This window comes from Corythoichthys intestinalis, chromosome 12 (genome assembly GCF_030265065.1).
Source record: "Corythoichthys intestinalis isolate RoL2023-P3 chromosome 12, ASM3026506v1, whole genome shotgun sequence".
Taxonomy (NCBI): Eukaryota; Metazoa; Chordata; class Actinopteri; order Syngnathiformes; family Syngnathidae; genus Corythoichthys; species Corythoichthys intestinalis.
The window spans coordinates 9,780,912-9,899,883 of NC_080406.1; the positions used below are offsets into that span (position 1 = coordinate 9,780,912).

General features: G+C 38.6%; 2 protein-coding genes, 1 long non-coding RNA gene and 1 other non-coding gene across 5 annotated transcripts; 2 read left to right on the forward strand and 2 right to left on the reverse strand.

Annotated features, from left to right (window-relative positions):
• Positions 1–2,216: 2,216 nt before the first annotated feature.
• On the forward strand, positions 2,217–16,618 carry creg2 (cellular repressor of E1A-stimulated genes 2). Of its 2 annotated transcripts, XR_009066257.1 has the most exons (5): positions 2,217–2,692; positions 7,827–7,996; positions 8,244–8,357; positions 10,956–12,448; positions 12,480–16,618. XR_009066257.1 is itself a non-coding variant. In XM_057851610.1 (4 exons), the coding sequence occupies exons 1-4, from the start codon at positions 2,288–2,290 to the stop codon at positions 11,095–11,097; spliced, it is 831 nt and encodes a 276-aa protein (XP_057707593.1). In that variant the 5' UTR covers positions 2,217–2,287; the 3' UTR covers positions 11,098–16,618. The 2 variants fall into 2 exon arrangements, 1 of the variants encoding a protein (XP_057707593.1); XM_057851610.1 differs by having other exon boundaries at positions 10,956–16,618.
• On the reverse strand, positions 2,836–2,909 carry trnan-guu (transfer RNA asparagine (anticodon GUU)). Its single transcript has one exon. It is a non-coding gene; the product is annotated as a tRNA-Asn (tRNA).
• Positions 6,664–18,665, reverse strand: LOC130926610 (uncharacterized). The gene is made up of 2 exons (XR_009066258.1): positions 17,979–18,665; positions 6,664–11,122 (listed from the first exon to the last, which is right to left on the reverse strand). It is a non-coding gene; the product is annotated as an uncharacterized LOC130926610 (long non-coding RNA).
• mgat4a (alpha-1,3-mannosyl-glycoprotein 4-beta-N-acetylglucosaminyltransferase A) lies at positions 17,761–118,044 on the forward strand. Its single transcript, XM_057851609.1, has 16 exons — positions 17,761–18,437; positions 63,069–63,236; positions 67,210–67,350; positions 80,584–80,717; positions 80,793–80,839; positions 80,922–81,035; positions 86,665–86,740; positions 90,635–90,749; positions 90,986–91,116; positions 94,516–94,623; positions 94,710–94,784; positions 100,633–100,751; positions 105,061–105,139; positions 105,402–105,462; positions 114,073–114,185; positions 114,283–118,044. The coding sequence occupies exons 1-16, from the start codon at positions 18,344–18,346 to the stop codon at positions 114,307–114,309; spliced, it is 1,602 nt and encodes a 533-aa protein (XP_057707592.1). The 5' UTR covers positions 17,761–18,343; the 3' UTR covers positions 114,310–118,044.
• Positions 118,045–118,972: the final 928 nt, after the last annotated feature.

Sequence of the window (118,972 nt, forward strand, 5' to 3'; positions counted from 1 at the left end):
ATATATATTAAATGCATCTTACCAGATATAAAATGACTACTACATAATCTGTGGTAATCGTTTGGAGCCCAGTTTTCTCGTCGAATTGCAGCAGCCCATCTCGCTCTTCTCTCCGGGTCTCTCGGAATCCGGTAGAACTTCAAGTCTCTCCGTCTTCTCCGTCTATCTTCTCTGTTATTGCAACCGACCGCCGCACACGCCTTCACCATTTTGATTATTAATGTTAACGAGCAGAAAAACACGCCGTAAATAGGAGGAATGTACGTAGCCGTAACAGGTAAACACGATGTGTTGACGGACAATTGGGCGGCACCAGTCAGGAGGGCGGAGTTGTGACGTCACATGGGTAGGGTCTATAATTAGATGGGAGCTTTGCAAGACAAAGCCCATCTAATAAAATTCCTCAACTTTATTTCCGCATCTTAATCTCTGCATTTTTTCAGTGCGCAGCACAGCCCAAACTGAACCGACCGGCACCGTTCAAATATCAAAATGACCGGAATTCTCGCACGCCGCAGGGAATTTTTTGAATGACCCCCACCAAAATTTACGGTTTACCTATAAACGTGGGTTTTTTTGAAAAAAAAAAATAATAATAATAATAATAATTTTTCAAAACGGGACTTATAATTTTTGACCAAATCACATAATTTACACTTTAAAAAATCCAGGAAGTTGTATACAGAATTTTCCCCAAATTTTCCCATTCATTCCTAATGGGATGCCATTGACAGACATGCACGTCCAAATTTCCCATTCATTTTCAATGGCAGGAAAACATAGGTTCTAGTGATTTTTGACCACACACCATGACAGCCAACTAAGTAAGCCCAGCCCAAGTAAGTCGATGCCATTGACAGCCATGCATGTCAAAACCATTGACGGTAATGTACTTTATGTCAAGATTTCAACAGGAAATGACCTTATATCAACAGGATGCGTCCCCGAAATGTCCCCAAATCAACAGGAAATGACTCCAAAACGCCCCAAAATCAACTAGGCGGTTCTTGGATCTGTCTCTAAAGTTCACTATATTTCTCACACTTTAATTAACCTTAATAGTAGAAAACACAGAAGGATACTTCTCTCTAAGCAGCTTCCTAGTCGAGTTTTGCAGGTTAGCAAGTTCACAGTTAATGCTAACTCTGATGCAGGTCGAACTTTCAGTTGCAAAATTAGTGGTGTGTTTCCCACCTCCACAACATTGGCGTCTTTTTAAAATACTTACAGTGGCTGCTGCTGGCTGAAAAAAACTAATATCCCTCGTCTGCGGAGGGGCGGAGGAGTTGTCGACATGTATGTCTGTCGGGGCTGTGTGAGTGTGATCTTGAGTGTGCGTGTCAGGGCTGGGTCAAGTTATCAGCCAATCAAACATGCGTTTGAGGAGGGAAAAAAATGGAGCGGCGTATTCAGCAAGTGAAAAGGTAATAACGGTAGGGTCAGTTCGATCCTTACAACATCTGGGAAGACAACCTAAATTACCTGCATAACTGAACTCAATATACAATACATATAAGGTTGCTTAAAAGTTGGTGGGTACAATTTTAGCATCCTGAAAAGTTGTTAGTGTTTTGTCCCTACCTGCAAATCTACTCTTTAGAGTGTTATTCTGGCACATAACAAGAGTTCTTTTAACTATTGTTCAAATTAATTAAGTTTAGTTTAACCAATGACAAATAAAGGCTTTGTATCCTCTTATCTTCTATTGACAAGCATAGACGTCAATGGCAGTCAATACGTGCCTTATAAAGGGTTAATATACCCTGTGTTCTATGTTTTTAAGTACTGCAAATTTTATGTAAAACCCTTTAAAACATTTCATTAATAGTGTGCAGGTAAGGTTCTGTAAGCTCAGTTTTTATTTATTTATTTATTTATTTATTTATTTGGGACGAAAGTAGGGATTTGCTGTCATTTTGTGGCATTTTAGTGCCAAGGAACCACACATTGTTGAAGTGAGTTGAGTAGTTACTTTACATTTGGACAAAAATAGGAGTGTGCCAGCATTTTATGGCATCTGTAGGCAATTGTAAACATTTTATGTGGGCGGGGCGTTATTTGCTTGCAGGCTTACGTTATATATTTTTTAAACATATTTTGTTTTTTAGGAAACTTTATTTATATTTTGCTCAGTCGCAACATTTGGTGGTACAGAGTATGGACCAATCAGCGTCCGATTTTCCAATGTAGTACGGTAACGCACCAGCAGAGGGCAGCTCACGATTATGAAACGCTCGGACGTACGCATGTAAACTACTTGAGAAAAGCGCCATCGTTGAGAGAACTCATGAGGAGCATTATTTACTTAACTCTACCACAGTTGGCCTGTCTTTTGGCCGTGTGTGCGAGCTACACTCTGCGGAACTCTGTCTCCTGGGCGGTCTCCTCCAAAGATGTGGTGGAGGACGCCGACCTATCGGAGGAGGTCGCCCCGGCCTTGCTGGTGGACGGCGGCGGGCTGTGGAAGCAGGCGTACCCGGCAGGCGGAGAGGAGAGTCCCGGGGAGCGAATGAAGCCCGAGGGCGACTCCAGTCCGGCGCAGGGCTCCGCTCGCCTCTTCTCTTATCGGACGGAGAAGGTGACTGTGGCGGGCAGCGGTCCTCCCCCGCACCAGGAAACTGCAAGAACAGCCAGATACATTGCTCATAGCAGCGACTGGGGTACCCTGGCCACCATTTCTAGCCAAGACAAGGTAGCACTCGCGTGGGGAAAAGGTGCACTCTCACTGTGTGTTAAGATTAAAAATACACAAAGAACACCGTCAAAGAAAACTTAGGTGGAGGTAGATAAATTATGTCATTGTTTCGTGACTGATTGTCTAGACTAAAAACGTGACGTCCCTGGGTGGGCTCGAACCACCAACCTTTCGGTTAACAGCCGAACGCGCTAACCGATTGCGCCACAGAGACGATGTATTCAACGACGATCATATGTTGTTAAGAACAGGCAGAAAACACTTCAATAGATTTACACATGGTACTGTTGCACATTAGATAATACAAAAACAGTCATTCATGTACTTTCGTCGGTCTTTTTCTATGGCGAAATCTTTTTAAAAAATGACACTTTGTAAATAAAACGCATTGTGACGTAACAAACATATAAGCATAGGCGGAGTTTTGACTTTGGGGGGGGGGGGGGGGGGGGGGGGGGCACAATATGTTGATGACCCCAAAGCGCAGTGTCAGCAATAAAATTAACTTACAAGAATATTTATTATAAGTTGAAAATTAGCTTTTTTGTTTCCCATCATTCTTGAGATGGATTCTAAAATCCGGCTGCTTCAGCCATACTTTCGCCAAGATCGTCATCCATTGAATATGGTACGCCCACCGGTGTCGTGCCAATGTAGTTACCCCAGTCTGAGTGGAGCCACTGCACTGTGCTGATTTGCTTGATTTCTGTGTTTTGGTGACGTAGTTATCTACGAGGTTTTAAAACATGGCCCATCTATCAAAAAAAAAAAAAAAAATTCCCTGTTGTATACCGTAACATGCGTATTGAACGTTAAAAAAGGCAATGTTTCACTGTTTTACTCGTAGGATGACCTATAACTGTTCTTACCGTAATTCAAGTCCTGAATGGAGTTTCTCCAATTTAGTAAACGTCAATGTCCAAAATATATAACTGTGGTTCTTTTCTGGCTTCAATTAATTGTTTAAGTCGATAACCCTTATAACTCATATGTGTGTGCGCGGCCAGAGGACACAATTTTTGACGGGGGTAACTACATTGGCAAGACACCGGTGGTGGCTCTGTTGTACAATTAGCGTCTTTTGTGGGGCAAAATGAAACTCCGCTCACCATTTTGACGGTGGTCTCTAGCGTTTCATGGTCCACATTTTCAATCCTTGGTTCTTGCTCAGTAGTAGTCGGTTTTGAAAGCTTAGATTTGAAAAATGTGGTTTTGGCTAAGCATAGCAAATGATTGTTTTTTATTTCATTGCTTTACAACTTTTATAGACAATATTTTACTGGAAAATTCTTATTTTTTAAATCATATACTGTATAGGAAAGTCAGTTACACCCCCACACCCCCTTGAAAATACGCTTATGCATGTAAGTGTGATAATAAGGCGTTACGTTCAGTCAACAATGATAATATATTTAATCTATAATTATTGTGTACTGTAAATGGTGAGATGAGAACTGCTCCTTATGGTTTCTCGCAAGAAAACAGTGAAAAAGGCTTACAACCAACCGGCATACCCAAGTGGTCTCCTAACCAAGTGGGCCCAACACTGCTTAGCTTTTTCAAAAATGAAATTCAAAAAATACTCTTGATTATTTTATTGTGTATCTTTTTAGAATTCTAGTTATACATTGTACACTACTGAAAGCTGCTAATTTTGCCCTGTACAATAACTATAAAATGTTGAATCCTTTGAACTGTTGATGGCTGCCACAACAGCTGTTACCTTTGTATGGTGGTAGATTCGTGTCTTTATTATTCAATTAAAAAAAAGTTGCTCCAATCAAAAAAAAAAAAAAAGTTGCTTCAGTCTAAATATACATTTCCAATTTAAAAAAAAGTCACTGCAACTTAAAAAAAAAAAAGTGAAACGCAAAAATAAAATTAAAAAACACTCAAAAAAAAAAAAAAAATACTAGTTTTTTTTGGGGGGGGGGGGGTTGAAATAATGTTATAATGATGAATAATATTGTTTTGCGTTTGGGCCACACTTTGTCTTTATTATTCAATCAAAAAATAAGTTGCTTCAAACAAAAAATTATTTTCAAAAGAAAAATTACTTCAACTAAAATAACTTTCAATCATAGAAAAATTTTTTGAATGCAAAAAAATATTTGAGACTCAAAAATTTGCATTTGAACACTTAATATTTCACAATTTTTTTTTTTTTTTTTTTTTAATTTATTGAAGCAATCCTTTTTAATGTTTTAGCCATATTAGGGTAGGACATTTGTGTCTAAATCATTCAATCCCCCCAAAAGTAGCTTTAATTAAAAAAAAAAAAAAATCATATCATTTGCAAAAATAAAATCGCTCTCCTAAATTTAATATTTAATTTTTTTTTTTAAGAAAATACTATTTTTATTTGAACTTTTTAAATTATTATTATTGAAGTGGAAAAAGTTTGGAAGTACCTTTTTTTGATTGATGTGACATTTTTTTAATTAAAAATAGGGCTGTCAAAATTATCGCTTTAACGGGCGGTAATTATTTTTTTTAATTAATCACGTTAAAATATTTGACGCAATTAACGCACATGCCCCGCTCAAACAGATTAAGATGACAGCAGTGTAATGTCCGCTTGTTACTTGTTTTTGGTGTTTGCCGCCCTCTGCTGGCACCTGGGTCCAAATGGGGTGGCGTGGCTCAGTGGTAGAGTAGTTGTCCCCTAACCCAGACGTTGTGTGTTTGCTTCTTCGCCCTGATGAACATGTTTAAGTGTCCTTGAGCAAGATACTGAACCCCACGTTGCTCCTGGTGCTGCGTCACCAGTAGGTGGATGGCGAGATAGTGTAAAGCGCTTTGAGCGCCTTGAAAGCTGGAAAGTATAACACAATTTACCAAATGATTTTATGGGTTTGGGGAGTGAGCATGGTGTTATTATTGACATCAACAATGGCGAGCTACTTTTTTGATTGAAAATTTTACAAATTTTAATAAAACGAAAACATTAGGAGGGGTTTTAATATAAAATTTCTAGAACTTGTACTAACATTTATCTTTTAAGAACTACAAGTCTATCTATCCATGGATCGCTTTAAGAGAATGTTAATAATGTTAATGCCATCTTGTCATTTATTGTTATGATAAAAAAATACAGTACTTATGTACCGTATGTTGAATGTATATATCCTTGTGTCTTATCTTTCCATTCCAACAATAATTTACAGAAAAATATTGCATATTATATAGATCGTTTGAATTGCGATTAATTACAATTAATTCATTTTTAAGCTGTAATTAACTCGATTAAAAATTTTAATCATTTGACAGCCCTAATTAAAAATATATATTTTGATTGAAGCAATTTTTTTGGGATTGAATAATATAAAACACAAATCTACCTCCATACCTTTACTCCTAAGCTAACAGCTCAAGAAACTTGAAACTCAAGTTGCCAGTGTGCGAGTAAAGGAGCTAGGAAACTTGGTCATGAAACAATAGGGTTGCCAACAGTCCCGGATTGGGCGGGACACCCTGGAATTTTGGAAGTTCTGACTGTTACTGCCGCCAGTACACATTAAACTCTCAAAGTTATTGTTGTGTTTTTATTGTCTGATAATGACTTTTTAACTGATAAAGATATCCCGATATTGTCCAACTCCAAAAATCCAATACCGAAATCAAACCGATACCGATATATACAGTCGTGGACTTAACATATTACGGCTAATTGTATTGTGGTGCCCCACTGGATGCTTTAATAATGATAAATGTAACAACTACTAAGTTTTCCAAATAAATGTTTGTTTTTTAAATAAGAGACCTTCAACCGTGGTTTTGGGAAAAGTGCCTATATTGTAGAACTGAAACGAATACTCGAGCAACTCGAGTAACTCGAGTTTAAAAACTGATCCGAGTAATTTTATTCACCTCGAGTAATCGTTTATTTTGACAGCTCTAAGCATCACGTTTTGCTCGGACTACTTTTAATGCGGGACAACGCGCTAATGTCACGTGCGTAGAGGAAGAAGCAAAAAAAAATAACTTACTGCAGCCGACAACCGCTACAAACGACGCCGACGTTGCTAAATACTAGCCCGCACATGCTACGTTAGTTGCAGGTAGCGTCCAATGAGTCTCATAGAGATCACATGTATGTTGAAATAGATGCACAATGACAGACTAGGCCGCGTCTGGGCTGCGTTAGCAAACAGCCGCCATCTTAACTAGCTCACCTTACGTTAGCCCTGCGGAGGGCTAGGTTTCAATTAATTAAGACCACTTTCGATGCGTGGCTAACGTGTCTTACATACAGGCTTTAACATAACATAGCGTTGTGGAGTGATGAGGGTGTCAAATAAAAACTCAATAATGCTAACTATCAATTTTAGCTCAGTAGTCATTGCTGGATGAAACACCAAGTAGGACTAGTCCCTAATGTGCTCCAATACAGCCTGTATCATACATTTATTTTGAACAGTGAAAAACTCAAAATCCTATCAGGACTGACAGTTTAGACTAACTTAAAACTTAACTAGAACTTAAAAATGGCTTGACACAAATAGAAATTCAATTGAAAAACGAGGGAAAAAATCCTAACTTTTAAGTGATGTGTGTTATCAAGCGTAAAGGCATTTTTAGGTGTGTTTATATATATAATATATATGTATATACTTTTTTAAAATAAGATCTAAAGGTTTTTTGAGTGAAAGCAGTGAATTAGTCATTTTCTAAAATTCTAGTTACATCTGAGATGCAATTGTTGGCTGTTTTCAACAATATACATCAAAAATAAAGACATTGATTGACTGAAAATGATAAAATGTCTTGTTTTCTCATGTATATCTATAATTGCTCTTCACCTGAAAATATATTTGTTTTATCCGATTACTCAATTAATCGATAGAATTTTCAGTCGATTACTCGATTACTAAAATATTCGATAGCTGCAGCCCTACTATATTGCACTACTATTTCAAGAAGCATAACTGCTGTGCTAAGTTGTGACCAGCCCTTGTACAAATGCAGAAGACTTCTACATTCATGATGAAGGTAACATGCATATTGGACCAAAACCGCTGTTGATATTATCCGAAATCATTTTAAAAGAATTTTATCGGCTGTATCAACTCTATTTCCATTCAGTGTAATAATGGCACTTCTTTACATTTATCTATGTGTGTTTTTATAGATTAAGGGTCTTCCTTTTGGGAACATTTTCTCCATCAGTGATGGACCAATGGACAACAGCACAGGGGTCATCTACTTTTATGTGACACCCATGGATAATACTGTGTCCGACCTGAAAATGAACCCCTACGCTTCCATCACTTTCTCAGAGGCTGAGAGGGATTTCTGCAGGCAAGCATGCACAGTGATTTGTTGAAATTCAGCATTTTTTAAAAGTTGATGCTCTTGCAGTTTTAGCAACTATACTCCAACAGTGAAAAGCAGTATTGAAAATGAATAGCTGGATGGATGTACCACCAGAATAACTAACGTTGAATGACTGTTCCTTTGAAGTGAATGATCACTGGCATTTAATTTGACCACAAGCAATATTCCAGCTCTTGCTTTGGCTCTCATTAGCTTGTACGTTGTTTTGCAGACAAATGGTGTATGATCCAGAAGACCCCAGATGTGCGCGTCTCACGCTAACTGGCAAAATGATGGCGGTCGGCCCAGAAGAGCTCGCCTTCGCCAAAGAGGCCATGTTTTCCAGGTAACCATAAATAAAGCCCACTTACAAACAGGGGCATCTCTAGACTTAATACAATAATGGGGCACAGATACAGTGGAATGAAAAAGTATCTGAACCTTTTGGAATTTCTCATACTTTCTGCATAAAATCACCATCAAATGTGATCTTTGTCAAAATCACACAGATGAAAAAACAGTCCGCTTTAACTAAAACCTTGCGTGGCATGACCAGACTGTTCTCCCTGCATTTTTCAAACACCGTGAGAAGAGTCTGGGACCCAGCTCCTTCTTGGCCTCTCGAGCCAGAACAAAATCATCCGTCCACTCAGATTCGTTTATTTGTGTGATGTGTTCTTAACGAGCAACATCACTCTTGCGCATCGAAGTCGTCTCCACAACAACACAGATGGTGAACGATAGAGCCGAGAATATGTTCCAATCCACGGTAAATTCAGTTTTAAATGACCAAAAACACATAGAGTCGCTAAAACCAACAGTCTGTCTCGCGCTAGCCATGTTGAATAAACTTCTCCGATTTCCTCGTATGTTTATTTCAACGCACTAAAGTTTCTTGTCGCTTTACCAACGTCACGCCTGCCTGTCGCTGATTGGTCCACTCCGCTGCCTGTTTGCTCCGCCCTGGAAATTTCATCCGCGGAACGGTCGCCAGACTATCGCTGGGACAGTGGTGAGTCTGGAGTTCCAGGTAAACTAAAACCACCCAAATATTTATAGGTTTTCATATTTTAATGAGGTTAGAATGCAAACAATGACATAAAGGGGTAATACAATTAAGTGAACTCTCTGCCTAAGGAGACCTAAAGCGCAATTGAAACCAATTTTTACCAAACAATTTAAGTCAGATGTGTGCACAATCACTAATGAGTGGTTTAAAGCTGCCCTGCACACTATAAAACACGCACCTGGTAAGAATTGTCTTGATGAAAAGCATTGTCTGATGTGCATCATGGCTCGGTCAAAAGAGCTGTCTGATGACCTGCGGTCAAGGATTGTTGATTTGTACAAAGCTGGGAAAGGATACAAAACCATCTCTAAAAGTCCAGATATTCATCAATCAACAGTCAGAAAATTTGTCTACAAATGGAGAGTTTGGCACAGTCCACCAAAGAAGACGCAAAGAGTTCAGCGCAAAATACTCAGAGAGGTAAAAAAGAACCATAGAGTGTCTGCTAAAGACTTACAGAAATCACTGGCACAGTCAAATACCTCTGGGCACACATCAACTATATGTAAAACTATGGCCAAGAATGGTGTTCATGGGAAGACTCCACGGAGAAAGCCACTGCTGTCTAAAAAAAACATTGTTGCTCGTTTAATGTTCGCAAAAAGGCACTTGTACACTCCACATAAGTTTTGGCAAAATATTTTGTGGACTAATGAAACCAAAGTTGAATTGTTTGGGAGTTGCTCACGTCATGTGTGGAGGAAAAATGGAACAGCTCACCAACATCAACACCTCATTCCAACTGAAGCATGGTGGCGGGAGCATCATGATTTGGGGCTGTTTTGCTGCCTCAGGGCCTGGACAACTTGCAATCATTAATGGAAGAGTGAATTCAAAAGTTTATCAGGATGAAAAGAGGACGGATGCTCTAACAGGACAATGATCCAAAACACAGAAGTAAATCAACTTCAGAATGGTTTCAGAAGAACAAAATACACGTTCTGGGGTGAACAAGTCAATGTCCAGTCTTGAACCCCATTGAGATGCTGTGGAATGACCTAAAGACAGCGATTCATGCCAGACATCCCAGGAATCTGACTAAACTACAGCAGTTTTGTAGAGAAGAATTAGTCCTGATCAATGTGTCAGACTGATCTGCAGCTACAGGAAGCGTCTGGTTGAAGTTATTGCTGCCAAAGGGAGGGGGGGGCACAAAATATTGAATGTGATAGTTCACATACTTATTTTTCCCCCATTCTGTCATTGTTTGCATAATATCCTCATTAAAATATGAAAACCTGTAAATGTTCGGGTTGCTTGAAAGGTGGAAAAGCGCTATATAAGTATAACACCATTTACCATTTTAGTTAAAGCAGACACTGTTTTTTTCATCTGTGTGATTTTGACAAAGATCAGCTCACATTTGAAGGTTATTTAATGCAAAATGTGACAAATTCCAAAATATTCAGATACTTTTTCATACCACAGTAGACTGCAAGACTTCAAAATGGATTTTAAATGTCCTTCTGAGACAACGTAATGGTGACGATGTACAAGTAATGCTTTATAGCTGAGTCCAAGATTGAAGTCAAGCTCAACTAAATCCTGTATGATCATTTTTAGCACCTGCGGTTCGTGGCCGATAAACTTTCTGGTGCGCACCAAGTATGATTTATCGATAATTCTTGTAACGCCATATTGTGAGATCATCGTTAACGTGAGCCTTGTATCGCTAATCTTATCGTGAGGTAGCCAGAGGTTCCCACCCCTAACAACCCTAAACCCAATAGAAGCAAACATATGTTTACCAATAAATTATCATATAAACTAACAAATTGCCGAGTTATCGGCTCGGTACTCGGGTACAAAAATATGATCAGGACAACTAATTTGTACAACTTATTTTATTTTGAAATGTCACTGTGTCACTTCTAGGCATCCTGTGATGGCAAAGTGGCCTGTGGGACACAAGTGGTTCTTCATGAAGCTGGAGCTGATCCAAGTGTGGCTACAGGACTGGATCGGAGGCACGTCACTCATTCCGCTGGAGGAGTACTTTAAAGCAACCCCCTACTAAAATACCTGCTGTGTACTTCCTCAGCCTAGGAACAAAACGTCACATTACTTCATACAAGAGAGACAAATCCAAGTCTGTTAAATATTTCCAAGGTGGTTGTCACGGTAAAGGAGTTCAGAGTTTAAACTGTCAGATGGAAACCGGTAGAACCTGATCAGGCTATTGGTAAATTCAGGTAATAATTGAGTTTCGGTGTGTGTAACTAGAGAATAGTGGCTGGGAGGGACTATTTCTGGACTTTGCTGCGGGTTTTGGACTGCTGAGGGGCTGTAAAAATAATTGGTCCTGATTCTCCACTGTTGGAGTTTGCAGGGCTACTGTTGCCATCTTATATAACTTTGTATTTTTTAGGCCAGCAATCCACTCTCGAGTGTGCCATGGCTATGTGTGTTTTTGCTTTTCAAGACATTGATTGTGCCTTTTATTCCCAAGGAATGCGACAAATTATGTTTAATGTTTGACTGGTTTTGATTTTGCATCCTGGTGATTAAAAATGAAAAGTATGAAATTGAATACACTGAATAAAACGTTTATCTTAAAATATACATCATACCCACACTAAATTAAAGCAACAGTAAGTAACTTTTCAACCTTTATAAAAATTTTTTTTTATAATATTTGTGGTGATATGTCGACTGAAAACTAGTAGAATGACACCTCTTGAGGAGGTCTGTATCGCTTTCACCGGCAATAATTAACTTTGAGGAGGGTGGCAGGAGCCCTGCCACACAAAAAACTACAAATGTGCTGACTGCCGTACGGCATTTTTCACTTCTCCCTTTCCCTTTGTTATAAAGACGGAAGTCGATGCGAACGCTTTCGCACAAATTTTGCAAAGATGGCAGAGCAACAAAAGTGACAAAAAAAATTAGGCTATTAAGATAAAAGGACACTTACGAACTAGAAACTGCAATTACTGGAGAAATTACTATGGGACTTTGCTGTTTGGAGTTTGAGATCTTGACCCCGCCCAGGTTGATTTGGGGACATTTCAGGGACAGTATCAGGTCACTTCCTGTTGATTTGGGGACATTGCGGGGACATGTATGGTCACATCAGGTCATTTGGGGACAAGCCCTGGTCATATCAGGTCATTTGGGGACATGTCCTAATCATATTAGGTCATTTGGGGACATATCCTAATCATATCAGGTCATTGGGGGACATGCCCTAGTCATATCAGGTCATTTGGGGGACATGTCGTGGTCATATCTGGTCATTTGGGGACGTTTGTGGGAGGTGTCCTGGTCATATCAGGTCAATTGGGGACATGTCATGGTCGTATCAGGTAATTTGGGGGACATATTGTGGTCATATTTGGTCATTTGGGGACATGTCCTAATCATATCAGGTCATTGGGGGACATGCCCTGGTCATATCAGGTCATTTGGGGGACATGTCCTGGGCATGGCAGGTCATTTGTGGACATTTGGGGGACATGTTGTGGTCATGTCTGGTCATTTGAGGACATTTGTGGGAGGTGTCCTGGTCATATCAGGTCATTTAGGGAAATGTCTGGGTCATATCAGGTCATTCGGGGACATATCGTGGTCATATCAGGTCATTTGGGGGACATGTACTGCTCATATCTAGTCATTTGGGGGACAAGCCCTGGTCATATCAGGTCATTTGGAGGACACGTCCTATTGATATCTGGTTATTTCCTGTTGGGGACATTGTTTTTTTTTTGCCATTGAAAATGAATGGGAAATTCGGACATCCATGGCCAGCAATGGCATCAACTTACATATGCGTCAATGGAATCCAAGTACATTGGCATCAGTAGAATCGACATACATGGCCGTCAATGGCATTAAACAAAGTGAACACCATTTTAAATGAATGGGAAGAATAAATATTTACCCGGCTTTCACTCGCTGTCGTGACCATCCCCCCCGCCCCACAACGGAAGTTGTGGTGGGCGCGGGATATGGTAGAAAATCAGACGTGTTTTTATCATCAACATTGTCGTATGCTATTGTTTAGCCACAACTGGATTCATTACCTCATTACTCTTCATCCTTCACACAGCCGCTGGAAACAGAAATGTTGTGTATTCATCTGCAGGTGACATGATTTTATGACACTGTGCGGGAGTCCTAATGGGAAACGCAGTCTTCCTTAAGGCAAAACACTAACGCCTCTGCCCACCTATGTCTCTAAAATCGACCAAAACTGAAAAGTTACGTTGTGTTGCTTTAATTATACAGTCAGCAAAACGGCATTGACTAGAACGTACAAGTTTTGGGGAAAAAAAATCATGTTAACAAATTATTACAGACATGGTGTTCTTTTCGCTTTCTTAAGTACACAAGATTAGTTTAAAATGTAAAACGAGGTGTGAGTACAGTGCGTCTTTGTGCTACACCAAATGTTCACAAGGGGGCGTAATGAAACAAAACATAGATGGAGTCGCTGTCACTTGTTGGAAAACAAAGGTACCGCTTCTTCACACTGGCAGTACTTCCGGCAAGGGCTTGTGTATAAAGTTAGAGACGATTGGTGATGAAACCAGAGTAGAACTTTATATTTACTTTATTTATTACACTGCTTGTCACCAATAGAGCACACCAACATAAAAGCATGGAAACCTTGGGTATTTAAAAAAAACTCCAGGATTCTACTTGTAGGCATATATAATAAAATAAAAGCCTACATAATGGAACAACAGTTTAGTTAAGGCTAATCAGATGAACTTTAAATTGCAAAAAGTGTATGCAAATTCCAGCCGAGCCAGGGAGGATTTGAGATATTTTAACAATTAAACAGCTCTGCGTATCATCTTACCTTTCTGTTTGACCCTCCCCTCACCCCACCACGCCCCCCCTTAATTTAATTTTGTTATGTTTTCAGTTTAATGTAGCTATTTCAAGCCTGCTATCTTGAAAATGGCAATGTTTGTTTACCACTTTTCGTCTCACTGCGAAAAAAGAGGAAGTGACGATCAGCCAGCTATGATATTTACAGTGGGTTAAATTCTATCCTAACAACACATGGGATGACAATCTAAATTACCTTTATAGCTTAACTCCTTGTATAATGCAAATAAGGTTGCTTAAAAGTTGGTGGGGACAATTTCAGCATCCTGAAAAGTTGGTAGTGTTACGTCCCTACCGTCCCTATGCAAACATACGCCTTAGCATGTGATACATTAACACTGTTCAGACCAATAGGACACTCAGATTCCCATTCTCCGAGTCAAGCAGCTAAACAGCACAGCTTAAAAATAAAATAAATAAATTAGGGCTGTCAAAATTATCGCGTTAACGGGCGTAAAATTAATTTTTTAAATTAATCACGTTAAAATATTTGACGCAATTAACGCATGCAATGAATGACCCGCTCGCATATTGCCTCAAACAGATTACAATGAGGCCGTTTATGGACATTAAGAGTGAAGAGAATGCCACCGCCTGCTTGGGGGCAGCGCCGTTCCATACTCATGTTATTTCTTCTAAACGTGGGAGAATTAGTAGTTGTGAGACGTTTATGCTGTATTCACAATGCTATGGAAATTGCTATTTGTGCTCCACACATATTTCGGTAAGTTTTCTTTCTTTTAGTGGTAATCATGTGTCTCTTTTGTATTTTGGGTAAGATATGTACAGATACAGTGGGGAGAACAAGTATTTGATACACTGCCAACAGTATATGTTATACAGTAAAGGCGAGTGAACACAGGCGTTCTTTGGACCGCGCCGTTTATTGGCATAACAAACGTAAGTATTGTTTAGTGAAAGCACAACAAAAATAATATTCCTATCCCTCAAAAAAAAAAAATAATGTTCACAAAAAGAAAAGCACTTCAGTCTATAGTAATGAGGCCCTATTCTGACACACAGTTAAACAACAATGCAAAATGAACTGGCATTCCATATCAAAATAGCTATGCAAAATACACATAAAACTTTTCACTCTATTTTTATTATTGTTATTTTTATTCTTCTTATTATTATATCAACTCTATTGATTGAAAATTAAAAAAAAATATATATTAAAACGAAAACATGAAGAGGGGTTTTAATATAAAATTACTATAACTTGTAACAATAACATTTATCGTTTAAGAACTACAAGTCTTTCTATCCGTGGATCACTTTAACAGAAAGAATGTTAATAATACCATTTGTGGCTTTATTGTTACAATAAACAAATACAGTACTGATGTACAGTATGTTGTATGTATATATCCGTCGTGTGTCTTTCCATTCCAACAATAATTTACATAAAAATATGGCATATTTCCGAGATGGTTTGAATTGTGATTAATTACGATCAGTGTTGGGAGTAACGCCGTTATAGATAACGCCGTTACGTAACGGCGTTATTTTTTTCAGTAACGGGGTAACCTAACTAATTACCGTTACCGTTACTGACGGTCAAAAGTGGTGCGTTACTTACTCTGAATAAATTGAAGAAACTACCAGCCGTGTCGAGTCGACTCTCTGCTCTGTTGATTTGCCATCCAAGACTTAGGGTGCGTTCAGGTTCGAGAATAGCGCACGTACTTCTGACTTCAAGCTGTTTGTCCCTGCTCGTTCAATTAGACAATGCTTTCCAAAGTTTGGTAACGTTTCTGTGTTTGCTACACCTGATGCTAGCCTCGTTCCCATCTCCCACTGTCAGCCAGCAATAATTCTGCTTCCATCTTGAGGACGGCAGACGCTTTGAAGGTGACGTGAATTGTCGGGAAACCAGCCTACCTGAATGCGACCCCTCGAGAGATGCGATGGAAGTGATTGGCTGAGGGTTAGAGTCATGTGTCTTGGCAAGCCAATCAGAGCCGGTGATTTCACAAGCAAACCGGAACAGCGCGTGCGGCAAACACACACGCAAAACAGATGCACAGGGTCAGGATGGCAGAGCATTCAGAAGAAAAATTGTCCTTTAAGAGGTGGAGATATAGACACTATTTCAAGTTTGTCGAAATTAAAGGAAAGAACCTGCATTTAATGTGTAATTTAAGTCCCGGGGCAAAGCTTTTGTCGACATATGTGGTAAGCAGGGGTTAATTTGTGCCGGAACATGTTCCGGTACTTCTTGATTTTAGACTCCACGTGTTCCGGGACTTATTTCGTCCGTTCCGGCACCTTTTGAGTGTAAATATTCAAGATAATAATATGCCGGGCGTTTTGGAGGAGAGCGTAAAGCAACGATCGTCTCCTTTAAAGCTGGTGCCCTCTTCAGTACATTACGCCATGACTTGCAATAGTATAAAGCACGGAGCACACATTAAATAACACTGGAAACCAACCACCACTCTAAAGTCATGGTTGCCCAAACTTTTCATCGAGAATTTGGGCTTAACAGAAAACAGTTGCTTTAAATTGTAACACTTGCTAGGTGAAAGCTTGGCAGCGAAAATAACACAGGAACCTTGACGCTTTTTACCCCCTCATTTTATTCTTCTTTCCGCCACCCTAATGCAAAACAAACAAGTCACTGGCGGGCGGCTATGCAGTCCACCAATCGGAGCATCGTGCTGGCGCACCAATAAGAGCCCAAAATATTACATTAAAAAGTTTTTTTTTTTTTTAAATTCATAAAAAAAAAATAATAATGTGCATCAATTCATTTACAGAAAAAAATCCCAAGAATAGTATGCTGTTTATTTAAAAAAAAAAAAAAAAAAAAAAAAAACGTCATTTGAAAGAGTCGGAGATTTGGTGATGACAAATTACGCCCCTCCCCGACATTAAAAAAAAAAAAAAAAAACTTCGGCGGCATCTGGAAAGCAAGCAGCCAGGAATCGGATTAAAAATTATTTCAACATGCCAAAAAGGCAATTGAATTTACAGTTTTTCTTTCAAAAAAAGGAAGATTCAAAACTAGTCAAAAAAGCCACAGCCGGCGAACAGGGAAGCTGCAGCAAACATGCTAACAGTGAGAAGCAGGTGCAGCAGGAGGCTAGTGCCGCAGCAGGTAGCCAGGTTCACGGGGAGCCAGCCAAGCAGAAGGCTACTACCGTGGCAGCAGCTGGTCAGGTAATAATTGTAAATTGTGGTCATAGCATTTATACCATGGATATTATCTGAAATTGAGGCTTGTAAGTCCCACAGGATGGCAAGTGGGCATTTGCGTGTTGTTTATGACAGCAGTTTTTGCCTGTGTTCCGGGACCTGTGTGTGTCTAGTCATCCCTGCGCTGTCATATGTACTTTGCGTTCTGGCACCTTATGATTTACAAATTAAGCACTGGTGGTAAGCAATTCAAATCTGCTGCTAACTACCTGTCTGTTCTTCTCAATTCCACTGACTCGAATACTGCTCAGAAAATTTCAAATTCGGTGACATACAAGTTCTTTTTAAAGTAACGGAAATAGTTACTTTCCCTGGTAACTAGTTACTTTTACTATAGAGTAATTCAGTTACTAACTCAGTTACTTTTTGGAAGAAGTAGTGAGTAATGTAACTAATTACTTTTTAAAGTAACGTGCCCAACACTGATTATGATTAATTAATTTTTAAGCTGTAATTAACTCGATTAAAAATTTTAATCGTTTGACAGCCCTAAAATAAATAAATAACTAATACCTATAATATAATTAGCTGGGATATGCTCCAACACCCTCGCGAGGATAAGCAGAACAGAAGATGAAAAGACTCAAATAAATATTCTTTTGAAAGGTAAAACCGGAAGTGAGCGTGTACACGAAAAGTAACTGACAGGTAGCGCCAAAGAGTTGCAAGCTTGTTGGTGTCCAGTGTGTGCACGTGATTTAACATATTTTGGGTGTCTCCGACGGAAAATCTGGGCAAGCACGGGCGCCTTTTTTGGTTTGGCAAATTAGCGCAATTCTATTAGCCGTTTCATCTTAGCTCGGCGGCTAACAAAGAGCGTCGAACGCAGAGCCGAAAATGATTTAAGAAGCGAGGACATACCTGTACTTGTACGGCAGTAGTGGAGCTCGTTTACGGGTTATCTCATCTGTTGCTCGCCGGAACGGTACCGAGGCGTCGCCTGCGGGCTTACCTACATCAAGAAGAAACCGAAATGCTTCTTCCTGCTTGTGACTCTCACTGACGGGGCCGCCCCCCCCTCGGAGAAATGGACCGCACCGGCAGCTAACTCTCCCACCCCTCCGTCTTTAATACATCATGTAAAAGCACTCTATGAAGCGGAAGACAGCGCTTTGAACCAACCGTTCGCACGTTTTTCGTCTGGTCTTGTCGCAAGTACTGGGGTACGCTCGGGGGTCGAGTCACGGAGGACGGCGACGACACATGCGAGCCTTCGCTGAAATGAGATGAGGCTCAGAAATGGAACTGTGGCCACTGCGATAATTTTCTTCACGTCTTTCCTCAGCTTGTCCTGGTACACCGCCTGGCAAAATGGCAAAGGTAGGTTCATCCATTCGTTCGCTCTTTTAGTCGTGAGTAGGGAAGGAGGCCTGAAAATTAGCTTAAAAGACGACAATATTGGCTCCCAAATCGTGATATTTACATCCTTGATACGTACAGTGAGTCGCCATTCCCGAAATCAATCAGAAAATTAAGTGGGAGTATTTATGTTCGCTGACACGATCAATACTTTCCTTCTACTAGAACGTTCAAAGGAAATACACGAAGAAACACTCTTTCAAACTTTCATAAGATTTCCATTAAAACTTTCATCATCAAAGTCAGCTTTATTGTCGTCATCCTCATATGCACAGGTCATACAAAGAACACGAAATTGCGTTTTTCTTTCCCATATGACATAACACAAGACTAATATAGGTGAGCAGTGTTGGGCACGTTACTTTAAAAAACTAATTAGTTACTCACTACTTCTTCAAAAAAGTAACAGTTAGTAACTGAATTACTATATAGTAGGGCTGCAGCTATCGATTATTTTAGTAGTCGATTAATCAATGAAGTAGTTAGTTCGAATAATCGAGTAATCGGATAAGGAACATGAAAAATTAAAATACCTGAGCTGAGCCTCAAACGGTATTAAAAGAAAAAAATGAAGATCTATGTCCAACAAAAGAACAATTAGCTAACTTATATAGTCAGCTATCTTAAATGCTATAAAATGCTAACAATTTTTTTTTTTACCATGCTATTGACAAATGGTTCAGACAAATAATCCCGCACAAATAGGTTAAATATACCTATAAACTAAATTACAAATGCATTAAAAAAAACATTAGCTCAAACAAAAACTTAGCTTACGTTGGTCTTAACAGGGAGCAGTTGGTTTCAGGCATGTGAAAGGAGGCAGACCAGAGGGCAGTGTATCCACCCTAATCAATAAAATTTAATGCAAAAACTTTCAAAACAAACCATTCAAACGCCACTTTAATTAAACGAATACTCGAAGCAATAAAATTCGATTTTTTTTCCCAACAAAAATAAACAGTAAACAATATAATAAAATAACAATCAGCAGTAAACAATATAAAGTGAGTTTAATCAATTAAATCTAACTCTCACAATCTGAGACAACTGGTCAAGTAGACATAGCCTACTGTACTTCAAGTATTTTGACTTGAAATAGTGTTTATATCTCCACCTTGTAAAGGACAAATTTTCCTCTGAATACTCTGCCATCATATCCCTCTGCATCTGTTTTGCGTGTGTGTGTTTGCCACACGCGCTGTTCCGGTTTGTGTGTGAAAACACCGGCTCTGATTGGCTTACCATGACACATGACTCAAACCCTCAGCCAATCACAATCACTTCCATCGCATCTATCTAGGTGGTGCATTCAGGTAGCCTCGTCCACCTACTCCTCCCGTCACCCTCAAAGCGTCTGCCGTCCTCAAGTTGGAAGCAGAATTCTTGCTGGCTGACAGTGGGGGATGGGAATGAGGCTAGCATTCAGGTGTAGCAAAAACAGAAACGTTCGCAAGCTTTGGAAAGGATTGTCTAATTGAATGAGCAGGGACAAACAGCCTGGACTCATACAGAATTATCCGAGGCACTCTAAAGTGCACACGGCGCCAGTATTGTTTTCCTCACATGATGCGGGACTGAGTTAGAGACACGGCCTGCCGTATGTTTGTGTTAATGTTGAAGTTATATGTGCTATTAAAGAAGCAGAGTGCCAGCACATCCCGTGTGGTATATCTTTGCAAAGAAAAAGCACAAAACACGTGCGCTATTCTCGAGCCTGAATGCACCCCAAGTCTTGGATGACAAATAAAAAGAGCAGAGTAGACTCGTTATAGCTGGTAGTTTCTTCAATTTATTCAGAGTAAGTAATGCACCGCTTTTGACCGTCAGTAACGGTAACGGTGTTGTAACGGCGGAAAAAAATAATTTATTAGATTACCCCGTTACTTAAAAAATAACGGCATATTCCCAACACTGCCAAAGAGACAGCCCCCTTTTTTGAACAGAAAAAATAATAGCAACCCCCACTCTCATAGTTGCCCCATATACCCATGAACCACTGCGGGCGTAACACAGAATAAATGAGTCTCTACATCCAGCCGAAATGAATCCCTTAGTATTATTCTGGAAAATTTTTTTTTTTCTTTTTTTTTTTTTTTTTTTTTTAATCCAGCATCTAGTTGTGGCGTTCTCAAAGCCACATCGTATTGTCACAGGAACACTGTAATTGCTTACAATGTCTGTTTTTTTAAAATAATGCTTTATCAGCACAACATCAACTACATGAACTGTTATTATCAAGTGTATTAACCTATTTCATGACCATGCTCGGCCAAAAAAAGGTGACATAAAAATCATATAATTCAGACTAGAGTAACACTTGCAACATTACCCGTCCAAAGAGCATAAGTGCCTTGTAGTGGAGTAAAACCATTTACAGTGGGGCAAATAAGTATTTAGTCAACCACTAATTGTGGGAGTTCTCCCACTTGAAAATATTAGAGAGGCCTGTAATTGTCAACATGGGTAAACCTCAACCATGAGAGACAGAATGTGGGGGAAAAAAACCCAGAACACCACATTGTTTGATTTTTAAAGAATCTATTTGCAAATCATGGTGGAAAATAAATATTTGGTCAATACCAAAAGTTCATCTCAATACTTTGTTATGTACCCTTTGTTGGCAATAACGGAGGCCAAACGTTTTCTGTAACTCTTCACAAGCTTTTCACACACTGTTACTGGTATTTTGGCCCATTCCTCCATGAAGATCTCCTCTAGAGCAGTGATGTTTTGGGCTGTCGTTGGGCAACACGGACTTTCAACTCCCTCTGTAGATTTTCTATGGGGTTGAGATCTGGAGACTGGCTAGGCCACTCCAGGACCTTGAAATGCTTCTTACGATGCCACTCCTTTGTTGCCCTGGCTGTGTGTTTGGGATCATTGTCATGCTGAAAGACCCAGCCACGTCTCATCTTCAATGCCCTTGCGGATGGAAGGAGATTTTCACTCAAAATCTCTTGATAAATGGTCCCATTCATTCTTTCCTTTACACAAATCAGTCGTCCTGGTCCCTTTGCAGAAAAACAGCCCCAAAGCATGATGTCTCCCCCCCCGCCCCCCATGCTTAACAGTGGGTATGGTGTTCTTTCTCCTCCAGACACGAGAACCTGTGTTTCTACCAAAAAGTTCTATTTTGGTTTCATCTGACCATAACACATTCTCCCAGTCCTCTTCTGGATCATCCAAATGCTCTCTAGCGAACCGCAGACGGGCCTGGATGTGTACTGGCTTCAGCAGGGGGACACGTCTGGCAGTGCAGAATTTGAGTCCCTGGCGGCGCATTGTGTTACTGATGGTAGCCTTTGTTACTGTGGTCCCAGCTCTCTGTAGGTCATTCACTAGGTCCCCCCGTGTGGTTCTGGGATTTTTGCTCACCGTTCTTGGTATCATTTTGTCGCCACGGGGTGAGATCTTGCATGGAGCCCCAGATCGAGGGAGATTATCAGCGGTCTTGTATGTCTTCCATTTCCTAATAATTGCTCCCACAGTTGATTTCTTTACACCAAGCGTTTTACCGATTGCAGATTCAGTCTTCCCAGCCTGGTGCAGGTCTACAATTTTGTCCCTGGTGTCCTTCGACAGCTCTTTGGTCTTGGCCTTAGTGGAGTTTGGAGTGTGACTGACTGAGGTTGTGGACAGGTGTCTTTTATACCGATAATGAGTTCAATAAAACAGGTGCCATTAATACAGGTAACGAGTGGAGCCTCGTTAGACCTCGTTAGAAGAAGTTAGACCTCTTTGACAGCCAGAAATCTTGCTTATTTGTAGATGACCAAATACTTATTTTCCACTCTAATTTGGAAATAAATTCTTTAAAAATCAAACAATGTGATTTTCTGCCCCCCCCACACACACACATTCTGTCTCCCATGGTTGAGGTTTACCCATGTTGACAATTACAGGCCTCTCTAATCTTTTTAAGTAGGAGAACTTGCACAATTGAGGGTTGACTAAATACTTATTTGCCCCACTTTACCTTTGGTATAAAGGTCTGTGGTTATTGATGCGATGTCTCTGGTGAAACCTAGACAGCCTCTGTCGGTATCTGGCTAAATTAAAGTCAATGTTTAAAATAAAGAGGAAAAATGAGTGTAGTGCAGCCCAAAGTAGCGGAGCAAGTCACAAATCCACTTAAGTTAAAAGTATTGCGTGGTAAAACTACATTAAGAAGTACATTTTTTCTCGGAAAAGTTACTTAAGTAAATGTAACTGATTAAATGTAACTGGTTATAACTCAACTCTGACTACAAGACTCACATTATTCTGCAAAATTCTTTTTTTGCTCCCCTCTTTGTGCCCGTACAAACATCTTTGCTGCAATTGGAGGCGTTTCCGAATGCAAATGAGGCTGAATGTGCACAAGCACAAACTGTAGGCATTTATTAACAAATATTACTTGTGTGCATATGAAAAATAATTTTTTTGTACAAACGCACATTTTAAATTTGGGTCCTACAAAGGATTTTTCTGCACTGGCTTGTTTTTAAATTAGAACAGTTGTGAAATCAGTCCAGGGAACTTTGACTTTGATTGAATTGGACTTTGGAGTTTCCGCAACCTATAGTGGTTTGTACTCATTTGAATGCCATTCCTAGCCTGGGGATCGGAGCAAAACTAAAAGGAGGATTTAGGGCTGCGCTCTGGAACACTGCCAGTCTGGCCCACTCACTGCACCTCCGGGGTGTCCCGGCATTGTGGACGTAATAGTGGAGCAAACTCAAAACGAGCAACTACATTAGCCCAGGTCATGTTGAACTCAAGGAATTGTACGCGGAAAAGAACCCAAGATTTCAAGTATTAGAGCTGAACTGCACACACATGTTTATGGCCTAAACATTGACATTTCCTTGAAATACAGGTATGTGAAAAAAGTAAATTCACCTAGGTTATCTTGGTTGGGTAGGGACTAGGGCTGTCCCAAAGGACTAATTTTCTCCTGATTAGTCAGCAGACTATTTTTACGATTAGTCGGCTAATCATAGACTTCATAATTGTATTGACTGGTCAATTCAGCCAGCCACTGCGCAAAGCCTTCAGGCTAGGTATCCCACAATCCACTTCAGTTATTCGCAGTCGGTCGCAGCGGCACATGCAGCATTCTATGTGGGATTTAGGATGAAAGTACTAAAGCTGTACCGCATACAAACAGGAAGGATTGTCTCAGGAGTGATTTGTTCGATGATTCAAGGTAATTATTATATTTTTCGTACCATGCATGCATTTTGAAACATTGTGAAAAAATTATTGGAAGAAATTAGCATTTGGCATCATAGTTCGCAATATTTACGTAAAATAAATGCTTCCTGCACGTTTTTTTTTTTTTGCTTTTAACCAAGAATCGACTGTTTTACGTCCATATCTATAAAGAATTCAGGGATTTAAGGATTTATTCACAATAATTTTTACCGGAAAAGCTCTGTTTACATCAGGCGGCCGCTAGCTCCGTTCACTAACAGACCCGCATTGTGCTTCGACATATTTACATAAAATAAATGCAAACTGCATGTTTTTGCTTTTAACCAAGAATCGACTGTTTTACGTCCATATCTATAAAAAATTAATTAATTTAAGAATTTATTCACAAGTATTTCCCCCGGAAAAGCTCTGTTTACATCAGAAGGCTGCTAGCCACTCACAGCATTGTACTTCGACATATTTACGTAAAATAAAAGCTAACTGCACATATTTTTGGCTTTTAACCAAGAATCGAGACTGTTTTACGTCCATATCTATAGAGAATTCAGGGATTTCAGGATTTATTCACAATAATTTCCATTGGAAAAGCTCTGTTTTACATCAGGCGGCCGCAAGCTACATTCGCTAAGACTAGGATTGTACTTTGACATATTTACGTAAAATAAACGCTAACTGCATGTTTTTTTTTTTTGCTTTTAACCAAGAATCGATACCGTTTTATTTCCATATCTATAAAGAATTCAGGGATTTAAGGATTTATTCACAAGAATTTTCACCGAAAAAGCTCTGTTTACATCAGCCGGCCGCTAGCTACATTCACTAACAGATTAGCATTGTACTTCGACATATTTACGTAAAATAAACGTTAACCGCACGTTTTTTTTGCTTTTAATACATTATGAAGTCTATGGGTTTATCTAATCTAATCTCGTCTAATCTTTTTTTTTCTTTTTTTTAAGTACCGTATTGGCCCTAATATAAGACGGTGTTTTTTACATTAAAATAAGACAGAAAAAGTGGGAGTCGTCTTATATTCGCGGTCTAGACATTATACCCATTCACGACGCTAGATGGCGCCAAATATCATTGAAGCAATGTTCTGTCATGACAGATCTCAGCTAGTCTCAAGTTTAACCAGTTTGCATTATTTCTTTGCAATGTTTTTCATTAATCAGATTTGTTTTAAGACTGCAGTTAGACTTCACTTTGATGGTTAATGCAGTTATTGCAATTTTGTTGTTTTATCACAATAGATTGGTTTACTTACATTTCAAAAACCAGAAGCCATTCATTTACGAATGTCATTGCTATTTAGTTTACATATTTAAATGTTCTGATATTAAGATTTCGAATGAGGCAAAATAGCATGCTTTTTCTCTCAAATATATTGTTGTAATCATTTGTTTAGGATGTACTGTAATTATTTTCTGTATAAAAATAATTTGGTGTTCAAAAAGGCTTTTTTTCAAACTTCTTACCGTCTTATATTCGGGACAATACCGTAATTTAGCAATTAAATTTTTGTTGACGCTTATTACTTCACAAAAACATTTTTGGAACACTTAAATTCTTTACTAAGATAAAGTAATAAACACGTAAATAAGAATAAGTCACAAATAAACAATAAGGTCAAATGTTGATAGCATTAACTAGTGTAAAAGAATGGAATGTAAACAGATTCAGAACACCGACTTGCAGCGTTGTAATGCTTATTTATGTGGGCAATAAAACTATATGACTCAAATGATATCTCCTGTTTTACTTGGTGTATTGACTTCAAGTAAAAACAAGAGTGAAGTTCGACTTCCGTCCTGTTGAATGAGGCGTACCACAAGTTTTGTGGCTTGAAAGATGACATGTGCACAGGACACGTCCGCCGACCACAGAGGGTTACGACAAAAGAATATTATTTGTCAAAATTTTAATTTACTGGTTACTGTTTTTTTTTTTTTTTTTTTTTTTTTGCAATTTACCCGTCTAAAAACTTAGGTATCGGATCGTTATCTTCAAAAAAGAAAAATCTTTATCACGACAACCCTAATGCATACAGTGGGGCAAATAAGTATTTAGTCAACCACTAATTGTGCAAGTTCTCCCACTTGAAAATATTAGAGAGGCCTGTAATTGTCAACATGGGTAAATCTCAACCATGAGAGACAGAATTTGGAGAAAAAAAAACAGAAAATCACAATGTTTGATTTTTAAGGAATTTATTTGCAAATCATGGTGGGAAATAAGTATTTGGTCAATACCAAAAGTTCATCCCGATACTTTGTTATGTACCCTTTGTTGGCAATAATGGAGGCCAAACGTTTTCTGTAACCCCTCACAAGCTTTTCACACACTGTTGCTGGTATTTTGGCCCTTTCCTCCATGCAGATCTCTAGAGCAGTGATGTTTTGGGGCTGTCGTTGGGCAACACAGACTTTCAACTCCTTCCACAGATTTTCTATGGGGTTGAGATCTGGAGACTGGCTAGGCCACTCCAGGACCTTGAAATGCTTCTTACGAAGCCACTCCTTTGTTGCCCTGGCAGTGTGTTTGGGATCATTGTCATAATGAAAGAACCAGCCACGTCTCATCTTCAATGCCCTTGCCGATGGAAGGAGATTTTCACTCAAAATCTCTCGATAAATGGCCCCATTCATTCTTTCCTTTACATAGATCAGTTGTCCTGGTCCCTTTGCAGAAAAACAGCCCCAAAGCATGGTGTTCTTCGGATGCAATTCAGTACTCTTTCTCCTCCAAATACGAGAACCCTTGTTTCTACCAAAAAGTTGTATTTTGGTTTCATCTGACCATAGCACATTCTCCCAGTCCTCTTCTGGATCATCCAAATGCTCTCTAGCGAACCACAGACGGGCCTGAACGTGTACTGGCTTCAGCAGTGGGACACGTCTGGCAGTGCAGGATTTGAGTCCCTGGCGGCGCATTGTGTTACTGATAGTAGCCTTTGTTACTTTGGTCCCAGGTATCTGTAGGTAATTCACTAGGTCCGCCCTATGTGGTTCAGGGATTTTTGCTCACCATTCTTGTTATCATTTTGACGCCACGGGGTGAGATCTTGCATGGAGCCCCAGATCGAGGGAGATTATCAGTGGTCTTGTATGTCTTCCATTTTCTAATAATTGCTCCCACAGTTTATTTCTTTACACCAAGTGTTCTACCTATTGCAGATTCAGTCTTCCCAGCCTGGTGCAGGTCTACAATTTTGTCTCTGGTGTCCTTTGACAGCTCTTTGGTCTTGGCCATAGTAGAGTTTGGAGTGTGACTGACTGGGGTTGTGGACAGGTGTCTTTTATACCAATAATGAGTTAAAACAGGTGCCATTAATACAGGTAACAGGTGGAACCTCGTTAGACCTCGTTGGAAGAAGTTAGACCTCTTTGACAGCTAGAAATCTTGCTTGTTTGTATGTGACCAAATACTTATTTTCCACTCTAATATGGAAATAAATTCTTTAAAAATCAAACAATGTGATTTTCTGTTTTTTTTTCCACATTCTGTCTCATGGTTGAGGTTTAACCATGTTGACAATTATAGGCCCCTCTAATCTTTGCAAGTAGGAGAACTTGCACGATTGGTGGTTGACTAAATACTTATTTGCCCCACTGTACATCTCCTTAAACAATTTGGTAAATAACCCAAATTTTCTGAGCTTGAAGATTCCAACTGCATACTTTGTAATGTATTTTGAAGACCTAATTTACTGGCAGCACCCAGACTTGGATAAAGCTGTCACATGCGTCAGTGCAATGGCGTCTCCCCACAAACACTGCTCTCTCTTCAAGCGCTGTCATTTAGTCGTCAGCCCTGCTCAAGTGTTAGCCCAGTGATGTTGCACTGTCTGTACTGACAGAAACTAGTTAGGTTGATAAATCTTCACTGTTAAAGAACAAGGAATCTCAAAGAACACACACCATAGTTCACTCACCACGAGCTTGGCGTAGTGCCTGAAAGGCTAATCAGCCTGTTGACAGGATAATAGTTTGACTTTGTTGAAGTTGCTGTACCTCATAGACATTTGAATCCTCACAGTTTGGGGTTCAAATTTAGGCTGTGATCTTCTTCTGGGGCATTCACATGCCTTTCCCCATGCTCATGACAGATATCTCCGGGCACTGCAGCTGCCTACTCCATTCAAAACACATTAATGTCTGGCTTAGTTGAAGACCGTAAAATTAAGAAAATAAGCACTATTGGAGATAAATTAGAAATAATTTTATGCCACTAAGGTGTTTTTTATTTTTAGTGGTATAAAGCAACACTAGGTAACTTTTCAACCTTTATAATATTTTCAGAACATTTGTGATATGTTGACTGTGTACATTTACAAGTAAATGACCAGTTATCTGGCAACTTGCGTCGCTCAATATGACACACAACAGAAGCGGCCAGATCTGCAACCTCGGTACCAACGATACTTCGGGTATTGCAGAAAAGGCAGTACCGTCACATTTCCAGAATATCAACTTGGCACCGAAGTGTCGGTTTTCGTCAAAACCCTAATTGCCATATCGTGAGATTATTGTTATCGTGAGCCTTGTACAGCAAATCATATTGTGAGGTAGCCAGAGGTTTCCACCCCCAGTCCACGTGTGTCCTCGTGGCTGCAGCGCTTCGCCTAGTCTTTGCTTAGCAAAGAAACACTTTTCTGACTTGCTACTGTTTTTGCATTTATGGTGCGGATTTGATTAGAGCTGTCCCTACTAGTCGACGAGCACAGCATCCCGTCGACGGTTAATGAAGGGTTAAAAAAATATATTCGTGGAAAGTTGAGAATGTTGGACGCTCGCTATGCTAGCGGGGAAAGCGGCACAAAGCCAACAGAACGGCCAAAACATTGCCTTTTTTTAACGAAACAAAGGGAGGGTACACAATTGTGTCCTGTCTCTTCAATGCCAAGCTTGGCTGCAAGTCGGCCATGAATGAACACCTAAATCGCCGTCACCCAGTTGTAGTTTTGGAAGACGACAGGAGACAACAAACTGGCAGATTTTAAGTCCAACTAACTAACGACATGTTTTATTCAAGTTGCTACGCCTGTCGCGATATGCAATGACTCCATTTATCGTACGGTAAATAAAAATGAGGGCGATAATTTTCTCGGCTGCGTTTTATCGCTGCGTGCGTGCGTGTATACATTTGTGCCTGCATGTTGATGGTATATGAGACTCCAGTTCCTTTCACAAATGTTTATTGGTCATCAACACGCCGTAGAATTAAAGTTCCGACATACAAAATAAGGAAACACATCTATTTTAAACACTGTAAACATTAGCATTGCTACATTGAGGCTAATGGGGGGAAAAACACAACCTACTTTAGCCTTTAAGTGATTTTTTTGTTTTTTTGCGGATTGTAAAGCTTACAGTTAGCGGTTCAGTGAACATACTTCCAGTGAACATTTCAAAATAAAAGCATATCATGTTCGTCATATAAATAACGATTTCTGGAGTTAACCCCACACACTTCAGAATTCAGATTCTAGACTAAGAATAGCTTTAAAATGACACCCTTTATGAAAAATATGATTGGCAATGAATAATTATTACTATACTATTATATATAGTAGTATACTATAATATGAATGCTAGATTCTTTTTAAGAATAGTTTTGAATTACGTTGGAAAAGTAAAGTCAGTGTTCTGAATCTGTTTACATTATATTCTTTTGCACTAGTTAATGCTATCAGCATTTGACTTCATTGTTTGTTTGTGATTTATTATCGTTATTAACTAGGGCTGTCAAACGATTAAAATTTTTAATCGAGTTAATCACAGCTTAAAATTAATCGTAATTAATCGCAATTCAAACCATCTATAAAATATGCCATATTTTTCTGTAAATTATTGTTGGAATGGAAAGATAAGACACAAGACAGATATATATATTCAACATACTGTACATAAGTACTGTATTTGTTGATTATAACAATAAATCAACAAGATGGCGTTAACGTTATTAACATTCTGTTAAAGCGATCCATGAATAGAAAGACTTGTACTTAAAACATAAATGTTAGTACAAGTTATAGAAATTTTATATTAAAACCCTTCTTAATGTTTTCGTTTTAATAAACTTTGTAAAATTTTCAATCAAAAAATAAACTAGTAGCTCGCCATTGTTGATATGAATAATTACACAATGCTCGTGGTGCTGAAACACATAAAATCAGTCGCACCCAAGCGCCAGCAGAGGGCGACAAATCACCAAAAAACACAAGTAACAAGTGGAAATGACACTGTACTGTCATTTTAATCTGTTTGAGCATGTGCGTTAAATGCATCAAATATTTTAACGTGATTAATTTAAAAAATTGATTACTGCCCGTTAACGCGATAATTTTGACAGCTCTATTATTTACATGTTTATTTGTACTTTAATAAAGAAATTAAGTGTTCCAAAATGTTTTTGTAAAAATTTATTGCTAAATTAGTAAAAAAAAATAATTATTTTTTTTTAGATTAGTCGACTAATCGTAAAAATAGTCTGCTGACTAGGGCTGTCCCAAACGACTAATTTTCTCCCGATTAGTCAGCCGACTATTTTTACGATTAGTCGACTAATCTAATAATTAATTTTTTTTTTTTTTTTTTTTTACTAATTTAGCAATGAAATTTTTGTTGACGCTTATCAATTCACAAAAAACATATTGGAACACTCAAATTACTTATTAAAGTACAAATAAACACGTAAATAACAATAATAAATCACAAATAAACAATTAGTTCAAATGCTGATAGAATTAACTAGTGTAGCATCCCGATTGAAAAGATGGTCTCTTAAACTGATGGTTTACAACTTTTATTCCATCCTTGATGTAAACACACTGTAAGAGCTACGGTGCACACAAATAAAGCAACACAATTAGAAATTAACAAAAACTTTTCACCTTTTTCCTTTTAAACCTTATTTATATATCAATGAATTGCCTATATGAATTGCCTTTACCTTAATTTATTACCTTATCATTGACAGTCTCTCCCTTGAGTGCAATCACTGTATATACTGTATATATTTATGACCTTTTAACCTTATATAATTTTCTATACCATAAAATAAACCATAACATGAAATAAACCTTTCAATTAGCATTAAGAACAATACTAATAGGCCCATTGTCAATGAAACATTATTATTTAGTAAGGCGACAGCACCCTCTGGTGTACAAAAAATGAAAAAAAAAAAAAAATTACAAACTGCGTGAAGGCGCTTGAGGTGTTTATTCACGGCCAACGTGCAGCCAAGCTTGGCATTGAAGAGACAGGACAGAAGAGTGTACTCTCCTTTGTTTCTTTGAAATAAGGCAATGTTTTGGACACTCTGGTGCGCTTTTTTTGGCTTTGTGCCGCTTTCCCCGCTTGCAAACAGAGCATCCGACATTCTAACTCAAATATTTTTTTAACCCTTCATTAACCGTCGACGGGATGTTGTGCTCGTCGACGGATTTACGTCATCGATGACGTCGACTATGTCGACTAGTCGGGACAGCTCTACTGCTGACTAATCGGGAGAAAATAGTCGTTTGGGACAGCCATAGATTTGATGGGCCAAACGCTTGTTGTTTTATAATTGTGCTGGTGCAATCATGCACGCCATACACGAGCTGCACTTACACTTTAGGCCGAACGGTACAGTCGTGAGTACAATAGTGACAAGCTCCATATAGTCCCTTTAGATTTACGGAGGAACATTTGAGAAACACCACACATTTTGATGACCATAACAAGAAAACTTGTTAATTTTAGACACGGACTCATCTCTGGATTTTTTTTGAGGCACGACACCAGTTATCAGAATTTGAATATGTACTGTATCAGTAAAATGTCATTCAGCCTATGTGTAATAGTCATTTGCGAGTTCAGAGCTAATCTTGGCTTTTTGATTTCTCACCTCATCCATCCTGGTCACGTGATTTTCCACAAAGAGAGCCTGATGTCAGTCAGCTAGACAAACACTCCATCGTGACTCCCCCGAGTGCGGTCTTCTTCGTTTCTTGTAGCATCACATGATGGAATCTCAACAAGCAGGATAGATAATAGTAAAGATATCTGGGTGTGACACAGTAAAATGCAGTTAACGAATGTAGTTCATAGATGTATAGCTGTCATAAAAAATAATTAAGGGAGGAAGAAATCTGACGGTATCATTCACGTTTTGATTTAGGACGAGTCCGATACATCACTCGATCGAAAATTTGGCCTGATCACATCTTTTTTAGAAGATTGGATTCGGGTGATAAAGTTCAGGTTTTTAAAATGTATTAATTTATCCATATTCTATACTTGGCTGCCATTGATAGCGGTAGACGTCCAATCCATTTTGACTGGGAGTGTTGGCAGCGATGAACAGTGTTGGGAATAACACCGTTACATAACGGCGTTATTTTTTCAGTAACGGGGTAATCTAACTAATTATTTTTTCCACCGTTACAACGCCGTTACCATTACTGACGGTCAAAAGCGGTGCGTTACTTACTTTGAATAAATTGAAGAAACTACCAGCCGTAGCGAGTCTACGCTGGTGTTTATTTGTTATCCAAGACTTGGGATGCGTTCAGGTTCATGGCAATGAAAATAGTAAACACACATAGCCTACCTTTGCAGGAACGATGGAGTTGCCGTTTGATACGGTCATAATGTGCAGGTCTTGCACCCATCAGCAGCAAAACTGTTCGTAGCTTTGTATCGATTTGTAATTTCTGATGAGTTTAGTAACATACACCAAACAATAAATACAGCAGAATGTCCGTTTCGCGTAATTGTGGAAGCCTGTTGACATCTTTACTCCATTTGTCTTCGGCTTGCTCGTAAGGGTCAACATTGTTCACGTCCTTAAGTTTGATCGAATATATGTTCTTCGCCTTAGTAACGAGTTTGTCTCTTTATCGAACTGGCAAGTTAAAGTTTAATGTCCCGCGAGCCAGACCTGCTTCCAATATGGCTGCGTTGTTGTCAAATCTCACGTGATCCCCCATTCTGTGACGTAAACACTCGAGCCTAATAGCGCACGTACTTCAGAGCCGGTGTTTTCACACACAAACCGGAACAGCGCGTGCGGCAAACACACACGCAAAACGGATGCAGAGGGATATGATGGCAGAGCATTCAGAGGAAAATTTGTCCTTTACGAGGTGGAGATATAAACACTATTTCAATTTGGTCAAAATTAAAGGAAAGAACGTGCATGTAAAGTGAAAGTTATGTCCCGGGGCAAAGTTTTTGTCGACATCTGTGGTAAGCAATTCAAATCTGTTTATTTTTGTTGCACTTCAAGTGTAGGATGAATCTGTTGCTGGTGAGGTGCAATAAATATTGCAAGGTTCTATAACACAACTACCTGTCTGTTCTTCTCTATTCAACTGACTCGAATACTGCTCAGAAAATTTCAAATTCTTAGACCTAAAACAACTTCTTTTTAAAGTAACGTAAATAGTTACTTTCCCTGGTAACTAGTTACTTTTACTATAGAGTAATTCAGTTACTCAGTTACTTTTTAGAAGAAGTAGTGAGTAACTAGGTAATTACTTTTTTAAAGTAACGTGCCCAACACTGGCGATAGAACAACCCCCACTCAAATAGAACTGGACGTCTATCACCGTCAATGGCAGGGAAAAAAATGATTACTCAATGCCACTCTTCCCAATTCAAGTAAATTTAATGTGTCTCTGTCAATGGCAGTGAATGAGTTGAGGGCTACAAACAACAAAGGTTGTAGTATAATGCTTAAGTGTTACAAAGAGTAAAAGAGGGTCGGAATGTCAACTGCCTTGCTTCATGGCCGCATCATTGCGTAACTAAACCTTCCGAGACATCTTCAGCACCTGGCGTCTGGACTTAAGTCTAGACCTTCAAGGACAATTTCCCATCCGAGGACATCTTCCATGGCCGCAGTGTTGCATAACTGAAATGTCTGGGTCATTTTGACCATTGTTTACATGAGCCTATGCTTACATGCGTGTACTCACTTAGTTCCACCTTCATGCACACACATATCCAATAAAAATCACATGGGTGTCTCCAGCTTGCTACCCCCTCCCTCAGGGCGGCATCCGTTTTGTATTAGGACAAACCCCTAATAAAAAGAGCAAAGGAGGTTTTCCTTAGATCAATTTTAGTGACTATACAGCATTCCTTTGTCTAGTCCCTGCTTTGCTCTCCTTGGCCAAGAAAACTGAGTGTCTTCTCCTTATGTTTGGGTAATTTTACAATGTCTACCTAAGGATCTATTTTTGAACTTGACAGTTAACAACCTAGCCATGCTCTCCATTGAGCATGAGCTTGCTCAAAAACCGCATTTCACTGACGTTATAAATGACTTTGCTGTCAAAAAATCTAGGTGCATTACTGTTTGAGGGCTTGATAACCCCAGGGATGTGGAGGGGGCAGGCACAGGATGTTTAGTTATACTGTTTTGTTGCTTAGCAGGTATGCATAGTACTCTCAGTTGTATTGTATTGTAGCCTACATGGGATAATAGGTGGAAATTGTTTGTTTATATTGTCACATTACATTACTGTCTGTTAAATTTAACTGTCCATATCAAATTAAATAATTTGAAAATTTACGCTGTCATTGCTCGCAAAGCGTTAAAAGTACTGCGTATGTTGTCATGACAAGCCGGTGGCAGAGGTGAGGTGGGGGGGGGCTATAATGGTCTCTTGTCCCCGGGCCCCTGCAAGTCTGTTCACAGCCCTGCCCCTAATATACATATGGCGGAAAACACTCAGGTGACTTTAAGTTCCGCTCTGAGACTCCCAAATTGGCCAAATTTCAAAATTGTCCGATATGCATGTGTGATACATCATTGGAAAGCTTAAAACCTTTTTTCTGGTGGAAGAAAAATTTTGGACAGGAGGGCATTTTTAAAAATAAAATGTTTTTTAAACAGCAAACCCCATCTGGAGGTGACTTTAACGAGAGATTATCGCCTACTTACCTTGTTTCGATCCAAAAACTTCATGTCGCATGTATCACTGAGTGTCAAGAGTGTGAATGGCCCACAGCTGTTTTTTTTTAGGGGGATTTTATTGGTGAAACATGGTAATGTGACAAGGGTCGCGATGCAGAAATCGCAGACATAAAGGAGTGGTTGAGATTTTCTTTTTCATATATTTACCCTTTTAAACGTTTTTTAAAAATTTTTCTTTGTTTGGATCGATTATGTATTATCTAACATATTGGGGAAAATGCGACTAGCAAAAAAATACAAATTTAGCGATAGTTATGAGGTAGATATCCCTGACATTTTGACAGACGCCATTTTTTTCATTGTGACGTAATTTGTTTAAAAGTTTAAAATATGCGAGTGAATATTTTTTAAAGTCATTTTTTTTTTAAAACAAAATATTAGACATCAATTAATGATTCTAAGCTAAAAATGACATTTCGAATAATAAATATTAGAGATGCCGATCGATCGGGTCCGATCATGTCATTCTCAAAGTATCGGAATCGGCAAAAAAATATCGGCCATGGCTTTTTTTGATATAAATATATTTTTTAATGAAATCGTTTTCTAATTTTATTTAACGTTACAGACATATGTTACACTCATCCAGAGTCTTTAGTTTAGGCTTTAGGTAGGGTTATCAAATTTATCCCGATAACGGCGGTAATTAATTTTTTAGAAATGTATCATGTTAAATATTTAACGCAATTAATACATGCGTTGCACGACCCACTCATGCATTGTCGCGCTCAATCTGTAATGGCGCCGTTTTACCTATATAGAGAGATAAAAGGCAGCGTAACATGAGTAGAGTGAATTTTGGCAGCCTTTGGAGCCTTTTTTTCATTGGCTAAAGCCTTACAATCCTTCTCCCTACGATTACAAATATCAAGGGAAGCAATGTGGGGAAGCAAGGTAGCAGTTGATCTTTTTCTTAACACCTTATGTTATTTCCCAACGCAGAGAAGATATATCAATTGGTAGCACCACACACAGTCATGGTTCCACTTCCCATCATGCATTTGAGCATGGCTACAGTATCATTTACTGAAAGCTCAACAAATACACTAGATGGCAATATTTAGTCACAATATCCAAAGTCACAAGTCTTTCTATCCGTGGATCCCTCTCACAGAAAGAATGTTAATAATGTAAATGCCATCTTGAGGATTTATTGTCATAATAAACAAATACACTACTTATGTACTGTATGTTGAATGTATATATTCGTCCGAGTTTCATTCATTTTTTTTCTTAATGCATTGCCAAAATGTATATGATTGGGAAAAATTATCGGGAATGATTGGAATTGAATCGGGAGCAAAAAAAGCAATCGGATCGGTAAATATCGGGATCAGCAGATACTCAAACTAAGGCTACGTTCATACTACAGGTCTTAATGCATGAATCCGATTTTTTCGTGTTTTTCCGACTCAAGTGAGGCATTAACTTGACGGTCTGAACGTGACAAGTCGCATAGAACTGGACCATTTCAAATCCGATCTGGTCACTTTCGGATGTGGTTCAAATCCGATCTGGGCCACATTTTTCCAGACTGTCGCGGCGGTCTGTACTGTCCAGTCTCTCAAATCGGAATTCATGCACCAATTACATCATCAAAAAACAAGAGAGACACCACAGTGGCGGTGCAGCTGTGCGTTATTAGCGCCTAGCTTGCCTTGAACACGGCTTTTTAGGAAGGGTCGGACTTGACAACAGTCATAAAAAAAATAAAAATGGGTTGAGGATAAGCCTGAATGATCGGTTTTCTGTCTGCTCCATATCAGCAACATTTCAACATTGCTTACACGGCCGAGAGTCGGGGTAAACTGCGCGTATGTGTGTCTGGCATAGACATGTGCCGGTTACCGGTTTCACGGTTTACCGTGGTGTGAAAACGTCGCGGTTTCAAAACCACTAAAATTTTCCGTCATACCTTAGTACGGTATTCGCTATTTATCATGTGCCAAAATGCAGCCGAAGTGGCTTGGTGCGGCAGCGCTCACCCTTCCCCTGTTTGTTGCCGTGAGTGTCAGTGACGCTATTCTGCTAAACAGCCAGCAAACCCAAAAACACACCCTCCAAACACAAGGCCTACTTTTCTTCAATTTATTGAGCTCTCAAATCGTGGTGAAATATACAAATGAAAACATTTAAAACGTTGTACAATTCGATTTTTCCACGTGTGATAAGGTTCAACAGGATAGCAGTAGCACCATTAAAAAGTTCGCCAAAAACAAAACACACATTTTCCTTTCAAATTCAATATACAAACTAACTAAAACTTACAAAGACGAATGTTAGGCTAGGCTAAGCTGGGAGAGCAGCTTTGTCGAGGTTTTATGTCTCACAGCCGCTGAGTGAGAAACAAGCTAGAATGAAGGGGTAAAGAAAAAGGATCGCGTCAAAGATCGCTAATTGAGAAAGGAGGTCTCACTCCTCACTTTTTTTTTTATAGATGAAACCTTTCCTCAACAATATTTACATTTTAACTAATTTATAAAACTAACTTATAAATTTTTAACTAACTTATTAACTTATGAATTCTTTGTTCTTTTTAACACAAAGGCATGGCATCATGTAGATCAGAGTTGACACAGTGGCTGAAAATGGCGAAACTTCACTTGAGCTCCCCCCCCTCAAAAAAAGTCATACAGTATATATTTTTATTTAGAAGTGTTTTTACGTTTTTGATAGCAATTATTTTGTTCTTACTCTAATATTGAGCAACTTGAGCTGTGGCTGTGGGTATAGTCTAGGTTCTATTTATTTTAATTTTATATATAAAATATTTATTTTTTGTTAATTTATCTATTTTCACATTATATTCATGTTCCAATTTGCAAATATGTTTGGAAAAAAAATCCTGTTCAATGGAATTTTTTTTTTTTTTTTTTAAACCCATACATCTCAAAATTTTGGAGCTATAATTGCAACACCGTGATACCGTGAAACCCCGCGGTATTTTTGCTCACCGTTATCGTACCGTCAAAATCTCATACCGGCACATGCCTAGTTTGGCATGCACGGACAGTGCGTGCATGCTATCGATCCATATACTTTGAATATAAGCCTAAACTGGGATTATTTATGTCTGTTATTTGTGTCCTCTTTTTAAAAAGCAAAATATGATATCCCTGGAATGACTGATGACAGCCAGCATGTGTGGTCATTTGTTTTGATGCTTCTGCGCATGCGGGTCGTCTTGCTCAGCGCTTGTCTGACTGCGAATTAGTGCTCATGCGTAATACTAGGGCTGCAGCTATCGAATATTTTAGTAATCGAGTAGTTGACTGAAAATTCTATCGATTAATCGAGTAATCAGATAAAACAAATATATTTTTAGGTGAAGAGCAATTATAGATATACATGAGAAAACAAGACATTTTCAGTCAATCAATGTCTTTATTTTTTATGTATATTGTTGAAAACAGCCAACAATTGCATCTCAGATGTAACTAGAATTAAAAAAAAAAATTAAAAAAAAGACTAATTCACTATATATTATATATATATATATATATATATATATATATATATATATATATATATATATATATATATATATACACCTAAAAATGCCTTAACGCTTGATAACACACATCACTTAAAAGTTAGGATTTTTCCCCACGTTTTTCAATTGAATTTCTATTTGTGTCAAGCCATTTTTAAGTTCTAGTGAAGTTTTAAGTTAGTCTAAACTGTAAGTCCTGATTTTGAATTTTTGCAGTGTTCAAAATAAATGTATGATACAGGCTGTATTGGAGCACATTAGGGACTAGTGCTACTTGGTGTTTTATCCAGCAATGACTACTGAGATAAAATTGATAGTTAGCATTATTGAGTTTTTATTTGACACCCTCATCACTCCTCAACGCTATGTTATGTTAAAGCCTGTTTGTAAGACACGTTAGCCACGCATCGAAAGTGGTCTTAATTAATTGAAACCTAGCCCTCCACAGGGCTAACGTTACGTGAGCTAGTAGTGACAGTAACGTTAATCTTATATATTAGCGCTTAGCGCTCTTTTTTAGCGCTTAGCGCTCTACTGCTTTAAGATGGCGGCTGTTTGCTAACGCTGCCCAGACGCGGCCTAGTCTGTCATTTCGCATCTAGTTCAACATACGTGTGATCTCTATGAGACTCATCAGATGCTACCTGCAACTAACGTAGCATGTGCAGGCTAGTATTTAGCAACGTCGGCGTCGTTTGTAGCGGCTGTCTGCTGCAGTAAGTTTTTTTTTTTTTTGCTTCTTCCTCTACGCACGTGACATCAGCGCGTTGTCCCGCATTAAAAGTAGTCCGAGCAAAACGTGATGCTTAGAGTTGTCAAAATAAACGATTACTCGAGGTGGATAAAATTACTCGGATCAGTTTTTAAACTCGAGTTACTCGAGTATTCGTTTCAGCTCTACTTGAATGGTCTCAATGGACAAAGGCAGTCTGAACGGGCACGCCAAAAAAACAGATATGACAAAAAATCGGATTCGTGCATTAAGACCTGTAGTATGAACGTAGCCTAAAATGATCGGGATTGGATCGGGAGCAAAAAAACATGATCGGAACAACCCTAATTTAAATATTATTTTCCATGCAGTGTACTACCTCAGACCTGCTTTAGGTGGAAATCTGAACCTCCCCCAATGTTCGATTCATAGTTACACCCTTGATTTCAGGTGGGAGTGTTGAAGTTGTTTGCTGCTACCTTGACTGCTCTATCTCTGCAGATAAAACTTCCTACTCACTGTCCTTCAGGCTCTTCTATCCACCTACACGCTGAAGCTTTTCCTCCTGGGTCCCAGTGTTCCGCACACAATGGGACAAAAATAGCGCAGGCAAATATGGCTAATCGGTTGTCCAGATTTACACATAGGCAAACATTAACACACACGCTGCGATTTTTGAAATGGTTTCTCACTTGTTGTCCACCTGTATCACGCACAATGCAAAGGTGTTTGGATTGGGTGTCGTTGGAGAGAGGAAGGGCGGTCTGCCAGACGAATCCTCAGTGGCCTGGAAGGATGAGTAGAGCAGGCCAAATGATAAAAGTAGGAGAGTGGATGGGAAATGCCTGCGGTGGGCCGCTGTATGTGAAAGGCAGCAGAGTGCTGACAAGGCAACGAGACAAGCGAGATGTGTTCGTTCTTTGTTGCATGTGTCCTGCTGCTTGCTCGCGTACACGCATACACACGCAACCACCTACTGTTCCTCTGGGCGCTCCTTACACTGTAGGAAACGGGGTGGGTATTTTTCTCTGCTAAGTCATTATAGTAACAGCAACATCCTGTGCCCCGGACTTCCGTTCACCCAGTCACAAACCTCCTTTTTTTCTATTTTAGAAAAGAATTCCCCCAGAGAATTTCCCGCAATTTAAGAGAAAGATTAGCTGTAATTTGTTGTCATCATAACTGATTTTTTCTGCAGCAGTGATGTGTGTTTGTGGACTTCTTTCTTTTCTAAGCGCAAATGGTGTGCCTATTTACATAAATGTTCACAGATATGGTCAAGGCAAGATCTGACGAATGCCACAAATCACGTTTTCAGAGTTTTGGCTGTTTGCGCAAGTATTCACTTATGTTTGTGGTCTTTGCGCGTGGCTCACATGGCTTTCAGCAGTCATGGGAAGAGGCTTTTGTGGTCACTTATGGGTAACGTAATGGCCATACGAGTTCCCGAGCAGCCATTTGTTTGATAGTGATGTTATGATTACAGAAACAATTACCATAAAAGGAAGATTCTGTCAAAATGAAGCTAATCTAGCTATTTGATTTTGATAGTCTTAATAAGGCAAAAAACTTTTCCATACCAAGTTAAAAATAATTCGTTTTGTGCTCATTGGACGAGCTACCTGACACCACTATGATGGTTGTATTTGTCCTACAGAATAAAAGAATTATTTCAATAAGAAATGTAACAATGAATAATTGAATTTTGATAATGGAGTGAACGATCCATTCATTGTTAAGACTTTAAAATGACTATTACAGATTACAGAAAAATTCCCAATCTTTCTGCATTCCCTCTCATGGCCATGAAGGCAATCTCTAAAAAGAAATATTTTAGGAAATGGAGCAATATCCTTTTTTTGTGTGATGCCAGCTTACTGTGCCAATGAAGCTCGCAGCAAGCTGCAGGTTTTTTTAGTGTGGGTGGAGGTCAGAAGAAACAATGAGCTCTGTAATGAGGAAGTAAAGTGAAGAATCTGGGTCGGTCCGAAGCCATTGGGACTGTTACCAGTCTGGATTTTTTTTTTTTGCGTGTGTATTGATTGGCTCGCTTGACCTTGCCATTTTGCACTACAGAAGTTGCAAACAGATTCAAGTAGTCTGAAAATACTTGGTGTTGTGTAGATGAGTTTATATAGCATTTTTATCAAGTCTTTAAAGTAGAGATGTCCTGGATCGGACGCCGATATGGGCAAAAAAAATGCGCATCGGTATCGGATCGGCCAACACAGAAAAATTCCGATCCAGACTTCTGATCCAGTTTTTTTTTTAAAGTCCGGTCCGGGTTTTCCAGCGCACCGGTTTACATAATCCATTCCAGTTTTTGCTTCGGTTTCCCTAAAATCCGGTCCGCATTTTACGGCACACCTTCAACACACTACATTTACATTACCGTCTCCCAATTTACCGAGAGACTTTATCGGTAAAAATGTCAGCTGTGTGGGATTATTTCACCTTAAAGGACGACAAAGACGAAGAGGCAGAGTGCAACAAATGCCACAATAAAGTCAAGCGTGGTGGTTAAGCTGTAAGAAGTTTTAATACAACCAACCTAATCAAGCATTTAGCGAAATACCACCACAAACAATATGAGGAGTATGTTAAGAAAACCGAAGACAAAAAGAAAGGTCCTACGCAACTAACACTGGCAGAAACTTTTGCTATGCGTGACAAACTGGCACTCGACAGTCCCAAAGCCCAGGGAATAACAAGAGTCATTGCCGAAGAATTCATTATGGATGACGAGCCATTATCTCTCGTGAGTAAAGACGCACCATCCGACACTTAGAACCACGGTACAACATGCCCAGCCGTCATTACATCCTTGAGCGATTCGGCCGTGGAAGATTGGAGAACGATTCACAAACATCCAAATTCCGATTATTGAAATATGTCAAGTAAAGCGGAACTAATACACAGGGACGCAATGAGAAACGGACTGCATTGCGTCCCGAGAGTAAACATCATGCTTGTCTTAGACCCAGGTTTCCAATTTTGTCTCTGGTGTCCTTCGACAGCTCTTTGGTCTTGGCCATAGTGGAGTTTGGAGTGTGACTGATTGAGGTTGTGGACAGGTGTCTTTTATACCGATAATGAGTTAAAACAGGTGACATTAATACAGGTAACGAGTGGAGCCTCGTTAGACCTCGTTAGAAGAAGTTAGACCTCTTTGACAGCCAGAAATCTTGCTTGTTTGTAGGTGACCAAATACTTATTTTCCACTGTAATTTGGAAATGAAATTTTAAAAAATCAAACAATGTGATTTTCTTTTTTTTTTTTTTCTCCACATTCTGTCTCTCATGGTTGAGGTTTACCCATGTTGACAACTACAGGCCTCTCTAATCTTTTCAAGTAGGAGAACTTGAACAATTGGTGGTTGGCTAAATACTTATTTGCCCCACTAACAAGTATTTGATACACTACCAATGGGAAAACCCATTGGTTGTGTATCAAATACTTGTTCTCCCCACTGTATATAAAACGGATTCTTCAAGTTTTATTCCTACTGTGGAAACATAATCTCTATTTTGCATGCACCTCAATCACTAACCAATATGAACACAATTTCAAAAAATTACATAAATATTTTTGTGGAAAAATATCAATATAGAAGTATAGTTTTTGATGTTAAATAACTTAAATACATAAAAATCAGTCACTGTAGCTGTGGTAAAATAAAGATTATTCTGCATGCTTTCCTCAATTATTAAGTTTCTGATGTGAAAATTGAGTGTTTTTTTTAGCTGTTGAAAACATATGAATTAAATCGGGATTTTCGGGATAATCAGGAACAACTTAACGGCTTTGGTTTTGAAAATATTTAAATTTTAAGTACAAGGCCTCCTACGGAGCGGCCAACCTTTCCATTAACAGATAATGAAGTCTATGGTTGATCTTTTAAACGATTCAGATCTTCTAAAAATGAATTGCTTAGAACCAATTTCCGACCACGTGATCAGATCGGGGACGTCCTTAATCGTTAAACCCCTGGATCATTTTGTTGCTCGTAACCCTCAACTCATTCACTGCCATTGACAGCGACACATTAAATTTACTTGAATTGGGAAGAGTGGCATTGAGTAATCATTTTTTCCTGCCATTGACGGTGATAGACGTCCGGTCCTATTTGAGTGGGGGTTGTTCCATCGCCAGTGTTGCGCACGTTACTTTAAAAAAGTAATTAGTTATGGTTACTCACTACTTCTTCTAAAAAGTTACTGAGTAACTGAATTACTCTATAGTAAAAGTAACTAGTTACCAGGGAAAGTAACTATTTCTGTTACTTTAAAAAGAAGTTGTTGTACAGTGGGGAGAACAAGTATTTGATACACTGTCAATGGGTTTTCCCATTGGCAGTGTATCAAATATTTGTTCTCCCCACTGTATATAAAACGGGTTCTTCGAATTTTATTCCTACTGTGGAAACATAACCTCTATTTTGAATGCACCTCAATCACTAACCAAATTGAACACAATTTCAAAAAATTACATAAATATTTTTGTGGAAAAATATCAATATAGAAGTATAGTTTTTGAAGTTAAATAACTTAAATACATAAAAATCAGTCACTGAGGCTTTGTTTCATAAGGCGGTGTATTAAATGCTTATTTTCATAATGTAGAAACCTCATATGTTGGAACTATCATGAACCCACACGAAATAGTATAACTTCCATGTCATTGATCAACCTAGTGATTTAGTTCCAACTGACATTGGTTAACCTAATAATTACAGATTTCAAAACAAATCGCAAATGATTAAAATGATTTTTCACTTAACCCTCTGAGGCTAGAATTGAATTTCAGTAAAAATTGTACTTCTGGATGAAAAAGGCTCATAAAATATGAATGTAGATTGATTATTGATTCACATTTAATTGTTGCAAATCTGCAAAAATATATTTAAGGGAAAAAACGAATAAGACTTCATATAAGGGCTGCAGCTATTGAATATTTTTCAAAACCAATTACTTAGCTTACTATCCCATTGAATAATCAAGAAATTTTACTTCCACTACAGCTTCCTGTCCTTACATTTTACTGTAGTATCTGTGATTTGAGTTGTTTGTCAAAGGTGGCAATGGTCTGGTAAGTGATGTGGGTGTCATGGAATGAAAGCCTCAAATTTAATAACTGTTGACAGTGTTGAATGACTCTGCTTTGTCATGGCCAGCTCATGCGTGAATGAGCCTATTTGCTTTTTGCATTCTTTGGGTCATAAATTGAGTTGAAAGTGCCCCAACAGTACAAAAAATATACAATGCTATGCTAGCGTTAATACATTAATGTTTTTTTTTTTTTGCTGTTTGGTACAGGGTGCATTTTAAATTTCTGGTTCGGAGTGTCTGCTTGAACTAAAACCACTCAAACGTGTAGGTTTTTATATTTTAATGAGGATAGCATGCAAACAATGACAGAAGGGGGAAAATATTAAATGTAATTTTTTTCACTTATTTTCCCCCCTTCTGTCATTGTTTGCATACTATCCTCATTAAACTATGAAAACTGATAAATGTTTGGGTGGTTTTAGTTGAAGCAGACACTGTTTTTTCATCTGTGCGATTTTGACAAAGCTCACATGTCATTTGATGGTTTTTTTATGCAGAAATGTGAGAAATTTGAAACGGTTCAGATACATTTTCATACCACTGTATTTTGGGGCATTTTCGCGTCACTTCATTGTTAATTCATTGCCTGCGATTGACTGCGCAAGAAGTCCAATCCATTCAAAGCCAGTCCAGAGTTTAAAGTGCGTATGACAGGAGAAAAAAAAGTCTTACATAGCATTATTATGTGAATTAAAATAATATTTTGAGACGATTCGACTATATACAACAATTTAGCTAAGCGCAGATGACGAGAAATTAGTATTTACGAGGTAAATGTGACGAAGAGAGCCACAAATGTCATTGTTTCAGTCTCACTACTTCAATATTTTTACAGAATATTCCTTTTATCCAAGTATTTTTCCCCACTAGCTAAATAAATGGCATGGTCATGACAAATAACAGTCTTGTGCTGAATGAAATATGAAATAATAAAAATGCATTTATTCAGGACGATGTGGCAAAATTATTCCATAATGGTCAAAACTGTTGACTTCACCTTTACTGTCGCACCTCCCGAACTATATTTCTTGACACCTCAATTGGGCTTATGTAATTTCCCTTCCCCGCTTCGGAGAGTGTAAACAAACCAAGAGGCGTGATAGCTAGCCGATATGCTAAACGGAACCGAGTGATGTTTCAAAGTCTTTGAAGGGGAAAATCACACATAACTAGCCCGGATCATTTCACACGACCACTGGGTTGTCGATTGTCTTCGAGGATCGGCAACCCGTCCGGCGGCGAACAGGTTAGAGCTTGTTCCCCTGGTGAGGGCAGAGGGCTCGTTTGCAGGGAAGCAGCTGGACAATGACCGCCGGACAAACCGGCCGACGTCGGAGGAGCGTGTAGCTGCCAAATGGTTAACACGAATATGGCAAAATAACACTATACTACACAGCGAGAGACTCACAGGAGGGCGGCTGCAGTTATTATGCAGCTAACATAACAATGTGTATGAGGAGAGCTTTTTGAATGCCCATCAATGGTCAAACGTAAGTAGTCCTTTATTTAAAGAAAGTTTGTAGTGTTTCCTTTGTAATCGCTGTATTTGCGGCTATTTTTAACACAAAGTAGCCATTTCTGATCGGTCGGAAAAATTTGACAGAACACCGGCCACATGAAGAAGGCAATAAGCCGAGTATAGTGCTCTCCCGGCGGGGGGGATGTGCGACAAGCCGCCAGTCGTCGGCCGAGGGGACAAGGAGCATGTCAGCCACAAAATGCAAGCCACCTACATATTAAAATGATCTAGAGCTGAAACGAATACTCGAGTAACTCGAGTTTAAAAACTGATCCGAGTAATTTTATTCACCTCGAGGAATCGTTTAATTCTGCCAGCTCTAAGCATCGCGTTTTGCCCGGACTACTTTTAATGCGGGACAACGCGCAGACATCACGTGCGTAGAGGAAGAAGCAATAAATAAATAAAAAAACTTACCGCAGCCGACAGCCGCTACAAAATACGCCGACGTTGCTAAAAACTAAGCCCGCGGATGCTAGTGTGGTAGCAGGTAGTGTCCGATGCTTCTCATAGAAATTGCATGCATTTAGGACTAGATGCGAAATGACACTCGGCCGCATCTGGGCAGCGTTAGTAAACAGCCGCCATCTTTAAGCAGTAGACTTCTCATCGCTAATAAATATAACGTTACTGTCACTCGCTCACGTAACGTTAGCCCTTCGGAGGGCAAGGTTTCTATTGATTATGTCCACTGTCGATGCGTGGCTAACGTGTCTTACATACAGGCTTTATTTAATCTGTAAAAACACAGTAGAGTGATGAGGGTGTAAAATGAAAACATAATAAAGTGTAACTGTCAGTTTTAGCTCAGTAGTCATTACTAAATAAAACACCAAGTAGCAACCAGGTATCATACATTTATTTTGAACTAGGGCTGTCCAACGATTAAAAATTTTAATCGAGTTAATTACAGCTTAAAAATTAATTAATCGTAATTAATCGCAATTCAAACCATCTCTAAAATATGCCATATTTTTCTGTAAATTATTGTTGGAATGGAAAGATAAGACACAAGACGGATATATACGTACAACATACTGTACATAAGTGCTGTATTTGTTTATTATAACAATAAATCCACAAATGGCATTATTAACATTCTTTCTGTTTAAGTGATCCACGGATAGTAAGACTTGTAGTTCATAAAAGATAAATGTTATAGTTACAAGTTATAGGAATTTTGTATTAAAACCCCTCTTCATCTTTTCGTTTTAATAAAATTTGTACAATTTTCAATCAAAAGTAGAGTTAATATAATAATAATAAGAATAAAAATAACAATAAGAATTGAGTGACCAAACTCTGAGTAATGCCAGTTCACTTTGCATTGTTGTTTAGCTGTGTGAGAATAGGGCCTCATTACTACAGACTGAAGTGCTTTTCTTTTTGTGAACATTATTTTTTTTTTGAGAGATAGCAATATTATTTTTGATGTGCTTTCACTAAATGATACTTCTGTTTGTTGTGAAGGAGTTGCAGAAGCTTATGCCAATAAACGGCGCAGCCCAAAGAACTCCTGTGTCCACTCGCCTTTATAACAGATATACTGTATCTCTGTGCATATCTTACCCAAAATACAACAAGAGACACATAATTGCCACTAAAAGAAAGCAAACTTACCGAAATATGTGTGGAGCACAAAGCAACAGCATAAACATCTCACAACTACTAATTCTCCCACTAGTAGAAAGAATAACATTAGTATGGAACGGCCCTGCGGTGCACCCAAGCGGCCGGTGGCATTCTCTTCACTCTTAATGTCCATAAACGGCGTCATTGAAATCTGTGTGAGGCAATGCGAGAGCGGCTCATTCAGTGCATGCGTTAATTCCGTCAAATATTTTAACGTGATTAATTAAAAAAATTAATTAACGCCCGTTAATGCGATAATTTTGACAGCCCTATTTTGAACACTACAAAAACTCAAAATCCTATCAGTACTTACAGTTTAGACTAACTTAAAACTTAAGTAGAACTTAAAAATAGCTTGACACAAATGGAAATTAAATTATAACGTCGGAAAAACACGTAGCTTTCAAGTGATGTGTGTTATCAAGCGTAATTACATTTTTAGGTAAGAAATGTTTTTTTTTTAGATCTAGAAGTTTTTTGAGTGAAAGCAGTGAATTTTTTTTTCTAGTCACATCTTAGATGCAATTGTTGGCTGTTTTCAACAATGTACATAGAAAATAAAAACATTGATTGACTGAAAATTGTTCAATATTGGATTAAATGTCTTTTTTTTCTCAAGTATAATTATAATTGATCTTTACCTAAAAAAAAATGTTTTATCCGATTACTCGATTAATCGATAGAATTTTCAGTCGATTACTCGATTACTAAAATATTCGATAGCTGCAGCCCTAAAATGATCCCAGTATTTGACATAATACAAAACACGATGTTTACTCACTTCCTCGTAAGTCCCATGGTTCCCAGTAGTAGGGCTTGTTTCGGCCAATATCCACCGGCGAATGGGAACTTTTTGAAACCCCAAAAAGGCTCACAACGTCTCTCCCTCGTACAGCAAGATTTTTCTGCAGCCGTTTGGCTGGCGTGATGCGAAAAATAAACGAATTCATCCGTAAAATCAGCTGAATCCTTAGTCCTTCTCATACAACAGTACGGCTGTATAGTGAAGTGGACTCCTTCTCCCGTACACGTCACAGCGCCCCCTTCCTCAATGCAAGACCGAAGGCGGAAGTCTGTCATTTTCGTAGCGCGGGATTCAAAAAATTGAAAAAAATATATCGATCGCTTCTTCACACATCCAAGTAGTCCATTTCATTCAGGAGCATAAAATACCACGTGTATTATGAAATAAACATGCTTTTTCGTGTCACGGGCACAATGTGTACCATTGTCAATCACGGGCAATGAGTTAATTTTGGGTCATTTTGTTGTGAATTTTAGAGGGCTCACAGGTTGTTGTTTCTAGGTCACATCCTCTAGATTTTCGGTTTTTCAGGTCACTTCCCATTGCTATCTTGTCATTTGTTTCCTATTATAAATGAATAGGGCTGTTGAAAATAAATAGGGATGTTTTTGTCAAATTTTGATTAGACTATGTTTTTGGCAAAAAGCATATACAACTTGTGTGCGCTTACAATCCTGAATTTTTTTTATGTGGGACGAGATTCATTTGAATCCCCCCCAGATTTTTTTTAATGTGTTGTGTTCAGCTGCCTAAACACTGAGAATGGGAATCTTGAGTGTCCTTATAGTCTGAACAGTTTTAATAAGCCATATGGGAGTTTGATACACTCCCGTTGTGGTTGTTCATACTGTTGTTCACATTTGAATTGGTTTTGCTATTGGAACTAATGTTTTTTTGTTTCTTGGTCGAAAAAGGTTCGGGATAAAATTGAACAAGATCAGAATTGTGTTAATTTTTAGAACATTTTAACACGTTTTGATGCTTTGACAAGTATCATTACCTCTTATAACACTGATATTTTTAATGTGCGATTTTTTTGTTGTGCAATTCGTGTTCTCTTAACAACTCTTGTTGAGGTTATGCATTCTTTCGAAATCGGCAGACCATGAAGTAGTCGTTTCATTCTCGCTAAACTGATGTCATGTGATCGATAAGGGTCTGAATGTTTGTTGTTTTGTATGGCAGCTGCATTGTGGAAGCGGGGGGCTAGCAGGTGCACCACTGTAGGCTTCTTTCTCATGCATAATGCACAACCATATTTTGCAGACGTTGCTTTCATTCATGTCAGAGCTGGGCAGAATCTGTGGCTGAGGATTATCTCTCCCATTACAATTAGATTGTCTTTAAGTGCTGTGTTTTCTTTATAGTCTCATCCTTAAAAATAGGTAGGGTCAATGCTTTCAGGAATGACTTTTCCGCCTTTATCCGATTTTAATCAATTATTTTAAGGTATTTTAAAATCTGGTCAGGATTGAAGAATGTGTAGGAACTGGGTGCACTGCGGTCCCTCTTCAGCTGTTCGCAGCAAGCCTACATCAGCAAGTTGACACTGACGGACAGTATATACAGTGGGGGAAATAAGTATTTAGTCAACCACTAATTGTGCAAGTTCTCCCACTTGAAAATATTAGAGAGGCCTGTAATGGTCAACATGGGTAAACCTCAACCATGAAAGACAGAATGTGGGGAAAAAAACAGAAATTGTTTGATTTTTAAAGAGTTTATTTGCAAATCATGGTGGAAAATAAGTATTTGGTCAATACCAATAGTTCATCTCAATACTTTGTTATGTACCCTTTGATGGCAATAACAGAGGCCAAACGTTTTCTGTAACTCTTCACAAGCTTTTCACACACTGTTGCTGGTATTTTGGCCCATTCCTCCATGCAGATCTCTAGAGCAGTGATGTTTTGGGGCTGTCGTTGGGCAACATGGACTTTCAACTCCCTCCGCAGATTTTCTATGGGGTTGAGGTCTGGAGACTGGCTAGGCCACTCCAGGACCTTGCCTATGAAGCTACTCCTTTGTTGTCCTAGCTGTGTGTTTGGGATCATTGTCATGCTGAAAGACCCAGCCACGTCTCCTCTTCAATGCCCATGCTGATGGAAGGAGATTTTCACTCAAAAGCTCTCGATGCATGGCCCCATTCATTCTTTCCTTTACACAGATCAGTCGTCCTGGTCCCTTTGCAGAAAAACAGCCCCAAAGCATGATGTCTCCACCCCCATGCTTCACAGTGGGTATGGTGTTCTTCGGATGCAATTCAGTATTCTTTCTCCTCCAAACACAAGAACCTGTGTTTATCCCAAAAATTTCTATTTTGGTTTTATCTGACCAGAACACGTAACGGGTACACGCAGGTCCGTTGTGGAGCGTGGAAGCCTCCCTGCCGATTCCTTCATGTAAGGACGCTAACGGCTGCGCCGTTGGCTCGAGCTTATTGGCGCAGTGGTTACCGTCCTTGCCTGCCGAGTGGAAGCGTCGTGGTGCGCGGGTTCGCGTCCCGGCCTGGTCAGAGGTGGGAGCGGAATGCGGGGCGGCGCTGACACACCGGTTACACAAATTCTCCCAGTCCTCTTCTGGATCATCCAAATGCTCTCTAGCAAACCGCAGACGGGCCTGGACGTGTACTGGCTTCACCAGGGGGACACGTCTGGCAGTCCAAGATTTGAGTCCCTGGCGGTGCATTGTGTTACTGATAGTAGCCTTTGTTACTGTGGTCCCAGCTCTCTGTAGGTCATTCACTAGGACCCCCGTGTGGGTCTGGGATTTTTGCTCACCGTTCTTGTTATCATTTTGACGCCATGGCGTGAGATCTTGCATGTAGCCCCAGATCGAGGGAGATTATCAGTTGTCTTGTATGTCTTCCATTTTCTAATAATTGCTCCCACAGTTGATTTCTTTACACCAAGCGTTTTACCTATTGCAGATTTAGTCTTCCCAGCCTGGTGCAGGTCTACAATTTTGTCTCTGGTGTCCTTCCACAGCTCTTTCGTCTTGGCCATACTGAAGTTTGGAGTGTGACTGACTGAGGTTGTGGATAGGTGTCTTTTATACCGATAATGAGTTAAAACAGGTGTCATTAATAAAGGTAACGAGTGGAGCCTCGTTAGAAGAAGTTAGATCTCTTCCACAGCCAGAAATCTTGCTTGTTCGTAGGTGACCAAATATTTATTTTCCACTCTTATTTGGAAATAAATTCTATAAAAATCAAACAATGTGATTTTCTGTGTTTTTGCCACATTCTGTCTCTCATGGTTGAGGTTTACCCATGTTGACAATTACAGGCCTCGCTTTTCAAGTAGGAGAACTTTCACAATTGGTGGTTGACTAAATACTGATTTGCCCCACAGTTGATGTTTTTGTTTTAATCTTGAACAAGTTGAGCTATGACTATGAGTTCTGTTTTAATTTTATTTAAATGAATATATTCATGGTGATGTTCCAATTTGCAAATATGTTGTGAAAAATTAAAAGAAAACGAAATCCTGTTCAATGGGAATGTTTTTTTTTTATACCATACATCTCAAAATAACACATTTTAGAGCTATAATTGCATTATCGTGAAACCGTGCTTAAGGTTATCATACCTTCAAAATCTCATACCCGCCGCACATGCCTAGTGAAAACCAGAATTGGCCCTTACTTCAACATAGGAAAGGGTCTGTTCACACAATATTCTAAATAAAATACAATTTAATTCCAAGTAACGTACTGTTACTGGCATATGAGTAAAATATTGAATTAAAAAAATGAAAAATAATCACTAGCATAGAAGTATGATATCTTAATCCACCTTTTAAATGCCTATAGTAAATGTCAACCAGACATTTCAACATCACTCTCCTGGCTAATCCCTCCATTAATAAATAAAAATGGGTTTTTATCAATGAGGCCACTGTCATGACAGAATCTCCTAAGAGGTCAATAAGCTGCTGCAGAACACAAAACTGAACGTTACATTTTTTGCTGTGTATGATGAAACGCGGATACTGTTTTGTGAAAATAAGTCTCAAGAGGGAAGGAAATGAGAAGGTAGAGACCAGTAAGATGATGTGTCAGCGGTAGATCTTAGCCCCTCCCAACATTTCAGACATATAAAAATTCACCTTGCCCAAAAAATAATACTTTTTGGGGCGATTTTTAACGCATATACAGTATTAGAAAATGTAACCGCCAAATTTAGGTCTATAAGTAAGTGATTGTGGATTCCCTGGTATAATGAAAGCACTCTGGAATAAACAACGGGTTTAATAGTCAACAGACTGACAAATTGTGCAATACAAATGAAATGATAAGGGCCTGAAAGTGTATACGCCCATATAAACATGCCAAAAGATATGCTATTTATTTTTGTCATGTCATCAGTGGGCTCTCTCACATTTTACAAATTGAATAATGTGTTAGAAATGGCAAGTGTAACAACAGTTCAGACTTTGTGGAAAATGCAAGATGTCCTGTACATAATACATGATATTTACTCTATAGATTGTCCAATAGGGTTGTGACAATTTATCAAAATGGTGATATGTCGCGATATGAAAAGGTTATCGCTATGCTCCTGCTAAGAATCAAAATATTGTTGTAAAAAGTTGTCATAGTTAAAAAAAAAAAAAAAAAGGAACCAAACAGGTTGCGACCTAAATTAGAATAGTGTCCATGGTCCTTTTTTAAACGCACCAGAGTTATTTTTCTCAGATAGTCCGCTAATGTGAATGCGAATCGGACCAAACAACTGAACTCTGGTCCACTGGAAAATTGTGCAGCGTCACAGCATGGAGCTGTGATGCTCTATCTAGGCTGTGACGGTACACGTAGGACATCCTTGGAAGCGGAAGTACAGTGTGGACGCTATTCAAAATTGACAATGGCAAGATGACAGACGATTAGCCATGGGCAAATGTTGTTGTGCTGTGCTAAGCAGTTGTATTTGATACAGGATCGGGTTCTAAAGTGGCAATTGTGTTTTGCATGCTGTTGCTGAACATACCGTGTGAGAGTGACTGGCAGAGATAGGCGGAGCCTCTCTGGACGGACGTTTCATGAGTTGCTCTCCTGGAAGTGGCGACAATTTGACAGTCCAAAAAGTCATGAAAGTGAGAGCGATTGCACGCTTGTGTGACTTGAGGTCCATCTCGTGGTTTAATTTTCCCCAATGGAATTTATTTATTTATTTATTTATTTTTTTTAGGGCTGTCAAAATTATCGTGTTAACGGGCGATAATTTTTTTAAATTAATCACGTTAAAATATTTGACGCATTTAACACTCATGCCCCGCTCAAACAGATTAAAATGACAGCACAGAGTAATGTCCACTTGTTACTTGTGTTTTTTGGTGTTTTGTCACCCTCTGCTGGCGCTTGGGTGCGACTGATTTTATGGGTTTCAGCACCATGAGCACTGTGTAATTATTGACATCAACAATGGCGAGCTACTAGTTTATTTTTTTGAATGAAAATCTTACAAATTTTATTAAAACGAAAACATTAAGAGGGGTTTTAATATAAAATTTCTATAACTTGTACTAACATTCATCTTTTAAGAACTGCAAGTCTTTTTATCCATGGATCGCTTTAAGAGAAGGTTGATAATGTTAATGCCATCTTGTTGATTTATTGTTATAATAAACAAATACAGTACTTATGTACCATATGTTGAATGTATATATCAGTCTTGTGTCTTGTCTTTCCATTCCAACAATAATTTACGGAAAAATATGGCATATTATTTTATAGATGCTTTGAATTGCGATTAATTACGATTAATTAATTTTTAAGCTGTAATTAACTCAATTAAAATTTTTAACTGTTTGACAGCCCCAATTTTTTTTCCCCATATACTCCAGTTCGCTCGGTATTGAGTCGGGAGGGAGTGCCCCTGAGCGGCGACTTGCTATGCTGTGCGACATTACATTTTGCTTTTTTTTTTTTTTTTTTTTTTTTTGAAATTTACATGCCTACAAACCTCTGCTTCACAACAGTCAGTTGCCAAAAAATTGACACATACAGAAGCATGGTCATATTATAATTACAAAATAAAAGACAGTAATTTTTTAAAAAAACCTATAAACAGTTTTAATGTAAAATAATTCTATGGTACATTACGTGCCGCCACGCATCTTATCTATTTGTCCAATCAGTGAGTGCACCTTTCATCCACGTGATGCTACTCTGAATGTTCGGTTGGTGCAGTGTGAATGCTGAAATTTTTCAACAATTCATTTGCAAGTGTTGCTACCAGGTAGCTCTCAAACCGGACCCTGGTCCTCATGGTCTTGTGTAAAAGCGCCCTATGTTAACTCTCCCAGTCAAAATGGATTGGACGTCTAGCACTGTCATTGGCACTGAAACTAAAGCGCTCACAGCCAATCTTTCCGGTTTTGGGGCATTCACTGGTCACTTCTGGGAATGTCCCAAAATCATCAGGAAAAGACCTGTAAATGTCCCAAAATCAACAAGAAATGACCCAAAAATCAACAAGAAATGACATGAAATGCCCCAAATTTGATTCATTGGCTGCCATTGACAGCAATAGACATCCAATGCATTTGAAGTGGGAGTGGTGGCAGCGAATGAACGAATGTTCACTGCCACCCACCGTGTTCAAACGGATTGGACGTCTACTTGTGATAAGCTCATTGAAATTCACAGCAGAAGGATGAAAATGACTAATTTATGTGATTTTTAGTTATATTGTAGAATATTGTAAAATGATTTCCTGACTCATTTGGCGATAATTGTTTTATCGCCGTATCATGAGATCATCGGTATCGTGAGCCTTGTATCTTGTATTGTATCGTGAGGTACTCAGAGGTTCCCACCCCTATAGTCCACTATCAACATAAGGAACACAACATCACTTCTCTTTTTCCTCAAAAGCAAAGAGTTGAGTAAAATACTTAAACAAATGCTTAGTCAGCATTTTAATGGCAAGTCAGCAATTCCAAGGTGTTAAATTTACTTTAGAGGGACAATTTTTGAATAGTGATCATTAGAGCTGGGAATCTTTGGGCACCTAACGATTCGATTACGATTACGATTCAGAGGCTCTGATTCGATTATAAAACGATTATTGATGCACGCCCCTCTTTTTTTTTTTTTTTTTTTTTTTTTTTAAATAAAGTTTTGTACATTTGTTCCAAAATTGTTCAAAAATACTCTCAGGCTAAACCAAACTACTATTTCAGTATCAAGTTAACATATAGCAGTAAACAAATATACAAAAATAACATTAAATAAAAAAACTCCAGTCCCCATTCTGTATCAGCAGCTTTAAACTACATTCAATTAATTTAATGTTGTGAATCAACCGTTAAAGTTGTTAAAATTGCTCCCGTTATTCCATAATTTCCCTTTTGTCTACTTTTGTCATGTGAAAGTTTTAAAACTATTTTAAAGATAGATTCAAGTCAATATTTTACCGATTTAGGAGTATTTTAGATAAAAAGTTAATTAGGTTTGCTTGGAAGGTTCGCTACAACAGCATTGCAGGGAAGTTTACTGCTTTAAGATGGCGGCCGTTTACTAACGCCCACATCTAGCTTTTTGCAGATGTGCTGCTAACGCTACCGAGTCTATAATCCATCTAGTCCTATATAAATGATATCTACCGTAACAATATGTAGCTTAGCTGTACTTGTAGCAGCTTTTCGGCAGCAGTCAGGTATGTTGTTGTGTTTTTTTATCTCGTGGCATGAGTTGAGCTAGAGCCGTGAGTTGAGCGTTGGCATTACCCGAGGGGCCGGTTAATGAGAAGCATAATGTTTAGCTACTCCCACTCCGTTCCGTCCCGAAGACCGCGCGGCGCGCTGAGTGTGTTGTACTTCCGCTTTACTTGGCATATTTCAATAATCGGAATTTGGATGTTTGTGAATCGTTCTCGAATCTTCCACGGCCGAATCGCGAATAATCTAATCGGAAATTTTGCACACCTCTAGTGATCATAGGTGTGGAAGATTGTGGCTTTGGGTTGTATTCAGGAGCATCACATTTTTTTGTCAGCATCCGTTAGGATTAGCGCTGATCAAGGAATAAGCAACCTTAAATCCTCAAATAGCCATTTAGACTGTCTGTCAAAAATAAAAGCCCCGTTGAAATCTAAAGTAGAAAATTGCTGCACTTAGTGAATTTTTTTCCTGTATATCTGTATGAAGAACTATAGTGTTGCATTAATGAATTAATGATATCAAATGACTGATACAGAGAATACAAAACTACACTTATCAAAAATATAAACGCATCTTTTTTCACGCCTTTTTTCTAAAACATTTTCCACATACATGAATTAACCATTTCTCTCAAATATTGTTAACAAATCTAAATCTGTGATAGCTAAGAGAACCTATGCCACCTGACAGGTGTGCCGTAACATGATACTGACTAGGTAGCACGATAATTGCACAGGGTGCTTTAGACTGGCCACAATAAAAAGCCACTCTGAAATGTTCAGTTCTAGCCACAGATGTCGGAAGGAGCATGCAGTTGGCACCCTGACAGCAGGAATATTCACCAGATCTGTTGCTCTGTTAATTTGCCTACCATGAGCAATCTCCAAAGTCATTTCAGAGAATTTGGCAGTACATCCAACCAGCCTCACTCATCACCGACTTGAGTGGGCAATCGCTTACATTCGATGGCGTCTGGCATGTTGGAGAGATGTTCTCTTCACGGATGAATCCCAGTTTACACTGTTAAGGGCATAGCAGACGCCGAGGCTGAGCTGGTGTCGATGGCTACGTTTACATGGATACATTTATTCAGATTAAATGCCTAATCAAAATAAAAATGCTTCAAGTACACAGCCTATTCCCACCGAGAAGTGGTTTATGTTGATTGATAATCCGATTGGCGCCCATAAAAAGATTTTATTCCAAAATTTCGGAACAAAAAGCCCCGCATATCTTTGATGTCAGTATATGCGTTTCTGTTAGTCCCGGAAGTTAGTAGAAGCAAAGCGAGCAGACTAGGTAGGCGCAAGACTAAAATGTTGTGTATCCGAGAGGGACACGTTGATGGAGATGTTAAAAGTAGAGCTAGACCGATTATCGGCGCTGATATTTGGAAATTTGACGTACATCGGTATTGGCCTTTTAAAAAAAAAAAAAAAAAAAAAATCAGACCGACAGATATGAACATTTCAATTCAAAACTGGATTATTTTAGCTCAGATGCAACCCTCTCTCCTGCCTGCTGTCTCCTGCACTAGTATTCACTCTCTCCTCTGATTGGTTAAAGCGTAAATTCAGGATTTTTGACATTAGGCTTAATCTTCGAGTTAGCAGGGGTTTAGTAGTTGGTGGAGTTGAACAAACTCAGGTTGTTTGTTTGTTCCAGGGCTCCAGAGTGGCTAAGCTAGCGCAAGTCAATGGCACCATTTTTAGCCCGGCGATAAAAAACATCTGCACACATGAAAATCATCGATGACCCATGCAATCAATAATTATACTATGTTTTCAGGATAGTTATTAAAACTTACCATTGCGTGTCAATAATTGCAGTATGAAGAGCAACATTTGTAATCCAGTAGCTCTGCAGAGGACCAGGCGGAGTGATAGCACGTCATTTTTTTTTCCACCGCTGATTTTTTATGTCGTAGCCAGCAGCAAGTGATCAGTTTATATTTTGCCTCGTTCTTCATAGGGAAATTTGCGGGGGCTTTCCTTTGCCGGTTACCGGAGCCATGAAACTAAAAAATGCAAACGAAACAGAATTTGTTGAAATCAACTCTACCAACTAACTTAACTCCTGCTAACTCAAAGATTATGCCTAATATCAAAAATCCTGAACTTCCACTTTAAATGGCAATGGTAAATGGAGTTATACTTGTATTGCGCCTTTCCACCTTTTTGAAGGTCCTCAAAACGCTTCACACTTAGACATGTGCCGATTACCTATTTCAAGGTATACCGTGGTATGAAAACCCCAAAATTTTCTGTCATACCGTCCCTAAGGTACTAGCTATTTTATATGTCCCAAATATCCAGGGAGAAATCGCTCGCTTGCAGCTGCAAGGCTCAACCCTCCCCCACCGTTTTTTTGCTCACTGTCAGTCAGCTGTGCTACACGATGGCTGGAGGAGGTAAAACTCCTGAAACTAATCTGTACATCAAAATGCAAATGGAAAGCTTTTGTTTGTTACCAAACATTTTAGCAAACCCTTGGCTACAAAAGTTTTAAAAGTCAGTTTTACAGTACATTAGCATAAAAGAAGTGCTTCTAAATCTTATTACGACACCACGTGAAGACATTACCGTATTTTTCGGACTACAAGTCGCTCCTGAGTATAAGTCGATCAAGCCATAAAATGCCCAACGAAGAGAAAAAAAACATATACAAGTCGCACCGGAGTATAAGTCGAATTTTTGGGGGAAATTTACTTGATAAAATCCAACACATAGAACAGACATGTCATCTTGAAAGGCAATTTAATATAAAAATACAATAGAGGACAACATGCTAAATAAATGTACAGTGTACAGTGCATGAACAACGAAATGTGAATATACTGTCCTACGCTACGGCTCGGTCCTGGCTATACAGCGAACTCCCAAAAGACAATGCTGGACGTCCGTATAATTTGCTGAATCAATTTGGTCCTCGATAGAAAACAGGTTCGCATCAACGTAAATAAATGATAATTAGGTACTATTAGTAATAAGTAACAGGTTAGCATGCGTTCGCTATCATTAGCACATCGTTCAAACAACCACACAACTGGCTCTAAGTGTCCGATCGCGGGTGGAAAACACACAACAACAACAACAGAAAAGATGATATACGCAGGCGTTGCCTCTGTAGAGATGATTTAAAAGCATAAACAATGAAAGTAGGTTCGCAGCCGTCTATTCTCTCTCGCTAACTCACCCACTCACTCACTCAGAGCTACGTAGCTGTCCGTCTTCTTCTGGCGTGTGAGCACTCTTCTTCACGTAAACAAGTGCGGGTGCGCCCTCACGTGGGCGTGAAAGCGCCACAAACTAAATGCATCCATTTCAAGATAAAAAAGTCAATAATACAATTGAACATACACTGCCAAAGGCAGAACGCGAACGTGGCCATAGCTATAAAGAGTTATTCAGATAACTATAGCATAAGAACATGCTAACAACTTTACAAAACCATCAGTGTCACTGCAAAACACCAAAATAACATGTGAAATTATATCATAATGTGTTAATAATTCCACACATAAGTCGCTCCTGAGTATAAGTCGCACCCCCAGCCAAAATATGAAAAAAAAAACGCGACTTATAGTCCGAAAAATACGGTAATCATTCTGCGCATGTCAAAATGATGTCTAATAGTCTAACACCTAACAGTCCTAATCAGATCAATATTTTTAGTATCCATGAATACAGAGCATCCAATCATGATTTTAATCTGAAAATTGATCGATTGATTGATTAATGTAAACATAGCAAATGTTATGGATTTAGTGGCCAAATCATGGTGGTGGTTGTCGAAGTACTGTTGCAAAAAATCTATGCAAGGTAAAAAGTAAAAGTTAGATACTTTGTGTGTGTTCATTTCTTTGAACCACTCTACAAAATGAGGAAGACAAACAGATTAACAAATGTCATAGCAACTACTTCTATGCTACTTCTGTATTCCTGAGGTCTTTGTGTTTTACTGAATATGCCTCTTTTCCTTTTACAAATACAACCAAATAGATACCTTTTCTGGTCTGTTTGCGCTATGGGGTCACAGGTGTGGCTTCACCTCCGCGGACCTGGCAGTTAAAGCGCTGCTGTGCAGATGAAAGTCTGTTTTGGGTTTGAAGCTGGGGCTCGGGCCCAAATGACAGCATCTGTGTTTTAAAGCATGAGCAACACTGAAAGACAATAGCTTAGTCAGACAGACAGCAGCGAGAGGGCAGAGATAAAGGGAATCCAGTCATGGGTGTTTTATTGATGAGCTCCCGGGAAGAGCACTCTAACAATATACCAGCATTGTTAGATCAGAGACACCCTAAATAACCCGTAAACCTCTCAATCTGTGCCGCTCTTTGAATTTGCTCTTTAACCTCCAAACTTGAGGATTCACAATATTCAGGAAAAAAGCAGAGAATCGACTTTTCTGTGGGAGGTTGTCATTGCTTGCAGCCATGAGTCATATGATTCATCGTTATGAATACGGCGCCTCAAGAAAATCTCACTGGCAGTGAAAAATAAACCAGATTGCTTTGTCCCCAATTAGAGCGCTAAAGAAATCTAAAGTCATTCCTCTTTATGGCTATTTAACCAAATCAAATAGATTTTTGTTATGGTTGTTTAGTGGCAACCACTTGACCATGACCTTTTTGACAGCATATTTCAAATTTTCCGTCATACCGTCTGTACGGTATTAGCTATTTTTTATGTCCCGAAAATGCATGGAGAAATCCCTCGCTTGCAGCTGTAAGGCTCAACCCTCCCCCAACGTATGTGCGGCTTCGCGTAAATTTCAATAATTTAGCAACGTTACAATAAAATTTAGCAAAATGGCTCAGTGGCGCCCCCTTTAAATTTTAAAAGTGCCATTTCCTTTGATGTTTTTTAACGTAGAGCGATGAAATTTGGGGAGTCGATAGGTTGTCTAAAACCGCCTCAAAAAGTCTGTAACACCCATATTCCAAACCCAACAGGAAATCGGGTATTTTGGATTGAATGTTGAAAAACATGCCATTTTACTCGAAAACCAGGATACACGTTTGAAACCATTAAGCCGAGGCAGTTAGTTGGACCCTTCTCAAAATTGGTCAGACTGTTAAAGACACATATGAGATGTTAGGTTATGAAAATGGTGAGTTTTCATTCACGGGCCTGACCTGGGCGGGGTACCAAAGTCGGGCATTTTTTTGGCAACACGCCAACTCGTGATACAAGGTTTGCACCTTGTATCCTTTTCATATCTGGCATGCATGTGAGGTGTCTCAGCCTAAACACGACTACATTGAAATATTACGCATTAGACCTGGCGCCCCCTAGTGTGAACAGGAAACACCTTTTTTTACGAGCAAGGCTCCTCCTCCTCGGGAAAGTAATCAATTGACCTTAAACCTGCATCAGGGGAGCCTTAAGATATGTGTTCAGGTATCTGATGAAAAACATTGAGTTTTCGTTCGTTTTCAGCTGTGTCCAAACAGGAACGTGAAAAGACCCTCCACATTTTTTCTCAAAATGCCCAATTTGAAGGTCTTAACATGCTCCAAAACTCGCCAAAATTTGCATATACATGCGGCTTCACGTACATTTCGAAGATTTAGCAGCGTTGCGAAAATATGTTATAAAACGGCTCAGTGGCGCCCCCTTGAATTTTTAAAAAGCCCTCTCCCCTTAGTTTTTTTCAACGTAGAATGATGACATTTGGGGAGTTGATACATTGTGCAAAACTGCTGTTGCTCAGTGTCAGTGAGTCAGCTGTGCTAAGTAAACGCTGTCATGAACGTTTCCCACCAGCTACCTGTGTCGAGTGATGGTAAAACAAATAATGTAAGCTTGTAACGAGGCTATTAACGTGGCTTGTTAGCTAGCCAAGATGGCTAACTTGTTTCCTCTATCCTCACTATAAGCCAGTGGTTCTTAACCTGGGTTTGATCGAACCCCAGGGGTTCGGTGAGTAAGTCTAAGGGGTTCGGCGGAGAGTAAGAACACACAGGATCCCATTTTCATACTCTGACTAAAGGTAAAGTGTCATTTTAGGTTTTGGACAGGTTTGCTACAGATTTAAAGGCTTTATTAAGTTTCAACTGCTAGCCCTCTAGCTAATGGGAGGACAAACTGGTTTTCTCAGTGGAAGGTTGACACTTGGTATTGTAAAAGTATAACAGACCTACAGGCAGCATTGGGTTAAATTCCGAAGGGTTCGGTGACTACACATGTGAAACTCATGGCGTTCAATACCTTTAGCAAGGTTAAGAACCACTGCTATTAGCGTACTTTTGTAAAGTCTTCCGCCATTCTAAACATCTGTACAAAATAACATTCTCATAAAACAGCCTGTGGCATTTTTTCTCTCTGGTGACTTTCTGTGTTGAGAGGTGTATGTGTATATAATGTGTAAATAATGATACGAGTCATACACACGTGCTCAGTCTCCGTTAATATTCAACTAATTTTTATTAAGCGTAGTAGTGGTGGTATTTTTACACAGAAAATGTGAACATACTTACGTTCCTGCATCATAACGTGGACTGAGAAATACAGTGATCCCTTGTTTTTTGCGGTTAGTGGGGACCAGAACCCGCCGCAATAAGTGAAAAACCGCGAAGTAGCACCCTCCTCGAAAAAAAAAAATATATAATAATGTTCCAATTTGCCAGACTGTTGTGAAAAATAAAAACATCCTGTTCAGTTGATTTTTTTTTTTAACCCATACATCTCAAAATAACACATTTTAGATGTACAATTGCAATACCGTGATATTTTTGCTTTAGGTTATCTTGCCGTCAAAATCTCATACCGACATATGCCTACCTCCCAATAGAATTTCGCATTTATACAAATTAAAGGTTAATAAAAGCTGTCATGAACGTTTCCCACCAGCTACAAGAGTTTTAACTCCAGTGTGTTTAGTGTGTCTAGCGTTGGTAATACAAGTGTTTTTCTCTCTCTGGCAACTGTGTTGAGAAAGAGAATGTGTATACAATGTAAACATGATACGAATCCTACACACATGCTTTTTATGCTGTGGCTGTGGGTTCAGGCTCACCTAAAGGACTGCTTTTATTTTAATTTTATTTAGAATATTTGTTGTTTTAACTTAACATTATACTTATGTTCCAATTTGCTACTGGTCAATGGAAAAGTTTATTTTTTATTCATTTTTTTTTAACCCAGATATCGCAAAGTAACACATATTGGAGCCGTAAATGCGATACCGTGATATTTAGGCTTATGGTTACCATCAGAATCTCATCCCGGGAAATGCCTCAACTGGTACTACAAAACAATATTTGAAGTTTACAAAGGGCCCACGCAAAAGGGTACGTTGCTATGTGACACAAGAAAGCACGCACAGCTACCGTCATATGTATTGTTTGGGTTAGGCCTTCACCGTAGGAACGGAGCTTGGTTATAAACTTAAATAGCCCCTGTAAAAGCTTCAACGACCAGATAGTAAGGTTATCAATTACTTTAGTGCTCACAGACTACTTTCTGTTCCCTTTTGCAGAGAAACTGGTAGCATACCAGCGGGAGTTCCATGCCTTGAAAGAACGCCTTCGTGTAGCCGAGCACAGGACGCTGCAGCGCTCGTCAGAGCTCAACAGTATCCTTGAGCAGTTTCGCCGCGCCATTGCCGAAACCAACAACAGCAAAGACAACCTCGCCACCTTCTCAGGTAACGGATTACATTGGTACCTCGACATAGGAACGCAGTGACATATGATCCTTTTGACATCCGACGTAAAATTCGAATCGTTATTTAGCTGCACATATGACGACATGCTCGAAGTATGACGATTTCTTGTGAGAGAAATCAACTTGGGTCCTAAGAAGGTTAGTGTAAGTCAGGGGTCGGGAACCTTTTTGGCTGAGAGAGCCATGAACACCACATATTTTTAAATGTAATTCTGTGAGAGCCATACAATATGTTTAAAACTAAAAATACAAGTAATATGTTCATTTTATGCAATTTCAACACTTTTAAAGAGTATGTAGCGGCAAAGGGGGTTTGAGACATCAATAGAACCGTTATGTGCCAAGATAACAAATATTGATAAAGTTAACAAAAAAATCAATCACATTAATGAGCAATTATCGAAAATAGATCGAAAATGACGAACATTTCCGAAAGTGTTCCGGAGACAGCCGAATGGGGCGGAGACGTCACGACAAGTGATTGACAGTCGAGGCGGAGCCAGATGCCATTGTTTTTAACGACGAGAGAGTAGCGTTGGGGTTTGTTTGACCAAAACATCACAAAAATGGTTCAAAACTGCTGTGCTATGTGGTGTACAAATAGTTATTTATCGGAATATAGTATCCATGAGTTCCTGAACGCGAAAAAAAAAGATGGACTACACAGACAATGGGTAAAGTTCGTCCGTGCAAAGAGGGCTAATTTTCTAGACACAGCCTCCGGCACGCTTTTCTGTGGTGCGCATTTTCCACCTGAAAGCTTCTCGAACTATGGACAAGAGAAATCGGGTTTTGCTAAAAGATTGCTGCTCAAAGGAGATGCGGTGCCGACCATACAGGTGCAGCCACCTAAATGTCCCGAGATATCAAAAAAGAGGACGATGACTGGTAAAGGAGGCTAAAGCTAAGCAAAGGAGGGGAGCAGCCAAGCTCGAAATGGCCAGAGTGAGTACTCTTTTGTAATAAAAAAATGTCACGCACTGGATACAGGACTGGACACATGTATAAATTATCGTTCGTAAAATATATAGAACAAATCCTCTGATCCCATTCATATTTGTGTCTGTTGGCAGAGCGAAAAGCTATGATAGCGCAATAAATGATAATTATTCTATGCATTCCTTTATTTTGCAGTCACGGTGTATCAGCTTCACAAAAAGAAATGCAAAACAAATCATTGGTGTTTCCCACACGATCTGCTGCCGATGTTTCATCAGTGTCATTGCTCCCCTCAATGACCGTTTCATTACGCTGCATTGGCGTTCGTTTGGGCTCAAATTGGTAACCTAAAACACTGATTAAAGCTTCGTAACTCTCCTCATCACCATTAGATGAACATTCGTTACGTCTTTCTACGTCGGATTCGTCGCTGAAACTAGAAACGAAATTGGAATTGTCCGCCATCATCGCCGCCATTCAGTATTAAAGCACTGAGCCTTTTTCTTGTTGAAGAAACACCCCTCACTGTCAATTCTGAATTCTCTTTTATTGACAACGAGGGGTGTTTCTTCATGAGGGAACCTGGAATATGTGCAGGACGAACACAATGCATTAGCATAAACAGCTCAAAACACCCCTAATTCTCCCCTCACTAGAAGGAATTATATTTATGCAGACAGGCGCTGCCCCCCTAGTGGCTGGTGGCACTCTTCACTTGTCGTGACGTCACGCACACAGTCTGCCAGATCTCGGGCGCCGGTCGTTTTAGCTTGACAATCGAGCCAAATTTCTCTCATTTTCTTGTGTGTAATTACACAAAGTGGCATGATATGAATACAAAAGGCATGCGTTTATGGATAATGATGGAATATTAAAATTTTCCCAGGGCACGACATACCCTTTAAAGTACAATAAGTCTCTGAATTATTTTTAATAACTTATATAAATAATAATAATTAAATAAAATAATAATTATTAAATAATATTTAAATAGTTATTTTAATCCACAGATACTCTTGTACTTACGGTTTTAAACCAGCAGGGGGGAGGCGTTCGCTAAGTGGCGTGCATGGGCAATAAATGTTCGCATTTTAGAGCAAATAAGAAATCAGCCGTCTTGACAGTAATGTGAGACGGACGTTGTAAACTAGTATTTTTTTCTTGTTTGAGTTGAGAAAAAGAGTATAATTTGACTGTGTATATTAGCGGATTGCTTTATTTTAGGATGATTGTGATGTGTGCTGAGTGTTAATATAGTTCAGAAATATGTTAATCGTTGAGTATTGTAATGTCCGTAACTATTTGTGGGCCCTTGAAGAGGCCATCAGACGGCAGAGTAGTGACGTAGCGGGAATCAAGGAGGAGCAATCGCTATATTTATTTAGTATTTTGATTCCCACGCCATAAAAATGAGTGACTTCCGGCAACAGTCTCGAGTTGAGAAAGAGGGCGCTGTGCCGTGTACGGGAGAAGGAGTCCTCTTCACTATACAGCCGTACTGTTGTATGAAAAGGACTAAGGATTCAGCTGATTTTGCGGATTAATACGTTCATTTTTTGCATCACGCCAGCCAAACAGCTGCAGAAAAATCTTGCTGTATGAGGGAGAGGCGTGTGCGCCTTTTTGGGGTTTCAAAAGGTTCCCATTCACTGGTGGATATTGGCCAAAACAAGCCCTACTACTGTGGGACCATGGGACTTACGAGGAATTGAGTAAACATCGTGTTTTGTATTATGTGAAATACTGGGATCCTTTTAATACGGAGGTGGCTTTCATTTTGTGGCTGAAATGCTCCTTGTCCTCTCGGCCGACGACCGGCAGCTTGTCGCACATCCCCCTGCTGGGCGAGCACTATACTCGGCTTTTTCCCTCTTGGTATGCCCGGTGTTCTGTCAAATTTTCCACCCGATCAGAAATTGCAACTTTGTGTTTACAAATAGCCGCGAATACAGCGATTACAAAGTAAACACTACAAATTTTCTTCAAATAAAGGACTACTTACGTTTGATCATGAATGGCATGTAAAAAGCTCTCCTCATACACATTAGCTGCACGTTAGCTGCACAACAACTGCAGCCGCCCTCCTCCACTGTTTACGACTTCGCCGTGTAGTAAAGCATTATTTTGCCATATTCGTGTTGACCATTTGGCAGCTACACGCTCCTTCGACGTCGGCCAGTTTGTTTAGCGGTCATTGTCCAGCTGCTTCCCTGGCGAGCTCTTCTGTCCGTAGTAGCAGGGGAAGGAGCTGTAAATTGCTTTCCGCCGGGCGGTTTGCCAATCGGCGAAGACAATCGACAACCCAGTCGTCATGTGAAATGATCCGGGCTAGTTATGTGTGATTTTCCGCTTCGAAGACTTTGAAACATCACTCGGTTCGGGTTAGCATGTCGGCTAGCTGTCAAGCCTCTTGATTTGTTTACATTCTCCGAAGCCTGGGAAGGGAAATGACATAAGCTCAATTTAGGTGGCATAAAATATCGTTAAGGAGGTGCGACAGTAAAGGTGAAGTCGACAGTTTTGACCATTATGGAGTAATTTTCCCATGTCGTCTTGAATAAATGCATTTTTATTCATATTCCATTTAGCACAAGGCTGTTAATTGTCATCACCATGCCATTTATTTAGCTATTGGGGAAAAATACTTGGATAAAAAGAATATCCTGTAAAAATATTGGAGAAGAGCAACTGAAACAATGACATTTTGCGTCTCTCTTCGTCGCGTTTTTCTAGTTGTGAATAATTCCCACTTAATGGGCTGCATACTAAATCAGATGAAATCGTGACTCCGTTGACGTCATCCACCTGTTGGGGACGCTAGAGCCCTATACTGGTAAGCGTGGCTAATCGGCAGATTAAAAGACTAATTTCTCGTCATCTGCACTTTGCTAAATTGTTGTATATAGTCGAATCGTATCAAAATATGATTCGAATTCACATAATAATCCTTTTTAAGACTTTTTTTCTCCTGTCGTACGCACTTTAACGTGTATTTCATGTCTTTGTGAATTTAGATGAGACCCAGAAACTTTTGAAGCAGCTGGCCAACAGGAAACCTCTTCATGTGCCAAACATCTACCACCACATGCCTCACCTCCTCAACAATGAGGGCAGCTTGCAACCCGCCGTACAAGTCGGTCTAGGGCGCACTGGAGGTAAGGACTCGCTGTAGCTGCCAAGCGCATTTTACGAGAGTCGTGTAGCTACACGCCTTCAGTTTGTGACAAGTTCATTGTAAATATCCTCTGGACTTGTCATCATACTGAGGCCTCTCCAAGGAATGTTTACACACTGTAGTCAATTTTCATCTATGTATATTAGGAGTCTTTGTTAACAAGCTCTGTGCGTTTTTGAGAAGAACGGTTAATTTGCTTTCTTTACCATCTCCCACTTGACTTGTACTAGTTTAATTGACCCTCTTTTTAAAAGCATTAACACGTGAAGATACTTGATGCGTAAAATAGATGATACGCCACATCAAAAGCAGTTTTTAAAAACACATGTTGCAACATATGTCAAACTGGCTCAACTTTGCACTGCAGGCCTCTGCATATATGTACAGTCGATGACTGATAATATGCTAATCTGGTGACGTCAAGCTGGAGGACCTTTTGGTCAGAAGACAATTTCTGTTCTGTAAAATACTACACCACTGCTTCCCCGTCCTGTCAATTTTTTTCCATTTGTCACAGTGACGTTGTGATTTGTTTTATGTCATTATAATGTTGGGGCTAGAGCTGTGACAAAATATCAAAACTGTGATATATTGTGATTGCATCCCGCTCATGCCAAGAATCGAGGTATAGGTGTCTCAATGTTTAAAAAAGAAAAAGGAAAAAAAAAAGAACCAACAAGTTGATACCAAAATCTTCCACCATAATAGTGTCTCAGTTAGCTCAATGGCTGCCATTGACGGCGCTCGACGCCCAACCCATTAAAGAACGTTCATTTGTTTGTTCGAAACCAGAACATTCTTCAGGGTTTCCCCAACATTACAAAACATTGTGGCGCACCACCACACCCAAAAAAAGCCACCACACCTTGCAAGAGATGTTTTTTTTTGTTTTTTTTAACATTTCAAACTAGCAGCAGCCTAGTGTGAAGGGTTCAGCGGCAACCTATTCATTGTGTATTGCAATGTCCGTAATTAAGCGCGGCCCCCTTAAGAGACGAGCTGTATGCTGGTGAGGACAATATTTGCATTTCATTGTTCATGCACTGTACACTGTACATTTATTCAGCATGTTGTTCTCTATTGTATTTTTATATTAAATTGCCTCTCAAGATGACATCTGTTCAATGTGTTGGATTTTATCAAGTAGATTTCCCCCAAAAATGCGACTTATAGTCCGGTGCGACTTACATATGTTTTTTTTTCTCTTTGTTTGGGCACTTTATAGCTGGTGCGACTTATACCCAGGTGCGACTTGTAGTCCGAAAAATACGGTAATTCGCACTGGAGTATAAATCGCATTTTGGGAGGAAATTTACTTCATAAAATCCAACACATAGAACAGATGTCATCTTGAAAGGCAAATTAGAATAAAAATACAACAGAGAACAACATGCTGAATAAGTTTACAGTATGATAATGTTACATTATGCCTAAACAATGAAATGTGAAGGTGGTTATTGTGGTTATGTATTGGATTATTGTACAGTATCATTGTAACAACAGTTCATATAGATAACTTTGTGCTGAGAAAAAAAATCATAGCAGTTACTCACAATGTTACTCATTACTTGAGTATTCTTTTCACCAAATACTTTTTTACTTGAGTACATTTTTTGAGTGACTACTTTTACTTCAGTAATATTATTTTGAAGTAACGCTACTCTTACTTGTACATTTTTTGGCTACTCTACCCACCTCTGTATTACATCCCCATCTTATTCGAATCACTGTCGCAGTTTTCACTATTAATATGTCTGTATAAAATGTAAATTATTAAAAGTGCTGATGAGGTTATTTAGTATCGAACGGAAAAGCTCTGGAAGCAGACCAACAAAAGATTAACAACCAGTTTGAATGTCCGGAGTGAGCAACAATAAACAAGGGATGCAGATTGGAGCGAAGATGCATTGAGGTTGAAGGAGCATTGGCCTGGACATGTTGCACTTGGATGCATTATCACTCATTCACTGTCTATTACATCCACCAGCATGCTGTCAGACTCCTCTCTTTTTTTTCCTGCCTCCCACGCTCTCCCTTTCATCTTCGACCTAGTTTTTTTTTTTTTTTAATTGTAAATGCTGGTGGGCGTCGCCATACATCGTGGCATTCGGCGTGAGGAATACAATGCGAAACTGGGACAGATTCTCCACGCTGCGCAGATTGTTGGCCCCCTTTTCTCAAACCCACAGCGTGCGCCTCACCGCTTCTGCACCTCAAGTTTGTTTTCGTACCCTTTGCGAGCCCCCTAATCGCTCAGCACACTGACTGTAGCATAGTGTTTCTTCTCTTTGGCATTTTTTTCAGGTTTTGTGCAGGAAGGTTTAGTGGCTTCATATTTTTTATTGGAGTTGATTTTGTAGTAGTAACAAAAAAATTGTATGATGTGTGAATTTGAACGAGCACATTGATCAAGACAGCAAGCAGTTCTGGAATTGACAAATTTATTGGCAAATGTATATGGCGGAAAACTTGAAGTTCTGCTCTGAGACCCCCAATTTGGCCAAATGTCAAAATTGTGTTGGAGTAAATGTAGATTTTACTTAGCCCTGTTGTTTTATTTTGTAAATAAACGGGGTGATAGCTATATAGTTAATGATAACTTTACTGCATGCAGTTGTTGATTTGGCTTGATTTTAATTTGTGCAAAGAAAAAAAAAAATCCTGGGGAAGTTTAGGGGTTAAATTCCAATACCATAATATTTAAATTTTTCTAGTGGGCTTTTAAAATATTTTTCAATTATGATTAGGGCTGCAGCTATCGATTATTTTATTAGTCGATCAATCTATCAACTAGTTAGTGCGAATAATCGAGTAATCGAATTAGGAACATTTAATATGTTGCAGAATAAATTTTAGGAGATGTAAAAGAAAGGCTTGCTAAGATTGCAGTTTCAAAAGAGCATTAAAGAGCATACGACATGAGAAAAAAAAGTCTTAAATAGCATTATTATGTGAATTAGAATCATATTTCGAGACGATTCGACTATATACAACAATTTAGCAAAGCGCAGATGACGAGAAATTAGTCTTTTAATCTGCCGGTTAGCCACGCCTACCATTATAGGGCTCTAGCGTCCCCAACAGGTGGATGACGTCAGCGGGAGACTGGGCTCATCGGTTTTACTATTCAGCCCATTGAGGGGGAATTATTCAGAGCGAGATAAACGCGACGAAGAGAGCCGCAAAATGTCATTGTTTCAGTCTCTCTACTCCAATATTTTTTACAGGATATTCTTTTCATCCAAGTATTTTTCCCCAATAGCTAAATAAATGGCTTGAGAAGGACCAGTCAGCCCGTCGAGGGGGAACTATTCACATCGAAGAAAACGCGACGAAGAAAGCTGCAAAATGTCATTGTTTCTGTCTCTTTACTTCACTATTTTTACAGGATATTGTTTTTATCCAAGTATTTTCCCCAATTGCTAAATAAATGGCATGGTCATGACAAATAACAGTCTTGTGCTAAATGGAATATGAAATAATAAAAATGCACTTATTCAGGACGACATGGCAAAATTACTCCATAATGGTCAAAACTGTCGACTTCACCTTTACTGTCGCACCTCCCGAACGATATTTTATGACACCTAAATCGGACATATGTCATTTCCCTTCCCCGGCTTCCGAGAATGTAAACAAACCAAGAGACGTGACAGCTAGCCGACATGCTAACCCAAACCGAGTGATGTTTCAAAATCTTCGAAGCGGAAAATCCCACATAACTAGCCCTGATTATTTGACATGACGACTGGGTTGTCTTCGTGGATTGGCAAACCGCCCGGCGGAGAGAAATTTACAGCTCGTTCCCCGGAGGAGGGCGGCTGCAGTTGTGCAGCTAACGTGCAGCTAATGTGCACGGGGAGAGCTTTTTACATGCCTATCAATGATCAAATGTAAGTAGTCCTTTTTTTAACGAAAGTTTGTAGTGTTTACTTTGTAATCGCTGTATTTGTATTTGACATAATACAAAAGATGTTTACTCACTTCCTCGTAAGTCCAATGGTCCCACAGTCGTAGGGCTTGTTTTGGCCAATATCCACGGTGAATGGGAACCTTTTGAAACTCCCAAAAGGCGCACACGCCTCTCCCTCATACAGCAAGATTTTTCTGCAGCCATTTGGCTGGCGTGATGCGAAAAATAAATGTATTAATCCGCAAAATCAGCTGAATCCTTAGTTCTTCTCATACAACAGTACGGCTATATAGGGACTCCTTCTACCGTACACGTCTCAGCACCCTCTTTCTCAACTCGAGACTGTTGCCGGGAGTCACTCATTTTCATGGCGCGGGATTCAAAAAACTAAATAAATATAGCGATCGCTTCCACACACATCCAAGCGGTCCATATCATTCAGGAGCATAAAATACCGCGTGTGTTTTGAAATAAACATGCACTTTTCGTGTCACATGCACTTTAAACACGAACACAAAATAAAATTGCTGAGTGTTTCAGAGCTGCACTTCAATTTAAAAAGAAATTGCCGGATCTTAGCCTCAAACGGTATTAAAAAAATAAATAAATGCAGATCTAAGTACAAAAGAACAATTTGGTAACATGCATGGCAAAGGTCTGCTAGCTTAAATGCTATAAAATGCTTTTAAAAAAAAAAAAAAAAAAAATCAAAATGCATACTCCCCCCAAAAAAAACTGCTAAATGTACCTATTAACTTAATAAGTTATGTCATATTCACTGTTGCCACTAGAGAATAGAATAGACAGTGTATACACCTAAATGAATAAAACTAAATGCAAACACTTTCCAAACAAACCATTACAACGCCACTCTAAACAAATACTTTAAGCAGCGAAATTTGATTCGAAGCTTTTTCCTAATCGAATTGCTCAGGTTAATGGATTAATCGTTGCAGCAATAATTACGATTAAAGAATGTGAATATGCATAAAGGGAACATATAAATGTGAGTATACTAGTATAACACTATCTGTTGTATTTAGCCTTGAAGCCTAGGATCTAGGCTTTATGACTTAAGCATCTAATGTATCTAATATCATCCCATAATAAGCAGTCCAAACGGCAACAAGGGTCGAAAAGATAATGGACAGCATGCTAGTCATTTAGCCTGCTGTGTCCATAATTTTCTCTCTAGCATTCAACTGCGATGTACCGTATTGGCCCGAATATAAGACGGCCCTGATTATAAGACGACCCCTTCTTTTGAAAAAAGACTTTTTGAACACCAAATTAATTTTCATACAGAAAATAATTACAGTACATCCGAAACAAATGAGTATAACAATATATTTGAGAGAAAAAACATGTTATTTTGTCTCATTCAAATCTTGATATCTGAACATTTAAATATGTAAACGAAAGTGGAATCACATTCGCAAATGAATGGCTTCTGGTTTTTGAAATGTAAATAAACCAATCTATTGTGATAAAACAACAAAATTGCAAAGCGAAGTCTAACTGTAACTGTAGTCTTGAAACAAATCTGAATAAGGAAAAACATGTTTGCAATAAAATAATGCAAACTGGTTAAACTAAAAACAGTAGCTGAGATCTGTCATGACAGAACATCGCTTCAATGATATCTGGCGCCATCTAGCGTCGTAAATGGGGAGAGTAGCTGAGATCTGTCATGACAGAACATCGCTTCAATGATATCTGGCGCCATCTAGCGTCGTGAATGGGTATAATGTCTAGACCGCGAATATAAGACGACCCCCTCTTTTTCAATGTTATTTCTATGCAAAAAACACAGTCTTATATTCGAGCAATACAGTATTAGACATCCATTAATGATTCAAAGCTAAAAATTATACACATTTCGAATAATAAATATAATCACTTGCCTTCTTTTTATGGCATGGTTGAAACAAAAGCGGTTGCGCAGTGTCTGTAAACGGGGGTCTCCAGAGTAAAATTGACAAATTAAAAATAGTCCGGGGGCATAATGCGCCATGAAACTGCTATGGCAGCATATACACATATTGTTCTATCAAACACAACAGTTCTTTTGTCTTAAAATACAGCAGTTTATTTTAAAAAGGGGTGCAAGAGCAGAAACTGCTTTTTTAGCCTTGTCTTGTGTTTACCGCCATATGCTGGTCACATTAAATCCAGTCATTTCAATTTGAATGAAATATTAATGTTTTTCCAAGTACTACTGTTTTACGCATACAAATTAAGTAAAAAATGCCAACCTTTTTGTAGAAAAACAATGACAAATAGAAAAACCAATGGCATTTTGGGAGGACTTTTTGGTATCATAAGAGAATAATCTTCTCATCTTCTATCTCACTTTAACCGCTTCCTGCCTCCGGTTTGGTTTTACCGGTAGTTAGATCTCTCCACCCTTGTATTTAAAATGACTCTGAAAAACCTGTTTGAATTTGATTAATTCATAAATTCTAGGGAAAATTTACATCATATGAGCAACATTTTGCCCTTCAGCCAAATGCCTGCCATTCATAGCAGAAGCTCATGAATTAATTCAGCAGCTCCTTGTTTCAACACGACTATGTTGGTGACCTGACGCCAAGTAGCATTACTTCCTATGTCTCCCTGGGTTCTGTTCTGTTGTCCTTCAGCACTCGTAAACAGAAGCGTTTTGTTATTTTTGCCAATCATTGCTGACTAAGATGTTGGTTAAAAGTGCATTGCTGTGAGTATCATAGTAGCGCACATAGTTTTACATCCAGTGTTCCCTTCCTTCCATCGCCATCTGTCTTGTCTGTGTCGTGGATTTCAGCCAATCTAATCTACTAAATGTCTAGCAAAGACCATTTGCTGTTGGCTGTTTGTATCAATTTGATTAAAACTCATCTGTTCTCACCTCGGTGCTCTCTACCATATTTGGGACAAAATATCGTTTTGGGATAAATCGCGATACAAGAGACATGACACAGGGAAGATTTAGAAAACTGAAGAACTTGCTTCCAACCACTTCACGAAAAATGTCAAGTAATAGCACATCATTAAATCTAAGGTTAGTCAAAATCATAGTTTTAAAACGAACATAAATGATCTCAACAATAAATAGCATAACTAGCAATTAATGAAACAACTAGAACAGCAACTGATGAAGTACAGTGGGGCAAATAAGTATTTAGTCAACCACCAATTGTGCAAGTTCTCCTACTTGAAAAGATTAGAGGCACCTGTAAATGTCAACATGGGTAAACCTCAACCATGAGAGACAGAATGTGGGAAAAAACTAACAGAAAATCACATTGTTTGTTTTTTTTAAACAATTTATTCCCAAATTAAAGTGGAAAATAAGTATTTGGTCACCTACAAACAAGCAAGTTTTCTGGCTGTCAAAGAGGTCTAACTATTAATGGCACCTGTTTTAACTCCTTATCGGTATAAAAGACACCTGTCCACAACCTCAGTCAGTCACACTCCAAACTCCACTATGACCAAGACCAAAGAGCTATCGAAGGACACCAGAGACAAAATTGTAGACCTGCACCAGGCTGGGAAGACTGAATCTGCAATAGGTAAAACGCTTGGTGTAAAGAAATCAACCGTGGGAGCAATTATTAGAAAATGGAAGACATACAACACCACTGATAATCTCCCTCGATCTGGGGCTCCATGCAAGATCTCACCCATGGCGTCAAAATGATAGCAAGAACAGTGAGCAAAAATCCCAGAACCACACAGGGGGACCTAGTGAATGACCTACAGAGAGTAGGTCCTGGAGTGGCCTAGCCAGTCTCCAGATCTCTGTACAGGGAGTTGAAAGTCCGTGTTGCCCAACGACAGCCCCGAAACATCACTGCTCTTGAGGAGATCTGCGTTGAGGAACGGGCCAAAATACCAGCAACAGTGTGTGAAAAGCTTGTGAAGAGTTACAGAAAACGTTTGGCCTCCCGTTATTGCCAACAAAGGGTACATAACAAAGTACTGAGATGAACTTTTTGGTATTGACCAAATACTTATTTTCCACCACGATTTGCAAATAAATTCTTTAAAAATCAAACAATGTGATTTTCAGTTCTTTTTTTTTTCCACATTCTGTCTCTCATGGTTGAGGTTTACCCATGTTGACAATTACAGGCCCCTCTAATATTTTCAAGTGGGAGAACTTGCACAATTAGTGGTTGACTAAATACTTATTTGCTCCACTGTAATTAGCACAGACCAAGAAGTTGAAGGATGTTTTTTTTTCTCACACCTGTAGCGCTGCAATGCATGCTGGGAGGCATGTTGGACGACAACTTTGTTGACAGCAAATGGAAGCAGCGGTTGTCGCTCCCAAGGGAGCAGTGATGGCCAAACAAAGCCTTTAAAAGCAATGAAGCATTGCAGTCATTAAATACTGCAACGATTAATCTATTAACTTGAGTAAATGATTTGAAAAAAGCTTCAAATCAAATTTTGCTGCTTCGAGTATTCGTATAATTAGAGTAGCGTTGTAATGGTTTGTAATGGCAATTTTCACATCAGAAACGTCTTACTTGAGGAAATCATGCAGAATCATCTCAAGTTTACTAGGGGTGCACGATATCCATTTTTTGAAACTGATATCTGTAACTTCCTGCTCCTCAAAGCCGATACGGATATCGACAACCGATAATAAATATATAATATTGAATTTTTAAAAAGTAAAACCTGAGTTTTTGAACACCTGGAGGTTTAACAAAAAAAACTAGTGGCGGATTCAACATAGATTTGCCTTTGATCTCACCAGATTTTTCATAATGACATGAACAAAACTGTGCGTTTCACTTCTGCACTGCCCGACAGCCAGCTAAGAATGAATGCACTTCCATAAACCACAAGGCTTGGTCTTTTCTCGCTTTTATGGGAAGACACTCGTCTTAATATTGTTAAAGTACAACAGAAAATACACATATTCAATACTCAATAAGTCAATATACAACAAACTGCACAATACACTTATACACAACTATTATATGTATAGCATAGCACACTAGCTTGAGCTACTAAAACATTGGCTGGCTTCTATAGCACAACAACTTATGAAGTTTTGTACATATGACCCTTCACCACAGAAGTAAACATATAGTGCACATCCATACGTTATAGTGAACATAAAATACTTACATATATTTCCGAGGCGGAAACGTAACAGAAAGCATTCACGATTGTCAACGCTACCGCTAGACACCGCAATGTGTAAGTGAATGAACCAAACTACTGTAACAAAAAATAGATGCAGCGAATTATTCTGACCAGCAGGTGGCAGAAACGCCCTGCAAATGGTCAACTGATTTCCCATACTAGTGTGTAAACTGTAAAGCCAGCACAGTACATATTATCGGTCCTATTAATAATAGGAAAGGAATATTATTTTTGTTGTGCTTTAGGCAAATGATACTGTAGCGACTTAACTGTTCTCACAAATGCATGATGGGATGTTGGGCAACCATGACTGTCAGTGGTGGCTGCAAATGGTATATCTTTTCTGCGTTGTGTTCAATACAGGGTGTTAAGAAAGAGATCATCTCCTGTCATTCTTCCCCACGTCGCTCGCCACAATAGATATAATTGTTGTGGAAGAGATGCCAAAATTGTTGTGGAAGAGATGCCAAAGCTTTTGCCAATAAATAGAGTGGCCCCAATGAATGCCTGTGTCCACTCCACTCGCATGTCTCTGCCTCTTAGCTCTCAAAATACATAAAACAGCGCCATTGTTGTTTGTTTGCGGCAATGTGTGAGTGGGTCGTTCCGCGCAAGCGTTAAATGCGTAAAATATTTTAATGTGATTCATTAAAAAAAAAAAAATTACCGCCCATTAAACACGATAAATTTGACAGCTCTTATATGGAATCAAGTTTTTTTTTTTTTTTTAATTGAAGCAACTTTTTTGATTGAAGTAATGTTAATTTGTTTTTGGGCCACATTTTGTTTGTTTTATGAACATAAAACAGTCTTGATTCATGGTTAAAAGCAAAAAAAGCGGGCAGTTATCGTTAATTTTACGTAAATATTTCAAGCTAAAGTTACGCTATTGTGTATAGATACAAAATCTAAGGTGGCGGCCATCACAAAACAGAGCTTTTTAAGTTGAAAATTCTTGCAAATAAATGCGTAAATCCCAGAATTTTGATAGCTATAAACGTAAAACAGTCTAGATTCTTGGTTGAAAGCAAAAAACGGGCAGTTATCATTCATTTTATGTAAATATTTCAAGCTAAAGTTACACTAACTTTTTCCATTCATTTTTTTACAATGTTTCAAAGTGCATGCATGGTGCCATTTTATATAAAAATTACCTTGAATCCTTGACCAAACTTGAGACATTCCTGCATGCTTGTATGCAGTAAAACTTTTGTCCTTTTGCCACCTAAATCCGGCGTTAGAACGCAACGTGAAACACAGTGAAAGCCACAACAACGCTCTGCCTGGGCCGGCCCCTTACGGGAAGGCGTGATGCAATGTCTGTAGGAGCTGTCTCGTCAATTGATGGTGAAATCTACGGCGTATCGTGCGTTTTAAGTAGTGCTGCAATGATTAATCGATTAACTCGAGTATTTGATTAGAAAAAAAGATTCAAATTAAATTTTGCTCCTTCGAGTATTTGTTTAATTAAAGTGGTGTTGTAACGGTTTGTTTTGAAAGTGTTTGCAATTTTATTGATTTGGGTGGATACACTGCCCTCTAGTCTGCCTTATTTCACATGGCTGAATCCAGCTGCTCCCTGTTAAGACCAACATAAGCGAAGTTTTTGTTTGAACTAATGTTTTTTCGTAATTTAGTTTATAGGTATATTTAGCAGTTTTTTGTGGGAATATGTGTCTGAACCGTTTAAGAGTAGGGTTGTTCCAAACATGTTTTTTTGCTTCCGATCCGATCGTTTTAGTTTGAGTATCTGCCGATCCCGATATTTCCTGATCCGATTGCTTTTTTTTTGCTCCCGATTCAATTCCAATCATTCCCAATAATTTTTCCCGATCATATACATTTTGGCAATGCATTAAGAAAAAATGAATAAAACTCGGACGAATATATACATTCAACATACAGTACATAAGTACTGTATTTGTTTATTATGACAATAAATCCTCAAGATGGCATTTACATTATTAACATTCTTTCTGTGAGAGGGATCCACGGATAGAAAGACTTGTAATTCTTAAAGGAAAAATGTGACTTTGTATATTGTGACTAAATATTGCCATCTAGTGTATTTGTTGAGCTTTCAGTAAATGATACTGTAGCCATTTAACTGTTCTGCCCAAATGCATGATGGGAAGTGCAACCATTACTGTGCGCAGTGGCACCAATTGATATATCTTCTCTGCGTTGGGAAATAACATAGGGTGTTAAGAAAAAGATCAACTACTACCTTTCCTCCCCACATTGCTTCCTACGATATTTCTTATTGTGGAGAGAGGGATTGTAAGGCTTTAGCCAATTAAAAAAAGGCTCCAAAGACTGCCAAAATTCACTCTACTCATTTTACGCTGTCTTTTACCTCTATATATAGATATATAGATTAGAGCTGAAACGAATACTCGAGCAACTCGAGTAACTCGAGTTTAAAAACTGATCCGAGTAATTTTATTCACCTCGAGTAATCGTTTATTTTGACAGCTCTAAGCATCACGTTTCGCTCGGACTACTTTTAATGCGGGACAACGCGCTGACGTCACGTGCGTAGAGAAGGAAGCAATAAAAAAATATCAAAAACATTTCCGCAGCCGACAGCCGCTCCAAACTACGCCGACGTTGCTAAAAACTAGCCCGCATGATGTTAAGTTGGTAGCAGGTAGCATCTGAGGAGTCTCATAGAGATCACATGTATGTTGAACTAGATGCTTTATGATAGACTCGGCCGCGTCTGGGCAGCGTTAATAAACAGCGGCCATCTTAAAGCAGTAGAGCGCTAATAAAGAGCGCTAAGCGCTAAAAAATAAGATTAACATTACTCTCTGAGTCACTAGCTCACGTAACGTTAGCCCTGCGGAGGGCTAAGTTTCTATTAATTATGACCACTTTCGATGCGTAGCTAACGTGTCTTACATACAGGCTTTAACATAACATAGCTTTGTGGAGTGATAAGGGTGTAAAATAAAAACTCAATAATGCTAACTATCAATTTTAGCTTAGTAGCCATTGCTGGATAAAACACCAAGTAGCACTGGTCCCTAATGTGCTCCAATACAGCCTGTATCATACATTTATCTTGAACACTGCAAAAACACAAAATCCTATCAGGACTTACAGAGTAGCGTAAAACTTAACTAGAACTTAAAAATGGCTTGACACAAATAGAAATTCAATTGAAACAGGTGGGAAAAAATCCTAACTTTCAAGTGATGTGTGTTATCAAGCGTAATGGCATTTTTAGGTATAAATATATATATTTTTTAATAAGATCTAAAGTTTTTTTGAGTGAAAGCAGTGAATTTGTCTTTTTTTTTTATTCTAGTTACATCTGAGATGCAATTGTTGGCTGTTTTCAACAATATACATCGAAAATAAAGACATTGATTGACTGAAAATGGTTCAAGATTAGATGAAATGTCTTGTTTTCTCATGTATATTTATAATTGCTCTTCACCTAAAAATATATTTGTTTTATCCGATTACTCGATTAATCGATAGAATTTTCAGTCAATAACTCGATTACTAAAATATTCGATAGCTGCAGCTGTAATATAGATATAACAGCGCTATTATAGATTGAACGCGACAATGCGTCAGTGGGTCGTGCAATGCATGCGTATAACGTGATTAATTTAAAAATTAATTAATTTCCGCCGTTAAAGTGATAAATTTTATAGCCCTACTTCAAGCCAAAACTAAAGACTCTGGATGAGTGTAAGACATTTTGTCTAACATTTATTACAATTAGAAAACGATTTGATTAAAATATATATATATATATATATATTAAAAAAAGGCATGTCCGATATTTTTTTGCCGATTCCGATACTTTAAAAATGACGTGATCTCCCGATCGATTGGGACATCTTTAGTTAAGAGCATTGTAAAAATAATAAGGAATTGCATAGTGATAGCATTTTATAGCATTTAAGCTAGCTGACTTTTGCTATGTAAGTTCACCAATTGCTGTTTTATTGTACATAGATCCTCATTTATTTTTTATACCGTTTGAGACTCGGCTCAGGTATTTGAATTTTTTTATGTTCCTTATCCGATTACTCGATTATTCGAACTAACTTGTTCATCGATTAATCGACCACTAAACTAATCGATAGCTGCAGCCCTAGTTTTAAGTGTATCGTCCCTTCCCTACTATCTACCCAGTTACCATGGTGATGGGCATCCCCACAGTGAAGCGGAAGGTGAAGTCGTATCTGGCGGAGACTCTGCATTCGCTCATCGACAAACTGTCTCCGGAGGAGAAAATCGACTGTGTCATTATTGTCTACGTTGGGGAGGTGAGTATTTTTGTAGTCTTCACGTGATGCCGAAAGTGACGTGAAGCTCAAAAGTTGACCTGCTTTCCTCCGCAGACTGACCTGGACTATGTTCAGAGTGTGGTTTCCGGCCTGCAGAGCGAGTAAGAGGACCTTTCGCTAAGAGTGTTAAGTTAGCTGGCTATATATGTTCCCTGATGTCACACATGAGCTATTTTTCCTCAGGTTCTCAACAGAGCTGAATTCCGGTTTGCTGGAGGTTATTTCCCCTCCTACCACGTTTTATCCAGAACTCAACAACCTTAAGGAAACATTTGGTGACTCTAAAGACAGAGTCAGGTAAGACATTGAATCATCTGTGCTAGTATATTTCTCCGCCTGATTAGGCAAAGTGAGAGCGATAAAATGACGGCTTGAGACGACGGCTGCAGAATCAAAAGGATGAGTCAGTGGGAGGGAGCAAGCGGGCGCGAGCTTTTAGTCAGCTGCTTAGTATTCTAGAAGCATTTGTCAAAGTCGGATCAAGGTCATCAGTGCAGGCGCCCTCCGCTTCTTGCTCCCGAAGCGCTCCCTCGCTCTCGCTGGCTTTTGTCATCAATGTTTTCTTTGTAGTCAGCCGACGAGCGGCTTAATAGAAATCTGTTCATGGTGCAGCTCGGATCATAATCGACCTCAACCACAGACAAGTCTTGTTTGTGTTGGCGTGGATGTTTGTTTGCACTACTTTGCAGGGTAACACAAGCCGTATGTCTCAAGTAACATGTCGATATTCTTTTGATTTATGTAGTAAAGAGAAGGATGGGCAAGCATTTGCATGAGACCGATTTGATATGTACAGATACAGGGGATGCAATTCAATAGAAAAACTTTTAACTTGAATCTTTAAAGCCCTTAAGCAACTCTAGGTAACTTTTTAACCTTTATATTTTCATAACATTTGTGATATGTTGACTGACAACTAGTTGAATGATACTTCTTTTACTCAAGCGGATTTTAAGGGGGGCCGAAAAGTGTCATTGCATATAATTGACTTTCCTATATATATAGAAGTTGTAAAGCAATAAAACTGCAATAAAAATGAATGAAATGAACAAAAAAATATTTTTTTATAATGGGTCAAAATTGTTTTTTTTTAACAGATCATGTGACTAGCAACTTATATGGTCATTTGCTTTACATATAAATTTCTGCAAAAAAAAAAAAAAAATATATATATATATATATATATATGTATTAGGGCTGTCAAACGATTACAATTTTTAATCGAGTTAATTACAGCTTAAAAATTAATTAATCGTAATTAATCGCAATTAATCGCAATTCAAACCATCTATAAAATATGCCATATTTTTCTGTAAATTATATATATATTCTGTAAAATAAATTGTTGGAATGGAAAGATAAGACACAAGATGGATATATACATAAGGACTGTAGTGGGCATTTCACTCTACTGTCATTTAAATCTGTCTATGCTGTCCTCATTCCGAAGCGTCTACTTTTTCCAAAGCTAGACAGCTAGTGAACGACGCCTTAATAATCAGACTTCTTCCTTTTTCATCTGATTTATTAATAAAATGGCCTCAAACCACTGTCCTCTTTAGACCGTAGTGAAACAACAACAAAAAAGTACACAGCATTGCATTAGCAACAACGTTAGCTTAGCACGCTATACAGGTTCACTAAACATAAACAAAAAGCGTCTCATACAAAAAATATAACATTTCGCTTACTAACATAATATGTACATTCTTTACAACAACCATACTTACGGACAAATCTTGTCCAAGGATCATATAAGCACAACATTATCAGCCCGAGACGTCGTGCAGCCATAATAAAGAAAAGAAGAAAATAATAAACCATGTCGCAAAGCGACCACAAGAGTTCGCTGTTGGACAGCGCAAAAAGCCTTGCTGTAAACCTTACCAAAAGGCAGACTACTTTCTGAGCGGGACATGTGCGTTAATTGCGTCAAATATTTTAACGTGATTAATTTAAAAAATTAATTACCGCGCGTTAACGCGATAATTTTCACAGCCCTAATATATATATATATATATTTCAAATGATTTTTTTTGATTGAATTTTTTTTTTTTTTTTTTTATTGAAGCAGCTTTTTTGAGGATTAAATGATTTACACACAAATGTCCTGCTCATAATATGGCCCAAACACAAAAAGGATTGCTTCAATCAAAGAAAATTTTATCGATGAAAAATTAAGTGTTCAAACGCAAATTTTTCAATCTCAAATATTTTTTCACATTCAAAAACGTTTACTATCATTGAAATTTTTCTTTTTTTTTTGAGTATCTGTGAAGTGATGTTTCTTATTTTTATTTTTTTATTTTTTGATTGAATAATGACAAAAATGTCCCAATGACCCAAACACAAATCAACATTACTTCAATCAAAAAAGTTGCTTCAATCAAAAAAAAAACCAAAAAACAAAGAAAAATAGCTTTCGCATGCGTTTTTTTGAGTTTCAAATTTATTTTTGCATCCAAACACGTTTCTTTTTTTTTATGATTGAAAATTTGTATTTTAATTGAAGCAACTTTTTTTTGGATTGAATAATAAAGACACAAATCTACTTCCATATGGCTCCGCCCAGGGGATACAATTTTTGGCTGGGGTAACTACATTGGCACAACACCGGCGTGCGTACCATATTCAATGGATGATGATCTTGGCAAAAAGTATTGCCTAAGCAGCCTGATTTAGAATTCCCCTCAAGAATGATGGGAAACAAAAAACACTCATTGTCAACTTATTATTATAAATATTCTCGTAAGTTAATTTTATTGCTGACACTGTGTTTCGGGGTCATCAACATGTTGTGCCCCAACTACCCCAAAAGTCAAAGTCCGCATATGATTGTACTGTTCAGTGTATCACAAAAGTGAGTACACCCCTCGCATTTCTGCAGATATTTAAGTACCGTATAGGCCCGAGTATATCACGGTGTTTTTTGCATTGAAATAAGACTGAAAAAGTGGGGGTCGTCTTATATTCGCGGTCTAGACATTATACCCATTCACAATGCTAGATGGCGCCAGATATCATTGAAGCGATGTTCTGTCATGACAGATCTCAGCGACTATCAAGTTTAACCAGTTTGCATTATTTTTAGGGTTGTCAAAATTATCGCGTTAACGGGCGGTAAAATATCTGACGCATTTAACACACATCCCCCGCTCATACAGATTAAAATGACAGCACAGTGTCATGTCCACTTGTTACTTGTGTTTTTTGGTGTTTTGTCACTCTGCTGGCGCTTGGGTGCGACTGATTTTATGGGTTTCAGCACCATGAGCATTGTTCAATTATTGACATCAACAATGGCGAGCTGCTAGTTTATTTTTTGATTGAACATTTTATAAATTTTTTTAAAACGAAAACATTAAGAGGGGTTTTAATATAACATTTCTATAACTTCTACTAACATTTATCTTTTAAGAACTACAAGTCTTTCTATCCATGGATCGCTTTAACAGAATGTTGTTAATGTTAATGCCATCTTGTTGATTTATTGTTATAATAAACAAATACAGTACTTATGTACAGTATGTTGAATGTATACATCCGTCTTGTGTCTTATCTTTCCATTCCAACAATAATTTACAGAAATATACGGCATATTTTAGAGATGGTTTGAATTGCGATTAATTACGATTAATTTTAAGCTGTGATTAACTCAATTAGAAATTTTAATCGTTTGACAGCACTAATTATTTTATTGCAATGTTTTTCCTTATTCAGATTTGTTTCAAGACTACAATTACAGTTAGACTTCACTTTGACGGTTAATGCAGTTTTTGCAATTTGGTAGTTTTATCACAATAGATTGCTTTATTTACATTGCAAAAACCAGAAGCCATTCATTTACGAATGTGATTGCACTTTAGTTTACATACTTAAATGTTCAGATATTAAGAAGAATGAGGCAAAATAACGTGCTTTTTCGCTCAAATATATTATAATCATTTGTTTCAGATGTACTGTAATTATTTTCTGTATAAAAATTTGGTGTTCAAAAAGTCTTTTTTCAAACTTGGGTCTTGATAAAGAGGGTGTTGTCTTATAATCAGGGCTGTCTTATATTAGGGCCAATACGGTAATCGTTTTAGCTCTAGTCTGGTCGAGCAGTTTTTTTGTTTTTTTTTTTGTCCCAACTCCAGTTATGAGTGTATGTCCAACTGAATTTTATCAATTGAGGAATATTGCATAAGCCTGCTCTGGAATGGATGCAGGAATAAAAACCAATTCAGCCTGATAGTCTATTCCAGTGCTTCTCAATTATTTTCTGTTACGCCCCCCTAAGGAAGACGTAAATCTTTCGCGCCCCCCCAAACTCTCTGCCGCCACTGTAAATAGTATCATTTGTCTATTACAACTATAAGTACGCCTCTGCCTAACATTGTGTCCTTTTTTCTATTAAAGAAAAAAAGTAAGATAGACCAACTTATAATAAAGCATAACTTCATTAACATTGTTTTGTTTGTAACGGAAAAGACCTAACGCACAACAATTTGCCTGAATTTTTAAAAAAGTCACATCCAAACTGTAAAAATACACTCAAGGTACATTTTTGACCATTTGATACTGAAAAATAAAATGTAATAAAATCACTAAATAATAACAAACTCAAACTGAGTAGAAACATTAACTCATTAAGGCAGTGCTTCTCAATTATTTTCTGTTACGCCCCCCCAAGGAAGACGTAAATGTTTCGCGCCCCCCCCCCAAACTCTGCCGCCACTGTAAATAGTATCATTTATCTATTACTATTATAAGTACGCCTCTGCCTCACATTGTATCCATTTTTTTCTATTAGAGAAAATAACAGATCAACTTATAAAGTGTAACTTTATTAACATTGTTTTATTTGTAACAGAAAAGACTTAACACGCATCAATTTGCCTGAATTAAAAAAAAAATCACATCCAAACTGTAAAAATACACTCAAGGTACATTTTTGACCATTTGATCCTGAAAAATAAAATCAGTAAATACTAACAAATTCAAATTGAATAAAACATTAACTCATTAGGACAATATGCCAAAAAAATTGACCGAAAAAACAAAACTGAATAGAAGAAAAAAAAAAGAAAAACGTCTTTGGACAAGAAGGATAGTTTTTATTTTCGCTGCTCCCAGTATCACCTCCAGTTTGCAATGACGTGGGGTTATATTTCACTGAGCATGCTCACAGTGCTCACTGGTTTACTGATATAACACTGACAAAGCGGGATGATTGTTGGCAATATTCGGCACGTTTTTGCTGAAAAACAACCAAGCAGCTTATCAATGAGATTGGGGTTGAATGTCTTTAAGTGGCGTCTTAATTGATTTGGCTTCCGGCTGCCCGCTATATTTATTTTTAGACACAGTAAACAGTGGTCTTTCCTCATTTCCCACTGTATTAAAATTCAAAGCCAAAAAGCAAACGGCCCAAAAAAGCGCAATCTCGGCGGCCGAGGGAGAACCGTAGTTGAGGGCGGTCGTCGAGATGATCCCAAGCCGAAAACGGCACTTCTCAGGCGGACACGTGAGAACCGGAGAAGACAAGAGCACAGTGGCCCGCTGCGTGAGTCCGGCCAGAAAACGGCTTTCGAAAACTGCGCACAGCTCTTCATATCTCTTCTGTGTGCTCTTGCTTGGTTCAAAAATACTGCGCGCACTTTGAAAATGAGAGCGCCACTGCCACCCACTGAGTGGATGTGCAAGTACACTGTATTCTAGTACGGCAAAAAATAAATAAATTTTAAAAAAGCATGTTCTCCGAGGTCACATGCGCCACCCCTGGCATTGCTCTGCGCCCCCGTGGGGGGGGGCGCGCCCCACCATTTGAGAAGTACTAGTCTATTCGGTCACCAAACAGTGCAACAGCAAACTCTCTCTCCACATACAGTATGCACTGTATATTAGTAACCGACATTATTGATTTTTTTTTTGTACTGTTTAGATGGCGGACGAAGCAGAACCTGGACTATTCCTTCCTCATGATGTATGCATTGAGCAAAGGAGTTTATTATGTTCAGGTAAGCTCTTAAATGACGGGAAATTGATGCTTCGTTTCTTTTCCACTGAATTAAAATCATGGACGCCGCAGAGCAAGTGTGTGTTTCTGCATTTTGTCAGTGTCTGTTTCCGCTCATTAAAACTGCTGCCTGGTTCACTTACTGACAGCTTAATCCTCTTGGACTACCGCTGTAATCATCTGTCTTTGTGGTGTTCCAATTTTTATAAATGTGTCACCATTACTGCTGAGGTTGAGCATAATCTGTTCCTGGGTGCTTGAATACTCTTTCAGTGTCAGTAGAAAATTTGTAACCCTGAATACAAACCTTGAGTTGGCTTGATGGCATTCTCGTCAACGATTGAAATCATTCGTTGCCACTTGTCTTGTAACCGCAATAACTCATAAATAGAAAAACAAGCTATTTTCATCCTTCTGCTGTGAATTGGAATGAGTATCACTAGTACACGTCCAATCTATTTGAACCGGGAGGGTGGCAGCGAATGAACGAATTACTTCAAATGTAATGGACGTCATTGAGTTAATTTTAGGGTATTTCAAGTCATTTCCTGTTGATTTTTGGTCAATTTCTAGGTCACGTCTTACTGATTTTTGGGTCATTTCCTGTTGATTTGGAGTTACTGAAGAGGAAGAGACCTGGAAATGCCCAAAACGAATAGTTAGTGACTCAAAATGAACAAGAAGTGACCTGGAAATGCACCTAAAATTGGGAAGACGAGCAGTAAATGTTCTGGTTTCAGTGCCATTCATGGCGCTACACATCCAATCCATTTTGGCCCTTCAGTCAAAATGGAACGGACGTCTAGCACCGTCAATGGCAGCCATTGAGTTAACCCTAGACACTATTCTAGACATTTTTTTTACATTAATACCTTTTTAAAACTATACAGTGATTCCTCGCTACTTCACGCTTCGAACTTTGCGCTATCAGTCCATCGTGGCTTTTTTTTTTTCAAATTTTTTTTTTTTTCAATTTAAAAAAATCAAAACAAAACACACAGTACACAAACATACACAGTACGTACATATTTTTTTTAACTATACTTTGGGAAAACAAAAAACAAAAAATGTGTGTGTGTGTTAAATGTATTCAGATTTTGCACTGGAGAGCGATGCATAAAGAACATGTTTTATCACTTTTTTCCCAAAGTATAATTAAAAAAAACACTGTTATGGATATATATTTTAATAAATGGTTTTTAAGCACTTCAAATATAATAATTATGATAAGTTTCAAACATGTTACTGTCCCACTGAATTATTTTAAAGAATAAAGTAGAAAAATGCTTGTTTTTAATAAATGCTTCATTTAGTGAGTCCACTCAAAGCTGCTCAAGCTGGTCACTTACACACAGAGATGCCACAGCAACTGTTTAACAAGCTAAACGATGATTGACGCATGCAGCACTTTGAAGTTTCAGCTTCCAAGCATCTCTAGCAAGATCAAACCTTAACGTCTGTCAATCATTATCAACTTTAATAAGCAACTCAGTGCACTGCAAGACCAAGAAAAGGGAGAGGGAAACTACATGATCGGATTGGGACAATTTTTTAATTGAAAAAAAATATGCGATGGATCATGGATCACTGTACCACCTTTTCAATATATTGTCACACCCCTATCCTGCATGGAGTTGCACTGCAAAAAGCTGTTCTGTGAGGCAAAATGTCTTCTTGCACAAATATCTTATGTTAGAAACGTTATAAGTAGGCATGTGCCGGTATGAGATTCTGACGGTCTGATAACCTGAAGCAAAAATGTTAAGTGTTAATGTTGACTTGAACAACATTTTAAAAAATAAATAACAAATATTCTAAATAAAATTAGAAGAAATGCAGTCCTTTAGGTGAGCGTAATCCCACAGCCACAGCTTAACATTATCATCGGAAATCACAACAAAAATAATTGAATTATTTTCCATAAAAAGCACGTGTTTATGACTCGAATAATGTTTACATTATACTAAAGCTGAAACGAATACTCGAGCAACTCGAGTAACTCGAGTTTAAAAACTGATCCGAGTAATTTTATTCACCTCGAGTAATCGTTTATTTTGACAGCTCTAAGCATCACGTTTTGCTCGGGCTACTTTTAATGCGGGACAACTCGCTGATGTCACGTGCGTAAAGGAAGAAGAAGAAGGAAAAAAAAAACACTGCAGCCGACAGCCGCTACAAACGACGTCGACGTTGCTAAATACTAGCCCGCATGATGCTACGTTGGTAGCAAGTATCGTCTGATGAGTCTCATAGAGATCACATGTATGTTGAACTAGATGTGAAATGACAGACTCGGCCGCGTCTGGGCAGCGTTAGTAAACAGCTGCCATCTTAAAGCAGTAGAGCGCTAAGCGCTAATAAATAAGATTAATGTTACTGTCACTAGCTCACGTAACGTTAGCCCTGCGGAGGGCTAAGTTTCTATTAAATATGACCACTGTCGATGCGTGGCTAACGTGTCTTACATACAGGCTTTAACATAACATAGCGTTGTGGAGTGATGAGGGTGTAAAACAAAAACTCAATAATGCTAACTATCAATTTTAGCTCAGTAGTCATTGCTGGATAAAACACCAAGTAGGTCCCTAATGTGCTCCAATAAAGCCTGTATCATACATTTATTTTGAACACTGCAAAACCTCAAAATTCTATCAGGACTTACAGTTTAGACTAACTTAAAACTTAACTAGAACTTAAAAATGGCTTGACACAAAAAGAAATTCAATTAAAACACGAGGGAAAAAATCCTAACTTTTAAGTGATGTGTGTTATCAAGCGTAACGGTATTTTTAGGTATATATATTTTTTTAATAAGATCTGAAGGTTTTTTGAGTGAAAGCAGTGAATTAGTCTTTTTTTTTTTTTTTTTATTCAAGTTACATCGGAGATGCAATTGTTGACTGTTTTCAACAATATACATCGAAAATAAAAACATTGATTGACTGAAAATGGTTCAAGATTAGATGAAATGTCTTGTTTTTGCATGTATATTTATAATTGCTCTTCACCTAAAAATATATTTGTTTTATCCGATTAATCGATAGAATTTTCAGTCGATTACTCGATTAGTAAAATATTCGATAGCTGCATCCCTACATTATACATACTCTTTCTCAACACAGACAGCTGCCAGACAGAAAAAAACACATGCTAGACACACTAAACACTCTGGAGTTATCTCTCGTAGCTGGTGGGAAATGTTCATGACAGTGTTTACTAACCTTTAATTTTGTATAAATGCGATATCATATTGGAGGTATTGCCTCGTCGGAAGCCATGTCGGTTGGCCCTCTTCTAAGCTGCGGCCTTCTGTAACTTTTCTATAGCTGAGGTATTCCCATACCAGCGATTGGGTTTTATTCGATGGGGGGGGGAATGTTGAGTTTCACTTCCTCTAGCGTTCGTGTTGCACAGCTGACTCACTGACACTGAGCAACAACCGGTGGGGGAGGGTTGAGCCTTGTAGCTCCAAGTGCGAGATTTCTCCCTGCATTTATGGTACATAAAAAAATAGCTAATACCATAGGGATGGTATGATGGAATTTTTTTTTTTTTTTCGGTTTTAAAACCGTGACATTTTCATACCACGGTATACCTTGACACCGGTTATTCGGCACATACCTAGTTATAAGACCGGCAAAATAATGTGCATCTACCCTAAATAGAAAATAATGCATGCTTGTTGTTCATGTCACATCTAATGCATGCACTGTCATTTCCATTTTCTGCTGTCAGCTGAAGGGAAGAGGTATTTCCACCCTATTTAGTTTGGTGTACAGTAGTACTTCCGTGTTTTAACTGCTCAGTCCTGAACAGCACATCCCTTTCGTGAGCATTGTATATCCCTATCCTCCCAGTGGTTCATTATAGCTCAATCCTGTGTGTCTTTTCTCAGTTGGAGGACGACATCGTGGCCAAACCCAACTACTTTGCCACCATGAAGAACTTTGCCCTACAGCTCTCGTCCGAGGACTGGATGGTCCTGGAGTTTTCTCAGCTGGGCTTCATCGGTATGATTTGCCATGAACTTTACATGTTTTTCTCCGAGAGCTAGACTCACTTCTAACTTTACGCTAGAGGATAGTCTTTTCTCCCATCTGATTGTATGTTCTCCTGTTTATAGTGTCACAACATATCCCAAGAGCCTTGTTAATCAGACTCCAATGTTGTTTGCTAATGAGCATCTGTGCCAGTTGCATGGATCTTGTAAATGGGAAAAAAAAAATTTCTTCGTGCTCTCCCGCAGGAAAGATGTTCAAGGCACCAGACCTGAATCTTATTGTGGAGTTTATCTTCATGTTCTACAAGGAAAAGCCCATCGACTGGCTGCTGGACCACATTCTCTGGGTTAAAGTGTGCAATCCTGAAAAAGATGCGGTAAAGAAGTCACACTCCAAATGTCATTTTTGGGAAAGTTAATTAATGTTGATTCATTTTAAAATTAATTACACAATAGGAAAAAACAAAGCAGTGATACCTTAAGATTCCAAAGTAAATCCTTCCATAGTTGTTTTCGTATCATAATTTTTTAATATAATGAATTGCGTTATACATGAAATTCCTTCCAAGCTCTATTAAAACACCACATTAAATTTTATAATAAGGGTAAAACCAGAATTAAATAAGAACCTAATACATTTGAATCATTCAAGTATACCTTAAAATTGTAATAAAAGAAATAACAGAACATAATGCAAAAAAAAAAAAAAAAAAGGACCCTGAAGGAATCTGACCGCCGGACCTGCGCTGGCAGAGCTCTAACGACCCGGGCCGGCGAGAACCCGACAACCCGGCCAAAAGCCAAACTTCGCGCATTTGCCTTAGTCTTGACCCCTTGTGCTGACTCCATTTTAAAAGCTGGAAAAAGGCTTCGAAACACAAGTTGACAATTTATTCAGGTTGACAATGATCAAACAGCAAGGCAAAAAAGCAACAGACCCAGGCGAGGAGGCAGACTGGTTCCAGGCTTACAATATCACAAGTCAAGAAAAGACTCCCGAGAAAAATGACCACGATTAGTTAAACGTGTCTTTTTGAAGGCGGGTTGTAGGCAGAATAAGCGTGTGTTTGGGTGTTGTTTAGGATTATTGTCTGTTTGTGGATTGAACAGGAGGATTCCGGATTTACTTTTGTCAGGGCAGCGAGGGTTTTTGATTTTGCCACCTCAGCTTCACGTGAGTGCTGAGAGTTTACTTCTCGGTCGCGGGTTCCTCCTATTCTGCTTGTTTTCCTTAAACTATGATATAAATGCTATCTATTTTATATTGGGCGTGTTAGAGTAATACAAGCAGTAAATACGAGAAAACATACTATTCCTTCAACCCTTACCTTTCGAGTGAGGCGGTGCAAATAAGCGAAAGGGATACCAACAATAGGCCAAATCTCACTTTCATTGCACTTCTAATGCCACAACATTGCCATATGCATTTCTAATTGGAAAGCAGAATTATGTTACTGAGCATGTTGGGAAAGATTCTGAACAATGGGGCTGGGTAGGTGCCGGACCGCAGCCGTGTGCAGCCGGTATGATTTGCCTGTTTTTGACGTACTGCGTGGCACGCAGTGAACACTGAACCGGACCGGAACCGCAACGATCATGCATCTGGTGTATTTGGGCCCTAAGGGTTATATTACGTCAGAAACTCGTTCGGTACGCGTCCGTTCCGAAGCGAGCACCACGAACCGAAACGGTCCAATACAATTACATGTACTGTTATACCCTTACTCTTACCACAACAAAACAAGGAGGAACTAATATTCACATAGGAACTAAAGTTATACAACATAAAATATACACTATAAATGAATACTACATCACATTTGTAAAATATAAACACATAATTAAATAAATAATAGCCCATTTAAATAAAATAAATTGAAATGCGCTAAAACACCTGTAATAAGAATAATACACAGATCCTGCTTACACAATTAAATTTATTAATTTCTGTGTGGCGCTTTAACTTGAGAAAATCCACCAATAAAGCTTTTGAAAACAGTTCATAAGAAAAAAAACATGAATAATTGAGGCATTTCATTTGTAAAATACATGTTAAAATCTTTGTCATTGGGATTGCTTTTCTCTTTAGCACAGGACTTATTTTTTTCTTCTTTCTTTCAGAAAGAAAGCTGACCAATACGCGGGGTCTGAAAGGCAAATTGTTGTTGGATTATCTTTAAATACAGCTATTTTTGAGCAGAATTCTAGCTTTGTTTAGGCTAATGTTCCTGTTGTTGAAAGGTGTGTAATAAATAGAGGTGTGCAAAATTTCCGATTCTTAGATTATTCGCGATTCGGCCGTGGAAGATTCGAGAACGATTCACAAACATCCAAATTCCGATTATTGAAATATGCCAAGTAAAGCGGAAGTACAACACACTCAGCGCGCCGCGCGGTCAATGAGCAATGGAGCGAGAGTAGCTAAACATCATGCTTCTCATTACCCGGCCCCTCGGGTAATGCCAATGCTCAACTCACGGCTCTAGCTCAACTCATGCCACGAGATTAAAAAACACAACAACATACCTGAAGCTGCTACAAAAGTACGTCATCCACATAATGTTACGGTAGATATCATTTATATAAGACTAGATGCACTACGGTAGCGTTTGCAGCACATCTACAAAAAGCTAGATGCAGACGTAGTAAACGGCCGCCATCTTAAAGCAGTACACTTCTCTGCAAGGCTGTTGTAGCGAACCTTCCAAGCAAACCTAATTAACTTTTTATCTAAAATACTCCTAAATCGGTAAAATATTGACTTGAATCTATCTTTAAAATAGTTTTAAAACTTTCACATGTCGAAAGTTGACAAAAGGGAAATTATGGATTAACGGGAGCAATTTTAACAACTTTAACGGTTGATTCACAACATTAAATTAATTGAATGTAGTTTAAAGCTGCTGATACAGAATGGGGACTGGAGTTTTTTATTTACTGTTATTTTTGTATATTTGTTTACTGCTATATGTTAACTTGATACTGAAATAGTAGTTTGGTTTAGCCTGAGAGTATTTTTGAACAATTTTGGAACAAATGTACAAAATATTAAAAAAAAAAAAAGGGGGGGGGGGTGCATCAATAATCGTTTTAGAATCGAATCGGACCATCTGAATCGTAATCGAATCGTTAGGTGCCCAAAGATTCCCAGCTCTAGTAATAAACAACTAGCACATTTATATTTTGCATTTCATTTTCTTGCTGTACTGAAAATTAACCGAACCGTGACCCCAAAACCGATTTTTGTGAACCATTACACCCCAACTAATAACATATTTTAGTAAAAGAGAACAATGTATTATAATTTTTGGCTTATTAGCGCCTTCAAGTCTTCAAGTCCGACGTTCCCTTTAAAATGACAAGATGCATTATCCTTTAATTTTCGTAATATGAATTTTTGTGTTATGAAGCTTTCATGTGACGACAGTACCACTTTAATCTGTTACACTGTTGTCATCCTAAAACTTCTAAAGGCAATTTTGTAATAATCCTACTTAATTACTCAATAAACTAAGTTGATCAAATTTCAGCTAAACTAAAGGAAAATGAAGCACACAACTTTTGATGCCGTTTGTAATGGATGCATAGTGAAAAGAAAACCCGCATCGACTTACGAAACAATTTTCAGAGAGGAGAAAACTAGAAAACTAAAAAAGTTTCATATGGTACATGGGCTTTAAAGGTGCAGGTTGTACACATTGGATTACAATGTACGATGACAAAAACGCATCCTGTTCTAGCGCTAATGATTTCACCATTTTTTGACACTTTTCCAGAAACACTGCGAGCGCCAGAAGTCCAGCCTCCGCGTGCGTTTCCGACCCTCCCTGTTTCAACACGTCGGGCTCCATTCCTCTCTCGCCGGAAAGATCCAAAAGCTCACTGTGAGTCCCAGTGCCCACGCAGTCGATTGTTCGCCAGAGCTGCTCAATCTTGCATATTTCAGCGTTATCTCACTTCGTACCCGCAGGACAAAGACTTCCTGAAGCCACTTCTCCACAAGATACACGTGAATCCGCCTGCGGAGGTTTCCACCTCTATGAAGGTAGTTCAGCTCTTCTAAAAAGCTGTTTCAGCTCATAAAACTTTGATTGACTGAATTAGAGCTGAAATGAATACTCGAGCAACTCGAGTTTAAAAACTGATCCGAGTAATTCACTTCGAGGAATCGTTTAATTTTGCCAGCTCTAAGCATCACGTTTTGCCCGGACTATTTTTAATGCAGGACAACGCGCTGACGTCACGTGCGTAGAGGAGGAAGCAATAAATAAAAAATTACCGCAGCCAGCAGCCGCCAACAACTACGCCGACGTTGCTAAAAACTACGCCCGCATGATGCTAGTGTGGTAGCAGATAGTGTCCGATGCGTCTCATAGATATCGCATGCATTCAGGGCTAGATGCGAAATGACAGACTCGGCCGCGTCTGGGCAGCGTTAGTAAACAGCCGCCATCTTTAAGCAGTAAACTTCTCATCGCTAGTAAATATAACGTTACTGTCACTCGATCACGTAACGTTAGCCCCTCGGAGGGCTAGGTTTCTATTGATTATGACCACTGTCGATGCGTGGCTAACGTGTCTTACATACAGGCTTTATTTAATCTGTAAAAACACAGCGCTGTAGAGTGATGAGGGTGTAAAATTAAAACATAATAAAGCTAACTGTCAGTTTTAGCTCAGTAGTCATTACTGAATAAATGTGCTGCAATACAGCAGGTATCATACATTTATTTTGAACACTGCAAAAACTCAAAATCCTATCAGTACTTAAAGTTTAGACTAACTTAAAACTTAAATAGAACTTAAAAATAGCTTGACACAAATGGAAATTAAATTGAAACACGTAGCTTTCAAGTGATGTGTGTTATCAAGCGTAATTACATTTTTAGGTAAGAATTTTTTTTTTTTTTTAATAAGATCTAGAAGTTTTTTGAGTGAAAGCAGTGATTTTTTTTTGTTGTAGTCACATCTTAGATGCAATTGTTGGCTGTTTTCAACAATGTACATCGAAAATAAAGACATTGATTGACTTAAAATTGTTCAATATTGGATTAAATGTCTTTTTTTCTCATGTATATGTATAATTGCTCTTTACCTAAAAAAAAAATGTTTTATCCGATTACTCGATTAATCGATAGAATTTTCAGTCGATTACTCGATTACTAAAATATTCGATAGCGGCAGCCCTAGACTGAATATGCAACTTTTAGCTCCCAAAAACATATGAATACGTTCTATTTGTAATTGTTTCAGTGTCCCAAAAACGTATTTATACGTCTTTCACATTTTTTTTCACAAGAGACATTTGTAGGTTCTGTTGTAAGTTCGTTCCAAAGCACAACGCTCAAAATCCATTTTAAAGCAATAAAACTGGCCACTGGAGAGCAGTAGCGCATTTGGTAAGAACTCAAATCAGACCATGAAAGAAAATGAATGAAGAGAAATAGTCAGGAAAAAGTTGGAAGAAGTAAGACGCGTTAGAAAAATGTGGAGAACGATGTAAACACAAGGCACATGCCCCACGCAAGTTCCCTAGTTGATTTCTGTTCTGAGGTAGTCGTCACTACAAAAGAAAGATTCAATAAAATCTATCTTGATGAGACAGTGATGAGGGAAAAATTTACCACGTCTGCCGATACAGCCGTGACCACAACAGCGTTGCTCAGTTCAATAGTTTAGTTATGTGTAAATAAATTGATACTTTGCTATCAAAAGCTCTATTTGTCTTGTTGTTTGTTATTTTGTAGAAGGAAAACATTCCGATGTTTGAGATGTCACAAAAGCAAAAAAAAGCTGTGTTAGCAGAGGGTGCTTGAGCACTTGCCCCTTTGCCCTTACATGCCCAAAGTGCCCCTTTTGACTGGGCTTTTTAAAAAAAAAATTTTTAAATTTTTTGGTGCGTATGTGTGTGCTGGCCGACTGTGCAGACACACCACCCAAGTACTCTTATTGAACTCGAAAACACCTTTAAAAAAAAAAAGCCGTCTGTATGTCGCCGTATGTCGATTGTCTTCACGGATCGGCAACACCGCCGGCGGCGAGCAAGTTACAGCTAGTTGTTCCCCTGCTGCGGGCAGGAGAGCTTGTTTGCCGGGGAAGCAGCTGGAGAATGACCGCTGGACAAATCGTTGGAGGAGTGTGTAGCTGCCCAAGCCCAACCCGATGGTAGTGGTTTATTGCCGGGCACACAAAGAGCGCAGAGCGGGCTGGACGATATGGAGGTCCGCACGAGCATGAGCAGAGTATAGCCCTATCCCAGTGGGCACGCAAAGAGGACCGAGGGGGGTTGTGCAACAAGCCGCCGGTCGTCGGCCGAGTGGCATTCTCGGTGGACAAGGAGCATTGTCAGCCACAAAATGCAAGCGACCTCCATATTAAAACGTGTGCCATGATCCCAATATTTGACGTAATACAAAACACAATGGGGGTGTGCCATCTTAGGCACCCCACGATTCGATTCGATTCAATTACGATTCAGGGTGCTACGATTCGATTCTTGAACGATGACCACGATAATTACGATTATCCATGCATCGTACATTACTAATTAATAAAGTTGACAAACAAATTTTTGTCCATTATTTATTTAAAATATTCTAATGATTCAACAGGAACGATGGAAACATGCCCATACAACAAAAAGCTGCCCTTAAACCTTTTTTATTCATTTATTTTTACAACAAAGTGCAAAAACATTAACCGTTTTAAAGGGAGTACTTGTTTCACTCAACAATACAATAAAATTTACACATGTGGATTGAATTCCATATTTTCTGGAAACCAAGTGCCTTTAGAAATAAGCCTTCTATTAACCAATATATTTTGTTTTCAGATTTCTGTTTTTTTTTTTTTTTTTTTTTGCATGTTGTAGTGTTACAGCTGTACTTAATCATGGTTTTACACGGTCTGCATATGAAATACACGTTGGCGAATTAGCTATTTAGCTTAGCGCTCGGCGCTAACTATTAACACCTCAAATACAACAACAACAACAATAAAGGCTAAACAGTACAAGTGGGTTCGTGTACTCTCCTCTTATAGATGAACACGGGTCTTAGCAACACACTTGGGACATTTTTCAATTGACATGACTTGAAACCATAGCTGGACATCTGAAAGACGAAGAGCAACGAACTATCTCTCTTCCCCTCTGGCGCTAAAAAATGTGTTCCTGCCTGTCTCATACACAAATTCATTTTCGAGTCTTTTAAAAAGGGGTAAATCTCCTAGTAAATGGGAGCATCCATCAGAACGTTGTGCGTGCGTCCGTTAACGGTGTCCGGGCGGCAGACGTGTCTTGAATTTCGTTCCGCAACGAGCGGCTGTCATAAAGTTATGGTGGAAAATTATCGTTTTTGAGCCTTTATGAATCGTAATCGAACCATCACGTGTCTGATCGCGATGCGTGTAATGATTGATTTTTTTGAACTACTCTAAACACGATGTTTACTCACTTCCTCGTAAATCCGATGGTCCCATAGTTGTCGGACTTGTTTTGGCCAATCTCTGGGTGAATGGGAACTTTTTGAAACTCTAAAAGGCTCACATGCCTCTCTCTGGTGCAGCAACAAAACACTGCAGCACATTTGGCTGGCGTGATGCGAAGAATAAACAAATTAATCCGTAAAATCAGCTGAATCCGCAGTCCATCTGCATGCTATAAAGCAATGCTGTATTGTGAGATGCTGACCCGGGTGATGTCACATTCGCATTCGTCCTCAACCCGAGACTGGAGCTGGAAGTCACTCATTTTCATGCCGCGGGATTCAAAAAATTGAGCAGCACAGCATAGCATTCGTGTTCTCATCAGCATTAGCATTTACCATGACTAGCGTCATCTTAAACTCTTGGCCAACTTTTTTTTTTTTACATACAGTTCATGTCATCCATTTGGGTACAATTTATTGAATATAATGTTCGGTTTCACTGCTGAGTGTGCATTATCATCACCAAGTTGGCATTCTCCTTGTAGATGGTACAAGATTTTTTTTTAATTACCAGCCAGTGAGCTAAAATCGCCATCAAATGTGATCTGATCTTTGTCAAAATCACACAGATGTAAAAACTGCATTTGCTTTAACTAAAACCACACAAACATTTATAGGTTTTCATATTTTAATGAGGATAGCATGCAAACAATGACATAAGGGGGAAAAATAAGTGAACCCCCTGCCTAAGGAGACTTAAAGAGCAATTGAAACCAATTTTTACCAAACATTTTAAGTCAGGTGTGTGCCCAATCACTGATGAGTGCTTTAAAGCTGCCCTGCCCAATATAAAACACACACCTGGTAAGAATTGTCTTGATGAGAAGCATTGTCTGATGTGCATCATGGCTCGGTCAAAAGAGCTGTCTGAAGACCTGTGATCAAGGATTTTTGATTTGTATAAAGCTGGGAAAGAATACAAAACCATCTCTAAAATCTGGATGTTCATCAATCGACAATCAGAGAAGTTGTCTCCAAACGGGGATAGTTTGGCACTGTTGCTTCTCACTGAACGATTGGCTGCCCACCAAAGATGACACCAAGAGTTTAGCGCAGAATACTCAGAGAGGTAAAAAAGAACCCTAGAGTGTCTGCTAAAGACTTCCAGAAATCACGGCCATAGTCCAATAACTGTGCACACATCAACTATGGCCAAGAATGGTGTTCATGTTCATGTTTGGGAGTAACACGCAACGTAATGTGTGGAGGAAAAAGAACAGCTCACCAACATCAACAGCTCATCCCCACCGTGAAACATGGTGGAGGGAGCACCACGATGTGGGGCTGTTTTGCTAACTTAGGGCCTGGACAACTTACAATCATGAATGGAAGAATGAATTAGGGCCTGGACAACTTACAATCATGAATGGAAGAATGAATTAAAAAGTTCATCAGGATGTTTCGCAGGAAAACCTTAGGCGGTCGGTCAGACAGTTGAAGCTAAAAAGAGGATGACACAAAATATTAAATGTGATGGTTCACTTACGTATTTTCCCCCCTTCTGTCATTGTTGGCATACTATCCTCATTAAAATATGAAAACCTGCAAATGTTTGGATGGTTTTAGTTAAAGCAGATACTGTATCTTCATCTGAGTGATTTTGACAAAGATCACATTTGAAATATGAGAAATTCCAAAAGATTCAGATACTTTTTCATACGACTGTAGACTAGACACTATTCTAATGGAAGATTTGATAGCAACCTATTGTTTTTTTTAGGGCTGCAGTTATCGAATATTTTAGTAGTCGATTATTCGATGAACCATTAGTTTGAATAATCGAGTAATCTGATAAGGAACATGAAAAATTAAATTACCTGAGCTGAGCCTCAAACGGTATAATAAATAAATAAATGAGGCTCTATGTACAACAAAAGAACAATTGGCTAACTTACATAGCAAAAGTCCGCTAGTTTAAATGCTATAAACTAACTTTTTTTTTTACAGTGCTCTTAACAAATTGTTCACATATTCCCACAAAAATAGGCTAAATATACTGTACCTATAAACAAAATTACGAATGCATTAAAAAAAAAAAAAAAACATTAGCACAAACAAAAACTTAGCTTATGTTGGTCTTAACAGGGAGCACCTGGATTCAGCCATGTGAAATGAGGCAGACTAGAAGGCAGTGTATCCACTCAAATCAATAAAACTGAATGCAAACACTCTCAAAATAAACCATTACTACGCCACTTAAATTAGACGAATATTCGAAGCAGCAAAATTTAATTGGAATATTTTTTTCTAATCGAATACTCGAGTTTAATCGATTAATCGTTGCAGCACTAGTTTTTTTTAAACAGTGACACCTGTTCGATATATTGTCATGCTCCTTGTATGAACCTAGCCATATTGTCCAATTTGGTTGGCAATGAAATTCCTAACGTATGCTGCTTCTGTCAGGTGTATCAGGGCCACACACTGGAGAAGACATACCTCGGAGAGGATTTCTTCTGGGCCATCACGCCCAATGCGGGAGACTACATCCTCTTTAAATTCGACAGGCCCATCAGCATAGAGAGGTAAGAAAAGATGTGATTAGTGCTCAGTGCCCACTAACTTAATTTTACATTCGCTGCGCAGTGAGTCTGTTTTAGCTTATGTCTCTGCTTCCATGCCTCTCCGGGGGTTGCGATTGAGCTAATTAGAGAGAACTCTAAAATAGGCATTCTCAGGTCAATTCCTGCCTCTTGCGCAGATACAGGAGGTGAACATGTGTCTGTACAGAGGCAGGTGGCGGCAGGGGGGATGGCACGTGACAAGTGGTGAGAGATTAGCACAGTCAGTCGCTCAGCCAGTGACTCTCGATCAAGTGACGTTCCTTACAGAGCTGATGAGACAAGATCTTATCAAGATGAAGACAATTCTTCTGCTGACTGTTACAGCTTCCTTGTTCAAATCGTTGCGCGTTAGAAACCTAAATTGAGCCCACGTTTCTTTCCCTTTGAGAACTATCGTTTAGGGCTGTCAAACGATTAAAATTTTTGATCAAGTTAATTACATCTTAAAAAATAATTACCGTAATTTTCGCACTATAAGGCGCACCTGACGATAAGCCGCCACCCACCAAATTTGGCACAAAAACAGCATTTGTTCATCGATAAGCCGCACTGGACTATAAGCCGCAGCTGTCCTCATTGTATTATGGGATATTTACACCAAAAGATATTAACTGGTAACACTTTATTTGACTGCCATAAAACCAAATTAACGGCCATGAAGTTTTGAACTAATTGGCTGCAAAGCTTCAATGCCTCAAGAAGCGTCATTTGGCCATCACTGCTCCCTTGGGCGGAGACAGTCAACCTCTGCTGCCACCTGCTGTCAACACTATTGTTGTCTAACAAGCCTCCTAGCATGCATTGCAGCACTACCGATGTAAATAACAATCAAAATTTATTGTCTGTGCTAAATATTTCTTCAGTTACTGTTCTAGATGTTTCATTAATTCCTAGTTATGGTATTTGGTAACACTTTATTTTAAAGTGGTGCCATAAGATTGCCATTAGACAGTTATAATTATGACACTGCCATGAGCATTAGTGAATGCTTATAACATATGTCATTTAGTGTTATCCGGCAAATTATATCACTTTTGAATGGATGTAAACGATCCAAGCTGGACAAAAATGGAGTTAGTGACATAATTTGCTGGATGACATGTAATGACATCTGTCATAACCATTCAGTAATGCCCATGATAGTGTCATGTCATAGTTATGATGGTCTTATGACAGTCTAATGACGCCACTGTCAAATAAAGTGTTACCGCTTAACCCAAATAAATCAACAAATAAGCCACACTGGACTATAAGCTGCAGGATTCAAAATGAAGGAAAAAAGTAGCGGCTTATAGTCGGAAAATTACGGTAATCGTAATTAATCACAATTCAAACATCTATAAAATATGCCATATTTTTCTGTAAATTATTGTTGGAATGGAAAGATAAGACACAAGACGGATATATACATTCAACATAAGGTACATAAGTACTGTATTTGTTTATTATGACAATAAATCAACAAGATGGCTTTAACATTATTAACATTGTGTTAAAGCGATCCATGGATAGAAAGACTTGTAGTTCTTAAAAGATAAATGTTAGAACAAGTTATAGAAATTTTATATTAAAACCCCTCGTAATGTTTTTGTTTTAATAAAATTTGTAAAATTTTCAATCAAACAATTAACTAGTAGCTAGCTATTGTTGATGTCAATAATTAAACAATGCTCATTGGTGCTGAAACCCATAAAATCAGTCGCACCCAAGCGCCAACAGAGGGCGACAAAACACCAAAAAACACAAGTGGACATTACACTGTGCTGTCATTTTAATCTGATTGAGCGGGGCATGTGCGTTAAATGCGTCAAATATTTTAACGAGATTAATTTATAAAAATTAATTACCGCCCGTCAACACGATAAATTTTACAGCCCTACCCCATCGTTATCTTTTTACTAGGGCTGTCAAATTTAACGTTAACGTTAACCCAAAGTTAATGGGCGATAATTAATTTTTTAAATGGCCCTGGGTTGGCGCCCGCTCGGTTTCTCCGCCCGTCTGCGTGGCTGTCGCGCGCCCGGTGGGGCTTGCGTGCTGCTGGATGTGGTAGGGTATGCTCGGGTTGGGGGTTCCGGTGCCGGGATTGGCGATGCGGCGGCGTAGGGTTGGTCGCCAACGGGCTTACACTCATAAGAGATTCACACGATTACTGGGTTCTAGATCACAGAACTGATTTGTGTACACTCTACCCCTTTCAATCACTTAGCTTATAGTCTTATAGACACCCCCACCCCCATTCTCCTCTTTCACTGGCCAATAGGCCCCCACATGGTGTAAACCGGAAATACATCTCGCTGACGATAGCACCAGCATGTTAGTAACTAGTTTAGATGTTCAATGTATTTCTTGTTGTTGTGTATATGTTTCTTTTCTTTCTTCTCTTGTATTTCTTTTCTTCTGTCCCCCCATAATCCCTTCCTGTTCGCTGCTTTGTCATAATAAAAAGGTATTTTGAATGATCACAATGGGAGTATGTCAGACTCTCAATGTGAAACATTAAAACTGTTCAGAATCCGGGCACTTAGACTTCCATTCTCTGTGTCAAACAGCTGAACAGGACAGGTTTAAAAAAAAATAATAATAATAATAATTTTTTTAATTAATCACGTTGAAATATTTAACGCAATTAACGCATGCGCGGAACAACCCACTCACGCATTACCGCTACCAGCCTACAAGGGCGCTGTTTTACTTACATACAGTGCTAAGAGACAGCATCAAGTGAGTGGAGTGAGATAGAAGCATACAGTGAAGCTGTGCTTGACAACTCTCATACAACAACTATAAATAGTGTGGGAATCGACGTGGGGAAGAATTGTCAAAAGTTGATCTTTTTCTTAACACCATGTTTTGCACACAACGCAGAGAAGATCTAGCATTTGCAGGCACCACACACAGTCATGGTTGCAACCATGCATGCATGGTTGCAGCTATCATGCATTTGGGCAGAAGTTCGCTACAGTATCATTTACTGAAAGCTCAATAAATACACTAGATGGCAATATTTAGTCACAAAATACAAACTCACATTTATTCTTTAAGAATTACAAGTCTTTCTATCCGTGGATCCCTTTCACAGAAAGAATGCTAATAATGTTAATGCCATCTTGTGGATTTATTGTTATAAGCAGGGGTGCACATAAGTGGTCCGCATGCGCGCATGCGTACCGGACGTAGACAAACACGGTGGCCCTCAACGACTTCCATACGCTTTTGCGTACCGATGGCTGACCACCGTATTTGCGGCGGACACGAGAAAATAACTTCTCAAAATGTCAAAGAGGCAGGCCACACTGAGTAATTACTTCCGTGTTCCCCCACCCCCGTCAAAAGACAGACAGATGACAGAGACGTCACCGGAGCTACCGAAAAAATGGACTTTTGCTGAAAAATAGGAGGTACCATGGCTAGAAGCAAATGATGCTCGCACGGAAATGCGGTACAAAATGTGCTGTGAGAATCCCAATGTCGCCGATAAGAGCAGCGCATTTTATGTAGGGTCAAAGAATTTCAGCCATCCAAACTTTGAAAAGCACGAAAAAAACAGAGAGCATGTGGCAATTAAGCAAACTATCGATGTCAAACAGGACCCCGCTCGCCCTATGGACAAGTGGCGGAGTAAAGGTAATGAACAGCGACATGCACTGACAAACGTGTTTTTGCTTGCATTTTACAAAGCTAAACATGCACGTTCAATAAGGTCTTATGAGGAGGACATCCCACTTTTAAAAAGGGTTGGAGTTAATGTGGGAGCCGCATAATGCCCTTTATTTTGAATTGGTGCTTTTTATTTCTTTACATTTCAAAGTAATGGCAATTTTGTTGTGCCAGCTGATGTTAATCAAGCATTAATTGTTAATATAATTAATTAAACTTAATTGGCTCTAAGTAAAGCTTGTCATAAATTTATCGCATCAGGCGGGTCGGCTCTCAAGCTCAATGAGGACCAAGTCACATCTCCAGGTCCTCCTCTGAGAACCTGGGCAAAAAAATTATGTGCACCCCTGGTTATAAGAAACAAATGCAGTACTTATGTACAGTATGCTGAATGTATATATCCGTCTTGTCTTTCCATTCCAACAATAATTTACAGACAAATATGGCATATTTTAGAGATGGTTTGAATCGCGATTAATTACGATTAATTCATTTTTAAGCTGTGATTAACTCGATTAAAAAATTTAATTGTTTGACAGCCCTACTTTTTACTCTAAATTTCTCTATATATAGTGTGGATACAAGTGTGCTTAATGATTTTTGTTGGCAGGTTCCTGTTTCGCAGCGGTAATCAGGAACACCTCGGGGACAAGATGCAAAACACCTCAGTGGAAATACTGCCCGTCTCCGTAAGGAAACACTCACTCACACAATCACGCACGTACACTCCGTGATGTGCCCAACGACAGCGGTGATTACATTACGCCAGTCGGGCTGATCGCTTTGAAGGCTGCAGTGTATTGATTTAAAACAGGACTGTAACGGTGGCAGCACTGCCTGAGGCGGCGGACTGATCAGTGATGACTAATCACAGAGCCACGCGTGTGCATTTTGTTGAAATCATTAACACTTCGATGAGACCGTTGCATAATTTAACCTTGCCTTTGTCAGGAACCTGGACCGCAGACCAAAGAGAAGTACAGGCGAACCGAGGACCGCTTCTACAGGATCGGTAAGTGTTTGTGTAAACATAAGTGTTAGATGACACCCGTATCGATTGATCACACACTGTTGAAACACCCGACAAATTTGATATGAGTATAAGGATGTGACATTGGATAGTTGTGATTTGAGATACTTTGACTTGCGAACCCTGATTTGAGATACGAGTGGCATACAATGGCAGTGGACTCAACTCACTTCACACCAAATACCGTATTTTTTAGACAACGAGTCAGTTTTTTGTTGTTGTCATATCTCGATACTTCGCGCTTCAAACTTCGCACCCTCAGTCCATTGCAGATTTTTTTTCAATTTAAAAAAGTATATATATATACGGCGGAAAACACTCAGGTGACTTGAAGTTGCGCTCTGAGACCACCAATTTGGCAAAATTTCTAAATTGTCTGATATGCATGTGTGATAAATCATTGGAAAGCTTAAAATTAGGGCTGTCAAACGATTAAAATTTTTAATCGAGTTAATCACAGCTTAAAAATTAATTAATCGTAATTAATCGCAATTCAAACCATCTATATAATATGCCATATTTTTCTCTAACTTATTGTTGGAATGGAAAGATAAGACACAAGACGGATATGTACATTCAAAATACGGTACATAAGTACTGTATTTGTTTATTATAACAATAAATCAACAAGATGGCATTAACATTATTAACATTCTGTTAAAGCGATCCATGGATAGAAAGACTTGTAGTTCTTAAAAGATGAATGTGAGTACAAGTTATAGATATTTTGTATTATAACCCCTCTTAATGTTTTCATTTTAATAAAATTTGTAAAATTTTCAATCAGAAAATAAACTAGTAGCTCGCCGTTGTTGATGTCAATAATTACACAATTCTCATGGTGCTTAAACCCATAAAATCAGTCGCACCAAAGCGCCAGCAGAGGGAGAAAAAAAGCACAAGTAACTAGTGGCCATGACACTGCTGTCATTTTAATGTTTGAACGGGGCATGTGCGTTAATTGCCTTCAAATATTTTAACGTGATTAATTTTAAAAAATTAATTACCGGCCGTTAACGCGATAATTTTGACAGCCCTACTTAAAATCTCAATTTTCTGGGGGAAGAAAAAATTTGAACAGGAGGGCATTTTAAAAAAAAAAAAAAAAAAAAAAGTTTTTTAAACAGCAATACCCTATCTGGAGTTGAGAGTAGAATTAGACGCCATGACTTTAACGAGATATTATCGCGTACCTTGTGTTACCTTGTTTCGATCCAAAAACTCCATGTAGCATGTATCACTGAGTGTCAAGACACAACTGTGAATGGCCACAGCTGGATTTTTTTTTTATTTTACGGGTGAAACATGGTAATATAACAAGGGTCGAGATGCAAAAATCACAGACATCAAGGAGTGGTCGAGATTTTCTTTTTCATATATTTACCTTTTTAAACGTTTTTTTTCCCCAATTTTTCTTTGTATCGATTATTTATCACTTAAAATATGGGACAAAATGCGACAGTAACAAAAAAAAAAAAACAATTAAGCGATAGTTATGAGGTAGATATCCGTGACTTTTTTACAGACGCCATTTTTTTTTTTTTTTTTTTTTTTTTTTTTTTTTTTTTTTTGTGATGTCATTTGTTTAAACTCGATGAAGCATTTGATAAAGCCAATCATTTTTATGCTTTATTCATGTTTAAATATAATTTGGTGGGACAGTAACGTTTAAAATAGGGCTGTCAAAAGTTAAAAAATTTTAATCGAGTTAATCACAGCTTAATAATTAATTGTAATTAATTGCAATTAAAACCATCTCTACAATAAGCCATATTTTTCTGTAAATTATTGTTGGAATGGAAAGATAAGACGAATATATACATTCAACATACTGTACATAAGTACTGTATTTGTTTATTATAACAATAAATCCACAAAATGGCATTAACATTATTAACATTCTTTCTGTGAAAGGGATCCATGGATAGAAAGACTTGTAATTCTTAAAGGATAAATGTGAGTTTGTATATTGTGACTAAATATTGCCATCTAGTGTATTTGTTGAGCTTTCAGTAAATGATACTGTAGCGACTTAACTGTTCTGCCCAAATGCATGATGGGAAGTGGTGCAACCATGACTGTGTGTGGTGGCTGCAAATGCTATATCTCCTCTGCGTTGCTTCCCACAATATTTATAGTTGGCGTGGGGGAGATGTTGAAGCTTTTGGCAATTAAATGCACTGGCCAAATGAGTGCTTGTATCTACACCACTCACTTGACGCTGCCTCTTAGCTCTGTTTATAAGCAAAACGGCACCATTGTAGGCAGTTTGCGGCAACGCGTGAGCGGGTTGTGCCGCGCATGCGTTAATTGCGTTAAATATTTTAACGTGATTGATTTAAAAAATTAATTACCGCCCGTTAACGCGATAAATTTGACAGCCCTAGTTTAAAACTTAAAAAACATTTATTAAAATATACAGTGCCTTGCAAAAGTATTCGGCCCCCTTGAATCTTGCAACCTTTCGCCACATTTCAGGCTTCAAACATAAAGATATGAAATTTAATTTTTTTGTCAAGAATCAACAACAAGTGGGACACAATCGTGAAGTGGAACAACATTTATTGGATAATTTAAACTTTTTTAACAAATAAAAACTAAAAAGTGGGGCGTGCAATATTATTCGGCCCCTTTACTTTCAGTGCAGCAAACTCACTCCAGAAGTTCAGTGAGGAGCTCTGAATGATCCAATGTTGTCCTAAATGACCGATGATGATAAATAGAATCCACCTGTGCGTAATCAAGTCTCCGTTTAAATGCACCTGCTCTGTGACAGTCTCAGGGTTCTGTTTAAAGTGCAAAGAGCATTATGAAAACCAAGGAACACACCAGGCAGGTCCGAGATACTGTTGTGGAGAAGTTTAAAGCCGGATTTGGATACAAAAAGATTTCCCAAGCTTTAAACCTCTCAAGGAGCACTGTGCAAGCCATCATATTGAAATGGAAGGAGCATCAGACCACTGCAAATCTACCAAGATCCGGCCGTCCTTCCAAACTTTCTTCTCAAACAAGGAGAAAACTGATCAGAGATGCAGCCAAGAGGCCCATGATCACTCTGGATGAACTGCAGAGATCTACAGCTGAGGTGGGAGAGTCTGTCCATAGGACAACAATCAGTCGTACACTGCACAAATCTGGCCTTTATGGAAGAGTGGCAAGAAGAAAGCCATTTCTCAAAGATATCCATAAAAAGTCTCGTTTAAAGTTTGCCACAAGCCACCTGGGAGACACACCAAACATGTGGAAGAAGGTGCTCTGGTCAGATGAAACCAAAATTGAACTTTTTGGCCACAATGCAAAACGCTATGTTTGGCGTAAAAGCAACACAGCTCATCATCCTGAACACACCATCCCCACTGTCAAACATGGTGGTGACAGCATCATGGTTTGGGCCTGCTTTTCTTCAGTGGGGACAGGGAAGATGGTTAAAATTGACGGGAAGATGGATGCAGCCAAATACAGGAGCATTCTGGAAGAAAACCTGTTGGTATCTGCACAAGACCTGAGACTGGGACGGAGATTTATCTTCCAACAGGACAATGATCCAAAACAAAGCCAAATCTACAATGGAATGGTTCAAAAATAAACGTATCCAGGTGTTAGAATGGCCAAGTCAAAGTCCAGACCTGAATCCAATCGAGAATCTGTGGAAAGAGCTGAAGACTGCTGTTCACAAACACTCTCCATCCAACCTCACTGAGCTCGAGCTGTTTTGCAAGGAAGAATGGGCAAGAATGTCAGTCTCTCCATGTGCAAAACTGATAGAAACATACCCCAAGCGACTTGCAGCTGTAATTGGAGCAAAAGGTGGCGCTACAAAGTATTAACGCAAGGGGGCCGAATAATATTGCACGCCCCACTTTTCAGTTTTTTATTTGTTAAAAAAGTTTCAATTATCCAATAAATTTTGTTCCACTTCACGATTGTGTCCCACTTGTTGTTGATTCTTGACAAATAATTAAAATTTTATATCTTTATGTTTGAAGCCTGAAATGTGGCGAAAGGTTGCAAGGTTCAAGGGGGCCGAATACTTTTGCAAGGCACTGTATATACCTAATTTTTTTTCCTTATTAATTTAGGGAAAAAAGTAAAATATGTCTTATGTATATATCCCTTTCTAATGCTAAATCTGAATAAATACATTGAACACACACCCAAAATTTTTTTTTCTTTTTAGGGGGGCACTACTTCGCGATTTTTCACTTATCGTGGTGAGTTGTGGTCCCTATTAACTGCCAAAAACAAGGAATCACTGTATTATATCATTATCTGGGTCTTTTTTCAAAGACCCAGATAGTGTTATTCTGTTTTTTTTCTTTTTGAATGGGTTTTCTTCGGCGCGCCACGCAGCCCGAACCGCTTCACAGATCGGCACTGTTCAAGTATCGACACGTCCGGAATTTTTGCGCGACGCAGGGAATTTTTGAAACGGCTCCGAAAGATTTTCCGTTGCACCGCAAACGGCAATTTTCCACAAAAAAAAACTATTTTCAAAATGTATGTAGTCATACAATTTTTGACCAAATTGCACAATTTGGGCACAAAAAATTCCAGGACAGTGAGGGGCATAAAAGTTATACACAGAATTTGGAAAATTTACGGTTCCCCGGAAATTTGCCAAAAACTTGCCCATTCATTTTTAACAGGAAAAAAAGAAAAGTATCAAAATGTATCTAGTCACTCAATTTTTGACGATAACACATAATTTGGCCATCAAAAATTCCGGGACGGCGAGGGGCATAGAAATCACAGAGAAAATTTTTGGGAAAAAATGTACGGTTTACCGGAAATTTGACAAAAACTTGCCCATTCATTTTTAATGGAAAACAAAAGTTTCATAATGTATCTAGTTTCACGTGTTATTTTCCCACTAAACCACAAGACAGTGCTCAAGACGTATGTTTCAACATTGGCGGTAACTTATAAAAACAACTGAGAAGGGCTGAACAAAATGACACCAAAAAGAAAATGTAACGTGAGCATAGTGTACACTAGGGTGTGACAAAATATTGAAATGGTGATATATGCTGATACTTTGTATCCCAAAAGGTTATCGATATGCCCCTGCCGAGAATCAATATATCGTTTTAAATAGGTGTCCATCTTTAAAAAACAAAAAGTCGCACCTTCGACGCGGCCAGCTATTTTTATTAAGTGCATGAGTTGGGGACGCTATTGTGCCTTCTAATGTGAACAAGTGGAATCAAACATCCAAAATAACTGTTATATAAACATACCCAATGTTCCTCAAGAGCGTAATGGTGAGTCAACTGTCAACAGAGGCTCAGGCAGTAAAACACAGCTACTATATCAATCGTCGCTTTTTATCAAAGTGTAGACTCTTTTAGTGTTTGTATGATAATTAGAAATGTTATAAAGTTAGGTGTGGCTACAACATGCCTCACTTGACCCTTTGTGTAAATAGTCTGTCACTTTTTAATGCCCTGGCCTTTGATTTGCTGGCAAACAGTCCAGGGCGGGGTTTGACTTTTTGCTCAAAGACAGTAGGGTGGGAGTCTTAGCACAAAGGTCAGTCTGGAGACACATGCGGCTCTTTGATCCTTGAAGCATAATATGTCAAGCTTACATTGTTAACAGAATACTCATGCATTCACCAACTATGTAAAGTCACGGTGCCACTCGCACACCTTCTGAAAATACGGTAATAAATTGCCAAGGTACCGAATTGGTATTCGGTATCGGCAGATCCTCAAAATCGGGCAAGAGCGTCGGTTTGCATAGGAACGTTGGGGACATAACACTACCAACTTTTCAGGATGCTGAAATTGTCCCCAACAACTTTTAAGCAACCTTGTTTGCATTATATCTTTCAACAAGAATAAAGTAGTATTGGAAAAATGCTTGGCTTTATTAAATGCTTCACTGAGTAAGTCTACTCAAATCCGCTCGGAGCTGCTCACTTACACACAATTAGTTGCCACAGCAACTGTTTAACGAGTTAAGCGATGATTGACACATGCGACATTTTGGAAGTTTGTGATTCTGCAAAGATCAAACACATGCGTATGTCAATCATCGTTAACTTTTAATAAAAAACTCCAGTGCACGAACACTGCCTGCATGACGAACAAAGAGTAGGGAGAGGGAGGGAGCGAGAGGGAGACTGCGCGATTATTTTTTTTTTAATTGGAAAATAAAAATCCACGATGGACAGAGGGCGCGAAGTTTGAAGCATGAAGTAACGTGCGATCACTGTACAACATGCCGCCTCCTCGGCCCCCTTCGAACACGAGGGATATTAGTTTTTTTCCACCAGCAGCAGCCACTGTAAGTAATGTAAAAAAAATGTCAATGGAGGTGGGGAACATACCACTAATTTTGCTACTGAAAGTCCAACCTGCATCAGAGTTGGCATAACATTAATCTATGTGAATTTCTCGAACTCTAGGAGGAAGCTGCTTTGAGATAAATATCCTCCTGTACTGTGGGGCAAACAAGTATTTAGTCAACCAGTAATTGTGCAAGTTCTTCCAGTTGAAAATATTAGAAAGGCCTGTAATTGTCAACATGGTTAAACCTCAACCATGACAGACAGAATGTGGGGAAAAAAAACAAAATCCCATTGTTTGATTTTTAAAGAATTTATTCGCAAATCATGGTGGAAAAGAAGTATTTGGTCAATACCAAAAGTTCATCGCAATACTTTGTTATGTACCTGTTGGAGCAGTTTTTGTGTTGAGTGACGTAATGTGGTAGTGCTGCCAATATGGGCGATGACGTCACCACTATGCGCGTATAAATCAATGACTTACTCGGCACAGGTGTGGAACGCTGGCGGATATAGTTTTCAACCGCACGCAACACATGTGACAGCACGCAACGCCAACACAGACCGCATGCAAACGCACGTGTATGTTATAGATGACCGCAGAGTTGCGAGTATATTGTTTTGTTTGTCTGAAAGTTTGAAGACGCGAAGATCGCATTTTTTGTTTGTTATTTGACCACACGACATGACTTTGGACTGAATGACCACGATTAGCTTGACTATACTCATTGACGATTTGACATCTTGGATTACCATCGGCCACGGCGTTTTGTCTGATCCTGCCGCCTGACATCGACGCATGGTGAGTGCGCGTTGAAACATTCCTAAACCAGCGTATATTGAAAATTGTCTGAACAGTACCCTTTGTTGGCAATAACGGAGGCCAAAGTTTTCTGTAACTCTTCAAAAGCTTTTCACACACTGTCACAAGGAGCTTTTTTGTTGAGTTTGGCTGTGCTTGTGGACAAACGCAGTAGCGTTTTATTTGTAGGAAGGCTCCATATTTATTTTAGTTATGGTTCGGGTTATCGTCCCTACCAATATTGAGACTAAACCTACGCCCTTGAAATCTGGTCATTTGGAGTCGAAATCGGATGTAAAAATGTGTCATGTATTGTGCTAATGGTATACCGCAAGCAACACGTCACTTCCGCTCATTAATATTCATGACATTAGCTACTGTTGCTAAGTAGGGACAAGCCACCGTTTGTCCCTAATAGGAAATGAATGGAAATCGTGTACGAAGGAGATGTTTAAAGAGCTAAACTTACCAATTCTCCCCGAAAATGATGTGTCAGGTGCCAAATTGACTGGCAAAGATGTGGAAGAACATAAAAATGTTCAGTTAAAGAGATGGCTTTAGTGTCGAAGGCTGAAAAAGACGAAAAAAACGAGACGACCTAAGCATAGCATTAGCTTTTTTATCAACGCAACTGACAATGACATTCTCCTGTTTCAACAAGCTATCCTTTACCATCAGCCCTGTCTTTCTTATATATCCTCTGGTCGTCCTACGTCTCTTACTGTTCTTGGGGGTAATTTAGTTAGCTTTGTGTAGCGATCGCAAATGCTACTGAGTGACAGCCAACGAACACTTTTAATTTTTTCATTGATAACACATCTTAATCCTGTAATTTATCTACACTTCCCCCTTACTAAAGTTGTTTTTTTCTTAATATATAACAGAAACTGTAACAGTGGCAGTCAGATACCATTGTAATTCTTTTCAGGTCATTCATTGTCAGACAGAAGCAGTACGCCACAACGTTACGCTTAATTAAAAAAATAAGTTAGAAATATAAAAATGGCTTACCTCTTTGTCCTCTGAAAGACCATGTCAACCCAACATAATTTTTACTGCATATGAAACGTGAATGGATTCGCCGAGCTGGTGTTAAAAGTCCGCGCAAGTTGATTCGGTCTTCACATTTTTTCCTCCCGAGTTTTTGGTTTCCGGAAACGTATGAAGAAAACATCCTTCATGTGTCGTAATGTGTAGAGTCGTTTCTACAAGTTCCAAAAATGCATTGCGTGATCGGCATGTTCGTTTTTGAAAGATTACCGGTGAAAAGTAGCACTACCGGTGAAAAGTAGCACTACCGGTGAAAAGTAGCACTAATTATGTTGCGTCTATGCGAGGGCGGGTCTATCGTGTCCCACTTCGGCTTTACTTCTGCTTTACGATGCGACGTCACCGTCTAAAAATAGCCTGCGTGCGGTACGCCATTATCAAGACTGTTCAAAATTTCAGACACTGTATTTGACATTAATATTGCAATTGTGCTTTGCATTTAAATACACAGGTCAGTTTGAAAAGGGTGTGGCTGAAGGAGCTGTGGATCCTTCTTTCAATCCCATCCTGGCCTTGCGACTGTCTGTTCTCAAAAACTCCCCCGTTTGGACCATCATCAGTGAAGTAAGTGAATGACATGGCATATCGTACATGGCCTGCGGAACCAATGCCGCCTTAACTGTATTTGACAACATCATCTCTTTGTCTCTCGTCTCATCAGATACACATAAAGAGGATAGCAGGCTGACTTCTGCGCAACGACGGCTGCTGGGAGACCAAAACCTTGTAGACTGCTCATGTTTTAGAGCCTCAGGCAACAGTGAAGTCATCAGCTCATTTGGGGCTGATCATTAATTCTTTTATTCACCCCTTTCCGTTTTGTCACTTTCTTACCTCAATAGTGAGAATGCGAATACTGCTGTTAATAAGCAGGAGAGCCGCGTGTGCGTCTGGCTGTGCGATAGAATCATCCAGCAACTTCGGAACACAAACACGGAACCCCTGGGAAGAATGAGGACAAAATCATTACGTCAACTGGCCATTTACGTCCACGCTGCCAAATCACTCCCGTTCAACTCAATGCTGCCACTCTTGGGCGTGCTGGGGCATTGCACTCAGACTAGCGCCACCAGCTGATGCCCGTGATGGGAATGTACACTAACCCACAATGAGGAAATATAGTGTTTAAATCCAACACCAGCCCAAACCCACAAAATAATCAGTTATCTTTATAAAAGAAAAATTCAGCCTGTAGTCTGTTATAGTCAAAGAGAGCTAAAAATGAAAACAAAAGACACCGTGTGTCCAAACCAATCACCTAGGCGATTTATAATATATTCATAAAGGCTTACAGAGATGAGGATATATGAAGGTGACTTAATTTATTTAAGAATCTTTTAATTTGTACAAGAAGTGAAATATATTTTTTAACCTATTACGAGATGTTTATGCTTGCGCGCAATTTGTTTTTACGTGTTTGCTCGTCTACTGTGCATTCTCATGATTATAATAGCGACAGTTCTGGGTAGCTGTCGCCTCAGTTCATTTCACTTGAAGCCAATCGTCATTAACGTTTTTTTTTCACGCAGCTAAAGGATAAGAAAGATGGGAACACACTTAGATTTGTGTGTTAAAAGTGGAGAATCGTGCCTTATAACAGGTTCCCTAAGAGCGCACCAGTTATTTTAATAACGTTTGCCAACACTTCAATGGCTAAATATGGTATGTTATTATCATTGTTGTTGTAAAAATAGCAGTTCAGTCAGTGTTGGATGTGACTACAGTTATGTGGTAGCACATTACTGCTTATTTTGCACTGCTTATTTGTCGCATCGTCATTGGGACCGCAGTCTTTTCATTGTACGAGGAACATTGGCGCCATACTGAGAGGGGGGAAATGTCAAGTTACAAGAAAAATGTTGTAACGTTCGGTGAATACGGTCATATTGTGAGGAAAATGGTTTTTTTTTTTTTTTTTTTCGCGATACCGTATAAAGTGATTACGTCATTTTCTTGCTGGACAAAAATTCATGCAGTACATGTAACAGCCATGGGTTGTACCATATACTTAGCATTCCCTTTAAATAAATAGGTTTTATTGTAATATCACAACAATTGAGCATTTTTAGGGCTTTTTTTTTAAAAGTTTGTCTAAAGCAATATAGTTTTTTGGTAACACTATTTAAAAGTGGCTTCATAAGACTGTCATAAGACTATCATAATTAGGACATTGCATTTTAAGACTCATAATTATGACATGACACTGCCATATAATTATGACATGACACTGTCATAATCATTCATTCTTATGACAGTGTCATGTCTTAACTATGACATGGTGTCATAGGACTGTCATAGATGTCATAATTATGGCATGACACAGTTATAAGCATTTATGAATGCTTATGACAGTGTCATGTCATAATGACATAATTATGAGTATCATGTCATAATTATGATATAACAGTTATAAGCATTCATGAATGCTTATGACTGTCATGTCATAATTATGACATGGAACTGTCATAATTATTTCATGACACTGTCATGAGCATTTATGGATGCTTATGACATGACACTTATAGGCATTAATGAATGCTTATGACAGTGTGTCATGTGATAACTATGACATGGCATCATAAGACTGTCATAATTATGTCTTGATTATGACATGGCGTCATAAGACTGTCATAATCATGAAATGACATTGCCATAGGGATTAATGAATGCTTATGGCAGTGTCATATAATTATGACATAATTAATGAACGCTTATGGCAGTGTCATATCATAATTATGAGATAGTTATGATATGACACTGTCATAAGCATTCATTAATGCTCATGACAGTGTCGTGTCCTATGATATTGCATTGTAAGACAGTCATAATTATGACATGACCCTGTCATAAGCATTCATGAATGCTTATGACAGTGTCATATCATAATTATGACATGAAACAGTCATTATTATGTTATGACAGTGTCATGTTATGATTATGACATGGCGTCACAAGACTGTCATAATACTTAACATGACATTGCCATAAAGATTAATAAATGCTTATGACGGTGCCATATAATTGTGACATAACACTGTCATGAGCATTGATTAATGCTCATGACAGTGTCATATCATAACTATGACATGGCATCATAAGACCATCACAATAATGACATGACAATGTCATGAGCATTGTCATATCATAATTATGACATGACAGTGTCATGTCGTAATTATGACACTGCCATAAGTATTCATGAATGCATATGATGATCTCGTGTCATAATTACGACTGTTTTTTTACGCCAGTGTCAAAGTGTTTCCAATGCTTATGACATTGTCATGTCGTAACTGACATGGTGTCAAGACTGTCATAAGACCGTCATAATTATGACATGACACTGTCATAAGTATTCATTAATGCTCATGATAGTGTCATGTCATAAGTTATAATTATGACGGTCTTATGACGCCACTGTCAGTGTTTCCAGTGCTTATGACAGCGTCATAAGTATGACATGACACTATCATAAGCATTCATTAATGCTCATGAATGTTTATGACAGTGTCATGTCATAATCTTGACTGTCTATGACTCCACCGTCAAGTAAAGTGTTGTCGATAATTTTTCTTTTTGAATTGGCACTAATCCAAGTTATACTACAGATTTAGTCTCATATAATTCAGATTTGTTTTACATTTGCAAACTTCTTGCAAAATTCTGATTAATTTTCTTTAACCCCACCCAAAATTCAAGTATGGCACTTATACTCCTTCATACCCTCGTTCACTCATCCCAATTTACTGAATAGACTATTTGTCCACTGACATATCTTTGTTGTTTAATTCTTTTGGACCAGAATGTCACGACTACTGATCGTTCAGAGTGCACCTTTTTGTTCTAAGGGTTTGACAGGAGATGTTGAATTCATTTACTTATTGTAAATATGAATATGAAAAGCAATGAGCATCTCTGTCACTCTTGCACCTCACTTAATAGTTTAGGAAAGGTCACATGACTTCCAAGTTTGTTTTTTAATCTTCTAGGGGGTAATGAAGTGCCTTTTGGTGGAATGGACAGAGCTGCAGTTGTGCTGTTTACACGCACATTTGTTCATACTTGACAAGTGTTATTATTGTTTGGCTAAAGCTGGCTTCTTGATTAGACCATCTGTTATTTGAACTTTGGAGCCTGATCAGATGTGTTTACTCTGGAACAGCCAGAGAACAAAAGTTTCTTTTATTACTTACTGGATTGTCTTTACTCCTTAAGCGAAACGACACTGGTTGCACGTCACGGAAAGAGAAAACCCTTGTGAATGTGGATAGTCAAGGCAGAAAATGTAAGTTTCAAGCTGGAAACTTACTCCTCCCAAAACAGTACACCCATTGGTTTGTGTGCCTTCATCGTGTTGTGTGTTGCCTGCCTCTACTGATTTTTTTTTTTTCATGGACACGTTTGAAATAAATGAGTAAACTAATTGCTTGGATTCATTATTCTGCTACGGTTTTGTTCCACCATAGACTTCACAATTAATATATATAATGAAGTCTATGGTTCTAAATCAAATGACCATTTTTTTAAGCATACAGAAATGTTGCTTACATTTTCTGGAAGATATAACATTTACTTTGCATCTGTCGTTATTGCACTCTCTAAATCAGTTGTGTCCTGTGTCTGGATCACAAGTATTCCAAGTACAGTACTACTTCCGATAATTAATTGGTTCTGGAAGTAGTCTCATAAAATAGCTCCCTACGTAGACACTTGTTTTCCATGTAAATAATCTGTCTAAACTCCCCGAAATGGAAAAACAATTCTTTCATATGGTATAGAAAAGCAACAAAACATACACTACCGTTCAAAAGTTTGTGGTCACTTAGAAATTTCCTCTTTTTCAATGGTAATAACTAGGGCTGCAGCTATCGATTATTTTAGTAGTCGATTAATCGATGAACCAGTTAGTTCGAATCGGATAATCGGTAATCGGATAAGGAACATAAAAAATTAAAATGCCTAAACTGAGCCTCAAACGGTATAAAAAATAAATAGATGAGGATCTACGTACAACAAAATAAAAATTGGTTAACTTTTAAAGCAAATGTCCGCTAGCTTAAATGCTATAAAATGCTAACATTTTTTTCCCCACTGCTTTTAACAAAATGGTTCTGACTCATATTCCCACAAAAAATGACTAAATATACATATAAACTAAATTGAGAATGCAATAAAAAACATTAGCCCAAACAAGCTTAAGTTGATCTTAACAAGGGGCAGCTGGATTCAGCCATATCAGCAATGTATCCAACCTAATCAATAAACTAAATGTAAACACTTTCAAAATAAACCATTACATTGCTACTTTAATTAAACGAATACTCGAAGCAACAAAATTTAATTCGAATATT

Bases quoted from the DNA above. Each gene is read 5' to 3' on its own strand.
- creg2 (XM_057851610.1), top strand. From the start codon at position 2,288: ATGAGGAGCATTATTTACTTAACTCTACCACAGTTGGCCTGTCTTTTG. The intron at 2,693-7,826 runs GTAGCACTCGCG...GTGTTTTTATAG, and splicing joins CCATTTCTAGCCAAGACAAG to ATTAAGGGTCTTCCTTTTGG. The intron at 7,997-8,243 runs GCAAGCATGCAC...GTTGTTTTGCAG, and splicing joins GCTGAGAGGGATTTCTGCAG to ACAAATGGTGTATGATCCAG.
- mgat4a (XM_057851609.1), top strand. From the start codon at position 18,344: ATGAGGCTCAGAAATGGAACTGTGGCCACTGCGATAATTTTCTTCACG. The intron at 90,750-90,985 runs GTATGATTTGCC...GCTCTCCCGCAG, and splicing joins TTCTCAGCTGGGCTTCATCG to GAAAGATGTTCAAGGCACCA. The intron at 105,463-114,072 runs GTAAGTGTTTGT...TTAAATACACAG, and splicing joins GGACCGCTTCTACAGGATCG to GTCAGTTTGAAAAGGGTGTG.